The sequence below is a fragment of the Pituophis catenifer genome, unplaced genomic scaffold (assembly GCF_029215685.1).
Source record: "Pituophis catenifer annectens isolate HBS135680 unplaced genomic scaffold, rPitCat1.0.hap2 SCAF_3, whole genome shotgun sequence".
Taxonomy (NCBI): Eukaryota; Metazoa; Chordata; class Lepidosauria; order Squamata; family Colubridae; genus Pituophis; species Pituophis catenifer.
Window position 1 is genome coordinate 115,279,743 of NW_027256883.1, and position 117,668 is coordinate 115,397,410.

The window sequence follows — 117,668 nt, forward strand, 5'->3', positions numbered from 1 at the left end:
TTGATGGCATATGTACTTGGCTGTTAGCTGTAGGCAGCAATTCCCGGGGCTGGACAAAAAAAAAAAAAAAAACTCAGAGTGGAATAGGCAGATGCACGCAAGAGGCATTGAGAAAAAAAACAAGAGTGAGAAAGAGAACCGTGATGAACAATCATAGGAAGGTGGCGCCACATGGCAGCTTTGCCACAATGCCAGCATGAGCTTTAACCGGAGGCATTCAGGTACAGCTGGCTCTTAAGGATGTAATCAATGACTGGCTGAGAGAGGTAATCCACCACATGCCCGTCGCCATGCTGAAGGGCCAGTCTGTGAGGGGTGGGGAAGGGAAAGAAGGAGGAAGAGAAATCATTAATCAAGTTACTTTCAAGCCAGACAGGTACATAGTCCAGGCTACCCATCTTCTGGTTCTTCCTAGGCTAACTAACTCTGTATAATTTGCTAGCTGGCCCATTTCTTTTAAGCATTGTTTCTTCGTGGTCTTCTTTCTGTTATTTTATCTTTCTTCCCCTATGTCTTCATTTCTTTCTTCTTCTTTTCCCCCCCATTGTCCTTCCCCACCTAAAAAAAATCTGTTTTTTATCTTCAACAAGCTTAACTTTGTATTCTGCAATTATTACCTACATATTTTAGTTATATCTTTGCTATTATACATTTCTATATTCTTGTTATATACATTTTTATTCCACTCCATATATTTGTTATGTATATACAGGTGAAACTCGAAAAATTAGAATATCGTGCAAAAGTTCATTTATTTCAGTAATGCAACTTAAAAGATGAAACTAATATATGAGATAGACTCATTACATGCAAAGTGAGATAGTTCAAGCCTTGATTTGTTATAACTTTGGTGATTATGGCTTACAGCTCATGAAAACCCCAAATTCACAATCTCAGAAAATTAGAATATTACATGAAATCAAGAAAACAAGGATTGTACATAGAACAATATCGGACCTCTGAAAAGTATAAGTATGCATATGTATTCAGTACTTGGTTTGGGCCCCTTTTGCATCAATTACTGCCTCAATGCAGCGTGGCATGGATGCTATTAGCCTGTGGCACTGCTGAGGTGTTACGGAAGACCAGGATGCTTCAATAGCGGCCTTCAGCTCTTCTGCATTGTTCGGTCTCATGTCTCTCATCTTTCTCTTGGCAGTGCCCCATAAATTCTCTATGGGGTTCAGGTCAGGCGAGTTTGCTGGCCAATCAAGCACAGTAATCCCATGGTCATTGAACCAGGTTTTGGGACTTTTGGCAGTGTGGGCAGGTGCCAAGTCCTGCTGGAAAATGAAATCAGCATCCCCATAAAGCTCGTCTGCGGAAGGAAGCCTGAGGTGCTCCAAAATCTCCTGCATTGACCCTGGACTTAATGAAGCACAGTGGACCAACACCAGCAGATGACACGGCTCCCCCAAATCAACACAGACTGTGGAAACTTCACACTGGACTTCAAGCATCTTGCAGTGTGTGCCTGTCCATTCTTCCTCCAGACTCTGGGTCCTTGGTTTCCAAATGAGATGCAAAAGTTGCTCTCATCAGAAAAGAGGACTTTGGACCACTGAGCAACAGACCAGTTCTTTTTGTCTTTAGCCCAGGTAAGACGCTTCTGATGTTGTTTGTTGTTCAGGAGCGGCTTGACAAGAGGAATACGACATTTGAAGCCCATGTCCCGGATCCGTCTCTGTGTGGTGGCTCTTGATGCACTGACACCAGCCTCAGTCCACTCCTTGTGAAAGTCCCCAACACTTTTGAATGGCCTTTTCCTGACAATCCTCTCCAGGCTGCGGTCATCCCTGCTGCTTATGCACCTTTTTCTTCCACACTTTTCCCTTCCACATAACTTTCTATTAATGTGCTTTGATACAGCACTTTGGGAACATCCAACTTCTTTTGCAATTACCTTTTGAGGCTTTCCCTCCTTATGGAGGGTGTCAATGATGGTTTTCTGCACAAATGTCAGGTCAGCAGTCTTTCCCATGATTGTGATTCCTACTGAACCAGACTGAGAGACCATTTAAAGGCTCAGGAACCCTTTGCAGGTGTTATGGCTTAATTAGCTGATTAGAGTGGGACACTTTGAGCCTAGAATATTGAACCTTTTCACAATATTCTAATTTTCTGAGATTGTGAATTTGGGGTTTTCATGAGCTGTAAGTCATAATCATCAAAATTATGACAAATCAAGGCTTGAACTATCTCGCTTTGCATGTAATGAGTCTATCTCATATATTAGTTTCACCTTTTAAGTTGCATTACTGAAATAAATGAACTTTTGCACAATATTCTAATTTTTCGAGTTTCACCTGTATATTGTACTTCTAATTTTCTCCCCTGATAGTTATGATAGTTATTATTCTTTATTTCTAGCTTTAAGCCATTTATACCATTTATTCCATATTCTATAATAGTCTGTCTCTTCTTTTTCCTTAATTTCTTTTGTTAATCTGTCCATCTCAGCACATTCTAAAATCTTATCTATCAATTCTTCCTCAGTTGGAGTTCTTTCCTGTTTCCAGTTTTTTGCATAAACTATTCGTGCCGCCGTTAAGATGTGTAGCATCAAATATTTTATTTCCTTGGAATATGGTCTTGTAAAAATTCCTAACAGGAATGTTTCTGGTTTTCTTTCTATTTGTTGGTCTGTTACTTGTTCTATCCACTTCTTAATATTTGCCCATTTTTGCTGCCAGGCACATCCACCATAGATGGTAATATGCTAGCCCATTTCTAAGAGACCCATTGAAGAGCAGAAGCAAAAATGGTCCTAGATTGCAATGAGCAATCTTTTGATGGCAAAGAGCTTCACTTAACGTTGTTGGGAGAAGGGAATTGAGGATTGCAAAGGAGAGGTGGCTAGATGACACCTGTGGGCAAAGTGAGCTTCATCTGTGACGAATCTATTTCAGATCCTGCACAGTTTTCATCAGTTTCCCACCATACAGTGTAGGGAATTTGGGTCACAGCTTGCAGCAATAATGGTCAGAAGATTCTCCAAGGCCTGCCAAAAAGGGGAATTGGGCTGCATGTATGTCTAGAGCTACAAGTTATCCATCCCTATCCTAGTAGATGATATCCCCAAATGGAATTGCCTAACCCTTGTGGCATATCTCATATGGGGGAGAATCTTTTTTGCTTAACATTATTAAGAAATAATATATGCAAAGAGCAATTACTGTAGCAAATGGAATCCAGCATGTAATTTTTCTCCAACCCACACCTCATGCCAAACCGAAGACAGGAGCCCAGGGAGAATTTAAATTGCCTGCTCTTTATGCAACAAATGTGGGCAGATGTCTTAGTGAAATATAAGCAAGTTAAAACTAATTGAAAGTTCTCTCCTTTGCCAGTCTATTTGACAAAGTTGTAAAATTCTGGATGAACTCAGCTGCAGGTTCCACAATTTATTTCTTGTCAATTCTGCAGTGCCCTTAAAACCATCATCAGAACTCTAGCGTTATTTTGTATAGCAAACTTCCTGCTACATTTAGGGTTTCCACAACAGGCAAAAAAGGTGAAGGACAGGGGGAAACATTATTATTGTAGCTCCAATAAGCAGGCAGGATTTATGGATTACCTCCCAAATTTTTCTGCCTGTTCATGTGCTTGTATTTTATTCTGTATGCACAGTTGGCCACTTTAGGATCTGATGTAACAGAGGAATAAAAAGAGTGCTGCCATAAAGGTAATCCTCAACTTACAACCAAATTTGGGATCAGACTTTCCATGGCTAAGCAAGGAAGTTGTTAAGTGAGTCGCACCCAATTTTATGAACTTCTTTGCCACAGTGGTTAAGCGAATCATTGCCATTGTTAAAGGAATCAGGCAGTCATTAAGCAAATCTGGCTTCCCCATTGACTCTGCTTGTCAGAAGCCAGTTGGGAAGGTTGCAAATGGTGATCATATGATATCTGGACAGTGCAATCGTCATAAATATGCGCCCGCTGACAAGCATCCAATTTTTTGATCACTGACCATAGGGATGCGGTGTCGGTTGTTAAGTGTGAGGACTAGTTTTAGTTTTTTCAGTGCTGTTGTGACTTTTTTTTACTGTCACTAAATTAATAGCTGTATGTCGAGAACTACCTATATTATCAAATACTCTGTCCTTGAATAGATGGCTTCCCCTTCAACCAAACCAGTTTCTTAACAATTATCTTGCTGCTATTTTTTCCCTCCCCAGTAAGTCACCTTCCCCATTCATAGCCCATTTCCCCTCACTCACCTGCTTTTAGTGGAACTGACAATAGCCATGGGGTGATTCACATCATCCTTCACAACCAGGATATTGTTCTGCGGAGGAAACATTGCCAAGGATATAAGCATGAAACTTTCCACATGCTCTCTGAAGCAGGATATTGGCCTTTAAGATTTGTAAACTCAATAGAAGGGCCTTTTCAGTTATGGCATCCTTACCTTAGAATGCCCCCACCCCCACCCCGGTCCCATTGTTTCTAAGCTCTATTTAAAAAAAAAATAGAGGAAAGTGAAGTTGTATTGAATCAGTATTTTGAGGGGAAGAGTTGAACATTTTTACTGAGAGATTATCTTTCATTGTAAATGATTTTAAACTAACCTAGTATTTATTGTACTCTTATCATTTTTAATGTTTTTTTTTAAAAAAACCAATGAATTGTAAATCTCTGAAAGTGTTGTATTCCAGCTATCTATCAGAATTAAAAAAAAAAAAAAAAGGAAAAGCTCAGATTGAGATTTGGTTACACAAACCATCAAGTCTCAGTCAAACTCTAGGTTATTTCTACTCTTCTTTTGTTTGCCTTTCAGATAATAGCGAAGCCTTCAATTTTTCCGAAACAAAGGCCTAAGCTGAAAATAATGTGACACTTGCTCACTTTTGTCAGAATCCTTGCATTTTAAAGAAGGGATTAAAAACATATTACTGCAGGTGAAAATCCAAATTAGAGAGACTAAAACAATTAATGACTTTATCTTGAACCTGCTTAGGGCATGTTAGACCTTCAAGGAAGCCCACAAAAGGAGCACAGTTATGAGTGCTAATTTTGTTGTGAGGTTTTGGAATCTTGCAAGACTGAAAGTATCCCTTCCGTCCTCTCCTTTTATTCTCCAGAAAACTAGGGAGTGTCCCTGATAAAATGTTTCCCTTGCCCCTTCCTTCTTCTGTAGATGGAAATCTCTTTTATATGATGATGTGGCTGTCCTTTCTGTCTCCCAAGATAATTTCAACATACCATTAATGGACAAGGAAACTATTCTTATCCTTGATTATTTGTAGGAGGTGACCAGGCTGAGCCTGAAGGAGGGGGTCAAACTCATCATAAGTCACGAGTCCCTTCATGCCTGCAAGAGATCTAAGTCCAGCCCACTTTCAATGCCTCTCTTATCTTCCCTGCATTTTCCTTAATGGTCAGTTGTCCAGATTCTTATAGAAAGCTTAAGCTTTCAATGACTCTTTATACTCATTTCAACTGCCTGCATCTCCTGTTTTCCACGACACTTGACACTATTTCCAGGCAAAGCTCTTCTACAGTCCTGGCTGCAACTTCCTGAGAGACCTAGAAGACAGAGGTCTAGTAGGGTTCCTGCCCCCTATGTAGACAAACCTGAAATGGGCAACTGTACTGTAATGGAAGGGACATGGTTGCTCAGTGGCTAAGATGCTGAGCTTGTCGATTGAAAGGTCAGCAGTTCAGCGGTTTGAATCCCTAGTGCCACATAATGGGGTGAGCTCCCATTATTTGTCCCAGCTTCTGCCGACCTAGCAGTTCGAAAGCAAATAAAAAACACAAGTAGAAAAATAGGGATCACCTTTGGTGGGAAGGTAACAGTGTTCTGTGTGCCTTTGGTGTTGAGTCATGCCAGCCACATGACCACGGAGACGTCTTTGGACAGCACTGGCTCTTTTGTCTTTGAAACAGAGATGAGCATCACCCCCTAGAGTCGGGAACAACTAGCACTTATGTGCGAGGGGAACCTTTACCTTTATCTTTTTATTGTAATGGAATGTGTGATTGATGTTGAGGTTCTAGGGGAAGAGTTGTTGCCTAGGAAACAATCAGACAAGAGAAACTGGAACCCCAGCAGATTAACGCTCAGAGGAAGAAATTTAGGAAGGACCTGCCATAATTGTTCGGGCAGCTAAGAACAGTGGGAGGAAGTTTGTACCTTCAGACTTGCAAGATCATGTTAATGTATCTTTACAATAGCAGAATTAGCATATCTAGTCACGTTTCCTGTCCAGTTTACCTGGGAGAGCTGACATGTATGCAACCAGAGAGTTTCAGGAAAGCAGGTCTGAGTACCAGCCTAAAGTCCATTAATTATATGACCTTGTAAATGACCCTCACTCTGTCAAGGATCTTGGAGTACTCATATCTAATGATCTAAGTGTCAAAGCCCACTGTAACAACATTGCCAAAAAGGCATTAAGAATTGTAAACCTAATCTTGCGTAGCTTCTTCTCCGGTAATATCACTACTAACTAGAGCATACAAAACATTTGCTAGATCAATTCTGGAATACAGCTCAGCTGTCTGGAACCCACATTAATACAATTGAACTTGTCCAGAAATATTTCACAAGAAGAGTCCTCCACTCCTCTACTCGCAACAAAATACCTTATGCCACCAGATTTGAAATTCTGGGCTTAGAAAACTTAGAACTACGCCGCCTTCGGTATGACCTAAGCGTAGCTCATAAAATTATCTGCTACAATGTCCTACCTCTCAATGACTACTTCAGTTTCAACCACAACAATACACGAGCACACAATAGATACAAACATAAGGTAAATCACACCAAACTCGATTGCAGAAAATATGACTTCAGCAACAGAGTGGTCAATGCCTGGAATACACTACCTGACTCTGTGGTTTCATCCCAAAACCCCCAAAATTTTAACCTAAGATTGTCTACTGTTGACCTCACCCCATTCCTAAGAGGTCTGTAAGGGGCATGCATAAGAGCACCAGCGTTCCTACCGTCCCTGTCCTAATGTTTCTTCTATTTTTACCAGTGGTGAAATCTAAAATTTGTTACTACCGGTTCTGTGGGTGTGGCTTGGTGTGGGTGGGAATGTGACTGGGTGGGCATGGCCAATTTTTTTTCTTTTAAAACCATTTTTTCGGCGAAGAGGTTGTAAAAAAATGCTTTCAAAAGGCTCTGACGATCCCAGCTGAGTTGCCTGATCAGCAGAGGCTTTTTTTCTTTTAAAAGCCTCTGCCAATCAGGCAACTTAGCTTGGATCGTCAGAGGCTTTTAAAAGAAAAAAAGCCTCTGCCGATCAGGCAACTCAGGTGGGACCATCAGCTGACGATCCCTTTGACGATCCCAGCTGAGCCACGCGATGATCAGAGGCTTTTTTTTTTTTACTTTTAAAAGCATTTTTTTGGCCGAAGATGTTGCAGAAAAAAATGCTTTTAAAAATTAAAAGAAAAAGCCTCTGATGATTGTGCGGCTCAGCTGGGCATGGGGGGGGGCAGGGATTTTTGCTACCGGTTCTCCGAACCACCCGCCTCCATCGCTACTGGATCGGGTGATACAGTCCGAACTGGGAGCATTTCACCCCTGATTTGTACCTATTTTATGTATCCAATCCATGCTTATTATACATATTACCAAATACATTCTTGAGAAAGAAAGAAAGAAAGAAAGAAAGAAAGAAAGAAAGAAAGAAAGAGAAAAAAAAAAGAAAGAACAAAACTTACTTTATACTTGCGAAGTACAGAAGAGTGATTCATGATTTTCTCGGTGTCAGTACCATCTCGTGGCACAACAACAATGCCAAAATCCCCCACTATCACCTCCATCTGTTTAAATTAGAATGAATATCTTTTATGAAAGCATATATTTACAGAAATAAATTCAGATTTCTTCTAAATCTGAATCAGCTTTGGAGTTATTGTCTTCCAGTGAAGGTGTAGTCTCAACAATAGCTACCCTAATGGGTGAATCTGGGAATTGCAGTCCTCAGATTTTGAGAAAACTCAATTTAAAGGCTGAATCAGCATATGCATTCATAAAAACATTTAATCAAATCCCTACCCAAACTCTTGTGGGTAAATCATTTTAAAAGAAATTTGGCAAGGGTTGTTTATTTTCTTGATATGGTTGTAAGAGTAATCAACTAATAAACTCCTACTACTGAAATAGGAAATTATATTTATTTACATTACAAACAAATGCCTCTCTAACTGCACTATAAAAATCACCATTGTCCTTTTACTATTGTCAGAACTAGAAAAGAAAGGGTCACGAACAAAGAAGGTGGAAGTAGACTGTCAATCTATAATTTCCCAAGCCATCACAAAGTAAACAAAACTCCCGAGGAAGTATATTTTGCTAAATCATTATTTTCTGTGTGTAAATGGAGAGGAAGGGAGGGTGGGAGGGAAGGAAGGAAGGAAGATCACAGCTTTGACTGTCTTCTGTTATCTACTCACATCAGCTTCATTCCAAAGGCCTGGGATACAGAAGGACTCCAGAAGATCGCTTCCACACAGCAGCAAGATTCGAAGCTCTGAAGAAAAAAGAGATACAGCTACTGAGATGTTCCCCTGGATAACCACTCCCCACTAATCTCTTTGCCTTGATGCAAAGGCTTGAGAAAAAGGAAGGAGAGCAGAAAAGGTGGGTGCTTTGAATCAGAGTTGTGGTTCCTGTGTTGTGAAAACATTCTAGAATTGTTACCATCTGTCTATCAGTCAGGTTATCTACTTCACTGACCACTAATATTCCTTAAGCAATGTCAGTGTTATCTTCATTTTTGGCAATTTTGTGCACCAATGTAATGCATGTGGCAATGACTTTTCTATGCCTGTGTAAACACAAAAGCAGAAACAGAATAACACAGTTGGAAGGGACGTTGGATGTCCACTAATCCAGCTCCCTGATCAAGCAGGAAATCTATATAATTTCAGACAAATGATTGTCCACTCTTCTTAAAAATCTCCAGTGTTGGAGCACCCAGAACTTCTGAAGGCAAGTCGCTTCACTGATTAATTGTTCAAACTGTTAGGAAATTTCTCCTTAGCTTAGGTTGGTCCTCTCCTTGATTAGTTTCCATCCATTGCTTCTTGTCTTGCCCTCAGGTGCTTTGGAGAATAGGCTGATCCCCTTATTTGTAGCAGCCCCTTAGTTATTGGAAAACTGCTATCATGTCACCCCTAGTCCTTCTTTTCATTTAACTGGACACTTCCTGCAACCGTTCTTCATACTCATAAAACTTTTGATGCAGTTGACTACTAGAGAGAAAATATTCTTCTGCCTTATGTCTGAAGATGACTCAGCTTATGAAATGCAGGAAAGTGTTCAAAGAGTTATTTCCATTATGCCATGTTCCACTACCTGTCACTCCACTCTGTAATGGCAGGGCTCAGTAGAATTTCCAGGTAGGTTCCCATAAAGTTATATTCAACATCCAAGGGTATAAAATCTTAAAAATGTGGAATCTGCTATGGACTGCTAGCTTCTGTCGTGTTCCATTCTATGGATTAGCACACACAAAAAAAATGTATTCCAAAGTAGACTTAGTTGGAAAAGCTGAGTACAAAAAAATATTGATTGGGTAGTTATTTTTGGTAAGTATACATTAGGGTAATGCATAATTCCATCTGTTAGGGAAGATTACAGTGATAATGAATGTGGGTTTTTAATTGTAAGATTAATTTACAGACTACAATTATAAGTGAAAATGAGTGTCAATGCACATGAAGCAGATTTAGAATGATTTTTCACACCCTCAACCCATTATTAGGTGCTTGTCAGTCTGAAAGGCAATGCTGAATCTTTGATGTCATATGCATTTTATTTTCTGGGAAGCTGCATAGTATACAGCATGACAAATCATTTGGATTCAATCCAAAAAAGATGGTTTTGAAGGAGACACATGAATGTTGTAAATGACAAATTTACAACTCTTCAAAACACCTAAATCTTTTCCTAAAAGTTCACTGCCTTGGAAGAGTTGCAACCATTGTTTAGAAGTTACAGACAACTGCTACATTTATAATCTCTTCATGCTCTAAAGCGCTGACTGAAATCAGTTCCAAGTAATGCACAGCTTTTCAAGAGTTTTTGCAGAATTCAGTAGTATCTTTGTAGATGACATCATTCCAGTCTTCCCCAGTCTTCCCCATGCAATACAGCCCTCATAAACTTCCTGATCTTTGCATATATGTATTGTTTTCCCAACTAATATCAACATCAATTGTGCAATAAAGTAACCACAACTCTTCTGCCACTTTTATATGCAAGTATGCCCACTTTTACAAGCGCCTATGGATGATGCTCACTTACCAATCTCTTCATATCTCATCACAGTCCCCAAATTAGCATTTTCATCTAGAAAGCAAGAAAAGAAAACGCTGAAATTATATTTCACAGGATGACCTCTACAAAAATCTGAGCTACTAATGGTAAGGGAAATGAGTGGGAATTAAGAAGGCATTCAAGCTGGGCCAGACTTAGATCTGGGCTAGACTTAGCTCTATTGTGGGCACTCTCCTGACTGATGACATAAGTCCCTCCCTCAGGCTCAACCTCCCTCAGGCTCAGCCTCCCTCAGGCTCAGCCTGGTCATCTACATCTAGGAAAGAATCTAATTTCAGTCACAGGTCACAAGTTTTAGCTGGCTGCAGACAACCCCTTTTTAACAACATACCCACAAAGGTGAAACGCTCCATTGGGGGACGAACACAGCAAATCCTGCTAAGGCTTTCTCCCACCTTCCCCAAAAATTTTGCTAAGGAAAGAAGGAAAGCAGAGGATAAAACAGAAAAATCTGCATTTAATACAGCTTGGAAGTACTATGGTTTACAAATGAAACATTATTTCCCCTCCATTCAGTGGCTTTCCCGTACAATTTAAAATAACATATGTAGGTTGTGATTTGATCACCAGAATTTTTTTTTAAATCCTTGTTTTGACAAAATGTTACTGCTGTTGTCAACACAGCACAGAACCTGAATTTATTTCTGAGAACTACACAGCAGATAAAAACAGGTGGCCTCTTATTCAAATGGAAATCGCTAAAACGCAATTTTCCCCTCTGCAGTTTAAGTATATAACAAGAATCCAATTTGACCCATTGCTTAAAAGTTATACTAAATTCATTCAAAATTAAAATATTTATTTAACTTACAGCACCAATTACAGAGTTATTTTGACAATACAATAAAACATACATTTAAAATGAAACTCAGTGACAAAGATACTTAAAAGAAAAAAAATTAATTAAAATCAACAATGAAAATAATATGTGGTAAAGAAAGTATAAACCAAAATCCATGACCTTCAACAGCCATTTCTAGCTAATGAGCAGTTACAGCTATTATTCAACTACTGAGTTTAATTCATTTTGATTTTTTTTAAAAAAGAAGATTAGTGTACCATCTTGAGCATGCACATTAAAAGTAAAGTAAAACAGAAATAAAAATATATATTTACAAAGTATAAATAGATGCTGTAATGTATCTCAGAATGCCAGACCTGAGGGCTGGTCAATGCAGAGATGCTAGACCAGTGATGGTGAGCCTATGATGCGTATCAAAGGTGACACGCCACAATGTTTTGGGTACCACACAAGTATTCAACAAGACCCAACTACTATTCTAGAAAGCACGTCCTGTTCTTGCACAATTTTCAGAGGCCACAGAGGATGATGTGTGCTCTTGTGCACCTTCCAGATCCTCCCAAAGTCCCATGAAAGGGCCGTGCTCTCACACGATCTCCAGACTTTCTGAAAATGAGTTTTAACCACATTTTATTTTTGTAACTGTTTGATGTTTCGTTGTATACCACTGAGTACCACATGATTGGACTGTTTTAAAAAAAAAAACCTGAATATGTAAAGAATTGTTTCTCTTTTGTTTGTAGGGCAGGCATCAGCAACATCAAGTTTAGCATTTTCCAAACTTGACACGCTGAGTCCAAAAGATTTGGCATCGCTGTGCTAGACTAAATGGGCTCTTTATCAGATTGGATGGTCAAAAAAAGATGAAAGGATCTGTTTTCCCCCTTTTTTTCTTCTGTCCCCAGCAGTTGTTTATTTTTGAAACCAATATTTTAATATCCAGTTCTCTTCGGATAGTCAAGGTTAGTGGTTTGCAAGACAAAACTTCTCCTTGCGCCATCAAACCCATTCCAGAGGGAATCATTGCAGCTGTTCCAGTCAGTTTTTCTCCTACTTTCTTATGCACTTTCTAACACCTGCGGAAGCCAAGAGTAAACCAGGTGTGCCAGTCAGAAGGTGAGAAAGAAGCAGATGAAAGGATGAGGGATGGCTGAAATGTCTCAACATGCAATTTAGTGGAAGGTTTATAATTAGGGAACTGGCAGCTATCCTGAGTACAGGTTATAAAGATGAATGAAAAAGTCTGACTGAAATATTTTGCTTATTTTGGGTGGAACAGGACATGGCTTTCCCCTCCAGATGTCGAAGTGCCAAAAATCTAACCTAGCCAATTATTTTGGCACCTCAGGCAGGAAACACCATCACAGGTTCTCTTCTCTCACCTGGGTTACCACATTTATTACTGTTGTGTTTTCAAGAGCTTCTACATTTGGACTTTCTACTTGCCCTTACCTGCAGTTGGCTTGTTGGAAAGGTTGCTGTTCTGGTAAATAGGTTGTGGGGTCTCATTCTGGGGCTGTCCAATCACTGGGGTCAAAGAAGGTGTGTTCACATTGGACAGGATACAACCAGTAACTCGCTGGAAGAAATAACAGAGCAGAATAACAGAATTGGACTGGACCTTGGAAGTCTTCTAGTCCAAACCCCGGCTCAAGCAGAAGACCTTATATCATTTCAGACAAGTGGCTAGTCAAACTTAATTTGCATTTTCATATGCTTGGTTGATAAGTATCTACTGAAAAAGGAAAAAAAAATTAGGCTTTTGCCTTGTTTTTACAAAGCTGCCCTTACCCAATTTTATTTCCCTATTGGCAATTCTAGGCCACATCTTTCTCCATTTTGTTCCTCCACCCACTGCCAGCAGAACAGTGTGAATATAATTCCTGTGTTCAGATCAGACCATAGCAAGTTGCTTAGGAAAAGTACTATCATAGTCCTAAACAGGACTGAAGTTTTCCATGTACACCCAGTGGTGGGATTCAATATTTTTAACAACCGGTTCTGTGGGCGTGGCTTATTTGGGGTGTGTGGCTTGGTGGTCATGTGACTGGGTGGGCATGGCTATGTGCACAGGGACTACTCAGAGGGCTGAAAAAAGTCATTTCTGACTGGTCCTCGCACTTATGACCATCCTCACATTTATGCCCATTGCGGCATTCTTAACAACCGTGTCAGTCATTTCACCACTACTTCTCTTCACCATGGTGACAAGATAGGGCGTAAAACGTAAAATGTGAGGACAGTCGTAAGTTCAAGGACTGGTCAAAAGTGCGAGGACCGGTCAAAAATAACTTTTTCAGCCTTCTGACTAGTCCATATGCACATAGGGACTATTCAGAGGGCTGAAAAAAGTCATTTCTGACTGGTCCTCACATTTTTGACCGGTCCTCGCATTTATGACCTTCCTCACATTTATGCCGGTTGCGGCATTCTTAACAACTGTGTCAGTCATTTCACCACTACTTGTCTTCACCACAGTGACAAGATAGGGCGCAAAACATAAAGTGTGAGTACAGTCGTAAGTGCGAGGACTGGTCAACAGTGCAAGGACCGGTCAAAAATAACTTTTTCAGCCCTCTGAGTAATTCATATGCACAAAAGGATACAGGAATTGAGAGGGATGAAGGACGGAGAAGAGAGATGGAAGAAAGAAGGAGAGACAGGGAAGGAAGAGAAGGGAGGAAGGGAAAGGAAATTAGAGTAAGAGTGAGGGTAAGAGAGGGAGGAAGAGAGGAGGAGAAGAAGAGGGGGGGAAGAGAAAGTAAGAAGGAAAGAAAAGAGAGAGGTGATAGGTTTGAGGAGAAAGATTGCTGTACAGTAAAAAAGATGAAATGGAAGAAAGGCAACCCCAAACAAATATAAAGATATTAAGATAAAGAATGAATGGTTAAACTTTAAAGAATAAAAGAGAACAAATATGAATAAATAGCAGTAATTAGAAACACACATACAAACATACAATGTATTTTCTTTGAACAGAGTATTTGGCCGGTTCACAAATTTAAACAGTGTTTAGTCATTTCAATTAAATTTACAATTTCTATATTTCCTTTTTGCCATATTTATTCCTTAACTATTTTTTTAAAAAAACAATATTACCCTTCATCCTCATCTCTAATCTTAATCAAATTCATTTTTTCCCTTCTATTCTATATTATACCCCTTCTCATTGTCATCTATTTTTATATCCATCCTCACATTGGTTAATTATGTAATATTACAGTTGTTTAATATAAATTCAACATTTTAATATAAATCAATTAGTTATATAACTATCTTTTTTGTATATTAATCAATATGAACATGAATATTCCAATATTCCAATTATTTCCATGCAATCCAATTTCTTACAAATCAATTAATTATATTTACCAATAATAATAAAAAACCAAATAATTTCCCCCATATATTCCTCCAAACCACAATTTAACCATTTCTGCTTTCAACACAATATACAATTAATAGTATCTCAATTATTACAATTCCCTATTTAAATAGAGCTTTTTTTCTTTTGTGTTTTAAAATCTTGAACTCTCCTCTTTTTCCCTAAAGAGGAACTACCTCTTTCCACTAAAGGTAGTTTGCACCTATCTTTTTTGGTGAGGAAAAAGAAAAGAAATCTGCCTGCCTAATTTTCCAACGTTGCAGCAACAGTAAAGCAGGCTTTTACTTTCAGTTTCGTTTTTCAGCATAGATAGGGGGAAAAAAATCTTTGCAAGCAAGCAGCAGAGCCCTGAGCAAAACAGCTGAGAGCAAATCAGCTGAGAGTCGGGAGGCCGATAGAATCAAGGGGCTAATTAGCCTATGCTGAAGCTCCGCGGGCCAATAAAATTCCAAAAAAACACCGAACAGTTTGTTAAATTTGCTGGCTCGCCCGCCCCTCGCCCACCACTATTTATTGGCAATAAATAGTGGTGCGGAAGGGCAGGGCAAGGGGCGGGGTGAGCCAGCAATTTAACAAAGGGTTCAGCCGAACCCCCTAGAACTGGCAGAATCCCACCACTGTGTACACCTCTCAATTATCAAGAAAGATAAGACGATAAATGGCTATTAATCTCAATGGCTATATCTATCACCAGGCAATAGGTTTGTCAACATCTGTAGCTGGGAAACCCTTTGCTGAAAGTTTAGTTTTAGTTTGTTTAATGCGATTTATATGCCGCCCTATCTCCAATGGACTCAGGGCGGCTCACAACAATAAAATGCACAATTGCACATTAAAACAGTATGAGAGTAAAAGTCCAAATTAAAACAGTTTAAAATCTATTTAAAAACTATTAAGAACCCCCCCCCCATCAGTCCAGGCTATGAAACAACCAGGTCTTCAAATCACGGAGGAGCGAGCGAAGGTCAGGGACCATCCGGAGCTCCAAAGGAAGTTGGTTCCAAAGGGTGGGCGTGCCCACAGAGAAATTGTCGACATTGTCTGGCCGACGGCACCCTGAGGAGACCCTGTCTGTGAGAACGCACCGGGCAATTGGAGATTGTTGCTGGCTGCAGGGGGTCCGACAAGTATCACAGGCCTAGGCCATGAAGGGCTTTATAGGTGATAACCAGCACCTTGAACTTCACCCGAAGGGCAACCGGTAGCCAATGCAGGTCGCGCAGGAGGGGTGTAACATGGGAGTGTCGGGACACTCCCATCACAACCCGCGCGGCCACATTCTGCACCAGTTGAAGAAAAGGTTTTCAAGGGCAGCCCTAGGTAGAGAGCATTGCAGTAGACGAGACGGGAGGTGACCAGCGCATGAGTAACGGTGCGTAGGGCATCTTGGTCCAAGTATGGGTGCAGCTGGCGCAGAAGGCGGACCTGGGCAAATGCCCCCCTGGTCACGGTCGCTACATGATCTTCCAGAGACAACCATGAATCCAGAAGGACACCCAAGTTGCAGGCCCTATCCACAGGGGGTAACACCTCACCCCCAATGGTCAACGATGGAATATCTCGATTGGACCCAGATGCCGGTACTCACAGCCACTCGGTCTTGGCGGGGTTGAGTCGGAGCCTATTCCTCCCCATCCAGGTCCGTACCACTTCCAGGCAATGGGACATCACGTCGAGGGCATCACTAGGCTGGTTCAGGGTGGATATAAAAAGCTGGGTATCATCAGCATACTGATGGTACCACACCCCGAAACCACAGATGATCTCCCCAAGCGGCTTCATATAGATGTTGAACAGGAGAGGCGAGAGAACCGACCCCTGGGGCACCCCACAAGTGAGAGGCCTCATGGCCGATCTCTGCCCCCCTGCCAACACTCCTTGCGTACGGCCTGAGAGATAGGAGGAGAACCACTGTAAAACAGTGCCTCCCACTCCCAACCCCTCAAGTTGTCGCAGCAGGATACCATGGTCGATGGTATCAAAAGCCGCCAAAAGATCCAAGAGGACCAGAACAGAGAAGTGTCCCCTGTCCCGAGGCCTCCAGAGATCATCCACTAATGCGACCAATGCTGTCTCCGTGCTGTACCCCGGCCTGAAACCCGATTTGTATGGATCCAGGTAGTCTGTTTCCTCCAGGACCAACGGGAGCTGCCGAGCCACCACGCTCTCAACAACCTTCGCAACAAAGCGAAGGTTGGAGACCAGACAAAAATTATTCAATATGGTTGGATCCAAGGCAGGTTTCTTGAGGAGGGGTCTCACCACCGCCTCCTTCAGGGCAGCAGGGAAGATCCCCTCCCCCAAAGATGCCATTATTATTGCCTGGATCCAATCACCTGTCACCTCTCAGGCCGCATAGGCAAGCCAGGAGGGACATGGGTCCAGTACACACGTGGTGGCACTCAGCCTCCCCATAATCCTGTCCACTTCCTCAGGGGTGACAGGATCGAACTCCTCCCAAATCACAAGACCAGCTGTCTCCTCACCGTCTGACCCTGCCCAGTCAGAGTCCAAACCATCCCGAATCTGAGCGATCTTATCCAGCAGATGCTGACTAAACTCCTTGGCACGTCCCTGCAAAGGATCTTCCCCTGCCCTCCAATTCAGGAAGGAGCGGGACACCCTGAACAGGGTGGCCAGGCGATTATCTGTGGACGCGATGAGGGCGGAGAAGTGTGCCCATTTCGCCGCCTCCATCACCACCAGATAAGATTGTGTGAACGATCTCAATTAGAAACGGTCAGATTCGGAATGACTGGATCTCCAACCGCTCTCTAGGCCTCTTCTATGGCGCTTCATCTCCCGGAGCTCCTCCGTGAACCAAGGAGCCAACCGGGATCTGCGTTGAGTCAGAGGCCGCAAATGAACGACATGGTCGAGTACCCCGGAGGCCGCCTTGTGGTCTGGTATCTATGGCACAGGTTCCAGGGTTCAAAGGCTTCTACCTGGGAATGAAACAAAAAAGCACCCCTAAAAGTACAGTATTTTTCAGAGTATAAGACGCACCTTTCCCCCCCCCCAAAAGAGGGTGAAAATCTGGGTGCTTCTTATACTCCGAATGTAGCCCAGCTTCTCAAACGGAGGTTTCAGAGGCTGGAAAAAAGCATCAGAAACGAAGCTTCAGAAAAGAAGCCCCCAAAGAGAGCTTCAGAGGCTTTTTTTCTGAAGCTGTTTCAGAGGCTTTCAGAGGCAGGAAAAAAAGCAAAAAAAAGCAAGGCACAGAGCTCACAACCAAGGAACCTGTTGCTAAAATTCACCTCTGGGAACAGCTGATTGGGGGTATTCTGGGAGGCCGAGCCACCTGCCAATCAGCTTTTTTCTTATTTTCCTCCCCAAAAACTAAGGTGCGTCTTATATTCCAGTGCGTCTTATACTCCGAAAAATATGGTAATCCTTTAGACAGATTTGACAAAGTATCCCTGAGGCTGTTAAAGAGAGAGTTAGGGGGTTTAGGCCTCTGGTGCAGCAGTGAAATCTGGCCAGATCTATCCAGCTTGCGCGATCTGGTAGGGCTGGTGGCGGGAGGCTCCACCCACCCACCAGGACGTCATCACGTCCCGTTTTTGGCCCTCTGTGCATGCGCAGAAGAGGCGCGCACGCTCACGTTTCCGATCCGGTAGCGAAGGTAAGTGCATTTTACCCTTGCTCTGGTGGTCATTTTGACCCATGTGCAGCTGTACTGAAAGTGTAAGTTTTTATTCCAAGCTCCTTCCATTTGCCTAAATTGTCCTTTGAGGAACTCCAGATTATGCAATCGTAATGCTGGATGTAATGTTCTAGTAACAGTCTGGTTAGAAGAAGCAGGATGGTCTGACTCACAGGCTTTGAGAACAGGACATCCTCATGGTTATATAGCACAAATGCCTAAGGTTGCTTGGCGAATTTAAAATGCATTGATGGGTCAAAGATGCATTTATGTATAAAGTCTTTAAACCCTTGGTAGCCTAAACAGACATCCTGCCCATGTATGTTTTCAAAGGCTGAGTTTTTCAAATCCCTTACATTGTGCAATTGCAAAAAACAGGTTTTAAAAATGTATCTGAAACAAAGCCTAGTTGATTTCCCTTGAATCAAGGCATTTTTATTCACCTTAACATTTTAAATTCACAGTATACTTCTTATTGCAATAGATGCATTATTATTATACTGTAGTGATGTAATAATTACAATTTTTTAAAAATATCCATTAAAAAAAGATCTTATGGGTACCTCTTAAAATTTTGAGTAAAACATGGCATAGATACCTTTAAAATGAATAAATGCATAAGTAATTGCAAAATGAAAAAAGCAAAGATTGCATTTACCTTGTTCTTTAAAAATAATATAGTAAATGCAATGTATTATTACAGTATATAATAACAGGAACAATCTTTTTTTTTCTGCCACCAGGGGGTGCTGTATTCTTTTGCAAAAGGCAAAAATAAAGAGGTGGAACATTATCAAGCATTGTTGAAAATTGAATGTGCATCCACAATGGAACGGAAAAGTTTGACTAACAAAATAATTATTTGGTATTTCTTTGAATATATGGATATACATATGTCTATAATGCACTGCAACTATAATGTAGGAGTTAGCTATCACATGTTCCTCCAACAGCCTTCCCAAATGTACTGCCCATCATAACTCTCAAATTCTTCTATTATCATCCCCCCAGCTAAAGGTAAAGGTAAAGGTTCCCCTCGTACATATGTGCTAGTTGTTCCCGACTCTAGGGGGCAGTGCTCATCTCTGTTTCAAAGCCGAACAGCCAGCGCTATCTGAAGACATCTCCGTGGTCATGTGTCCGCCATGACTAAATGCCAAAGGCGCATGGAAGTAGAACGCTGTTACCTTCCTACTTGCATTTTTTACATGCTTTCGAACTGCTAGGTTGGCAGAAGCTGGGACAAGTAAAGGGAGCTCACCCCGTTACATGACACTAGGGATTCGAACCACTGAACTGCCGACCTTTTGTTTGAGAAGCTCAGCGTCTTAGCCACTAAGCCACCGCATCCCCTTAGCTACTGCTGTCATATTCATAAAGAAATCAAATATCGTTTTAAACATATGACCATATTCTTGTTAAATGATTTGCTAAGTTCAGTTTCGTGTGCGCTGCGACTTGCAGTCAACAAGTACCTTACCCCTGGCTATTTTGTTGTATCTCTCAAAGATTGGATAAATCCTTCTGTTTTTAAAAGAACAGATGAGTCAAACAGACTCAAAATGGCCCTATAAATTATTTCTGACAAATAAAAGGAGAGAACACTGGGGTTACTAAAACAACAGCTAACCATTTGATGCCCCTTCCAAAATGTGGCCATGACCCCTTGACTTGTCAGAATTGGTCAAGCTTTCCAATTGTTGTTTTTTTAAGAACAATGAAAGGAACAAAGGTGTTTAGTGGAATTTTCCTGGGCAGGAAACACGGCAGCCACCGGAACCGTGTAGGGCCTTTTAATCATACTGAGAAATATGCAAACAAATTAGATGTCATAAATATTTGGGGGGAGAGGACTGGGCTTCCTTCCTCCTTAAGCTCATTTTCCCTCTTTGCAAAGCCAGATTCTGAATCAAGGAAAAGGGAGGGGTAAGGGGGGGACTCTCCTCTCCTCTCCTCTCCCCTGTTAAGTATGACTTTCTAATATATTGCTTCTCTTTTCCTACAATATTCCCAGGGTTCTCTTTCTCATTAGCAGAATCTGAGAGCTAAAATAAGCGTAGCAGTAAATGTGTCTCTCTTTAATTTTTGCTTTATTTTAATAGTTAAGAGCCACTGTGAGAAGCTCTGCTTTTACTGAGTTCATGGCACATGGGAAGGTAGGTTCTTTTTAAAAAGTGGAGTGATTTATTCTCTGCCTTTCAACATTTACCAAAAGAATTAAATCTTTTTTTAATCTGGCCCTGCTAGAAAATCACGCCCATGTGATAGCTATTAAGCCCCACTAGCATCAGTTAGCTTCAGGAGCAATATTCATCAAGCCCACCACAAATTAGAAAAAAAAATTGCTTTTTTTCCTCCAATATCTCATATTCTTTCTAAACATTTTCACACACTCAAAGACAAAGCTTTGAAGGTGGTTGACGGGCATCTCCAGGGTGGGTCAAAAAAAGACAAGATGGCAAGTGGTGATTGCATAATCAGAACCTTTGGGTTTTTTTTAAAAAAAATGTGTGTTATGCACATTTTTAAATTTTTAAACATTTTTTAAAACCCTGCATCTTTGATTTGGCTGACATCTTGATTTTTTTTTTTGATCCCGCTGCAGACCCCACCAATGGTGGCAATCGGAATGGTTTCATTGTGTACTTTTAGCAGTGCCCACAGTCAAATACAGTATGTGGTCTCTCTCTTTTTTTTCCCTGGCATTTTTTATTGTTTGTATGCTTTGTTTTTTGAGGAGCAGGGCAAGATGGGAAGCAAGCAAGGGACATGTCAATGTGTTAATATTTGAAATTTCTTAGAAGCTGGAAGGCAAAATGTATATGGATTTATGCACACTGTGTAGAAAATGGAAAGGGAAATAGTTTGCTCATTCTTTTAAGACTAGAACTTGAGTTTATTGAATGAAACAGCATGTGGTGAGAATTAGGAAATATTTTTTTCATACAGTGCTGAATTAACCAATTGAGCTTGCTACCACATGATATTGTGATGGACATCAACTTGGACAACTTTAAATGAGGAGCTGTAGCAGACAATGCAAATCTTCCATTCAGGATATGATTCAAAACTGATTTGGTCAAGTATCTGAACCGTAGGAACCAGACTGGAAGCAACCCCTATTAGACAGATTCATGGAAGGTAAGGTTACTCATGGTTACTAATAATAATGGATAAATTGTCTCCAATAATCAGAGCCAAATAACTTTCATGGCAGTTGTTGAGGAACTCAAAAAGAAGGACAGTTTCCACAGATATCTTGTTGCCCATTCGTGAAAAGAGTATTGGGCTTTATGGATTGATGGTCTGATTAAAAAAAAATTGTGTACTCAAGATAAGATAACATATACACCTTTACAATCAGATCAGAGCAGATCTTATGCTTCCAATGACAAAAAATATTACAAGGACTAAAATTACAGTTGTAATCAGAGTTATATTATCTACTTTCAAACCAAAAGGAAAGAATAACTAATACAAGTCCAGACCTTATTCATATTCACATCCCAAACTATTAGAGGTCCATAATCAACTTTGATTAAGTGTTTGTTGAAACATTCCATTAACAGTTTATATTAGTGGGATGACGGGTGAGAGTTGATCCTGAGTTAAGAGCTCAGGGTACAATAAGGAGGCAGAATGTTGGAAAACAACCATTCCCCCTTTAGAGAGAAATAGATAGTAGTGATTTTTAAGTGACTTGTACTTCCATACCTAAAGTATTTGCCAATCACATTCATAAGAAAGTTCTTATTTGCTCCAAGTTTGTTGATGGGAAACAAAGTATAAGAAAATAATGCTAAGAATCTCTAAGTCTGATTCCAATAACAAGTACTATGGTCTTTTGCTGGGGTCATTCGCACAGCCTCTTTGCAGAGGCTGAAGAAAATCATGTTACATAGTATAGACATTGCCCATACATCGTGCCCTTAATATACATTCAGAATGGGGCTATGCAACGCTGCTCTCCATATAGCTCCACTGTGTGACACAACAAGGACAGTTACTGGCTGAAATTCAAACATTGCCAACCATGGGGAAAATCACCACCAATCACTGTAGAGAACATATAGTGATGCTTCTAAGGTCAAGCTGCTCCAACCAATCAATTTGTTTTCTATTTGACCTCCAAAGATTAGGTCAACTATTGACCTAATGGCCACTAGATGGATGTAAAGAGACTGTCTTTTGGAGTCCTGATTGGAGCAATGTATAAAATCCCTGTAAATGCAGTGGTCTTCTGGCTTAGTGCAGCCCAGATGTAGGGATCTGATAAATGGTTTTGGAGCTGGATCTCACAAAAAGTGTTTTGATATGATTCTGGGATGCTCTTGGGTACATAGACTTAGGAGAGGGGAAAAAAATATGTGTGGTTGTATGTTGATGCCATACCTGCACCAAGTTATGTTTTATGTTGAAATTAACCTCTTAGAGAACATCCAGTGAGAATGGAAACTGAATTTAAGGAGTAAAAATATCTTATTGTCAGGGTACAAAATGTCTGATTACTCTTACTCACTCTCTGGTTGTAACTTAAAAATTCTAGTTTTGGAAGTGAAGTCACTTTCCATTATATTTTCGATAAATAACACAAATTTAACATCCCTAGCCCAGTAGTCTCGATCTCTGCCATTAGCTTCAGCCATTAACTCACTTTCATCAGATCCCGGTGATGTTCCAGTACACTGCAGGTGGTCTGCCAAGTATCCTGATAACATTCCCAGGGGTCCACTCTATGATGAGGAAGAAATTAGAAAAATCTGATTCAGCAATCGCAAATAACAATTACAATTAAAAATATCAATATATATATATATACCATTTAATTGCATATTTCATCTGAAAGGAAGTCAACCCTGAATGTGAGGCAGTCTCTTGCCCCTTAAGAAATCAGAGAGGGGGAAAGTGCACTTGGTTCAGGTTCTCCATCCGTCAGTTGAGGTGTGCTTCTCCCCATTGATATCTGTTTGGGGAGGGTTTTCTCCCTCCAATCAAATGTATCTGATCTATTTGTAATATGTAAAAAGCAGGGGTGAAATCCAGCAGGTTCTGACAGGTTCTGGAGAACCGGTAGCGGAAATTTTGAGTAGTTTGGAGAACCGGCAAATACCACCTCTGGCTGGCCCCAGAGTGGGGTGGGAATGGGAATTTTGCAGTATTCTTCCCCTGGAATGGGGTGCGAATGGAGATTTTGCAGTATCCTTCCCCTGCCATGCTCATCAAGCCACACTCACCAAGACACACCACACCCACCAAGACACACCACGCCCACTAAGACACGCCCACAGAACCGGCAGTAAAAAAAAATGAATTTCACCACTGGTAAAAAGCTAAGTAGGAAGATATCATCCTGAAAGGGCTAAAGCAAGTTTTTAAAAAAACATCCCAAGAAACACTATGAAAAACCAGGTTCATATGGTTGCTTAGAGCAGGGGTCTCCAACCTTGGCAACTTTAAGACTTGAATTCAACAGAATTGAAGTTCTGTTTCAGAATTGGGAGTTGAAGTCCACAAGTCTTAAAGTTGCCAAGGTTGGAGACCCCTGCTCTAAGCAACTATATGGAATGTCCATGAAGTCATTAGTAGCCAAACTCAACATGAAGAAAACTTTTCATTTACATTTTATGGATTTGTCTATATACAGTATGTACTGGACTGTGGCCACAATCCCCTCCCAAGGGCAAACCAAGGAGAAGATGAAATGACTACCAATTGTAGAATTGTGTTGCTGACAGAGTGAAATCAACTGGTAGCAATTTGGTTGCATACATTCTTATACTGGGTTTATGATACATTTTATGCTTTGCTGAATTGGTTTTGCTGTATCATTACACTGTTTGCTGACTTCAATTTTGGAGGGCAGAGAGTAGCCTGCCTTTCTATAAGCTGGCTTTTGAAAAATAATATAAAAGGAACAGATACTGGGGCTAGGAACATCTTGAAATGTGTAATAGAATTTACACCAGTTCTACCAATTTAAAATTAAGATGATGAGTAGATTTCATAATGGACTTGTCATCTGATTGCAGGATAGTCTACTTGTTCCTTGGCAAAAACTTGTTTAGATCAACTGGAAAATGCTAACTGTCATTTCTTCTTTATCAAACATGACAGAATATGTAGTAATAAATTGTTGTTTATTACAGCAACAATCCTGTCATGCTTGTAGTCTTTCGATCAAACTAATTGTACCAGAGTTTTTCCAATAATGCTGTGTTATCATCAAATAAAACCGAGCTGCCTTCCATCCTAGGTATTTAGATTCTTATTTCTAATAGCAAATATTAGGGTCTACTTCCTCTTGAACAAATCTAGTTTCTGAGTCAAGCCTTCATGTCAAAATTTGAGGTGAGATGAGGGAGGAATGTGGAAAATGTGTGACATTAACCCACACAAAAACAAGGAAAGATCCAGCACAAGCATGCTTGCGCTTAAATGTGTATAGGAATTGGTTTTAAGGAAAAGGTGATGGTTGCACAGGGTACATGTTAACATCTCCTTTCTTTGTTAGATTTATATCCCACCTTACTTCAGAACCTCAAGATGGTATACATAGGAGAAGGAAGCCTTAATTTCTCCACAACATCAGTGAGGCCAGAAGTAGGTTCTACTTACTGCCGCTACTGGTTCGCAACGGGAGCACGCGTGCACACTTCTGCACATACACTTCTGTGCATGTGCAGATCATCCGTGATGACGTCCAGCTGGGTGGGCGGAGCCTCCCGACGCCATTACTACCGGTTCGCAAGAACCGGACCGAACCGGGACCAACCCACCACTGAGTGAGGCATGTTGGGTTGAAAGAGAGTGACTGAACCAAAGTCATCCAGTGAGTTTTGTTGGCTGAGGGTGGACCCTAATGATTACAGGTAGTCCTTGGCTTACATCATTCATTTATTGACCGCTTGAAGTTATAGTGGCACTAAAAAAGTGACTTTGACTATTTTTCACACTTATGACCATTGCAGCATCCCTGTAGTCATGTGATCAAAATTCAGATTATTTGGCAACTGACTCATATTTATGATGGTTGCAGTGTCCTGGGGTCATCTTATAATAAAAATAGCAATAGTTTTTGTGACCTTCTGGCAAGCTGGGAAAACCAGATTCACTTAACAACTGTGTTACTAAGTTAACAACTGCAGTGATTCACTTAACAACTGTGGCAAATAAGGTCATAAAATGGGGCAAAAGTCACTTAACAAATGTCTCAATTAGCAACATAAATGTTGGGCTCAATTGTGATCATAAGTTGAAGACTACTTGATGTATGAGACACTGAAATATGGAACGAAGATGACAACCTCATATAATATACTATGTACATACAGTATGTTAAATTGCCACAATATTAGCATATTATCTCAGTATGAGAGACAACTCTAGTAAGAATGGATTAATACAGATGGATTTGGATACTGACAAACTATATACTGTATTTTTCGGAGTAAAAGACGCTCCTTTCCCCCCCAAAAAAGAGGGTGAAAATCTGGGTGCGTCTTATACTCCGGATGTAGCCTTGCCCAAGCTTTAGAAAGCTCAAACAGAGCTTTCTAAAAAATCCTCTGAAACAGAGCTTCAGAAAAAAAGCCGCAGAAACGAAGCTTCAGAAAAAAAAGCCTCCAAAACAGAGCTTCAGAAAAAAAGCCTCTGAAACTTGTTTCAGGCTTTTTTTCTGAAGCTCTGTTTCGGAGGCTTTCAGAGGCAGAAAAAAAAAGTTTTTTCTGAAACAGAGTTTCAGAGGCTTAAAAAAAAGCAAGGCGCAGAGCTCACAACCAACAAACCTGTTGCTAAAATTCACCTCTGGGAACAGCTGATTGGGGGTATTCCGGGAGGCTGATCCACCCGCCAATCAGTTGGCATGCTGACTACTAGTACATTTCCAAAGGAATAATATTCCTAGAAAATACATATTTAAAAGGTTGTAAGAAGAAATAAAAAATGATAAAAAGGGTGGTGGGTGGAATTCGATTGCTTTATACAAAAATTTGACCAAATAAGGAACAAACAGTTATGCTAGAATATGCCTATCCTGGTGTTCCATATTTGTTTGTTTTACAGTGTTTCTTAGCTTAAAGGAGCTGTGGGAACTGAATCCTACATTACTGATTAAAACCTGACCCCTATTTGGCTCCATGTTTTATCAGGCTCTTATTGAATCAAACCTATTAGGTAGGTGGCCTTCTGGGTTCCTATCCATCTCCACATGGTACAGTTTTTGAAATCCTGCCTCCTCATTCACCCAGTTGTATCCTATGCAAGAAGTAAAGCAGTTATACACTGCAGCTATGCCAGTTTCTCACATTTGGACAAGTCAGCAAGTGTACTGTGAAAATATGCCCAAATCCCCAGATTCTCCATTACCAGCCTCTTTTTTTAAAAAAGCATCCAAATCTGATAGGCCAAGCTAGCAGTACCAGCTCTTAATTGAATACTTGATGAACTGCTAAATTGAGCTGTTTCTCAAACATGTTCTTAGCAGCCAATTTTTTTTTCTTATGTTCTCCATCTGAGGTTCTCTGAGATGTGAAGTCGCTAATTAAAGCATTCGCTAACAATGTTGCTAACTGCTCATTCATGCAAAAAAAAAAAAGGCTATTCAAGATAACTATGGTGGGGAGGGGTTAATGAGTTAATCTAAGGTTGAATTACTTAGTAAGACTTCAGTCTCATGACTCCAAAAGAAAACAATTAGACCAAGCCTGAAATACCTGCAAATCTTGCTATTGAAATAGGCCAAGCCCTCAGGGGTACATGAAATGAGAGGCCTGTTTTGCTGGCAACACGAAACATTTTCAAAAATGTGATCATGGATCTAATCAGGGGTAGGCAAGCTGTGGCCTACAGACTTCACACAGCTCCCAAACCTTTGAAAAATAGATCAAATTTAGGCAGTACAATTTTCAGGTTAAATTTTATATTTGCTTCCTATGAGAATCCAAAGGGTTTTTTTTCAAGAGGCAAGTGGACTTTCGTTGAAGACATTTTGCTTCTCCAGATCAAGAAGAGCTGAAAAAGCTTCTTGGATGAGAAGCGAAATGCCTTCAAAGAAAAACCAGAAAGTCCAGTTGCCTCTTGAAAAAGCACCTTTGGGACAACCATGACCTGGATGACTGAGAATCTCCATAGACTTCTTATGAGAGGATTGCCTATAGATGTAGACTTTGTATTGATAAATATAATAAAATATGGGACTCATTGATGTCAAATATGGAAGGTAAAAAAAGCATGCTATTCAAGTATATTATAATATATTTTACTAATTTTCCATTGTATTTTTCACTTATTTTTAAGCACTTGCTATGTGTGTGTGTGTGTATGTCCGAGGGGAAGCTTTATCTTTACCTATGTATTTTTGATGATGTATATATCTGGGTTTTTTCTGTTATTTTAAAAGCAATAATTTTTTTTATTAAAAAATAGTTCATGCTGTCTGATCATACTTGGGACTAACAAACCACAGATCCTAATTAGACCTAAATGAATGCTTTCATGTATATTCTAGTTTGGCTGCCTCAAATCTGATTCAAAGCAACAAGCTACTAATATGCCTATCAGTAACTTCTTGCTTTGGGAAGCTTCTGTGAGGGGTTATTCCCAGTAAAATCAATGTGCATTTGAAAGAAAAAAAAACCTGTTCTTGCAAGAGTGGTTGGTGCAAACTTTATGCCAATTTAGGAAACCTTCGGATATGTTGACTTTACTTCCCAGAATTTGCATGACTATTGGTTCATGATGCTGTAGAAAGTTAGCACCCACCCTTCTCCTAGAAAAATGAAATATTCTAGGAAATATTAAAAAGGCAAAATATTATATTTCCCTGATGAGAAATGAAGAAACATGTTTTTTTTTAGGCAGGAAGCAGACTTACTCTTAATAGCTCGCACCCTCCTCAATAGCCACAGCAGATGTCAGCACGTAAGAGATAAAGAGATGGCTACGTCTATTCATAAGCAAATACCCTCACCCAAGATCCAACAAAGGTGGAATTAGCCCTCAGCCATAATAGGAATTGCCCAAAGCCCCTTCATTACATCATCACCCAGCAAGATTCAACCAAGCCTGGGACACAAGGCAACCTACAAAGTTACCCCTGCATGGCCCCATGGGAGTCTGACAACCAATCAGGATATCTGCCCTTACACAGAAACAGGAAGCTCCAAGGCAGGGCCCAAGAGAGGGTATAAATCTCTCTTTCTCTCTCTCACCCATGTGCTCAATTGCCCAGGACCTCAAACTATGTGGTTCTGCTTCACCATTAAAACCATCCTTCCAAGCAGTCTCCATGTTTCTAGTGTCTTTCTCCCCACTTGGAACTGAACCCAGACGGACATTTCTTCCAACAATGTTGAAGACCATGCATGTGGAGGTTGCCCAAGCTGCTGAAGGTATATTTCATTTCATTTCAAATGTATGTATTCACTCACTTAAGAACAATTATAAAGAAAAGAAAACTTCCATATCTCCATCAGGCTTTAAAGACTGAAAAAGTTGTCTTCTTGTTGCATCTGGCATTTTAGTTTGCGAACCTGCTGCATGTTAGCATTTCATAAGAGAGAACTATGTTCTGAATCAGAAAACCATGGATCCCCGACCCTGAACCAGGGACATTTGCTGGAGAATCAGAAGGTCAATGACAACTTGCAAAGCTTGACTTCACAGTCAAGACAACTGCACAATCAAAGCACTGCCCCTTTTTATATCTGTAATATAAGCAACACCTGTAAAATGAGGGGTAGGGCTTTGATCAGACAGTTGTAGCCAATCATCTGGTCTTTTCTTTAAAGACACTGCTGATGTCCCTGCCATGAAGCAGCTTATCCTGAGTATCTATGGAGATGTTCAATCATCCAGATCACAGTTGTCCCAAAGATGCTTTTTCAAGAGGCAACTGGACTTTCTGTTTTTTCTTTGAAGATGTTTCGCTTCTCATCCAAGAAGCTTCTTCAGCTCAGACTGGATGGTGGGGAATGGAATGGGAAATACTTATCCTGAGAACCACACAAATAGCAGAATTCAAGCTACTGCAGAGAACATGAGTGATGAGGTGTGCTATTATACCTTATCCAGTCAGAACTCTGAACAGCCAACTGACACATTGCCAGGCGATGCCGGCTGGAAACCAAACCCTGTAAAGAAATACATATCAGAATTAATGGAGATTCTGGATTACTAGATTTTTTAATGGTTAAATTAAGGAATAACTGCTTTATTAGACTTGGGCTTCAGAGTCCAATTCGAACTCATTTATTGTGATAGTTGCTGGGTAAACTTAATGTTCCTCAGTTCTCTAATTCAGATATGAGCAGTGCCAAACAATCATGAGACATGATGGACTTTGGCCTGGAACTTTCCTAAATCACATTGCTAAATTTCAGCAGCAAACTACCAAGAACAGAAGCGAAGATTTTTGCCAATATTGGTAGGAAAAACTAGAAAAAATACAGGTTCAATGCAGCATTAAAAAACTGCCATACTCTTCAAATGAATCCCCCAAAGTCTCACTCTTGCCATGTCATCATCTTTGCAGATTTTGCTGCTCCAACTAATTTTTGAAGAACAGTCCCTAATACATATATATATTCTTTCCTATCTGTTTCTAGATTGCCAGTGTTACTTATAAGCTACTTAATCTAAAATCAACTAACTATAGAGTGGTCAAATGTCAGAGAAAAAGTTGGACACCTGCATTTCTGATAAATATGTAGGAAGGGAATTTCAGGTGGTTAACCTTGTCTTTTAATGGCACAAAAAATAAGGGACATCTCCATCTGACTTTACAACAGTACAGAATTACAAAACAAAAATGGAAGTGAAATGCTTTTTTTTTTTTTTTTTTTTTTTGCTCAGCTATGTGTGATCTTTTTAAATGGAGATGGTAACAGAAAGAAATCTCCTGTCTGTGAAGGATTACTTCACTCTGTTGCATTACGTACTATGGGCATGTTTGATGAAAACAGTAAAGGAGGATCTCTTGCTCCTTTCCCCAAAGACTACTACAGCTAGTTGATAGGGATCCTGTGGGAATTAAGTGATAATTTTAAAAAATGAACTATCGCATGATGACATTGGCATAGAGCATTGTGTTTGGGATCATAATTTAAAAATCAGAAGAAATGACAAATTAATGAAGAAAAAAAATCATTTAACCCATTAAAGCTTGCCACGTTCATGCTACAGATTGCTTACGCTAGTTGCCTTCTCCAACTACCTGAAAAAGGTAAACATTTTAATTAAGAGTTTAAGCAACAGATGTCACACTTGTTCATCTTAAGGTGCCTAGTGTCCATTCCCCACAGTTGTGATTATCTTTGTGAACAAGGAAGAAAATAAAAAAATAATACACCTACCTGTTTTCCATATGAGTCATGTACAGGTGAGACTATTCCACCAATGACGATGAATCTTCCTGTCTTGTGTAGATAATCTCGGGCTCTTTCTAGTAAAAGAGAGACAGGAAGGAAGAGAGGCACGAATTAACACTTAAACTCTGATCACTGATGAAAAAGCCAGCAAAATGAATAGAAATATGTTGCTGTTCAGGACAGGCTGTTCTTCCAAAATGGTTCTCAGTTACCATAAGAGAGCCACTGACTCTGATGTGCATGTAAATTTATAGGATTCATTACCATGATTCATTTGGTCATGAATCATATATTTAGTTCCTCATTTTAACAATTCAATTATTGGTTATTAACAACCTTCATCAGCCTAAAACATCCACATTGGTTCCTCAGAGTAGATTCAATGCTATAGAGAGTTTTTTCCCGAACGCCATCACTCTGCTAAACAAATAATTCCCTCAAAGCTGTCAAACTATTCACTAAGGCTGCATTACTATTACTATTACTCTTCTCATTGTTCCTATCACCCATCTCCTCCCACTTATGACTGTATGACTGCAACCTTGTTTCTTGTATCTTTACGATTTATATAGTTTTCTAATATGATTTGATTGCTTATTTGTTCCCTATGACTATCATTAATGTTGTACCTTATGATTCGATGAATGTATCTTGTCTTTTATGTACATTGAGAGCATATGCACCAAAGACAAATTCCTTGTGTGTCCAATCACACTTGGCCATTCTATTCTATTCTATTCTATTCTATTCTATTCTATTCTATTCTATTCTATTCTATTCTATTCTATTCTATTCTATTCTATTCCTTTCCTCTGAAAGTCTATACTAGGGCACAATATAAGGAGTTTTAAAGCCTTGGGTACAAACATGACAGTGTCTTCAAAAGTTGTTGCCAGATTAGAATACTTAAGGTAATAGAGAAATTATCAAATAACTGCTTTCCTGCAGTGTGCTCATGAGGAACAGCTTTATGGGTTGCAAGTGGGCAATCTTATGAGTTTTCTTCTTTTTTCTCGAGAATCTTTGGTGGCCAGTATTTGCTGTCTGGCCACCAATCTCCACTGCCATGTTGTCTCCGCTCCTTCAAGGATATCAAGTTCACCATGAAATTTTTGTGATTTGCTTGTGAGTTGGATGCTGGGAGGGATTTCAATCAAGATCACAAGTTTAATGCAGTCTATATGGACAAAAGGTTTGCACATTATAAGCTTAATTTCTTAACCATTGTCAGATGTTGCTAATTTACAGTTAAAGATTTTCTGAGCAACAGGATAAAAATTCCACTTGATGAGTTATTATTCTTTCTGGATTACGAAGATTTTGACAAAAAGCTTGAAAAGGAATCAATTCAGGAAAATTTAAATTGGATAAAGGAAATAGTTATTTTGAAATATTATTTTTTATGAAAGTGCTTTTGAATAAATTGGAATTAAAATAAACAAGCAAATTGGAGTTTTATGAACATATTTTTGTTTACTGAAATATGACAATTGACATTCTCTACAAAACAAAAGATAAAAATAATATAAACCAGAATCTAATCTGACTTTAACTATGGAGATATTGACTATGATGCTGTCTGTAACTATGGAGTGCAATGAGATCAAAATGTTAAGGGCACAGGAAAACAAAATAGAAAAAATAGGGATGGAGAAACTTGCCTTTTTTTTTTCTTTGTTTGAGACACTTTTGCTTTTAGATTATAATATAATGACAAAGACCAGAAGGGCAGCAAAAATGAAGGAAAGGAGAGAATCATTAAACTATCTGCAGAGAGATAGCAGCAGAGATATCAAATATGTTTTGTGCAGAAAGTGAAAGATTTTTTAGAAAAATTTAAAGAAAATTAGAGGAGATTCAAATATCAGATGTGACTACACAAAACTTCAACAGATGCAACAGGAAACCGAAAGGGATAATATTGAACTAGGCAGCTACAGCTATCAATTTTTGTAAAGTTTTGGCTTTATTATAGATTACAAATATTTAAAAAAATATAAATGAAGGAAATGCTCCTCAAAATAGAAAAAAAGTCATTATTTAACAAAATTAAACCAAAATTTAATTTGTCTACAGGAGACACATAATAGAAAAGTGGACCTAAAGTATTTGATTTATAAAAATTTAAGGTGAATTTATTTCAGCGGAATAAAAAAAAAGAATTTGAGTGGTTTTGTACATAAATCCCCAACTAAAACCATAATTTGTGTTGACTGATGAGCTTAGCAGATTTGTTGGGGTGGAAGTTAATTTCCATGGGTTAGAATTTCAATATAGGAATTTATGTCCAAAACAAAGACATAGTATTCTTTTACAAAGAACTTATGAAGAGATTAATAGGTTTTTCTAATGATAATGTATGCTTCATGAAGGATTAGTCTAGAGTGATCTATCCACAACTGAGTAAAAAAAATTTTTTTGGGAGGGGGATATCAAAATCACTCAAGGCCAATTACCAAATATTTTCTTTGATTTGATGGACAGTTTAGGACCAGTTGATATACGAAGATAGAAAAATGGCAATTCAAGAAACTATACTTACTTTTCTGAAAGGTGTATCTATTCTTTTCAAGAATAGACTTAAATTGTATTTCAAAGAATGTGGTTACTAAGCTTTCTAAAATAGAAATATTACCTTTTTGTTTTCGGGATGATACTCCTGTGAGTCTGGTTTACAAATATAAATCTAGTTCTTTTAGATGGAGACTAAATGAAATGTTATTACAATAGCGGAGAATTGTAAAAAGAAATTAAAATAACTTTTTGAAATTTTGGTAAAGGCACAGATTTAAGAATCGTTTGGGATGCAAGTAAAGTTTTTGTTAAATAGTCTTAAGAAGAAGAGGAAATTTTAAAAAAAAAACTATTTTGAATTAAATAAATGGGAAAAAAAAGAAAAAATAAAGTTATTTCCAGAGAAGATACATATTTCTCAACAAATTAAGCATTTACAAAATGAGTATCTACCTTAATAGTAAAAAAAATGTAAATAAAAATGAATTATGTAAAGCAAAAAAATGTATTTGCAAATAAGACAGGGAAGTGGCTAGCATATAAATTATGAAAAGAAAGAAAAAGAAAGAACATGATATTGAAATTACAAGAGGCGGATACTCTATAATGGACCATGAAACCATACAGAAGTGACATCTCTCTGGAGAAAGTAGATGAATAATCTAAAGAAACAAAATTTACTGAAGGTTGCAGAGGAACAGAGACAGATTACGAATGGACCTATAGCAATAAGGGAAGTTTTGGAAGCTATAAAAAAGATTAAAGTAGGAAAAGTGCCTGGACCAGACTCTTATAAATGTCTGGAAGATGAACATTTTCAACATTTTACTGTTTAAAATAAACACAATAAACTCTGTCCTACAGGGGAGAAGATAGAGAATTTTAAAGAGGCCAAAACAACATTAATACTTCAAGAGGGATAATAAGATTTGTCTTTAATAAGAAATTGTAGGACAATATCATTACTGAATAATGACTATAAGTTGTTCATAATGATTCCAGCTAATAGAATGAAAATAATTTTTCAAGAATTTATTCTTGAGGATCAATGTGGGTTTTTACCTAAAAGATAGTTAAAGGACAGTGTTAATAATGTGTTAGACATTTTATAACATTTGGAGCATCATAATAAAAAAAACAAGCTGCATTGATCTTTACAGATACAAATAAGGCCTTTGACAATCTGAGCTGGGCTTTCTTGTTCAATGTTTTGGAAAACATATGAATTTTGAAGAGAACTTTATAAAATGGGTAAAGTAGATTTACATTTCACAGAAAGCAGAAATAATTGTTAATGGAGAACTAACAAAACCCCATGAAATAGAAAAAGAAAATGAATAGAGGGAGCCCACATTCTTCTCTCTTATATATTTTGGTTCTTGAAATTCTGAATAGCATATAAGACAGAATGAGAAGATTGTGGGGGGAAAGTTTTTTTAAAAAAACTTATAAATTATGGGCTTTGGCAGAAGACTTGCTGTTGGTTTTGAAAGAACCTTTAGAGGGAATTGAAATATTAATGGACAAATTATAAGAATTTGGTGCATTAGAAGTTTCAAGATCAATAAACAGAAGGCAAAGATGTTAACAAAATATGAAAATAGAAGATCAAACAGATTTGATGAATAAAATGGGTTTTAAGATTGACATATATGAACTACCTGTTATTTCAAAATAACTGTTAAGATATAGAATGAAGTTTAAAAAGACATGTTAAGATGGGATAAACTATAACTGTCATTGCTGGGGAGAATTTCTGTGATAAAAATGAATGTGTTGCCTATAATGATATTCTGTTTCAGAAAAGACATGTGTTAAAAGCGGATGTACCATTAAATAGTGGTAGAAAGATATATCTAAATTTGTGTGTCGGGGGGGGAAATGTCGAGTTCAATATAAGATATTACAAGATGGAAAGGAAAGAGGAGGATTGGGTTTACCAGATTTAAAATTGTATTTTGCAGCTTGCTGTAAGAGTGGATGTTGCTGAGAAATAGGAAGCTTTGGAATTAGAGGGACACGACCTGAGATTGAGAATAGATACAAACCCAAAGGTGTTTTGGGACCCAAAAACACCTTTGTGACTCTCAGTAGAAAAAGGATTTTATAGACAGGAAATAATAGGCAAACATAAATGGCTAACTTTCTGTAAGAGACTAAAAAGGGAAGGGAAGTATAAAATAAAATCAAGGCAAGAACTGGTAGGAAGAGATATAGATGTCAATGGTTTTCTTATTTACAATTATTAGAGAGATGATAGACTAGTATATAATCATTGTAGACAAAGGAATTTATGATTTTGAACACTGTAAAACAGACTTTGAAACTAAAATGTATAAAAATTTATTGAAATTTGAAATGGAAGAAGAATAACTGAAAGAATATAATAAGATGGGCTAAAAAATTGGTTATAATAAACAGATGGAACACTGCAAAACTATGGAGTTGAAAGGGTTGAAATTTACACTATTTTATAATCTTAAAGCTTATAAAATGATGTTCCATTGGTACATGCCATCAGAAAAAATTGTCAAGAATGTCATTAATAAAAATTATATATAAAAAACAAAAATGATTAAATACATGGACAATGAGTAATTGCATTTTGTTGTATTTTCACTGTTATGAAATTTAAATGTAAATGGAATCAGATTGGTTAGTTGTGTTCCAACATGTTTATTTGTCTAGTACCATCTTTTTTAGAGTGAAGCCCAATCTATATGTGGACTTTATGTGCCTCATTCCTATTTCTTTAGTATCTTTTTGAGGCAAATGCCCAAAATTCTATATATCATTCAAAGATATATAACATTCAAAATTATATACATAAAGGTCAATATTTTGTGCCACAACATGTATCCCACTGAACCATCTTTGCCATTTTATGAGCTTATAAGTTTAGCTCAAGTTTCTTTCTTTTTAATGTTTTTTATTACCATGAATAATTCAATGTACATCTACATATGTGACCATTGGATCTCTGACCCTAATTTTAGAGAATAAACATCGTAAAATACAGCAGCTTTAATACAGATTCATGGAAAACCTATATTCTTTTGGAGCTGGAAGAAGAAGCAAAGAAATTTGGGGATCACTTCTTCAGGTTACGTATTCGTGCTTACAGTGGGAGCTGGCATGGAATAAATTCTTTCAGCTGAAAAAGTAGAGTTGCTCTGTTTCTCATCTCTTCAACCATTGCAATTGATAAATCGGTTGAAAAAGCAAGAAGTCACTTAGATCTGATTTATCAGCAAAGATTACGCTGTGGTCTTCTCCATTTTTTTCTTTCTACCAGGACGCCATTCAACTATGCATAACTGTCCAGTGCAAAAGACTCCTGGGTCTGTCAAGACAGTGCTTCCTTCAACAAATATAATATTTTAAATGTGTGCTAGGCATAAATTGAATGGTTACTGAATGATTTCTTGTTCTAGTTTCCAGTTTCTACAGCTCGCATTACCATGCTGTGATCATGTTGCACTGACTTTTCTATTAGCTCAATTACAGCACTGCCTAAGCATACCATTATATTGTTAAAAGGGAAGGAAAATTATTCATCACTCTACAAAGACTACTCTAATTCTACTAACACAGTAAGCCTAGCCTACTAGTGAATGTAGGCTTGCCATATTGGCTACAATACGACTTCCTGGATTTTAGAACATTTGATGGAGCAGAAAACAGCAATAGAAAATAGTAATTTTCAAGCCATAATGCTGAAAGGACAGGAGTACAGTAATTGAAGCTTGTCCAAATAAGAGTGATGGCAGATGAAGGATAATCAGCCAGCATGGTCTCAACAATAGGAGTTTTATGTGTGTTGCAAGCCACATCATTTAAAGGATCTGTATGAATGAAACATATAATTCTTTAACTAACTGGGTAGTGATTTAATTGTTTTCATTAAAATACAGTAAACTTTTGATATAACGAAGCTCAGTTTAAATATAAGACAAAATGTGTTCTGTATTTTACGCATTCATAAACTTCCATTCACTAATTAGTAAACACTGGATTTAACAGACACCTCTTTCCCCAATTCCTTTATTAAATTGAGGGTTTAATGGTAATTATTTTAAAAACAATCAATTATCAAACAAAGCAAACACAATGATGTAATCTTTCCAGAGACCTATCTAGGATCTTGTGAAATGAGGAAATAGGTTAAGTGTATCTTTTCCCCATATATTTCCCATGTTATACCATTTTTTAAAGTATCTCATGATATTCTGGTCTAAAAAACTGACTGGTAACTTTTCTTATTTCAAATAGATATTCAAAGGTTGTGTCCCATATATAAGTTGTGAAATGGAAGTCCCAAATATATCACAAAATGATCTCAGTGTATGGTTATTTATCAGTTTCCTATGTGCTTCCCATTTGTATTTCTTTATTTCAAAGTCTCTTTCACCTTGACAATGTGGCTCCTGCTGCTTTAAAAGAACAGCTGCATTTAGAAGGCTCAGGTCACATTTTTCAAAGTGTGATACAGTTCTTAGCCTCTGTTCTCATTTATCTCTAACACAGTCCTTTCAATATTATTTTTAATTAACTCCTTAATGTCTGAAAGCCACATGGAATAAAACAAAACTACTTGGAATGCTCATTTTCCCAGCAGCTGTTCACTTTTACCAACTATGTAGGACTACAAAAGGTTGATACAGAAATAACCAAAACATCCAAGGGAGCCACACTGTAGATGCTACCCATTCAAAGAAAAAACTCATTGTGACTTATTTTATGTAATAATAGCAAAACATCTATGAGAATCACATCCTGTTACAATTCCAACCAAAGATACATAGATGTTGAAAATGGCATAGATTACTTACATCTGAGCTATATAAAATGATCAGGCTCACCAATCAAGATGAACTCAAAAGCTTTGAATGTATGAACAAACAGAACAGTGCCAAGAACGATATTCCACTACCTATTCTGGCCAAAGATCCCTATAATCTGAAAACAGAATGGAATAGAAATTGCAACTGACCAAGGAAGACTTAACTAGGGCTTGATGCAAACAGCAAGACATGTTACAACTTATTCTCCATAAAAGTAACATGGCTATGACAATTGAACAATCAAAGCTGAACAAAGACAATTTGATGTTTTTGAACTAGGGTGAGAGAAATTGTTTGAGAATACCATAGACCACAAGAACAACAAATCACTTAATACTAGATAAAATAAAATGAGATAGCTGTTCACTGGACATGCTAATAAAAAAATTAAAGCTTAGATGAGAGCTGGTTTGGTGTTAAGGCACCAGGCTAGAAACTGGAAGACTAGGATTTCTACTCCCATTTTAGGCAAAAACCAGCTGGGTGTCTTTGAACTAGTCACTCTCTCTCAGTCCTAGGAAGGAGGCAATGGCAAACCACTTCTAAAAGATTGTCCAGGCAGTCTCTGAGAATTGTGCATGATTAAATAGAAGGGGGGAAAAGGCTTAGGTGTTTTGGATATATACAGTAATATGGAAGTCAGGTCTACTGAATATATCTTTGAGGGCAATTGAAGAAGGCAGCAACTACCATTGATAATCCAAGCATGAGCTGAAGCAAATTCTGGCAGATTTTTCTTTTTCTACTTGTCCTGAATTTCTTTAAAGGGCACATTACCTCTGTCTAATGTAAACTTGCTCCTACAGCTGTGGTGTCATTATGTGGTGAAATTTTCCGGAACTATTGCAAGAATGTATTTCTGCTAAGAATAATTTTTACTACCTTTTTTCACATTCCTCTAATAATGAACAACCTGATTCTGCATATAAAAATGTGCAGTTTTGATTTACCACTGCATCTAGTAAGTCTTCCATTACTTTGATTTGTGGTCTCCTCTTGAACTTCAGACTCATGTTCTTCTGGCATCTTTCTTAGTTTTATAAAATATATAAACTAATCTGAAGAATGTTAATCTGCTGGAAACTGCATCAAGGTTTTATATTCTGATATAATGTTCCAATAAAAGATATTTTTTAAGTCCATATAACTCTGTTCATAAGTCTCTTTGACAGACTATCCAAGGAAAATAGAAAAACAGGGCAATTTCATTCACATTTACTTTTCACTAGAAAGCCTCATGAAATAAGATTTATTTTGTCTAATACATTTCTGGAAATGCCTGACTTTCCTTTATGCATTCCTTTTTCTCCCTGCTGCCTCATACAAGATCCATGTGTCACAGCTTGTCTCAATACATTTTCTCAATTTTTAAAATAAATTTATTGTTTTATCATAGACAATAAAATATAAAACAGTAAAACAAACAAAATGAAGCAAAACAAAAATATACATTCAACTCTAACAACAACAACAGATTCAGGCTCAACCCATCCAAGACCAAGTGATTGTGGTTTCCGGCGTCCCGATATAGCCAGTTGGTGTCAGCACTGACTATTGGAGGCGAGTCGTTGGCCCCCACAGAGAGGGTTCGTAACTTGGGTGTCCTCCTGGATTCACGGCTGTCTTTAGAAGAACATCTGATGGCTGTGGCCAGGAGGACTTTCTATCAGGTTCGCCTGATTCGCCAGTTGCGTCCCTTTCTGGATCGGGACTCCTTATGCACGGTCACTCATGCCCTCGTCACTTCCCGCCTGGACTACTATAATGCTCTCTACATGGGACTCCCCTTGAGGAGCACCCGGAGGCTCCAACTGGTCCAGAATGCGACCGCGGGGGTGGTTTTGGGGGCAACATGGCGCTCCCATGTAACACCTCTCCTTCGTGAGCTGCACTGGCTCCTGGTGATCTTCTGGGTGCGCTTCAAGGTATTGGTTACCACCTTTAGAGCGCTCCATGGCTTAGGACCTGGGTAACTACGAGACCGCCTTCTGCCACCGATAGCCTCTCACCAGCCAGTACGCTCCCACAGAGAAGGGCTCCTCAGGGTGCCGTCGGTCAAACAGTGTCGACTGGCGGCCCCCAGGGGGAGAGCCTTCTCTGTGGGAGCACCTGCCCTTTGGAACGAGCTCCCCCCGGAGATATGGAGGATCCTGGATTTACACACTTTCTGCCATGCCCTCAAGACTTTTTTATTCCAACAAGCTGGGCTGGCCTAACTCTTTTTAATTTAATTTTAATTTACTTTTTAAAAAGGGGTGTTTTAATTAGTATGGGCCAAGTTTGTTTAATATGTTTTAAATTGTTTTTAAATTTTATACTGTATGTGTTTTATCTTTGGCTGTTCATCACCCTGAGTCCTTCGGGAGAAGGGCGGTATATAAATCCAAATAAACCTAAACCTAAACAACACTTTTTTCTCAATTTCTGATCAAAAGAATCTAATAATCCCACTCTCCAATTTCCCCAGGAATGTTAGAAAATCTTCTTCACTCTCACTGTTCAGCTGCTGAAGAATATTATTGTCTCAAACTTTCTGATCAACATTCCATCCACTTCATAATCACAACCTGAATTTTGCATAATTTATATGATTTGAGGCTAAGACATACCTTCAGGCTCTATAGCAGGGGTGTCAAACTTGCGACCCGCAGGTCGGATGCATCACGCGCTGGCCATGCCCACCTCCAGTTTAGTGAAGGGAGGGAAAGTCATGATATGTCACGTGATGACATGACGACCTGAGTTTGACACCCCTGCTCTATAGTTTAGGTAAGAACATCTTCTTTCTCTGTGATCCTTTAAAAGAAGGATGAGGAATAATTAAAAACCTCTCTAGTAAGCCACTTTTCCCAATAATTACAATAGGCTGTCATCAGTCAGATTGAATCTTCTGAGCCCTCCTAGGTCTATCCAGCTGGCAATTTCTAAGACTTCTCCCTTCCCTCAGTTCTAAGAAAAGAATAATCTGCTTTAGATCTTTCTGCTGAAACCCCAGAAATACAGAATTTAATAACCCTTCTGCCAATACTGATAAACAAGTAATAGCTTTATAATTGCAGTGATGTGGTCATGGGGAAGATTTTAGTGATAAATTTCTTTACAAAACCAAAGTACCCATATTTCTAAATGGAAAAGGGGCTTATTAGGGAAGACAACAGGTACACATAGAAAATTCCAAATAAAATAATTTTAGTCAACCAGGCTAAATCATTTCCTTGGCATAGTTTTGTATAAAGTCTTGGGTTTGAAACACATGCTGTACCTAATGGCTGGAGAAAAATTGTTTGCTTCTACAGTTTCAAGTATTCATTCTCAATTTTACATAATGAAGGGCATAAATGAAAAGCAACTTCTTTGGGAAGACTGAATGTTGCCTTGCAATTCAAGAATGATATTTCATCTCCAATATATTTAGGGAACAAAACAGAAATTATCTAAGATGTAAGTTCACCTGCTAACTACCCTTAGTGGAATGACAAAGGTATAGCCTAGTTTTTACCTGTTGTGCTTTTATGTAAATGTGATTGCATTGCATGGGAGAAATAAGTTGAATCCCACCAAGCCAAGGGAGCCGGCATAGGGTCTGTTTCTCAGATGCTTCAGGAGATACTATGGTACCATATTCCAAATAGAGGTTGATTATGGTTATTATCATTTTTCTTATACATAAAAATATATCCTGTACCTTCATGCCATGCAAATCATAACATAACATACCATACCGTACCACACCACACTACACCAAACCATATCACAACATATCATACCAAGCACAAACACCATATTTACTGGTATCGGTACAGCCAAAATACAGGTGAAACTCGAAAAATTAGAATATCGTGCAAAAGTTCATTTATTTCAGTAATGCAACTTAAAAGGTGAAACTAATATATGAGATAGACTCATTACATGCAAAGCGAGATAGTTCAAGCCTCAATTTGTCATAATTTTGATGATTATGGCTTACAGCTCGTGAAAACCCCAAATTCACAATCTCAGAAAATTAGAATATTGTGAAAAGGTTCAATATTCTAGGCTCAAAGTGTCCCACTCTAATCATTTAAGTAAGCCATAACACCTGCAAAGGGTTCCTGAGCCTTTAAATGGTCTCTCAGTCTGGTTCAGTAGGAATCACAATCATGGGAAAGACTATTGACCTGACAGTTGTGCAGAAAACCATCAATGACACCCTCCATAAGGAGGGAAAGCCTCAAAAGGTAATTGCAAAAGAAGTTGGATGTTCCCAAAGTGCTATATCAAAGCACATTAATAGAAAGTTATGTGGAAGGGAAAAGTGTGAAAGAAAAAGGTGCACAAGCAGCAGGGATGACCGCAGCCTGGAGAGGATTGTCAGGAAAAGGCCATTCAAAAGTGTTGGGGACTTTCACAAGGAGTGGACTGAGGCTGGAGTCAGTGCATCAAGAGCCACCACACACAGACGGATCCTGGACATGGGCTTCAAATGCCATATTCCTCTTGTCAAGCCGCTCCTGAACAACAACGTCAGAAGTGTCTTACCTGGGCTAAAGAAAAAAAGAACTGGTCTGTTGCTCAGTGATCCAAAGTCCTCTTTTCTGATGAGAGCAACTTTTGCATCTCATTTGGAAACCAAGGACCCAGAGTCTGGAGGAAGAATGGAGGGGCACACACTGCAAGATGCTTGAAGTCCAGTGTGAAGTTTCCACAGTCTGTGTTGATTTGGGGAGCCATGTCATCTGCTGGTGTTGGTCCACTGTGCTTCATTAAGTCCAGGGTCAACGCAGCCGTCTACCAGGAGATTTTGGAGCACTTCATGCTTCCTTCTGCAGATGAGCTTTATGGGGATGCTGACTTCATTTTCCAGCAGGACTTGGCCTCTGCCCACACTGCCAAAAGTACCAAAACCTGGTTCAATGTCCATGGGATTACTGTGCTTGATTGGCCAGCAAACTCGCCTGACCTGAACCCCATAGAGAATCTATGGGGCATTGCCAAGAGAAAGATGAGAGACATGAGACCGAACAATGCAGAAGAGCTGAAGGCCGCTATTGAAGCATCCTGGTCTTCCATAACACTTCAGCAGTGCCACAGGCTGATAGCATCCATGCCACACCGCATTGAGGCAGTAATTGATGCAAAAGGGGCCCAAACCAAGTACTGAGTACATATGCATGCTTATACTTTTCAGAGATCCGATATTGTTCTATGTACAATCCTTGTTTTATTGATTTCATGTAATATTCTAATTTTCTGAGATTGTGAATTTGGGGTTTTCATGAGCTATAAGCCATAATCATCAAACTTATGATAAATCAAGGCTTGAACTACCTCGCTTTGCATGTAATGAGTCTATCTCATATATTAGTTTCACCTTTTAAGTTGCATTACTGAAATAAATGAACTTTTGCACGATATTCTAATTTTTCGAGTTTCACCTGTATATTGCAGGGGGCTCCTCAAAGGAAGCTCACTAGAGAATGATGAAAACACACAGAAGTCCCCAAGATGTTATATTGTATTGTAAGATAAGCATTAGCAAAATTAGAGAAACGTACCTTCAACTCCCAGCATTTTAACATTAAATTACTATCATTTTAAGCCATATGAAATAATATTGCTTATTGCATCATTGCACTACTGATGAATTTTGCTATAAGCCATCCCTATTGTTGATTTACCTTCTCCAAAGATTGTATGTTGGCCATTTTCAAAAAATTCTAGTTCTATCCAAGGTAAAATATTATTGCTTGGGTTTTTTTTTCTTGTGCTTTTGAATTAGTATAGACTCCTGGTGACTGCCTGGGCAACTCCTTGCAGTTTTCTTGGCAAGATTTTGGAAGTGGTTTTGTCCTTCCTAGACAGAAGTGAGAGAGAGTGACTAGCCCAAGGTCACCCAGCTGGCTTTGTGCCTAAGGTAGAAGTCTTATTCTCCTTTGTGCCTAAGGTAGAAGGCCTATTCTCCCAGTTTCTAGCCTGATGCCTTAACCACTGCACCAAACTGACTCCCATCTTAGCATTTAAGCCACTTCAATCCTACGGTTATAGCAACTTTATTCTAAACCTGGTTGGGTGGAGGCATTTTGGAAAGAACTCCCAATTTATTATATTCACTCCACTGCATGCTATCTTTGTCCTCCCATTGGCCAGTTCTCTGAGGCTGATGATTCCATCGGCATTTGCACTCTGACACAAGTGAGCCTGAGGGCACAGATTAAACCCCCAAGTAGCCTCAAGAGCTCTCAGGGAGAGTGGTAACAACCAGATGACTAAAAAGAAATATAATCCTTCAAACAACACCCTCCCCCCCCGTCCTATCAGAACTAATCCTACCATCGCCCCCACCATCCTGCCAGAACCAGTGAAGCTTTTTGGATGAGAAGCAAAATGTCTTCTTCTTCCTCAAGGAAAAAACAGTCCAGCTGCCTTTTGAAAAAACACCTTTGAGACACTTTTAACTAGTTGTAATATCAACTAATATAATTGTTGCCTTCTAGGTGAAAATTTGCTATTTTGAAACACAGCATTTTTTCAAATGTATTACTATGCTTTCTGAGAGTTCTACTTCTCCCATAGCTTTATTATTTTTTTTCCATTCTACTTTTTTCTAGTTATCTGAAATTTAAGTGTTTACCCTTAGCTCCCAAATAGGCCATAGTCGGCCCATCTAATCAGCATTCTGTTCCACAAAATGCAGTTAGGAAGCTCACGTATAACAAATTAGGGCAATCCTCCATGCCTATTGTTATTCCTTTGCTTTTAGTGAATAGAGCCATACAGTTTCCATGGCTGGAGGCAGTAGTTAGTCATGAAGTCTAATCCATTAGTCTTTGAGAGATCTGTCTGAATTTATTTAATCCTTTGGAAGCCATCTATACCAGCAACCAAACATTTTATTTTTATGGCATGTCCTGGTCAGTTTCTTTGAATAGCCTCCTTCGTAACTGAATGGGCCTAACCTCTGGATGTAATAGCAATAGTAATATAATAGTAATTGAATATGAATGCTTAATAAGAATATTAATAATGCTATTCCAAACATAAGACTTTTTGAGTACTTTCTGAGTGTTTAGACTTATAGTAACCATGCCAAATTAAACAAATTTACATCACTATGAGAGGCTATGACAGAGAGTTGGGAATACAATTGAAGAAAATGCTACTTTTTATATAAGAAAAAGGGTTGAAGCTAAAATTTTCTAAAGCTTCTGCACTTAGAGAGCTCAAACTGTCAGTTTGTCTTAATTTCATCCTGGGTGACCTTGAGGAAACTTTGCACATTTGTCTCTAATAACTCTACTTTGAGAAAGACTGTCAACTATAGCTTTTAATACAGCTTTCTAACTTCTTATGTCACAACCTTTGCATCAGGCTGGTTGTGGCTTCCCACACACACAGATAAACATGTGTATATATCCACAAAAAATATGACTGCAGCTCAGATAGGAGGGATGCCTATGATTGTCTCTGAATTCTTCATATCTTATACAGTATAGCAGTTTTTCAATCTTTTTTTCTGCTTGGAAACTGGTGGAGGCGCTACAAAGGATATTGTAATGTCATCAGAGTGCATGGGATTGACTTTTTTAAAATCCTTTAAAATTTCCTTTACTGAGGTTAAAGGGGAAAATGGCTCAAGACAACCATTTTCTTTTGCCAAGCAAAAAAAAAAAAAAATCTGTATATTTGAAGGCATTTAAGAGCCGCTATGGCTTAAGCCTAAGCCATTTATTTATTTATTTATTTTATTTATTTATTATTTCGATTTCTATACCGCCCTACTCCCGAAGGACTCAGGGCGGTGCACAGCCAGACAATAAAAACACATCCATACAAAATTTAAAAGTAGAATAAAATCAAATCAAATTAAATAGTTTTGGCTCCGACAAATTTAAAACCCCGAACTGTTTAAAACCAATTTTAAAATTGGATATATAAGATACTAAAAGGTATTTGTTTATAATTTATCCATAACAAAATGTACTGGTCATTTCCATCCAGTGCTTTCCTTTAAAAGAGAAAATGTGTGTATGGAAGCAAGGATGTGGCAGAATTAATTGAAGGCAGAGGGTTTTTTCTGATTCATTTTTCTCCTGAAAATGCCTTCTGTAGATATTTTGAATTATAGACTCTGAACCAATTAAAGACACAACAAAAAACTGAAGAAAGTAATCACACTTCCCATTTTTTAATATTTCACTAATTCAGTTCCTGCTGTTAAGCTACTTTAACCACAATAAGCTTGATAATCACACTTTTAATAAGTCAAACTCGTAGTTCCATTACAAATACCTAAGAAACCAACTGGGATCTCTCTTCAGGAGCCAATTTAAGATTGCAATTCTTCACTGAATTTTTGAAATCTCCTATTTTCCATTCTCTGAATTATTTTTTCTCACTCTGTTCATCCCAACCATGTTTCATTTCTTGGTGTTTGTCATCATCATACTTTATTGCGGTCATAGACCAAAGAAACCAAAACATCCAAAACACATAGCTGGCACATGACCAGACTGAAGTTCTTTTGTGTTAATAACATGCACTTCCCCCAAATTTCTCTTCATCCATTTGACATCATTATCTCTTTGTTTCTGCTCCAAGGTTTCTGTGGATTTTACTGTGATAATTCTGAAGGCTTTGAAAAAAACCAGAATATTATTTGTGGAAAAAATATGCCCAGAGCAAGGCTACTTAAAGTTTCTGAGAAGACCAGGAACAGAATGTTATTTCCTTCTTATATCAAATGTAATTTCTTTTGTTTTCCAGTGTTCTTGGTCTACTTGAAATAAATGATACTAATAAATGAAATCCAAACTATTGCAAATACTAAAACCAGGGGTGAAATCCAGCAGGTTCTGACAGGTTCTGGAGAACCGATAGCGGAAATTTTGAGTAGTTCGGAGAACCAGTAGCGGAAATTTTGAGCATTTTGGAGAACCGGCAAATACCACCTCGGGCTGGTCCCAGAGTGGGGTCGGAATGGAGATTTTGCAATATCCTTCCCCCAGGAGTGGGGAGGGAATGGAGATTTTGCAGTATCCTTCCCCTAGAGTGGGGTGGGAATGGAGATTTTGCAGTATCCTTCCCCTGGAGTGGGGTGGGAATGGAGATTTTGCAGTATCTTTCCCCTGCCACGCCCACCAACCGACACCCACCAAGCCATGCCCACAGAACCGGTAGTAAAAAAATTTGGATTTCACCACTGACTAAAACATACTTGAATGATGTACCTTCTGTGTAATTGAGCTCAGAATAATTGAAGATGCCCTGGATCCAAGCACAAATTAGACATACTTTTGACATTGGTTTTTTATTTGGGGAGGGCGGTTCCATTGATCCTTTTTTTATTTGTTACACTGAAATGTTGGCAGAAACTATGTAAAGGGGATTGGGATTCTATCTATGAGCAGCATAATTCTCTAAACATTGAACAGAAGAGGACCAAAATTGGTGTGGAGGAGAAATCAGCAAAACAATTACCAAGGAAGCTGTTGAGAAAAAGAACTGGAAACTTTCATCCTAAACCTCTCCTTTGTGATCAGTTGCAGCATGAATTACACATTAACACAAACCATAGACAGATAGACAGACAGACAGACACACACACATACACACATACCAGGGGTGAAATCCACTTACCTTCGCTACTGGTTTGCAAATGGGAGTGCACGCGCAACACTTTGCACATGCGCAGGATCTTCTGCACATGTGCAGAGCATAAAAAACAGGACATGATGACGTCTGGGTGAGTGGGCGGAGCCTTCTGCCGCCGATGCTACCAGTTTGCCCAAGCCAGATAGAACCAGCTGCATTCACCACTGACACACATACACACTCACACACAGAGCGAGACAGAGAGCCAGCACATTATTATATTGTGCAGAGTAACATAATATTTCCTGTGGCCAATGCTAGTAAAGGCATTGTAAAAATTCCAGATGTTGAAAAATGATGTACCCTTTAAACAATGGCAAAAAAATTTATCAAATTTTATATAGAAGGGGGAAAACTAAGAGTAAGATATAAGATTTTACAGAAAGCAAAAGAAAGAGGAGGATTAGAGACATTTAAATTGTATTTTGATGCACGTTGTTTAGTATGGATGAAGGAATGGATATTGTTAAGAAATAAGAAAATATTGGAATTGGAAGATCACAATCTGAGGTTTGGGTGGCATTGTTTCTTATAGTATGAAAAGTTTCAGAAGAAGCTTTTTATAGAAGAGAAACAGCAGATAAAGAATGATGGTTAACATATGTGACCCAAGAACATCATTTTCAATTGTTCTCTTATAATCAGATGAAAGTGAGGTTTGGTATGGACAAAAGTTTAGTTTACTTTATTGTCATTGCACCTCGTACAACAAAATTAAATGCCATCTTCAGTGTACATCATACATAAGAAAACTATAAAAATAAAACAAAAACACACATCCTTTACATTCTATATAACTGAATTGAAAACCCCTGATACTGCTTTACACTATACAGTAGAATTCAATATAGTTACTGTTTTTCAGTCTATTTGTCCTTGTTTTTATTGTCCTGTACTGTCTGCCAGATGGTAAAAGTTCAAAAAAAGGGTGCCCAGGATGAGATGGATCTTTAAGAATGTTTTGAACTTTCTTAAGGCAGCGGGAGCTATAAAGCTCTTTCAAGGAGGGGAGAGGGCAACCAATGACCCTCTGGGCAATGATGTTAACCCTCTGGAGCGCTGTCCTACCTGCCACTGTGCAATTAGCAAACCATACACAGGTGCAGTAAGTTAAAATACTCTCTATAGCGCAGCGGTAGAAAAAGGACAATTGGAATTGAGAAGAAAACTGAATCTGAAGTAGAGTTATGTACAAATATTGAACATATAACTGCTAATATATATAAAATTTAAGTTTGTATACATTTTGTATAAATCAAATAAATATTTGTAACAGAAGATGAACAGGTTAAAGATTGCATAGTGAAATGCCCTGCAAATTTTGGTTATAATATAAATATGGGCATACTGTATGGAAGAAAATGTAAGAAACTAGTATTAAGTTTACAGTGTGTCATAAATTAAGACAGAACTTTTATAAAACGATGTATCGATGGTATATGATACTGATTAAGCTGCCAAAATATATTTTAAAAAACCACAAACAAGCCAGTGTTGGAAGTGTGAAAAAAAAAAAGAGACTATTTGTCATGCTTGGTGGACTTGAGAAAAAAACAAAGAAATTTTGAATGCAAATTCATAGAACAACACAAAAGATAATGTAGATTAATATTATGTTTGAAACCAAAGTTATTTCTATTGAGTTTTATGGACACTGAACTAGAAAAGAATTAATTGGGAAATGAATTGTATATGATTCTATATGATAATTGTGACAAGATTACTTTTATTGTATTAAAGTGTGTGTGTGTGTGTCTGTGTAAAGTAGATGGTCGCTTTCCTAGATAGACACTGTGTTAATGCTGGAGAGAAGTATTTAACTGACAGATCCACAGCCTCCATCTTATAATATCGCAGTGAAGAAAAGGAGGTTTGTTTTTGAAGAATAACTCTTCCAGGCAGGCGCCACCAGCTCCTGTGCTATAGGTCACTTCCAGTCAAACTAATTTCACCATTTCTGTGGAGACTGATGGTGGAAAATAAGAGCACTGCATCCTAAAAGCTGACAGTGCCATTAAAAGTGCAGTTTTATATCTGAGGGAGCCTGATGCTTGTTTCAGATGGACACTTAACACAAAAGCTAGCATCTGTGAATAAGACTGCAGTTGCCATAGGAATTAATTCACATTGTCAGAGCAAATGCAACAGATCACCTCTGGAATCATTACTCTCTGATATTCCTGGTCTTCAACCTCAGAAATACAAAATGATATTAGATCCCATATATAATTTCTCTCTCCAGTCCCCACCTCTCACCCCTCACTCTCTCACTGAGTTGCTGTTTGGAACCTGAACAGGAGTCCCTCTTCTGCTGATTGCTGTTCACATGTCTGCCAACTCCTCTAGAAATTCAAGACCTTTGCTGGGTAAATCAAGTGAGCCTGGAAGAAAATCCAAGCCCAAGAACATTAAGACACACCAAGCTAATTGATTCCTTTATATGTATTTCTGCATGAATTCTGGTTACCTTGTGCACATAAGCCTTCATTCTAAATTTCTTTTTAGAGGAAAAATCACTTACTTGTCTCCTGTATGCTGAACAAAATGTAAATGAAACATTGCATGCTGTGTCTGCCATGGTGCTACTTGTATAATTTGTGCTTTTAGTCTTAGAAAACAAAAAGTCAGAATTTATCCAAATCTGTTGGGTAGAACTGGACAACCCTATTCTTTGCTCTCAGCCTCTCTGACTACGGCTGCAACAGCCGTTTATTATCCTATTAAGCCTGGGATGTAATGGCAGTCACCACTGCAGGCTAGTGAATAAGAGATCACTGCAGTAAGGATGGATATGAGCAAAAGATATTCTACTGATGTTAAGATTCCATCAAATTAGCTGAAGGGGGGTGGGGTGGGGGAGGCTGTGTAGATTTACTGTAGAACTAGTTTGGATATTGGGAAAAAAGTACGAAGTCCAATATTGCAGGGGTTGTTGTGTTTATCTAACTCACACTTACTCCACACTGTATTCCAATATTTAAAATATTAGTATGTTCCATTGGAGAGATCCGTTGATTTCATTTATTTTATTTTATTTTCTTTTTTTTATTATATTTTATTATTAAAATAACATTACAAACAACATATACAATACTTCACCCTGTGCTATACATAAGAAAGGAAGATTTGGTTCTTCGGATATATCCTCATGATTGCCAAAATCCACGTTCTCGGGTTACAGATACCGAAGCATCCAATTTTCCCAGCGCATAGTCCACGAATGGTTTCCAAATTTTCCAGAAAATATCTTCTTTATAGTCACCATTTCTAATTTTAATATCGCATGTCATTTTATCGTTTAAAGCTAATTTTCACATTTCACAATACCATTCTTCTATTCTAAAATTCACATCTAATTTCCAATATCTGGCTATTATAATTCTACCCATTATAATCATAATTCTAATCAATTCTTTCTCATATTTTGTTGGTTCTATTTCCTTAATTATCAACAGTAATATAGTTTCTGGTCTCAATATTATTGCTTTCCCCATCATTTCAAATATCATTTTCTCCAATTGTTGCCAAAACTTTTTAACTTTATCACATTTGTACCACATATGTTCATAAGTCCCTAATTCCATATCACATCTCCAACATTGTTTACTAATTTTGTTATCCATCAATGACAATCTTAATGGAGTCAAATACCATTTCCAAACAACCTTATAATTATGCTCTTTAATCCTTACAGATAAAGTCTTCACAATTCTACTCTTCCAATTCACATTCCAATCTAAATCTGATATTTTAATATTAAGTTCTTTTTCCCAATTCATCTTCATCACCTTTTGTGGTTTTCCATCAAAATTTATAATCTTATATATCTTACTAACGAGTCCCTTTAGCCTAATTTCATCTTTCATAATTTGGAATACTAAATGTTCAAATTCAGTTTTACTTCTACTTATCGAACAATTGTCCCTTACTTTCTTAGTCCATTTTTCTATCTGTATTTTTTCAAACCAGCCTAAACCCAATTTTTCAATGATTTCTTTTTTCCTCCTTTCATTTTCTGAAGTTTTTAACCAATCTATTATAATTTGTATATTTTCATCTTCCATTACCCTATCACGACTTATATTAGTTTTAATCGGCCAATTTTCAATTGTCTTCCCTGGACAATATATCTGGAATTAAAATTTTAACAAATTTATTCCAAATTTTACTCAGTCCTTTAACCAATAGCTATTAATTACACATTTTGATTTTGCTTTATCTAAAAACCATGTTGAGCCAAATCTCTTGATGTCTTTTAATTCTAAATCTCTCCAATGACTATCTTCACCTTTAAATATTTTTACCACAGTCTGAATAGCATAAGCCCAATAATAATTGAGTAGTTTGGGGATTCCTAATCCACCTTCCTTTTGATTTTGATACCACATTTTCTTCACTAATCTAGGTCTTTTCCCACCATTGCAAAATTTATCCAATTTCTTCTGATATCCTTCAATATCTTTCTCTGTCAAGTTTAACGGTAACATCTCAAATAAAAAATTAAATTTTGGCAACAACATCATCTTACACATTGCAATTCTACCAAACCAAGACAACTTTATCATTTTATATTTATCTATCTTTTTCTCAATTTCATTCATCACCACATCATAATTTAGTTTTTTCATTTCTTTAACTTTGAGGGAAAGTGTTATGCCCAAATATTTCAATGTATTTTTAATCCTTATCCCAAGTTGTTCTTGCATATTCTCCCACTCACACTTACTCCACACTGTATTCCAATAGTTAAAAGTATTAGTATGTTCCATTGGAGAGATCCGTTGATTTCATTTATTTTATTCATTTGATATATATGGCCTTCAATTTGCAAAAAGCAACTCTGGGCAGTTTACAATTTGTACACATCTAACAAAGATAAATTCAATAAACATACAAAATAGAACAGAGTAACAGAGCAACAGACTGACAGAAAGGCCAATAATGCATATCTTATTCAAGATTATTCATTCTAAATGGGCTCATCCCACATTCTGGCCCAATGCAGGTTTTCAGGGTCTTACTTAGACAGGCAGAAAAGTTGAGGCCATCTGAAGCTCAGGAGAATGTCAATTCACAAGGCAGTCTCCATGACAGTGAAGGCCTGCCTCCTGGGCCCTATCAGGTGGCAGTTTTATAGATGAGAACTAAAGCATGCCCGCTGCATGCAGGGTTTCAAGAGACTGAGCAGAGTTCATTGGTGCTCTCACATATTATTTGGCCCTGTGCCATGGAGGGCTTTATAGGTGATACACCTTGAATTGTTCTGGAATCTTATAGGGGTCAGTGCAGTGAAGACTTCCTAGGATTTTAGATTCATGATGAGGGAGCATATATTTCCCTCAATTTAGAATGCTAGTATTTTAGACACAAGTTTAGGCAATTATGTACTTAAAAGTGGAAGTGGATTCCCTCTCTCTCTCTCTCTCTCTCTCTCTCTCTCTCTCTCTCTCTCTCTCTCTGTGTGTGTGTGTGTGTGTGTGTGTGTGTGTGTGTGTGTGTGTGAAAAGCTACATCAGAATAGCTTTCTGATGTAGCTATTTACTTCAATCCTTTTCCTTGCTATTTTCTGCATCCGCCTCCCCTGCATGAGCCATCCACATACTCAATTGTTCTTGTGGAGAAGGGGGTTCCCATTCCTCAAATAATGGGAATCTTTTCTCACGAATGAAGGCAATTTTTTTTCTCTTTATGCAAATCTTGGGGTTCTTGAGACCAGGTGAAATCTCTCATGTGCCCAAATGTTGCCAATTAAACACCTGTTACAAAATATTGAGGTCAGATTTTTTTTTTCCTGGCACATAATTTTTTCCTAATAGCATTTAAAAAAGGAAGGAGAATAACAAGAATGAAAAGAAAGGGAAAGCCATGTAATTGGTTACTTATGTCTGTAAGGTGAAAGTAGGATAACTATTCTCCTTCTGATATAATTAAATTCTAGCACCCATCATCCCCAGCCAGATTTGAATTCATGTCCACAATCTCCTGTTTAGTGAACATTTCCTGCTTAGGAAATGTTCACTGGTTAAAAATCCTATCTTCTCCCTGATATGAGAATTTTTTTAAGTCAGGGTAATTTTAAGGAAATTAAAAGGGAAAGGGAATAGAAAAATTTTCCATGGTGGCACTTGCATTAAACATGCAATTCTTCACCCACAGAATTCTAACGTGGTCACTTCAGGATGTTTGTATTATGTGATTCATTTGAATTTATAAAGTGCCCAGGCTATTGTTGAGGTTAAAGGGGATCGTGTCCCTGCTACATTTCACAAATGATGGCTTCAGGCCAACCTTATGCTCATGTAATATTTTATATTTTATATTCTCTTCTTGGTGACAGGCCTGCTTTCATTTCTCACTGCTAGAAAAATCCCACTGCTACTACAAATTTTCTATGTAAATCTGTTCTCATATTTTATTATTAACGTGTGCATTTTGATCTGTGACCCCGAAAGAGCTTTTAAAAAAATTATTTATTGGTGCCAGACTTGTGAAATGATAAAGTTGCTGCTCCTAACAGTCCAGAATTTTTTTTAAAAAAAACAAACTTTAAAAAGGACTGTTACAATACAAAGCCAACATCTGAAAACATACCAGGAGGCCTCCCAATTCAGCAGATTTTGGTTTTCATTCTTAGTAGGTATTTGCAGATGATTCATGGCACTCCACATACATCTGGCAGTACAACAGCAATATACACACATCTGAATATTCCCTCTCCCAAGTTACATGAATAAATACCTTATTTGGAAAAGTCTGTCCCTGGGTCACTGATTCGTACATCCTCTTAGAAAGTTAAGATCTTGACAGGCGTCACAGAGCTAATTGTATTCTTTCTTACTTGGTAGTGAGTTCATTGTTTTAGAGACTAAAAATCATTTTAACTGTAAGGGCAAAAGGTCATTTTTGCTCCTGCTGAGCTGTCATTTTGTTAGTTAATCCAACCATACCATCTCAGTAAAAAAAGAAAAAGGGAAAAAGGGAAAAAAAGAAACCTTTTAGATCTTGGTTCTTAAGAATAAAGACCTCTTTATTCTTAAGAAAACTGGCCTCTTCTGTGACTTTTTCAGAGTCTAATTAATGTCACATCAGTGCATCTGTCCTAAAATATAAAGTGAATGGTTTTCATAAACTTTTGTTTTAAAAATGCAACCCAGTTGGACTCCTGGAGATATATAAAACATATATAAACATAGTTTCTCAAAAAGTACACCAAAAATAATTATGGCTGCCCAGTCAAGACCTCCATACCAATCAAATCCCAAATGCAGGCTCCTAATTGGCTTAGAAAAGACCAGTAGGAAGGTTTCAAGACATATTTTCTGAGACATACTGACGTGGACGCCAATGTACTATTTGCTCTATACCACCAGTTTGAGAGCTAGCCTTTTCAAAAGTGGGATCAACATTCAGTTTTTCAATGTCAGCACCCTTTCTCCTTCTCTCAAAGAGGCATTCAAGTCATGCCCTTGATACCCACCCAAAAGATCTAGGAAGGGCATGGATCCAACTCCCAGATGGCAGTGCTATCTCTACAAGTCACACCATTTATTTGGAGATAAACACAAGATCTTACAAGGAAATACCAACATGAATTGTAACCAAGATAATGTGTGAAAAGCCCATGGTTGCCTTGGAGGTTATGAAATCCTGAATGCATATTTCTATGGCCTGGAGTCCTTCTCCCTGGCCCCCATCTCTAATAGACATTGAAGTCCAAAGCATATCAGTATAAGGGAGTTCCACCATCAGCTTTGCAAGTATATCTGTGAACTCAGCAGGACACTTCTAATCAGCAGAGCGGATAATACATCAACAGATACACCAACTTGTCCTTATAGCCCAGTCTCATATAAAGAGACATTCAGTGTGGGCACTAATGAAGCAGTGCATATTATATTAACATCAGAGGTGGTATTCAGCAGGTTCTGACCAGTTCTGGAGAACCGGTAGTGGAAATTTTGAGTAGTTTGGAGAACCGGTAAATACCACCTCTGACTGGCCCCACTCTCATCTATTCTCTGCCTCCCGAGTCCCAGCTGATTGGGAGGAAATGGGGATTTTGCAGTAACCTTCCCCTGGAGTGGGGTGGGAATGGAGATTTTACAGTATCCTTCCCTTGCCACGGCCACCAAGCCAGTTAAAAAAAATTGAATCCCACCACTGATCAACATGTCACATAGAATCACCGCTATTTCATTCTCCACCTTGGTGTCTCGATTGCTGATCCTTGTCATTGCTCAGCCATGTTTTGTAATACATGCCAAGTATGTCTATCAACCACCACATAATTGAAAGAGGTTTTGGAAGGGGGTTGGTGCTTACTACCAGAAGCCTAAAGCCATGACGATCAATCACTATGCTTCTGGGCAAAAAAAATAACCTGCTCCTACCTTCACACCTCCCTCTGCCCACTGTCATGGAAATCTGCCCCCCTAACCACAATTCAATGTGAGCCTTGGATACCTCAATCTACTCCATAGGATTGTTGAGAGAGTAACTTTGGAGGAATTAATATTTTGTAAATCACCTTGTAATCCAATAGGAATAATGGAATATTGATAAAGATGATGATGACAATGATGATTGATGATGATTGACAACGATGACAACTATGATGAGTGCCAAAAAAGCAGAAGTTCTCTTTAGCCATGAGTGCAACCTGTCTCACTTACGTTGCCTCATAGAATTTAGTGGAGATCAAGCCAAACCTTCATTTGCATACAGCTTTGCCAAATACTATATTTCTTGGGCCTAGTTTTCTAATAAATCAAGTGTATATTACTTTATTTCACTTTCACTAGAGGCAAAATAACAGAATATTCCCATGCAATAATCATAATTTTACATAGAAATAAAATCATTAAGGTAGGGATGGACAACTTTGTATCTTTTTTAGAGACTACTGGGAGTGTGGCTCGAGAAATTGTTATATCACCAGAGACAACATTATCAATTTGATTTTGTTTGTTTGTTTGTTTGAAGAATCTTGTATCAGGAACAATTAATAACTTTACCTGCTATCCAACCCAGGCAGGGGTAAAAACAGTGTGAGGGAGAATCAGTTTTATGAAGATTTATTCATGAAGCCATCTCACGAAATAGTTTTGAGGAAAACAGGAAAAAACACTATGATAACCATTCTGAGTTCCTGAATGAACAGCTGGATATAAATCTAATAAATAAATAAATCCAGCTCCAAAGGAAACTGGCTATTCTGTGGTGACTTCTCTGAGGGCCATGAATGGGCTGCTGAGAGTTCCTTACCATCTTCAAGCATGGGACAATTCATCCCAGCCAACTTGCCATCTAACCACAGATATCTTACTGTGGCCAACTTACAGTGACCATCTTGCCACAGCCAACTCACCGCAGGTCAACTCGCATGGACAATTCCATGCGGGATAATTCAACACATAATAAATATGGTTTTAGACATTATTTCCACTGTTATTCAACATTATTTCCGTTTTTATCATTTTTGTCAATAATGTTGCTGTGACAAGATGATCATGGCAAGATGGCTATAGTGAGTTAGCCATGGCAAGTTGTCCTAGATCCCTACAGCGTACAGATTTTTCATTCTAATGTAAGGGAAAACACTAGAATTTTTCAAGTACAATTTTAACTACAGCATTTTCTCTTACAAATGAGCTTGTAAGCTCTTGGTTCAAATTTATTTTATTTATTTAGATTTTTAAAAAATCTCCCCTATATTATTTTTTATAAATAATTCAAAAGTGGTGAAAAGGTATAAACCAGACACTGGTATTCAGTTGCTATATCTCAGCTCAAATTCTCTCACAAGGTTGTTCTGAGGACAAAGTGAAGAATGATCTCCCAGGTAAACTACCTTGAATTCCTGAAGGAAAGGAAATCTAATTTGTTTATCTAACAATAAATAAGTACACCCCCCCCCACTATTTTTCATTTTCATTCCAACTTTTATAACACAATCTGAAGCACCAAAATCTAGTCTCAATTGTCTAATACATCTTGCTACCGAAGGCTTTGATTCAATGAAGATGTCCTGCAAATCATGACAGCTAATAATTTTCATGTCCAAATTAACTGCGCCAATGGTTTATTTTTCCTCACATCATTCCATATATAATATTGGCCTGTCATAAGCTTCTGCACAGATCATGATGTGGTGAATTTATTTGTGTAGCTTCCTAGACAAACAAAAGCTTATATTCCCAGCACAATAGAACAAAATCGCTGTGCTTCCACTCATGTCAAAGAAAAGTACCTCATGGTTATTCTTAACATTTTAGAGCTCTGAAGAAATAAATATTATCCTCTACATGTTGCCCAGCAAATTCACCCTCCCTTCTTATCACAGATTAGCTTTGGTGTTCAAAAACAATCAGTGGGATTTTTCCTTCTCATTTACCAAGATGCCCAAATTAAGGATTATTCAAACTCCAGTAGGTTTCTATCCAGGTCAAAGAATAGAGGTGTACTGTACTGCTTCTGCTCTCTTCAGTTATATCAATATGTGTCCCGCATACATATTGAAACTACTTTATGACCTTTGTTAAAGTGATTGTTTCCAAAAAATGAAATTCAAAAAACTTTGTTCTACAGGAAATATGGATAAAATTTTGTGCTCAGGGGGATGCATTTTCCCCCAACATTTGTTCAGCCTTGGAGAACTACAGTTACGGCTAGTAAGATTATGATGTATTTGGAGTGGGCAGACACATTGTGTTTATGGCTGTAGTTTGTGTGTGTTTTAATAGGCAAATAGATACTTATTCCTTTTGTTTCCAGTAGACAAAAATGCTGCTCAAAATGGTTGGTTTTTATGCTGATTTGTAGCAACATAATCTGAATGTATTCTGGAGCTTGCAAAGTGAGAGTCATGAGATTACATAGGATCAGCAGACTTTTAATGTCCCACATTTGTTCTACAGAAGGGTTAGTAACCTCTACTAAAGAGAGAAAACAATAGTTTGATCAGCAATTTCAAGAAACATACTGGAGATCTTTGGAGACACATTAAGATTCAAACAAATTTCAGGGGATGAAGTATCGCTAGATGTATTGTAGTTATCAAAACTCCTGCTGGTTGCAGCAGAACACAGCATTTTATTAGATCATAACCCTACAAAAAGAAAAGAAAAGAAAAGAAAAGAAAAGAAAAGAAAAGAAAAGAAAAGAAAAGAAAAGAAAAGAAAAGAAAAGAAAAGAAAAGAAAAGAAAAGAAAAGTCTTATAGAAAACAGTATCCCCAATTTGGCTTCCTCAGCTTTGATTTCCATAGTTCAACTGTGAGGAAAAAAACCTCACATTTTGGCAACTGTATATTTGTTTGAACTCTTCTGAAGAACTGAAGCAAACAGGAGAAAAAACCCCAAGAAAGTCCAACTGCCTTTTAGAAAAGCACCTTTGGGTTTGAAGTCTTCCTTCTTAGCTAGCTAGTATGCAGGCATCATGAAGTCTATCATGTGATCTATAAATCAGTCAAATATTTTAAACTATCTTAGAATTAACCATTTTACTTGATTTTGTCCAATAATAATACTAAGCATTAAAATCACTCTTCTCATAACTCTTAATACATCATATTGGAAAATGGATATTTACATCGATTTTATTGTTTCTTATTTGAAAGCTGCCAGAATCACTTGGGCAGTATATAAATTTGATAAATAAATAAATTGTATGAATTCAAATTGTATGAATTGTATTTATCCCAAATAAATAAATCACAATTATTTTTCCAATACATTCTTCAGCTTTCACATGTTCATTTGGGCAAAGTAACAGAAACACTAGGTTATAATGTATCTAATTTAAAAAATATATAACCAGGAAAGCAATAATTCTGCAGCAATGATCACAAAAGGAGAAGCTGGCAGTCTTCACACGCTTTAATTTTTGATCCCAAAGGTTTCTTTAATGAAGGTTAACTTGATATGCAGGGCAATAAGCTCAGAGCTGTCACAGGTAAAATGCTAATAGTCTAATTCTTATACATTCAAGAGCACACGGAGAAGGGTACCCCTCTTCCATTTTAATGCACTTTGAAACTTTCTATTATTTTAATACACTTTTCTTCCAGTCCAACCTCAAACAAGAACAGGGCTAAAAGAAACCTGTTTACCAACAAGACGATACAACAAAGAAAATGTGGCAATAGGTGGATTTTGCTTGATCTCTGACACAACACCTTAAAGTGTTGTGTAAGAAAGAGATCCCCACTCCTAATTTACAAGAGAACCTATCCTTAAATTATATCTGATTATCCTATATAAGAGGGAGCAATGGCTCAGCGGTTAAAGGCCCTGAGCTTGTCAGCTCAAAAGCTGACAGTCTGGGCTTGAGACCCGAGCACTTTGTGATGGGGTGAGCTCCTGTTACTTGGTCCAGCTACTGACAACCTAGCAGTTCGAAAAGATGGAATTGCGAATACCACTTTGGTGGGAAAATAACAGCACTCCATGAACAGTGTTTTGTACGCGCCTCAGCATATAATCAAGCTGGCCACATGACCATGGAAAATATGTTCAGATAATGAACACTCCCTCAGAGATGAACATCGCCCCCTAGAGTTGGACATGAATGGACATGAGAAACCTTTATCCTACATAATCTTTACCTTTCTCCACAATACCGATGAGCAGGATTCAAACTTCCATTTGGAAGATATATTCCATTTGGAAGATATATCTTCAAGACCGCCTTCTGCCGCATAGCTCCCAGCGACTGGTAAGATCCCACAGAGTTGGTCTCCTCCGGGTCCCATTAGCTAAACAATGCCGGCTGGTGGGCCCACGGGGGAGGGCCTTCTCTGTGGCTGCCCCAGCTCTCTGGAACCAGTTACCTCCTGAGGTCCGGACCATCTCCACCCTATTGGCTTCCGAAAAGCGGTGAAGACCTGGCTTTTCCGGCAGGCCTGGGGCTGTTGATCTCGCTCTTGTGATCTGGCGAGATCCGGCCATGAATGGCGTGAATGAGTTTTTAATGTTTTTAATGTTTTTAATTTTTCAATGTTTTTCAATGTTTTTTAATTATTTTTTAAAATGTATTGTGAGCTGCCCTGAGTCTTCAGAGAGGGGCGTCATATAAATTTAATTAATTAAACTAATTTAATTTAATTTAATTTAATTTAATTTAATTTAATTTAATTTAATTTAATTTAATTTAATTTAATTTAATTTAATTTAATTTAATTTAATTTAATTTAATTTAATTTAATTTAATTTATACCAGAAATGAAACTGTTGTTAACCAAATGACAATAAACTGAATTAACCTAATTGCCACTAATGGCATAGTACTCTGAGCCATAAATTAGTAAATGACTATATTTTTTTAACGTGCTGCACAAATGCAGCCAAGCTGTCACTTTTCTTCTTTTAAGCCAGGAGCAGTCAAATTTTTATATCAGCTGAGGATAGCATCCTTTCATGAAAAACTGGAAAGGGGGTAACAGTCAATGATGGATGGGATTTAAGCAATCTGTGGATGGATTCAGACCCAGAATGAAGAGGCTATCCATTACTCTTATTACTTACTTTCCTGTGTTTTTGTCATTCTGTCTATAGTTCTTTCTGTCATATGAAATTAATCAGAGGTCAATATGCAGGTTTTGGGAACAGATTGTCTCACCATGTATTTAAACATGAATGTGAATTTCTTTTTTCTTCTTAATGGTTGAATTGCTGATATATTGTATAATTTGACACAACAGCTTTGAAAACAATAGTAACTTTGATATTGTTTATTACATGAGTTCACCACTTAAGCCAAGTGCACAGCAAGCTATTGTCACAACTGACTACCAAAATTCTTGCAAGCATCAGATATGAGTTACTGCCAACACATGGTATCTTTATGCCATTTTTAAAGCCTATTTATTATAAATTGTCAAAATCCTTTGCTAATCCCCTGTATATATGACATTATTCCTACATATGAAAACTTTTTACCAATACTACCACCTGAACAATTTCAGAATCTGTTTTGAAATAAAGGACATGAAAGATCCAGAGACAAATTTATGAATATAATGTCCAGTTTGTCCCTCTGGCTACATTAAGCCATAAACTCAATATGCCACTTGACAAAACTTATGAAATATTCTTGAACATGATATCTAATCAGTTAACATTGCCATGTTTTGTGAATCTCTCCCTCTCCCTTTCTCTTTCTGTCTACATATATGTTTGTGCGTGTGTGTGTGTGTGTGTGTGTGTGTGTGTCCCTATCTATCTATCTATCTATCTATCTATCTGACAAAATCTGCAAAGAGTAGCATGAAAGCTAATAAACTTTGCAAGTGCACAGTTATTCTTGTTCTTTAAAATTATTTATTCAATTTCTATAACCACCCACCTCAATCAAGTGACTCTGATAATGGGATTAGTTTGAATCTGAGATTGGCTAATAAGTGGGGATATAAATAATAGAGTAGTTCTGCCACCATATCTGATAGTCTTTTAGAACAGATTTTTTCAATCCTGGTAACTTTAAGATGTGATTGAATTCTGGGAATTGAAGTCAATTCATCTTAAAGTTGCCATGATTGAGAAACACTGACCAGATAATTGATAATTTAATGCTTTCTCCTCTAAAAATTGCTTTCATTGTGTCCCAAACTATTCCGTAATTAATTTCCCCATTATCATTCCAATCCCAATTTTCTTCCCATTTCTTAAGAATACGATTCTTATCTTCCTCGTTTTTATACAATTTTTTATCATATCTCCAACAATTTTCTTTTTTCTCCAGAAACATATCTAATTCTAGTAACAATTCTGCGTGGTCAGTCTTTAAATATTCCAACATCCATATTATCCACGTTATCCATCAAATTCTTGGATACAAAAATATAGTCAATTCTTGAATATGAATTAAATACCTTTGAGTAAAAAGTATACATTCTTTCATTACCTTTAATCTCCCTCCAAACATCTACTACACCATTTTGCAACATCCAATTATCAAGTATCCCTATTTTTCTTATTCCACCAAGTAGAAAGTATAAGAATTATAAAGTAAAAATAGAGGAAAAGAAGAAATTGATAAAAGAACTGGAAAATAGATTTTTAGTGACTAAGGATAGGAAATTATGGGAGGAACTTATAAAATTGAAAAATAAACAAATAGCGGAAGATACAGAAATAGTTAAAAAAAATTAAGCTATTTAAAAAGAGAATTTTTTGACTACGGTAATAAAAATTCAAAATTATTAGCAAGAATGGCGAAAGATAAAAAAGAAAAAAGAGAAATAGGTGTCCTAATAGATGAAAAAGGTAAGAGATGTTATAAAAAATTAGAGAAATGTGAAATTGTTAAAAAGTTTTTTCAAGAATTATATCTCAAAAAAGAAATTGATAATTGTAAATTAAAATTTTTTTTAGAAAAATATGGTCAGAAGAAAATTGATAATAAATATAAAGAAAAAATGGAAAAGGATATTACCTCTGAGGAAATTAAAGATGTGATTCAGAAGCTAAAACTTGGAAAATCTCCAGGTGAGGATGAGTTACCAGCAGAATTTTATAAAGAGTTTAAAGAAACTTTGATCCCAAAACTACAGAAATTGTATAATAAGATATTACATGGGGGTGATATTCCCATGTCCTGGAATAGAACAATTATATCCTTAATCCCAAAACCAGGTAAAGATTTAGAAAAAATTGAATCCTATTGGCCCATTTCCTTGATTAATCAAGATACTAAGATATCTACTGCAATTGTAGCAAATAGATTGAATAATTTTGTAGATAAATATATAAACCACAATCAAGTAGGTTTTGTTAAAGGGCGTTATATGTGTGATTTAGTTAGAAGAGTATTAAATGTTATTGATATTGCTGAGAATAATGGTGACAAGATAGGTATTCTTGCCTTGGATATTTTTAAAGCCTTTGATTCTATACAATGGGATACTATAAAAGAAATGATTTCTGCATTAGGATTTGGTAATAAATTTATTCATATTATTTCTAAATTGTATCAGAGGGGTACGGCAAGAGTGAAGGTAAATGGTATATTTACACAAGACATAAATTTGGAAGCAGGGACGAGACAGGGTTGTCCCCTGTCTCCGACCCTATTCTTATTAGCAATGGAAATTTTAACAACTTTGATTGAAGAGGATTCAGAATTAATAGGTTATAAAGGCATCAAAGTTAATTTATATGCAGATGACACTCTTGTCATTTTAAATAATATTACAAATGATATAAAAAGAGTTCAAATACATTTGGAAGAATTTGAAGATATGACTGGTTTGAAAGTAAATTGGGCAAAATCAGAATTATTAATGGAAATTGATAGGGAAAACAAAGAAAAATTACAAAATCAATTTGGAATTAGGATAAAGGATAATTTAAGATATTTAGGTATTATACTTTCATTTAAAATTAAAAATTTAAAGAAACTAAACTATGACATAGTAATAAAAGAAATTGAAGAGAAAATTGGGAAATATAAAAAACTAAAGTTATCTTGGTTTGGTAGAGTAGCTATATGTAAAATGATGTTACTTCCTAAATTTAACTTTTTATTTGAGATGCTTCCGATTTTTTTAACTGAGAAGGACATTGAAGTATATATAAAAAAAAATAGATAAATTTTGTAATGGAGATAAAAAATCAAGATTGATTAAGAAAATGTGGTATCAGAACCAAAAACAAGGTGGTTTAGGAATTCCAAAATTATTAAACTATTATAGAGCATTTAATATAAGAACAGTAGTAAAAATTTTAAAAGGAGACGTTGAACTTTGGGGTAGTTTGGAAATGAAGGAAATAAAGAAGTTTGGTTACAAATGGTTTTTGGAAAATTTTAAAGGTAAGGTTAAAATTTGTAATTATTGGTTAAATAGTCTGACTAAAAATTGGGATAGAGTAGCAAAAAAATTAATACCAGACGTATTGTATTTAGGTAAACTGAAAGAGAATTGCCCAATGAAATTAAATAGTAACAGAGAGAGGATTATAATTGAAGAGAAAGTGGAAACAATTAGTGAATGGTTGAAATTTACAGAAAATGAAATGAGGAAAGAGGAAATTTATGGAAAATTAAACATTAATTGGTTCGAAAGAATTCAAATGAATAAATGGAATAGGAAATGTAAAGAAAGGAATGATGAGAGTAGAAAGGAAACGGAATTTGAAAATTTGACATCTCGAATAATAAAAGATGAAATTGGGCCAAAGGCATTAGTTAGCAAAATTTATAAAATTATTAACTTTGATAATAATTCACAAATGGTAATGAAAGAGAATTGGGTAAAAGAACTGGGTATTGAAATTTCTAATCAAAATTGGAATACGAACTGGGTTAGCAGAATAATGAGGACATTATCAATAAGGATTAAAGAACATAATTATAAAGTTATTTGGAAGTGGTATTTGACCCCAATAAGACTTTTTCAAATGGATAATAAAGTGTTGGAGATGTAAAGTGGAACTTGGGACATATGTTCATATGTAGTGTAAATGTAATGGGGTTGAACTTTTTTGGTCTAGGATAGAAAATGAAATATTTGAAATGATTAAGAAGAGGGTCAAATTGAAATTGGAAACCATATTATTATTAATATTGAATGAAACAACATTAACAATTGGAGAAAGAGAATTGGTGAGGATTTTGGTTATAATGGGGAGAATTATAATTGCTAGATATGAAACATGGAAATTTGCATTAAATGATAAATTGACTTGTGATATTAAAATTAGAAGTGGTATATACAAAGAGAATGTTTTTTGGAACACTTGGCAACCATTTGTGAACTTTGCACTTGGGAGATTGGATGAATCGGCACCAGTACCTTATCAAAGAGATTTCTGGAAGAATTGAAGACTTTAATTTCCTAAAACTTCCTTTCCATTTGTATAGCACGTGGGGGGGGGATTTTTTTTTCTTTACTATTGATTTTTGTATTGTTTTTCTTTTTTCTGTTATTCTTTAACAATAAAAATACAATAAAAATAATAATAATAAAAAGAAATATAGCAGATAAGGATGCTTAAAAGCAGCAGAGCAATTTTGCTCTAAGGCACATTAGCCTTTCTTTTTTTTTCTTTCTTTTTTAAAATGTCCCCCAAATATTCACCAGGGGGGCGATTCGTCAGGAGACTAACCTGAGTAAAGTATATTTAATCTAACCGATCAATAAAAAATAACTGAATCTGAAAAAAAAAACTACCAGATAATTGGGGCATTTGGGAAAGTATTTATGCATAGGTAAGTTAATGAGTAAGATTCAAAGATGACCATCATGGTCAAATAAAGCAGAGTTAGACTACTTTTTGGAAATCATGTTTTATACTAGCTATTTAATGATGTCTACGAATACTAAATTCCTGAGAATCATCATGAGCTTGCTGAGGATGAATGGGCTTAAAAATATGATTGTGTCCCAACCCATTTTTCTATAACCTATGTCAGATTATTTCTATGATGTTTCAGAAAACCAAGTGATATACTTTGAAGATTATGTTTCTTCAATTTTTTAAATTTTTGCAATGCATTATGAAAGCTTAGATGAAATAGACATTTTTTTTAAGAAAGATAATTTAGCTTCCTTTCCCATTTTTTTTGCTGCTTGACTGCATTTGTAATACTTCCTGTTAGCAAGGTTTTGCAACAAAACCTCATACAAGTGTTCTGCCCCAGCTCCGGATTTCCGAGGATATTGACACACACCAACGGTCCTTATCAAATTTATTATGTAGCAAGAATAAACAAGACCGGCAAAGGTTAGCAACCAGCCCAGAAAACAAGATATGATAAACCAAAATACTCTGATAATAATACGAGTTGTTTCCAGCAAGAACGCACTAGCTGTGTGTGACTTAAATAGGCTAAGGGAGTGGCTAATTATCCTCAAGCCCTACTCTCGAATAGACCTCCTCCTCCTGAGTAGCCACTCCTGCCTTTTGGCAGCCCTGTGTGCTCGAGCATTGAGGAGAGGCTCCTCCACTTCGCTCTCTCCACTTGAAGGAACCTCTGGAGGTTCTGAAGGCCCTGGCTGAGTCTCTGCCTCTGGCACCACATCCACTTCAGCCTCCTCACTGTCCGACGCAAGCGCTGGCTGTGCAGGCTTGCTGGTGCGATACCACATCAGCCTCCTCTTCATCGGGATCAGTCACGATCCGCGCAGGCCGCTGGTGGGCCACAACAGCAAGAGAGAAAGCCAAGCTTTTCACAAATGAAAGAAAAAAGAAGGAATTTTTCATTCTTACTTTATGGTTCTGTCTCCGTATATACTTAACATGCATGTTGACAACAAGCATTTTACCCTTAGTCCTATGACACTGCCTTATTTTATCCTCCATGTTTGCTTGTAATTAGTTGTATAGATGTAAAAACAGTACTTTTCCCCTTATCCCAATACCATTCAGGAAAATGGTAACCAACGGTAGGTATGTTCAGGAGTCTTTGGAGAGTCCTGAGAGATGTAGGCATGCCCACCCCATTCCGGTTCACTGGCAACTGCCATTGCTGTGTTTCTCTACCATCATTTTTATCTCAATTACCACTTTGTTTTCTTTCACATTTGTCATTTGCCCCATCTTCCAATTCTGTTTTGATACCAGCTTCGCTGCAGGGCCTCAACAAGGTAAAGAAGAGGAAAGCAGAACTGCCAAGCATAATTACCATTACCCACATTAAAATAGATAACTTTGCCTTAAAGGTAGCAGTCCTCCTTTTCCACCTGGCAATGTATAGAGCCGTGATGGCCAACCTATGGCATGCGTGCCGGAAGTGGCATGCAAATCCATCTTTCCGGGCATGTGAGCTGTCGCCCGTTGCTCTTCCAGGTTCTGGCATGCCGGCCAGCTGGTCTTCATGAGCGCAGGAGATCCGGAAACCAGAAGAACAGCTGCCCGGTGCGGCACTCAGTGCCGAAAAAGTTTGCCAACACTGGTATAGAGCATAAGTGAGGGTTGGTGAACTGTGCTTGTATTGCTTATGTCAAGGGCAAACAAATTAGCCTTGAAAAGACAGAATCTTGAAGTCAGATTGTGCCCATGCTGTGCACAATTTCTCTGCTGACTGATAAAGTGTTGAAAGAAACCAGCAACCACGTATAACGCATAGCAACTCCCAGATCAGGACAATGCCATTCACCAGTGGCTTTGAACTGACACAATAGAGGGATGAACAGAACTGGCATGTGGGTAGATACCACTTCAACTGTATTTCATTTGGTTTGCAACTAAATGCCATTCTGTTGTGGTCCGCCAGCAGCCTGCAGACCTGGCAGCAGAGTCAGACAGTGAGGAGGCTGGGGAGGACAATGGGCCAGTCCTGGAGTCAGGGAAGGCCCAGATGAGGGCTCTGCATCAGAGCCAGGGCCATCTGGGAGCGATGCATGGACTCTGGGGCCTCCAGAGGCGGACAGCAGAGAGGCAGAGAAACAGGAGGAGCTTGTTCCTAGTGCACGCATGTGAAGAGCTGCCAGAAGGCAAGAGCAACTGAAGCAAAAAGGATGACTCAGGAGTAAGGCCAGAAAATGATTGGCCACTCCCATAAGGCTTAAAAGAGCAGCAACGAGCCGTTGGGTTCTTTGTAGAAAAGGAACATTGATTCCCGTGCTTCTTGTCAGCATCTCTTGAACTTTGTGGGGTTTTTGCCAAGAAAAGCCTTTGGCAGGTTGCCAAAGACATCAAAGGTTGGTGATAAGGCTGATGGACTGGTTATTAAGAATTTTGTTTTGGACTAAGTTGAGAATGAATTAATTCTCAGCTGTTTTAATAAAATAAGTTTGTTGAGGATTGAATTGTGATTGGTAATCACTACTTGGGCCTTGGTCACAACCCATTCATCGCAAACCAGAAAGAAGAAGGAAAGCCTAGCAATTTTTTTTTTCATAATGAAAATCAGGCTTTTCCTTAAGAAATTACTCCAGTGGGATTCCCCCCCCCTCCAAATGTTAATCATCTTCATCCATAGCCTAGTACAAATAAGGATTGGTATTGACAACAGTTTCCAAATCCAAATTGAGGAGTACTGGTTTTGGATGGCAAATCAGACACAGAAATCACAATAGTCTACTCTTTCCTTCCCCCAATTCTACTATTTTTTCCCTACCAGAAATCAATTTCCTGGCTATCTAACAGTTGATTTTTTTTAAAAAAAAAAAAAGCATGTGGCTATATCTAAGGTATACATTAGACAAAAACATGGGATGAAACAGTGACAACATGTGACTTGCAGCCTATGGGACACCCACACAAACCAAAGCTTTTCTGATACTCTTGGAAATCAAAGTAATAGGCACCACGCATAGTTCTCTAGTGATTCACTGAGAAGTGGGCTGAAGAAGAAATGGATAAATTCTCATCATCAGCATCATCTCATCATACAACATCAGTTCTGTATGAATTTTGTATGAGTTCATGGCAGAAGCTAGATTAATATGGCTGGTGGCTTTATTATTTATTTAGTTAAGAGAATATTAAATACTGCTATGCAAAAGGTGAAATTTAGAATGTGAAAGAAAAAATAGGAAAAAATAGGTCAAATGCTCCTATGACTCTTATATTATTCTCTGATGGGAAAGAACATCTATGAAATAAAGAAACCAACAGATAGACAGATAGACAGACAGACAGACAGACAGACAGACAACTGGCCAATACATTCTGAGTAGAACATAGTATCAGCTAACCACAGGTTGATTTTTGTCCTGAAATCCACCTGTATAAAAAAAAAGTCTTAGACTTTTGGTTAAAACCTTTCTATATGTTTAATACTTTTCTTTCCATATTACAAATTACAGTTTGGGGGTTACAACTAAAAGGGCTGCATCTATAGTTTTGGAGGGGCCATTTGAAACACAGATTATGGCTCTATTAGACATGTTGTCTGATGAGAAGGATGGACAGGAAGAGGAGGCAGGTTCACCAAGTTATAGTAGTCTTGGTGTCAATATTTTCAATAGTGGCAGAACCAATGACTCCATCTAGTGGAGAAAATTCTAGCAAGACCCTAGGATGTCTTGCCTGTTCCCAGTGATAGCCTTTCAAATTATGAAGTCCAGTCACTCAGTTCTAAAAAGAGGCATGTGAAAGATAAAAGAATGAAAATTCTGTAGAATTCTGTAGATTGTAGAGACTTCTCAAGAAGTACATTTTCAGAAGAGTCAATGCTGAGGAGTAAATTGCCATAGTTGTATAATGGATGAAAGGTCAGCTGGGCTTATTTACTACACTGGTCTTACTCCTTGAGAAAAAACACAAGGAACAACTTTTCAAACTTCACTCGGTTGTGCTTAACTTGCTATGCTATGCTTTGAAGTCTGAATTCCACTTCACCCTTGTCTCTTGCCATTTCTTTCAGATTTGTTGCTTGTTTATTGGATTCCTGTTTTCAACCTGTGCTAAACCTGTTACTGTTACTATGCTACAATTGTCATCTTTATAGGCAATTGTAAAAATGTAAATTGTAAAAGGATATAGATAAAAAGGACTGTCTGAATTACACAATGTTGCATTGTGGTAGGCCCCCAACTTGCTATCTTGTTAACCAATAGCCACCATGCCAGCACAGATAATAAATGGCACAGACAGTGTATCCTTAATTATAATAAAATGATGGAAGAGAGAATGGAATATAAAAGAAGAGTTGTGTGGAATGAATGAATGTAGGGGAACAAAGGAAGACGGGAGGTATTGCCTGTGATTAAAAACAAAATGACTAGTGATGTGCTGATATGGAGGCCAGGTGGCCAGGAAGTATTTATTTATTTAATTTGATTTATATGCCACCCTTCTCTGGAGACTCAGGGCAGCTTATAGTGCGCTAAGCAATAGCCTTCATCCTTTTGTATATTTATACAAAGTCAGCTTATTGCCCCCACAAACTGGGTCCTCATTTTATCTACCTTAGAAAGGATGGAAGGCTGAATCAACCTTGAGCCTGGCGAGATTCGAACCTGCAGTAATTGCAGGCAGCTGGTCTTAATAACAGGGTGCTTTAGATCACTGTACTACCAAGGCTCTTTACCCAAGAGGTTGAGAGAAGAGAGACTATTCAAGTCTTGCAAACAAGTAAAATAGCAATATGAGTGGCAAGAGATATAGCTTTGGATAGTTGAAATTATCTGAGAACAAGATAGCCTTAAAGAACAGCAATAAATGCCATATTTGAAAGAAGGGATGAGAAGAAAGACTTCCAAGGAAGAAATGCTGAAGGCGTCTCCACTAAAAGCAGAGTCAATGATTGCAATAGAATGAAGAGCTGGTGAATAAACCTGTAATTCCTCTCTGGACGAGAAAAGGACTTGAGATTGTCCACAAATTCTCCTGACAGTTTCTCCTCCAGATAGTTGTTCCATCAGATTTAGAGCTTTGTGAGAACAGGAATACCCATCTTGCTCAAACCATGGTCAGCACCTTTATAAGGACAGTGAATTAACACTATTCTTTTTCTATTAACTTTTGGAAATTACTTGTTAACTGCTTTTTAGCTATTAGGAACCTTTGGATTGACATATTTTACAGCACTGAGTGAGTTTCCTTGAATGTTAGTGATATAAATTTTAAATACAATTTTAAGAACTTGTATTTAAGGACATGTGAGGGAGTATAATGGCACAGTGGTTAAAGACACTGAGCTTGTCAGCTGGAAAGCTGACAGCCTAGGTTTAAGACCTGAGCACCACACAACTGGGTGAGCTCCTGACCTTGCCCCAGCTCCTGCCCACCTACCAGTTCAAAAGCATGCAAATGCAAGTAGATAAATAGGTATCACTTTGGTGGGAAGGTAAACAGTGTTCTGTGTACCTCAGCGTGTAGTCATGCTGGCCACATGATCATGGAAATGTCTTCAGACAATGCTGGCTCTCTCAGCTAACAAACAAAGCTGAGCACCACCCTCCTAGAATTGAACACAACTGGACCAGGGAAACCTTTATGTTTACCTAATTAGGAACTTGAGATCATTTCCTAAAATTGCTTGTTATTTATGACTGTAGAAGGAATTGCTTTATAGATTTCTTTTCTTTTTCATTACTATATAGTTGTTTTCCTTTTATTTTACTATTTTTTTTATTTTCTATTTTTTTTAGTATGTATTAGTTTTTATCTTTGTAATTGTAATTTTTAATAACATTACTGGAAAGAAAAAAAGAGAGAGGAGGAAGGAAAGAGGGGCCAGGGCCACCATAGGAGAAAAGCAGAATATTTACAATGAAAGTGGTTTTCTTTTTAGATGGGAGACAATGCTAGAGGGATTTAGAGCTGGAACATATATGTTTAGAAGGATATGAGGACAGAGAAATAAAAGAATAAGAATGACTTTGAGTATATGGATGAAGAGTTTGTGTCTGAATCAAGAACAAATATGAAGGCCATATTTCAAATGGTCAGAAATTGTACAGAACTTTAGGCCTCTTATATTACAGCAGATTGGATAAGTATAGATTGATTTCATTTGATTAAAGTTTGCAGCGCTCTTAACACACCAATGGGGTTTTGCCTAAATCAACATCCACCTTTGTTTCATTTTTACCATTGGTAACCAAGTGACAATTAAAAAGGGGACTTGGCACGGTCTAAGATTGATTTATAGTAGAGAAGAATTTTATTTGGGAAAGAATCTCCCTTTCGTGATGCCATTTGTCATCTTATTTGCCAGGATAAGACGACTTCTTCTCACACATTAATGACAAAATAATTACCCAGAATAGCATTCATGCAAATCCAGATGGTTTTCTTTCTTTTTTTCAAATTGCATTTTATTTTCCTTCAACATAAATGTATGCAAAAATATGCTAATGCAAAAACCTCACAGCCATACCGTTCATTTTCACACCCTCTGGGCATCCAGTCTGTTTAACATAAAAAGACATCTGTGTGACTGAAATACAGTAGAGTTGTTTGGTGATGTTTGTCACCTAAGAGAGTCTCGTTCTCATTTTAGCCAAGTTCTTGGATTTAAAATATTAGCAACTGTTTCTTTTTTAAAGTATTCCTACAGATCAGATTTATTTTTATGCCTCAAACTATTTTTCTTTTCTTTTCTTTTTCTAATTATCTGCAAAGTATTTTGTATATTTATATCTCATCCTTCCTTCAAGAATCCCAGGAACTATATCTCACAGTTGTTGTTTTTTCCAGTTGAATGTTCATCTAAATAAAATGAGTTGAAAATGAAGGAGAGGATGAATTTACATCAAGAGAGTCATGATAAAATGCATGAAGCACTACAAAATAATGGAAGCGTATCATACCTGCGGGGACATCATTGCTATTTATTTGCTGATTTGAAACTACAGAATAATGTTGTGCTTCAGGTGATATCAAGCGATGTAAATGTTCCACCTTTGTTGTCAGATCTCAGAACCCTTTATTTCTTTATTGTATTATTACTTTTATTACAATAATCTAATAATCAAATGGAACTCTCAACAAGGCCAAGCATTTTCAAGAAATCTATTCCTCTTGCTCCTGTCATCCACAACCAAAAAAGTCATTGTCAAAAAAACCCAAACATCCCAAGCTGATACAGTCATATTTAATGCAAAAAAAAAAAATGCTCCAGTCATTACCAGGAGTAATAGAAAATGATGCTCCTTTAAAAATCCCAGACTAATAAACTACAGAAACTTGATGTTCAAACCTGAATGCCTCCTATAAGAAGAAATGATGTTTTGAAGAGAATCTCTTATATAAATCTTTATTGGCAGGTGGAAAATTTTTATTCCAGAGCATTTTTGTCTCCTTAGAATGCAGCACAGTTATCGATTAAAGAATAATTCTGCACTGAAAGGGACATTTTACCATTGTATTCTTGTATATTATTTGTCCTTCAGCAGCAGGATAAAAAAAGTTTTATTACATTATTGTGAAGAGGGGCAAAGTGCCTGGTTGCTCATACTACCAAACCTCCACTGTAAATGCTAATGCCCACAACTAGAAGAATCACATACTGTATTTTTTCCTAGATAGTTTCACCACAGTTTACAGATGTGTGAAATGGGTTACCACATATAAAGGCTCCCACTAGTGGAATTCCCTGCACACACACATGCACACACACAGAGACACCCGTCAAATCAAATAAACGCTAGAAGAGATTCAGCCAAGCTCACTAGAAAAAACACTGGTTTTTCACACGCAGGAAGAATTGCTTTCATTGAACTAGCATTCAGGTAGGTAATTCCATGGACAGATTTTCATAAGATCATAATACTGGGGTCTCAGAGGGTTTCTTGTTCTACCTTCTACTTAGTGAAGAATCTTCTAAAGCATTTTGGACAGACAGCTATCTAGATGAATACCTCTAGTAAAGGGGAACACATCACTTCACGACACAGCCCTATTTCACTAGTTAACAACTCTTGTCCTCCTAACCTGAATATTTGTCCCTGTAGTTTCAACTACATACATGCACACACACACACACACACACACACACACACGTGTGTGTGTATGTGTGTGTGTGTAATTTATTCATTTATTTGTTAAACATGTATATGATAACAAGTATAGGTATGAACATAAACATAAACAAAGGAAGTAAATACAAATAAATAGGGACAGTAAGACAGGGACGGTAGGCACGCTGGTGCGCTTATGCACAGCTCGTCAGCCTGGAACCCACACTGTATTTCGGATATTAACATGATTGAGCGGGTTCAGAGGTATTTCACGAGAAGAGTACTCCACTCCTCTACTCACAATAGAATTCCCTATGCTACCAGTCTTAAAATTTTGGGCTTGGACAATCTGGAATTGTGCCACCTGCAGTCCAATTTAAGCATAGTACACAAAATTGTCTGCGACAACATCTTGCCTGTCAATGACTTCTTCAGTTTCAACCACAATAGTACACGGGCAAACAATTGATACAAACTCAAGGTAAATCGCTTCAAACTCAATTGCAGGAAATACGATTTCAGCAACAGAGTGATCAATGCCTGGAATGTTCTACCCGATTCTCTTGTTACATCCAATCCTCAGTTTCAACCTCAAACTGTTTACCATGGACCTCACTCCATTCTTAAGAGGTCCGTAAAGGAAGGCTGAGATCATATCTCCCCTCTATCTTTACCTTTGCAATCTAAATATACCTAATTCTTTTAACTGCTTGTCTTAGGACAGTTTTCAGTTGCTTTATCATCTTGGCTTTTCTGAACTAATTTTAGCTTGCTGATGCCATTTTTAGATTGAAGTACCAAGAATGTAGGGCCTAACCAAAACAGAGAAGGCTGGGACAATCATTTTCCATTATCTGGAATCTGCTTCTATTAGTTTATACCAAAATTGTCTTCTTAATAGCTGCATCACACTGGAATCTCATATAGATCTGGAGAACATGCAGATCCTTTTCATTATAGAGTGAAGCCAAGTCTTCTCTATTCTATATCTGTTCCTTCCATTTTCTCCAGGCTAAGCTACCTCTTATTTGACCATTCTCTTGGCTGTGTTTCTTCACCCTGTGTCCCAAGGTTATTCCTACATACCATTACAGCCCTGGAAACCTTGATTGATTTAAATTAGGTAAGTATTTTATCCTCTTCTTATCTTCCCCAAGTTTCTTCCTTCCACTAATAGTACAATGATTACCAACTAGGGTTTCACTTCCCTTCAACTCAAAGGACCCAGTCTCCACAAAAGCTAGGGTTGACAAGGCTTCATCAGGTAGCTGAGGATTGTCTTCAAAAATGGGACTCTGTTTCTGAACTCCAGTGGCACTGAATGCCTCCTAATATTCTTTCTTTGCTGGGACATATGCTTCCACTTATCTTCCGGTTTGTGTTCTTGGAATTTACTTCCTTTTCTGCCCTCTTCACTCATCCTGTTGAACAACTTCTCACCTTCTCTGATATGTTCCAGTGTAGAAACTCTCTCTGCAACCTTGCATTTCTAGCATGTATAGTTGAATTCAGAACAAAGTTTCCTTCACTGTTCATACTGCTTGAAGTTGACTGAATTCTCTCACAAAAGACTCCGTTTGCTTTTCTTGTTCACTGATCAATGTATAGTTCCCTATTTTTTTTAAAAAAAACCCATGCACTTACATTATTTTTAATATATGTATGGAAGGTACAGAGAAACATGGAGTTTCACCAGAAGCAACTATAACGCAGAATGACAAAAACCTTTGATGAATAAATATTTAATCACATGTAACATTTTAAAGAGGGATGAACAGCTCTTGCAATACCTGATAGAGTATTATTTTTAGATATATTGTAAAAAGAACAAAACTTACATTTATTTTGCCATCCATATATAATATTTGTAATGTACAATTCTCAATGCTACTTTAGTTTTAATTCAGAAAAACACTCATGGGGAAGAACGTAATAATTATTTATACTATTTTTAAGCTTCCACTTGCAGTTCTGCTGGTGGCATTCACATCTTTTCTTCCGTTTATTTAATTCAAGCAGGAAAGTAAAGGGAAAGAACAAATGAATTACTTATTCATTAATCTGCTTAATTCAGTTCACTTGCAGAATGGAGAGATCCCCCCCCCCTATTTTTGGACTGTGTTTCTGACTGAAAAACTTCTAATGTGAATTACTGTGGAATTTAATGGTCTTCTCAATGCTAGCAATTTGTAAAATAATCCTAATACGGGATTGTACTGTAAGTAGTCAGAGTTGGTGATTTCTAAGAAAAGATTTGTGGCTTAGTGAGTAATAGTAAAATCTTGGAAGAAGCTGTTTCTTTCACTTTAGATCACAGATTACCAGGACTTTAATCCTATGCACAATTACCTGAGGAATACATCCTACTTAATTTAATGAGTGTTACTGCTGAGTAAACGTAAGTTTGGACTGTCACACTGGTACATGGAAATGGGAAGACTAGTTAAAAAAAACTTTTTAAAGCTTAGTAAATTTACAAATTGGAAAGTGAATTCATTAATTGTCCTATAGTTTGAAAATACGTCAGAAAGTAATTTATGCAATTTGTAGGTTGTTTAAAGAATGGTAAATAGATTTATCACTTTCATTAATATGGTAGCTCCCACACTGAATGCATTTAACATGACAGAAGCAGGGTATCTAATATATTATCTCTATATCTATCTGATATCTCTTTACAATAAGGGACACATCTTTGTAAAAGATTTGTAAGATTGTATTAGATATATAACATATGATGATGATGATATCTGTTCAATCATGTCCAATTCACAGTGATTCTATGGACCGGCTCTCCACACATTTTCCATTTTTAAAAAAACGGATACTTTCAGTTGTTTCATGCTCTGGCTAGTATTGGCTTTGATTTTGTCTAGCCACTGTGGGATATGGTCTCCTCATTTCCTTTTACTGCTGACCATTCTAAGCATAACTGCCTTTTCCAGTGAGTTTGAGCACATTAAATGGCCGAAAAAAGTAAGGTAGAATTTTATGATTTTTTTTGCCTTCCAGTGATACATCTGATTTTATACACTCCAGTACTTGCTTGTTTGTCTCCTTTGTTTTCCAAGGAGCTTACTCCAACACAACAGCTTGAACAAGTTGATTTTCCTCTTGTTTAATTTTTTTCATGGTCCAAGATAGCTGGACTGTAGGTAGCTATGGGAAACACAATAATGCAGACTAATCTGCATTTAGTTGCCAGGCTGATGTCCTTGCTTTTCCAGATTTGATTCATGTTTATCATTGCTGTGCAACCCAGGGCAATTTGACACTTTATTTCTGGACCTTATTCATCGCTTTGTTCAATCTGCATCCTAGGAAAGTGAATTCTTGCACACATTCAATCTCTTCACTGTCAATTGTTATTTTGACATTACGACATTACCCTTCCTTGCAGGAAAATGCCAAGTTTCTCACTTTCTTCTTTAATCCTTATGATCACATGTTTCAGATTTTCTTTAGTTTCTGAGAAGAGAGCTGTATCATCAGCATAATGAAGATTGTAGATGTTCCTCCCTTCAATTTTTCTCCTTTTTAAAAAATTCTTCAGGATCCAGCTTACTCGTAATCACTTCAGCATACAGATTGAATAAGAAATCTGAACGAATGTAGCTTTACCACACTCCTTTCTCTATCTTGAACCAGTCAGTGTCTCCATATGGTGTTCAAGCAGTGGCTTCCCAATTTGTGTACAATGATTGCAGCAACTTGACCAGATGTGTGAGTAATCCCAGGCCTTCTAAGACTCTTCACAGCTGATCATGATCAGCACAATCACAGGCTTTCTTGTAGTCAGTAAAGCAGGTATAGATATTCTTTTAATGTTTTTGAGATTTTTCCATAATCCAGCATAGATTTGCAGTATAGTCACAACTGTCATGAACCCTTCTGAAGCCAGTTTGAACACCTGGTCTTTCAATGGTCAGCATCAGAAGTTGTTGTATGATCTTAAGGGGAATCTTGCTAGTGTGAGGGATGAGAGCAATTGTGTGGTAATTGGAGCAATCCTTGGAGTCACCCCTTTTTGACAATGGAATGAATACTGATTGTTTCTGATCCTGTGGCCATTATTCATTCCCCAGATTTTCTGGCACAAGGCTGTGGTGATTATGGGTGTACAGGCCTCAGCAATTCTATAGAGATAGCAACACCTGGGATTTTGTTGTTTGGCAGTTGACTCATTGCCCACACACTTTCTTCTTGCGGGGAGAGGGGGAGGCTGAGTCTCTTTGTTGCTGCCATACAGCTATTCTCTATATTCTTGCTATCTGTTCTTCATACCTTGCTGGTCAGACAGTTCTTTCCCCCGATTGCTTTTGATCATGCTTTTCTGAGTAGAAAATAGTTTTCAAATCCTTTTGAGTTGTGCAACTGCATTTCTGGTGTGTCCCTTCATGCAGTCTTCCCCGCCCCTCAAATAATGGTACAGACACAACTTTGTGCCTATAAACATAAGAGATTGTCAGGAAAAAGAATTCTAGGAATATTCATGAACATTATTATCTCTTGGGACATAATTGGAGTTCAATTCTGAGAAAACCTGTTCCTCATTTGGAATTAGCTAGAATTTTTAAACAGAGGCAGAGAAAGAGAGTCTTCACAAATCACAAGAAAGAAAAGTCCAGTGAATAATAAGTAATGCACATGCTTTGCATGTTAAACATGGTTTTGGTTATGTTCTGGAAGGTTATTCTTTTTCTTTTTGTATGAGGTAAGCTCTTGGTCATTTAATTTCTATACCTAGAAAGGTTATTACTGTTGATGAAGTCAGTAGGAATTGTGCTTCATAACTGAAACAAGTCAGAACTCTACTCAAAATAGAGACAGATATTTAAAGGAGTTTGGTGTGACATCAGCTCATCCTTCCTGTTGGTGGAAAGCTCAGTTTATAGTTATTAAAACAATTACTTGAATTGTAACTGGTTGGAAAAGGGTATGGAATATGTACACATGAGAACTCAGCTAATAATAGATCATTTTAAAATTAATTATTTCTATCAGTGTGGATTAGAAAAAAGGCACAGTATAGCAAAATAATTTAATTGGCATTTCAGAATAATGAGTCCAATTTGGCTAGTTCAGCTATGCATGCTTATCAGAGGAAAAATTGCATTATACTAGAACTATAATTGGAATAATTCCATATTTCAACTGTTTTACATTTGCTTGCTCATTACTCAATGACTTCAACATCTAGCAAGGATATGCAGATGTAAATGAATCACACCAGACTAGAATCACATCACATTTCAAGCAAAAACTCTTTTTTTTTTCAATGAAATCATGACTCAGGACTGCTTTTGGCAAAGGCCTCAAAGTCATATTTTGTATATAGACTTTGCAACAAAAGATCCTAGTTCTGTGTATGGGATCCTTGCTTCTTAAATCATTGCACTGGATCAGACCTTTATTAGAGACTTTGTTCACTCTAATCAGAACTATACTATAGCCTACAAGAGTAGGCTAGAGAGATTAATTACCTAATTCATTATACATAATCTTCCTATTATTTATTAGACTTTTATATAACCGTAATCAAATCTAAATAGCTTATAACTCAATAAATACACATAATTACAAATAAAACAATGAACAGTGACAAAATGTATGTGTCCTACTATAATTATCTCACCTTAAAATACAACATTCATGGTACTGCATCTCATTCAGGACAATACATTCTAACCTTCCAAAATAACTAGATTTTGACTAGCCTTTAAGAGAACAGGGGTTATTCTTGCCTCTGGGTGAAACTGTTCCAAAGAAAATGTTTCATGCTTTATTCTAGTACATAATGCAACAACTTAAGACATTTTTCTTCAACTACAGAAATCATTATAATTGATGGAATGAAAGCACAGTATGAATAGTACCAATGTCAGTTGTGTATGTTAATTCAAACAGCAGTCCCAATAATTACAGGCAGATTCACAAATGCGTATGTCAATACAATCATCAAAACTATTGTCATAGTTACCATACACTGCTACTGATAATAATAATTTATTAAATTTGTATTCTGCTTGACTTACATAATGTCATACATAAAACTTTTATATCCATGAACATTGTCTCAAACTCCATACCTCAAATCATACTCTGATATGGAAACAAAAAGGACAAGGAAGGAAGGGAGAAAGTTTCATAGGAACAAATGTCTGTTTGGGTAGCTGAAAAATCTAAATTTTACAGTGAAATAAATGCCCACCACATCTTACAAGACATTATAATTAATTTCTGTCTTAAGATGTATATGATGACTGGTATCTGAAAGGATGCTAATTACTTTGAACAAAATAATAATATCACCAATCAAATTATATGTAATTAAAAAGACAACATTCATGCTAAAGCCACTTTCAATTACACTCCCCCAAGGAAGGAAGGGAGGGAGGGAGGGAGGGAGGCAGGCAGGCAGGCAGGCAGGCAGGCAGGCAGGCAGGCAGGCAGGCAAGCTAGATTTCACCTGGGATGATTTCGAAGATGATATTATTATTTTTTTTTTTAGCTTTTAAATTGTCAAATGGGTTTTAGTTTTTAATGTTTTAAATTTTTGGGCCACAGTTACTTAATTCTTTTAATAATTTTAAATTTTGTATTGATATGTGTTTTAGTTCTGACTGTGCACCGCCCTGAATCCACTAGGAGAAGGGTGGGATATAAATTGAATGAATGAATGAATGAATGAATGAATGAATAAATGAATAAATAAATAAATAAATAAATAAATAAATAAATAAATAAATAAATAAAATAGATGCCTGTTTCTTTAACCACTTTGTTTCGCTGGTTCTCCACTTCCATTATTACTCTTATTACATCACTCTGCTAAACAAACAATTCCCTCAATACTGTTAAACTAAGTCTGCACTACTATTAATCTTCTCATCATTCCTATCACCATCTCCCTCCACTAATGACTGTATGACTTTAACTTTGTTGCTTGTATCCTTACTATTTATACTGACTGTTTCCTAATATGATTTGATTGCTTATTTGTACTCTATGACTATTATTAAGTGTTGTACCTTATGATTCTTGACGAATGTATCTTTTCTTTTATATACACTGAGAGCATATGCACCAAGACAAATTCCTTGTGTGTTCAATCACACTTGGCCAATAAAATTCTCTTCTCTTCTCTTCTCTTCTCTTCTCTTCTCTTCTCTTCTATTCTATTCTATTCTATTCTATTCTATTCTATTCTATTCTATTCTATTCTATTCTTATCTGGTCCTCAAGGACAATTCTAGAGATTCTTGAATTATATGACAACTATTCTCTACCATGAGCAACTAATTGCTCATACCAGTAAGACAAAACTGAATTGTGGATAGTACTGTAGATTACATTGGCAAATGAGCAGGCAAGGATTTACAAGAATTTGGGACTCAGGACTACATAGAAATAATTGTGTGGTAAATATGGACCAGACTTCCCCCCACTTTGCTGACAAGTGGAAAATCAAAGGATTATTCAGAAGGAATATTGGCTTCCTTTCTTTTCTTGTATGCTAATATTGACATCACAATAATACCACATGCTCTTTAAAGAGGGGGGGAGAGAGAGAGACAGAGCATGCAGATGTGAAATCCTTTATGAAACGTTGCATTAAATGAGGAAAAATGGAAATAGAAGTATCTACAAGCTCAGCAGGCTTCTGGAAGAATATAGGGGAAAGAGATGGATTTTTAATTCTGATTATACTCTATTGTCCACTCAACACATATATCACTAGACTCATGAAAATCTATTTTAACTGCAGAGCACAATTAGCATATATTGGTTTATGAAATCAAAACATTCCTATTCCTCCTCCTAAAGTTGTAAATATATTACAAAACATATTACAAAATAGCATCCCTCGTACATAAAGAAGTAGGATAATCTTACAATGTTGATACAAAAAGAGTTTTTAACATACACAGTATATGCATTATTTTCAAAGTACTCTTTCCCACGATTTGGTTGAGAATGTCATCTTCTGGCCCTATTAAAAGTTCCACTTAAATTAGAGTCTAAAATGCAGTTTTCTGAAAATAATATTTACCTCCAAAGTGAAAATGGAGGGAAAGGATATGAATAGCTTTTCCTGAGTGTTAAAACACCCTGTGCTGGGTTAGAGCTGCACAATTTCTTTACTAAATTGTCTTTGCAAATGTTATTGAGAGGAGACACTTACACACTTTTCAGTGATGTACAATAGATAATTATCTTATGAACTAAGTGCACTTGGACATTTGTTTTCAATCATTATACCTATGGCTAGCTCATCAAAATGTCAATCTCTAAACTCCCTGATATTGGTAGGAGAGGACTACAGTTTACTATTCTTCCCATGAAGCCATTTCAGCACTTGGAGCTGCGGACAGCAAACCACCTTAACTATTCTGCCAAAGCATATTAACGGCCATTATAATCCATTATCTTATATAGAATAGACCTTGAAGGATAGTCACAAATCACATGGGGTTTTGTACTCCAGTTCACTAGTATGGATTAGTTCCACTGCCACCACACACACAAATATATATTAAGGGGGAAAACGAGTGAAGAAAATGAGTGATGCCTTGAACCAGTACTTTTTCATTCTTTACTTTCAAATTGCACATACACTAGCATGTATGGCCAATAAGCTTATAGGACTGAGACCCAAAATCCAAGTATGTAGCTAAAAATGCAATTTTAATGACAGTTATATTTGGCAACTCCATCCAAAGTAAACAATACATTGAATTTTTTTTTCTGAGATTGTGTCTTTAAAGTATAGCTAGCCTCCAGATCTACTAGCGGTACAAGAAAATATTTCCTCATCTCTTTCCTTCACATCTCTGAGCTGCAAAATGCTCCTCTGATTCTCCGTTCTCTCTCCCTCCCATAACCAGTACAATATATTACTCCCTATGATAAAGTACACAATTGTGTTTACAGCCGTTTCACACATAACAGACACATTTGTAGAGGTCCAGCACAGACATCTGAAAGAAAGGAAACTAGGAATGCCAACAAACCCTGCTTTTCATATCTAAGGATTCATACATTCAGGCTTTTCCAAGTGCAGTGTTAAGATTAAAACTCCCAGCAAAGTGCACCCAGAGGAGCAAACCAGAGCTTCTGGGTGAAATGCACGTTACAGTAAATAGGGGCTTTGCCCCCGCTTACGCCATAGTGGCGGGGTGGGGGTGAGGGGGAATTGAAGTGGTCCAGTTCTTGCCTCCTCCCCCTCCACTGTCCATTTCTGCGTCAGAGCAGGTGGGAAGGTAGCAAGGCTGACATTTTCCCAAGGAGAAGGACTCCCTGAACAACCACCCACCCTCCCTTGGCTACTGGACAAGGCTACTCCTCGGTTTTTCTGCCTAGATCCATCTGGCATCCCCGCCCCTCATCCAATCCTCTCTCTAGCTACCCGCTTTGGACCCCTTTGGAGAGCACCCCACCCCCCGCCCAGCCCAGTCCCTGCCCTGCCTCGCGCCCATCCTGGGGTGGTATTAAAGACCCTCAGTTCTCCTCATCCCCCTCCCGCCCTCCTCTGACGCCGCTCCTAAGTGTTCTCCAAACAGCCCCCACCCCCGCTTTTATTTCCATCAATAGGAGCCGCCGCCCCTCCCCTCACCGCGGGAGAGCAACAGCAAACGCCGCGCAAAACCTCTCGGACGATCTCTGCCCTCGCTCCCTCTGAAGTCTCCGCAGCCTCGCTGCCGTTTCAGGACCCCCACCCCCACCCTCCCAGAGGAAGCGTCCCGGGGGGGGGTCGCCGTCCCCCCCCCGCCCCCCGGGGACCCCGAGCCACCCCGTTCAAGCGCACCAGTCAGAAAACACCGGGCGAGATCCGATCGGATCGGGCTGAGCCCAGGGCGGGGACTCACCAAACATCTGAATGTGGCCTTTGGTGATGGGGTTGAAGCTGCCGCAGGCCAGCAAGATAACATGGGTTTTGGTGGTTTCGGTCATGGTGGCGTCTGCTTGGTTTGGCGCTCCCTCGGAATCCCGCTCGCCCGGCCTCTCCTCTTCTTTTTGTGTGTGTGTCTCAATGTGTCTGCAGAGGCAGGGGAGGCGAAGAGCTCCCAGACGCAAGCAGCGTCATTCTCTCTCCCCCCCCCTCCCCACCGCCCAGTTTTAACGCCTTCAGCGCCAGGCGGAGTTTACTTAACTCTGGGGCACCTCCAGGGCGCCTCCGCTCTTCAGGCAGATGGTGAAATAAACTCGTTTTTGCCCCCTAGGATATTGGAATCATTAGTGGTACTTAATTTGTTTTGCCCGGAAAAAAAAAAAAAAAAGACGAATACGTACTTATGTTCAAGCCAGACTGGAAGCTTAAAAGACAATTCAAAAAAGACAAGCTCCTATATTCTGGTGCAGATAATTCAGGATAATGATTTACAATACATGCTGGTCTTGTCTTCACACTCACTAAAGCAGATTATATTTCCCATTTTTATCCTCTTATTTGAATATAAAGTATAATGGGGGGAGAGGAGCCATTGCTAATGCTTACAGTCTTACAACCTCAATCCTGCAACTTTCCTGTCAAATCCATGTAGTGCTACATTCTCTCTAGGGAGGGAGAGAGGAAGGAAGGAGGGAGGGAGGGAAGGAAGAGAGGGAAGGGAGGGAAGGGAGAGAGGGAGGGAAGGAAGGAAAGGAGGAAGGAAAGGAGGAAGGAAAGGAGGAGGGGGAAGGGGGGAGGAAGGGAGGGAGGGAGGGAGGGAGGGAGGAAGGAAGGAAGGAAGGAGCAATTTAAATCTTGTTATTATATACAGCATCCATAATGCCAACTCCAGTGAGGATGAGGATAAATCACAGGCGTAGTGCTGCATTTTGTACCTTGCAGCATCTCATCTTAAAAGAGCAAATAGAGGATCAAGAGACCACACACAAGCAAGCTAAGATGACAAAGGAAAACAAGCCCCAGTAAGAGAAAAGATCTTAATATGATTCTGCTGTTAAAGTATATCAAATACACTGATATGCCACCATCAATGTCTTTTCTCATTGTACTTATCTACTGATCTGATGAGTTCAGCTTCACTAACTCACTGGTTATTTCAATTCTAAATTTAATAATCTGCAACTACTATGATCTCCTTTTAGTCTGTGCTAGAGGATATGTAGGCTTCTCTGGAGCTTTCCTTTGTCAGAATTAACCAGGCTTACTTTTGCTTGGTTTCTGCAAAGTAAGGTAGCCCAGGTAAGGTTAACTGGCTATTGTCTCCTATTGAGAGTTTGATATATGTGCATGTGTGATTGATGTGTTTTGATTATGTGCCATCAGGTTGCTGCTGACTCATAAGGACGACATAAGCAGACCCTCCTCATGATTATCTGTTCCCAGCCCGGCCATTCAGTTCTCCCAAGAGGGCATTCATATTTGCTATAATTGAGTCCATCCACCTTGCTGTTGGTTGCCTTCTTTTTCTCTTTACTTCTGACTTTCCCACTATTATAGACTTCTCAAAAAAACTGGGTCTTTGCAAAATGTGTCTAAAATATGATACTTTGAGGCTGGACATTATGTCTCAAGTGAGAACTCTGATTGATTTGTTCTATGATCCATCTGTTTGTTTTCTTGTATATTCACAGTATTCTCAGGAGTTTGCTTTAGCATGAAAGTTCAAAAGCATTGATACTTTTTCCAATCTTTTTCTTCTCCTCCAAAATCCAACTTTTGCTTCCATAGAATATCAATTCTTTAATTTTGTCTTATTCCTCAATTCAATACTTCCAAAGCTAAAATAAATAGCAATAGTGATTAGGCACATCCTTGTCTTGTTCCCTTCTATATTTCACAAGGTTTTATTACGTCTCCATTTACAACTATCTGTGCCTATTTTGAAGTATAAATCAATCTCACCAAAATCCATGTCCTCCAAAATTTTAAACAAGTAAGTCCAGTTCAGATTCTCAAAAACCTTTTCTGCATTAAAAAAAAAAATCAATGCAGCTTGTTTTTTATTGTGTTGTTCTATAGTATTCCAAAATATCCAATACATTTCTAATATTGTCCCTCAGCTTCTTTTTAGATAAAAACCCGCACTGATTTTCATGAATAAAATCCTGTTGTCACTCTCTTGGCTAAACTCATCATAAATAACTTTTAATCATTATTCTGTATCAAGTGGTAATTCTTTTTAATAAAGTCTTGACCTTCTTTAGATATTAATGCTATATTAGCATCCATCCAACATCTAGTATCTTTTCAGTCTATAGAATAGAGTTCATAATTTTTTGTAGCATTTGTAATAATTAATCTTCAAATGTTTATAATAAGAGGTTGGTAAACTATTAGGTCCAGTTACTTTTACTACTCATTTATCTTTGGCATTTATCTGATCTCTTCCAATCTGCACTTCATTCTTCATTCTCCAGATCTATGGACATAGTTTAGTTACAACCTTTGCTGACTCTCTTTTGATTACTCCCCACAGTTCTGTAGCTACTCACTGGAGTGATGAATCTAACTTTATTTAATCTCCATTTCTAGTATTGTACAGATGTCATTATAATACTGGGGTTTTTTTGAAAAAAAATAGTAGATCTCTGAAATACTTTGTTAAGTTTCTTCCTAAGATCTTTGTCTTTCTTGGCTTTGTCTTTGCTTTTCTTGGCAATTTCCACCAACTGTTCTGACATTCATTTTGGTTTCTTCTGTTTCTTGTCTGTAGCAGTCTCTTTTCGTATTCATCCTTGACAATGTCTTTGATCTCATTCCAATGTTCTTCTGATTCCATTTTAATGAAGCTCAGGACTTTAAAGGGATCCCTGATGCATATGCACACAATCATATCATGGAAACCAGTTGCTTTTATTCTTCTCATTTAGTTTGACTTAGAATTGATGTATGAGCAATTTATTATCTGTTCTATAGCCAACCACACTTTTGCAGCTATAACTAAGTGTTTTTATTTCCATTTACCAATAATATGGTCAATTTGATTTCTATGTATTCTTTCTAGTAATATCTTTGTACATTGGCATCTTTTTGGTTATCTGAAGACTATGTTAACACTCAAAAATATTCTGTCAATTTCAGATTTAATGTGAACTGTTAAGTTAGTCTTCTTTCTCTTCTTCATCAATTGTTAGAGCATAAACTTGAATAATTGTCATATTAAAGGGTTGTCTGCAAAATCCAACTGATATTATTCAGCCCTTGATTGCATTATACCCAAATACTGTCTTTGCAGTTGCCTTCCTGATTAAGAAAGCAATCCTGTTCCTTTGTTTTGTTTGTGCATGCATATATATGTGTATATCCTGCACTGTGTTCTTTTAGATGAAAATGTCCAATTCTAATTTATTTCAATTCATTGATACCTAAGATATCAATCAGTGGTGAAATCTGAACTGGTTTGCTACCGGTTCACTGGCCGCACATGCACGCTGCACTCATGCATGTGCAATATGCACCAAAAGGAGGCTTAGGAAGATAAGTAGAACAGTGAGGGGCGGGGAATCAGCTGTGGTGCGCGATCTTGGGAACCTTTTAAAAAACTTTTTAAAAGCATTTTCTACTATCTATTCACCTGAACCGGTAGTAAAAAAATGCTTAAATTTTTTTTTAAAAAAAGTTCTGACCATCAGCTGAACATTGCACGATCGTCGGAACTTTTTTTTTTTTTTTTTACTTTTTAAAGCATTTTTAACTACCGGTTCTGGCGAACCAGCCCGAACCGGTAGCATTTCACCCCTGATGTCAATGTGTACTTTATTCATTTCATCTTCCACTATATTAAGTTTTCCCATATTCATGTTTCTTATATTCCATGCTTCTGTTACAATTTTGTCTTTGCAGCTTTGTGTCTTAGATGGTGGCATTAGCAATTAGACATCCCAAAGGCATTTATCTAGCCACATCATGAACACTATTAATACTATGAAATATCTTAGACCTTCCTCAGTAGCATCTGATCAAAGGGGCTGATCATCTGGGACTATATCTTCAATCATTTTATCTTATCTATCGATTTGATTTCCTTGGTAAAATATGGGAGTGGTTTACCCCTGACTACTACTGCCATTTATAAAATTATGCCCTTGTTGTTGTTACTAATCATAAGCCTTTGGCACCTTACTATATCACTTCTGTCCAATATAGTTGCTTGCTTTCACTGGGCCAGTATGATGACCTTTGCATCTTGTGTGACACTGCTGCAGGTTTATACTCTTGGTAAACACTCCTGGCGTTCTTTACTCATCCCTGTCAAATATACCTCCTCCAAATAAAACAGCATAGCAGAACTGATTGATTGATTGATTAGGTGCCATCAAGTCAGTGTTGACTTTTAGTGACCACCTAGATAGATTTAAGGAAGATATATGTAGTCCAAATATTGGTGTCCAGTGTTTTGCTTATATATTGCTTTGAAAAACTTAATTTCCACAGATGGCAGAGATCAAATAATGGATTGATATTTCCTTTCTCCAAGTCCAGAAAGTTTCCGTATGCTTTTTCAGACTAAAATTCAGAAGCAAAAGGAAGAATGTAGAACCAATGAAAAACTGTCATTCTTGTCATCTTCCCCCATCACTGTCACAGTAGTTATTATTTATTTAATGTCTACACCACCTGACTTCTAGCGGCATACATACAAACATAATACACGTGCATATGTACAGAATATTTCTGGCTTCTAGTTGATTATCCATAATCCATAAGGGAATATAATAATTTGGAATGCAGATCTCTCTTTAATACCCATTATTTTGTTTAAACAAGAATTTATTGTATCATAAAAGTAATTTAAAATACTAATGCAAGATGCTGCTGGCTTTTTCTTTTTCTTTTTATTGCATTTTCATTTTTGTTTTCAGTCTGAGAGCTTTTCATTCCTGATACCAGTAAATTAAAGATATATTTCCTGTTAATGGCTCTCATTCCAAATCAGCAAAATCCCTTTCGCTTTCTGAAAAGGCTGAGGTAGTTTTGGTTTTAATTTTGGAAATTCACTGGAAAGCTTTCATGCAGCCAAAAGCTGAACAGATCAATGTCATAAAATGCTAATCACAACAAGGAGGAAGAAACAGAACTCAGGGTACATTTATCCCTTTGTATTGCATCTCAGCGGTTCTTGATATTTGGAAAGCTATTAACTTTAAACAGACAGAAAAGGTTATGGTTAAATTCCTCATGAAAAATCATCAAACTCAAGCTGCAGAAAGGCCAGGCTAGCAGAACTTTATTTTCAGGCACAACAGATAAGCCTACAAATAGGTTCCGGATTGTATCAGGATCCAAGCAAGTCCAGAGTGTGGTGGCTATATTTTTACAGAAAATGTTTCTCATTTTTCAATGTCATTCTCCTTCAAGTCCATTTTAGAATGAAAAAAAGAGAAAGAACAGGAGCCTCAGATTTATGAAGGAGTCCTTGAGGAGTAGACTGAGCAGATCAGTTAATCATGATCTTCTCCAAAAAGCTAAAATATACTGCCTCTTATTTAAATTATAATAATAATGCTTACATTTTTCTGAACACATGTACAACAGCACGTTATACTAGTCTGTGTGCTAGGCATGTAGCCTTTGTGTCTAGAACAGAACAGAACAGAACAGAACAGAACAGAACAGAACAGAATTCTTTATTGGCCAAGTGTGATTGAACACACAAGAAATTTGTCTCTGGTGCATAAGCTCTCAGTGTACATATAAGTAACAAGTGATAAATCGTGATCATAATCATCATAAAATGCATTCATCATAAATCATAAGATACAAGACTTAGTAATAGTCATAGGATACTAAATAAGCAATCAACATAAATCATACTAGGATACTAAATAAAACAATTATTATAAATTGTAAGATACAAGCAATGAAGTTATAGTCACAAGAGAAGGAAATAATAGTATAATAGGAAAGATGAGAAGAAGAATAGTAATATGGCCCTGTTAAGTAGTTTGACAGTGTTGTGGGAATTAGTTGTTTAGCAGAGTGATGGCATGGAGGGGAAAACTGTCCTTGTATCTAGTTGTTTTGGTGTGCAATGCCCTATAGCAGTGATGGCTAACCTTTTTGCCGTCACGTGCCCAAAGCGGGGGGAGTGTGTGAGGGGGGTCGCATGCGCGTGTGTCCACACCCATAATTCAATATGCCCTGTCCCCCTGTGCATGTGTGCGACACCACCACCCTGCGCTCCCCCCGCTTTTGGCATGCGATGGGACAGTAGGCCTGTTTTTCACACCCTCCCAGGCTCCAGAGGCTTTCTTGGAGCCTGGGGAGGGCGAAAATGGCCTCCCCCACCCCACTGAAAGCCCTCCGGAGGCCAGAAACAGCCCATTTCCCAACTTCCGGTGGGACTAGAAGACCCGTTTTTCAATCTCCCCAGGGTCCAGAGGCTTTCTAGGAGCCTGGGGAGGGTGAAAATGGCCTCCCCCCCTGCGGAGGCCGGAAACAGCCTGTTTCCTGACTTCCGATGGGCCCGGAAGGCTCGAAAATCAGCTGGAGCTGAGTTAGGACAATGCTTGTGTGCCCACTGATATGGCTCCGTGTGCCACCTGTGGCATGCATGCCATAGGTTCGCCATCACGGCCCTATAGCGTCATCTTGAGAGAAGAAGTTGAAACAATTTATGTCCAGGATGTGAGGAACATTATCAAGCTAATAATGATAATAATAGATCATGACATTATCATTATCAAGCTCTTTGGCCAAAGAAAGAAACTGCTGTACCAGGAAACCAAAAAGATGATTAAGAAATGCCAGAAATGATGATTAAGAAACAAATTGTGCCTGACTTAAAAAAAAAAAGTTTGTAGCTAAAACTGTACAATCCAGCAGTAGCTGAGAAGAGGGGTTGGGTAATATAGTAGAAAAAACATTGAGGAGATGATGGAAGTACAGTACACCCAAAGTGTACGGTACAGCTTCCTTACCTCAAGCAGTATGTGTGGTTTATTAATATTAATTGAGATTGAAATATTGTTTTTCCTTCAAGATAGAAACCAAAGTAGATTGCAATCAAGTGAACAAGCAAAACTATAATACTATATATTAGCTGTAAAAATTCACAGTGATTATTTGCAAGGATAGGGACATCAAAACATCAGATAAGATTATACTGTTATATGCTTTCTTGCCTTGTATCTTGCTAGGCTTTTGAATTCCAAAGCTATCCTACATTTTCTATTTTGTCAGTCAATTATGCTTTAGACAAAATCAATCCTTTGGGATTGATCATAGCAAGACGTTATAATTCTCTTTTCAGAAGCCAATACTAGTATCCTAAACTTATTATCATAGGTTAGTCTGAATATTCTCTACCTCCTCTTTCTTTACATATTGACTAGTCTGGTTGGTGTTTTATTCCTGTATATATTTACTTAAACACAAACTACGTTGATTTATTTGTTGTATTGTGTGTAGTGATGACATACACATAACTATTGGATTTTTTTGCATTAGTTCAGGGATCGGCAACCTTAAACACTCAAAGAGCCACAAAGGTCCTAACCGGAAGCCCCCCATTCAATTCTGGAGCTGACCGGAAGTCCGGTTCCCCCACCATAGAGTCTCCCCCTAGCACGGCGTCCTTTTTCCTCTACCTAACTGAAAGCCCTATCAATTGTGGGGCCGATGGGCGATAGGGAGCCACAGCAGAGGGATGAAAAAGCCACATGCGGCTTCAGAGCCGCGGGTTGCTGACCCCTGCACTAGTTTGTAGAAACCTATGTGTAACGTGCATTCTTTTTCTTTCAGCAAACTCTATAGAATCATTTGTGCTGGAAATGGCCCTGATTAGTGTCATGCTGCCATAAGAACATCATAACCTCAGATCACACAAACAGTTCATCTGTCATAACAATTCACTTCTTTATAGTGACTGTGAATTAACACTTCGGAAAAGTACACAAATTGAATAAAGCTTCAGCAAGTTGTTTTGGGATGCCCTTTATGCTTGCCCACTCCCTGAGTCACAGCATTAAAATCAATCCCCACTATCCTCAAACTGAACAAAATGCATTGTAAATGTAGTTAACAGGTTTGCTAAACACTAAACAAAAACAATAAATACATTTTATACGTTGCCCAGAATTGTAAGGGATTAGAACTATTAATAATTTTTAAAAACCCAAATAAAAAACTGAAAGGGGAATTTGATCAATGATTGTTAATAAGAATCAGTAAGCAATAGTATGGGGTTCAAATAGAGAATTTGAGTGGGGGATTATGTATTTATATGTAACTGTTCCAGGGGTGGGTTCTAAATTTTTTTACTACGGGTTCTGTGGACGTGGCTTATTTTGTGGGTGTGGCTTGATGGTCATGTGACAATTATTTAGGATTTAGCAGAGGTACTGGTCTACCAGGTTTTTAACTGCTTGCAGAGCTGTACCGATCTATCCATTTATTTTTGCAGGCACTGATTTACTCATGTATTTTTGCAGGCACTGGTCTACCCATTTATTTTTTCAGGCACTGATCTACTCATGTATTTTTGCAGGCACTGGTCTACCCGTTTATTTTTGCAGGCACCAGTCTACTCATTTGTTTTCTTTTAACACTGATCAGCTGTAGGGCGGCCCTTTGAAGCAAGAGTTTAAACAGTTTTTTTCCCTCTAGCCATCAGCTGGGACTCAGGAGGCAGCAATAGATCAGGGGTGGGGCCAAATAAAAGGTAAGAATAACGCAGGGGGTGGGTGGGTGGGGGCAGGGGGGCAGGGGGCGGGGGGGCAGAACCGGTTCAGTGACGTCATATCATCACCGCTACCGGCTCGGTAGAACCGGGCGGAACCAGGAGGAACCCACCACTGAACTGTCCTGGATGTTTATTGGATCACATGGAACTGCCTCTGGCCAGTTGCTCAACCTCAGGTTCTTTCATCCTGTCTTGTGTATTTTTGATTCATACTTGATCCCATCCTTGTCATCACGTAGAACAAGTCAGTGTAGCTTGTGTGCCATAATGAGTTTCATAAAAGAAGGCATATAGGAGGCACAGCTCGTTGTGCAAAAATTAAAAAGTTGCCCATTTATTTTGCTCAGCATTTACTATGGATGCTAGAATTATGTTCTTTGATCTTCTACATCCTGCACTGTTCCAGCACTAAATTAAGATGATATTAAAAAGAAAAAAAAATAGGTTTAAAATGTATTGGAATAACAGACCAGCTTGTATTATTCCAAATGTATTGGAATAATAGACCATCTTGTCTATTTTTCTATCATAGAAAAAAGTGAAATTATTATGCAAAATGTTCCATATATTTCACAATGAATTAATCAGTTACAGTGGAATATAATGATTAATCAAATGATTAATGCAATGTAAATGAATGATTTATCATTAAAAAGTAGAAAATAAAAAATAAAATTAAACATAATCAATGACAAAAGACATTTAATTTAAATCATACACACACACACAAAATACTAAATCCAAACCCTTGCTGGCCTTAGTATAAACATATGGGATTATTCTGTAAAAGAAAAGGTCATATCCCAGAGAAGGTTTAAAATTCTGAGATAGCTTTCAGATTAAGATGAAAGTGCCAAAACTGCAGAGAAATATTAAGAAATTAAGGAAAGTCCTGTAGTTCTAAAGGAGGAAAATGTTCCTATCAGGTAAAAGATTTCAACGTACAGAATGACTTATCTCTCCTTCATAGGACAGAAGCTAAACATTAAGGTCATTTTCTCCCTAGTAACATATACTGCAGCATATTCTATGAGATGCTTCTGATGTGACCTCAAATTTCATTGGTCACCACTTCTTTGGATTCCTATTGGCTGTTGGTTATGCCTCAGGATCTGTCAATTAACATTAATACTATGATGGTGGTTTGTAAGACCAAGATTTTATAATTTTCCTTTATCCCAATGTTTTTCAATTTTTCTTCTCACAGCTGAATATTTTTAAATATTACTCATGTCATTAATTTGTCCATTAATTTGGTTCATGCAACCAAAATATTTCTTATTGCATTGACTAAATCCGATAGTATTTCCCACTGGGGCCACTTTTATCATGTGAAAAGCAGGGTGTGATCCATTGTGCCTCATCAGACAGCACCTAATCTGCAGGAAAGTAGAGTGAGTGGCTTCAAACAAATCAGAAAAACAGGTGATGGATAGGGTTGCCCATTTAGGATACTGTAGTACTATGTCAATCTGTTTGGTAAGGTTTACACACATCGACTCCTCTACAATTCCTGATCTTCAAAGGCACAGGTAACTGGATTCTGTCTAGTAAAGCTAGAGCCTTTGCTGCAGAGAAGGCACCAACCACTCTACAAATCAGATGGTTAAATCCCCTGTATATGAGCTTCCTTACATTTTACCTGATATTCTTTGTCCTACCAACTTCTCAGGGTTTGTTTTTCTATATAGAAATATGCTTTCTAGCCTTGGTGTCTGAACCTGTCAGGTATAAATGCTCTGCCCGTGCCAGGGATCAGCTATAGCGCAGCAGTGCAGGGGTTAACCCAGACTCCCACCTGGTCAGCTCCTCCCATAGACTCCTCCTTACCTGAATCCCCGCCCACAGGTATAAAAGGTGGGCACACTCCTCCATGCCACAGTTCCTGATGCATTCAAGTGATGATGTGATGAACCTGCAAATAAAAGTGATATATTTTACCTGATGACTCAAGTCTCTTTATTGGGCCTGATCCACCATTCCTTGTAACAAAATGGTAGCAGAGGATGGTTGGTAAGGCCCAAAGATCCCAAGCCACAAGACAAGGACCCATACCTACCTGCAGAATGGCGACACCTCCGAAGCAACGGGAAAACAACCCATCGGACTCGCCAGGGAAGGCAGGAACCTCAGCCACCCCCAAAGCCACCGCGACGGAAGAAAGGGGGGAGATCGAAAAAGGAAAAAGGGCCCACCACCACGACCAAGAGGAAGAGAAGCTGCGACTCGACGTCCTGCAGCTGCTGAAAGAGCGAGCCGGTGACAAGAACCTCCTTGCCGACCTGCGGAGCTTCATAATCGACCGCGAAGTGGCAAGGAGCGAAGAGGGCTCGGACTCCGAACTCGAGGAGCTGGACTCGGTGAGTGGATCGCCCAAAAGGGCACCCCCAACGGCCACCGAGCCCCAAAGCCCCGCTCTAAATTTGAAACGGCGGCCATCTTTGTCCACGTGGTCGGACAAGATGGCCGACCCCCAACCAATCAACGAACTGAATTCAAAATGGCCGGTGCGCGAAAAATGCCGGACCATAAACAATGATGAAAGTGACCAGGGAGAGGGAACCGAATCCGACTCCGACCCCTGGTACACCCCCAGCGAACGCCAAGTGGATAGGGCCATGAAGACCCTTGCCGCCGCCTTCGGCCCAGGCCTCAAAATCACCAAAGAGAAGCCGGAGAGGCCGAAGCAGAAGGGAAGGCGAGGAGAGGGGCAGCGGGGCACCCACCCGAGAGCCACCGACGCCCGCGACGATTCACCAGCCCACCTTCGCACCCCAGGGACACCGCGCCTCCGATCGCCCAGGCCGCGCACCCCGGACCGCATGGATTGGGGCAGCTACTTACAGCCATCACCGGAGCCCCAACGCCGCCAGGATCTTCACTCCGGAGAAGCAGCCGCTGGACGACACCCTCCGGAGCACATCTGGACCCCCAAGGCCGAGGCCGAGGCCTACCCGACCGGCAGAGGCCTCTACAGCGGAGCCGCGACGAACAGGTCCTTCCTCGGCGACGGCGGAGCTGAAATGGACTTCGCGCATGCGCTCTTCCGCCTAGAGGAAGAAAAAAGAAAAAAATTACAAAGCGGGACTTTTAAACTACCGGCAAGCGTTCCTATGCCCTACTGCTGCTATAGGAACATAAGAAACCATGGACAGCAGCCAGCAGTAAGTAATTTTACTACTAGTGCTGGGAACTTACCTGCTGACTTTCCCAAGTTGAGGATGGATGGGGGTAATATTCTAGAGTGGTCACAGCAGCTCCAGGTGGTGTTTCTGAAAGAAAACATGTCTCATTTTATTAATGATCCCCCAGAGAGGCCATGGACTTTAGAGCTAGATTGCATGCACCATAAGGCATTCTACCTTTTAATTGCCAGTATTTCCCCCACAATTTACCACTGTATTGGCCATAACCTCACAGTATCCGAAATTATAGGGAAAATGTTTGGATTGTTTTATAGTGAGAGTGTGTCCACCACCACACAAATTTCCAAGGACTTCTTTTCCGCCAGACTTAAGCCAGGGACCCCTATGAGTGAGCACCTAGTGTCCTTAAGCGGTACCAGAGCAGAGCTACACCTTAGGGGAGAAGTTATTTCCGACCAAATCATGAAGAGTGTGATAATCAACTCTTTAGATCACTCATGGAATAACTTCCTGACACACTTAGACACCGTTAGCCTAGGGATGCTGTCTGTGGAGAGGCTATCCAACAGACTTATAGCAGAAGATAATCTGAGGAGGAGCCGCCCCGGCCCTCCCAGAGAACACAAAAATGAGAAGAGAGTAGTCTTCCAAGAGAAACAACACAACACGCCCGAGTGCTACATCTGCGGGTCGAGGGGACACATCAAAAGGGATTGCCCCAAGTACTATAGGGAGAGAGGCAGGCCGGAGCATAGGTATAGACAAACGGAAAGGCACACATCCGAGGAAAGGTATAGGCGCAGAGACTCACCCATCCCCAGGGATAAGAGAGGAAACAGAGACAGCTCACGCGACAGCAGGACAGGGTCTCTATACGGGATAGGGGAGCACGCACACACCACACACCAAGACAAAGACACCAGCTCATGGCTCCTAGACTCGGGAGCCTCCAACCACACCACATACAACCAGGAACTGCTCTCATCATTCAAGAGGGAGGATTTCTCGATCAAAGTTGCAGACCAAAACCAGGTTAGAGTAACAGGCAAAGGGGCAATCACATTACCTGGCGTAGGAAAGATAGAGGGAGTACTACTAGTCCCGGAGTTACCCCACAACATCCTGGCCGCAGTGAAGCTCAGCAAGGAATCAGGGGTTGAGGTGTTATTCACAAAAGGCAATGTCAGGGTTAGCAAGGATGGGGAAGATGTAGGAAGGGTAACCGTTGACCAAGGGTTGCCTTACATAACTTTCTATAAGGAATACACCCACAGCATAAACACCAGTTCAGAGAACACAGACGACACCGACCAAGACAGGGCCGAGAGTGAACGGGTAGACAGGAGAGAGATAGATAGTGATGATAACACGACAACAGAAACGCAACACAACAAACACACCCAAAAGAGGCCCTCAATAGGCAAACCAATGCATGACAACTGTGCACATCTGCTGCACCGGAAGCTTGGACACGCCAGTTTTCCCGTGATAGAGAAAATGGCCAATTGTACCGAGGGTATCACAATAAAAGACTGTAAAAACTACCTCGAGTGCTCGGTGTGCAAGTGTTCTAAACTAAAGGTAAAACCCAGACCCAAGAAGTCATTGCGTGCCGCCAAACAAATATTCGACTTGGTACACATGGACCTGGTAGGGCCCCTAAGGCCATCCATAAATTATAAGAAAAGGTATTTCCTCACCATAGTGGACGACTATAGTCGATATGGCTTCGTCTACACCTTAAGGAAGAAGGATGAGGCCTTCCAAAAATTCAAAGAGTTTTATAAAAGAGTAGAAACTCAAAACAACAAACAAATCAAACAAATCATGACCGACAGAGGGTCTGAGTTTCTATCTAAGGACTTCTCCAATTGGCTCAGGTCTAAGGGCGTGATTCACTTTACGTCGGCCCCGTTTTCCGCCTTTCAGAACGGGGTCGCAGAACGACGGAACTCCACGCTGCAAACGATGGTCAGGTGCGCCCTAGAGGACACGGGCATTGGCCAACACTTCTGGTCTGAAGCCCTGGTCTACTCCAACTATACATTAAATAGAACATGGTCCAGTGTGATAGACAAAACACCCTACGAGGTCATGTATAACAAGAAGCCACAGATAGCACACCTACATGTGTTCGGTGTAACGGCTGATGTACACATACCCAAGCAGTTGCGCAAGAAAGGGGATAAGGTGTCCAGAAGGCTCAGGTTCATGGGATACGAGCCAGGAACCAAGGGCTTCAGGTTTGTGGACAATAATAATAGGTTTGTGATCTCTAGAACGGCGGCATTCCATGAGCAAGCCAACTGGTCCAGATTACACCTAAATGAGGTACCCACCAAGCGGGAGGATAGTCCAATCGAGCAAACCCAAAACAAAAACGAGACAGTGAGTAGACAGGAAGAGAGCAGGCCCAAGCCCGACCTCCAAGGCATCAAGATTAAGGGATGGAAAGAGAATCATCCCAAGTTAAGTGTCGAATCACTGACACAAAGAGAGGCCAGATATCTGCATGACACTGAGCAGGCAGCAACCAGGCCGGTCAGGTCAACCAGAAACCAGCTGCCAAAAAGGTTGAGTGACTACGTGATGCACGTGCACACAAACCACGTTACGCCAAACTCATACGAAGAGGTACTGAGACTACCCCAGGGGGAGAGGGCAAAGTGGGAGTTGGCCATGGCCAAGGAACTGGACAGCCTGAGGAAGCTGGAGGTATACACCCCCACCAAAGTCCCAGAGGGCAAGAACACAATAGGCACCCGGTGGATATTCAAAGTCAAGAACTTAGAGGGGGGCCAAAGCCTATACAAGGCAAGATTAGTTGCCCAGGGGTTTGCTCAGAGGTTTCCGGAGGACTACACAGACACCTATTCGCCCACCGTAAGAACAGAAAGCGTCAAAAGCGCCCTAGTCATCGCATCCTTGCTAGGGCTGGAAGTACACCAGTTCGACGTGCAGACCGCCTACTTGCACGCCAAGCTAGACAAAGAGATATACATCAGAGCCCCCCACAGCAAGGAAACCAACAGAGGGGACACCTGGTTGCTTCATAAGAGCCTGTATGGACTAAAACAATCAGGCAAACGATGGTACGAATGCCTGGTAGAGGCCCTGAAGTCTATGGGATTCACGGCAACCATAGCTGACAACTGTTTCTTCACCAGGAAAGAGGGGGACTCACCAGAATACATCCTAGTTTATGTGGATGACATTCTATACATCAGCAAACACGAAGCCAACCGCAACACCTTTGCCAGCAGGCTGAGCGAGCATTTCACCCTAAAGTACCTTGGGAGGATAAACCGATACCTGGGAGTGCAAGTCAACCAGACGCCAAAAGGTTTCCAACTGTCACAGAAAGAGAAGATAGAAGAGTTACTCCATAAGTGTAACATGGCAGACGCCAAGGGATGTGATTCACCCATGCAGGCAGACTTCCTAAAAAACATGCATGATGAATCACCCGAATTTGGAGACAACACGCTGTACAGGTCAATCATAGGCTCCCTCCTGTATATCGCTAACTGGACCAGACCAGACATTGCTCTATCCATTAATTTACTATCCAGGCACGTGAGCAAACCCACCACATACCACTGGGACGCAGTGAAAAGGGTGCTAAGATACCTGAAACAGAGTGTCAATGCATGCTTAACCCTAGAGCCTGAAAAATCCGAAGAACCCATCCTCTCATGCTACGCTGATGCTGACTGGGCCGGAGACGCCAAGGGGCGCAAAAGCACATCTGGGTACGTATTCTACCTAAATAACTGCCCGGTGCATTGGTACTCAGGCAAACAAATCCTGGTGGCAACCTCGACTACTGAAGCTGAATACATATGCCTCTCCAAAGCCGCCAACAACCTCATCTGGTTCGACGACCTACTTGCCAGCGTGTGGAGAGAGCCAGCTTACCCAATAAATATCTACGAAGACAACAAAGCCGCCATAGAGATATCTATGTCCGACGCTGTAGGGCAAAGGTCAAGGCACATAGACATAAAGTATAAGCACGTTAGACAGCTCTCCAGAATTGGTTTCATAAAGGCCATATACTGCGATACAGAAGAACAGACCGCAGACATACTCACGAAACCCTTACAGGGCAAGCAACACTCACACTTAGTTTCCAAGCTCAACATTCACCCCAGAGTACGAACTAGTCAGTTAGGCCTACAGACACAGGTCAGGCATTTAGAGGGGGATTTGTCAGGTATAAATGCTCTGCCCGTGCCAGGGATCAGCTATAGCGCAGCAGTGCAGGGGTTAACCCAGACTCCCACCTGGTCAGCTCCTCCCATAGACTCCTCCTTACCTGAATCCCCGCCCACAGGTATAAAAGGTGGGCACACTCCTCCATGCCACAGTTCCTGATGCATTCAAGTGATGATGTGATGAACCTGCAAATAAAAGTGATATATTTTACCTGATGACTCAAGTCTCTTTATTGGGCCTGATCCACCATTCCTTGTAACAGAACCACTAAACCAAACTGGCTAATCTAGTCAGTAAATAATTTGTCTTCATTCACGCTTGCCATCTCAGTCATGAATATATCATTCTTTATTTTTTCCATCCTTGGTTATCAAAGAGACTTCTCAGAATAATGCTGTCTTCTTTCATTTCTATGCTGTTGCTTCTTCTGTAGTTTAGAAACTTCTGAAATATAACAAGCTCACTTTGACCTTTTTTATCTTTTTGTCACATTTCTTTAAACACCCCCCTCCCCCCGGTCCCTATTAATTCCAAAACTCTTTTTGGTAGCCATAGATCTAAATTTAGCAAAACTAAAAAAAACCTACAACCTGATAAAGAAAAACATCTATCTGAAATAGAAAAAGCTGTTACAGGGAGGTTTAGTATGGGATAAATTTTATAAATGGCTAGAAAAGAGGAAAGTAAATCCCATTTTAGAGGAGGAATGATATCTGTTGAGAAACCTATCCTATATAAGATAAGTGAGGTCGGACAGACCTAATTGATATATTAAGGCATGTAAATTGTTTTGTCTTCCCCAGATTATAATGTAGAGATACAGTACCGAACATTTATGTATTAAGGTACTGCAAAGAAGCAAGGAAGTATGTATGTTTATTGTTGTTTTGTTTTTTTGTGTGTTATCTTTTTATGATGTGTTGTTTCTATGTTTTTTAACGAAAAATGTAAATAAAGATTATTATTTTTTTTTTAAAAAAAGAAAAAGCTGTTTGTAAGCATGGTTTGCATAAATGAAGCATTTAAATCTTTGGGGGAAATGCTTAGAAAATGCTTTGTGGCAAAGCAATTATTTCAGGATCATAAATATCTGTTGATGTCTCTAGAAGAAAAATCCTTTTGGGAATGGAGATACTTCAAAGTGTATCTGACACATGCATACAGGCATGAAATAACACAGCATGCTTCCAAGATGATAACATTTTGTGCATTTCAAAAAGCCAAACCTTTTCTAATGGGTATAAATTTCTAAAGCTAACAACTAAGAAATTTGTGAATGTTGAAAGAAATGTGGTTTGGGGAGTTGTTGTTTTTTAGCTAAAATTAACCACATAAAGCTGCTAGGACAGATCATACCAGTCTTTCAGCTTGAATGTAATCAATATGCTCCTGGCACAAGGCTCCATGTTTTCACAATTACAAGCAAGAGTCTAGGCACTGCAGCTCATATTAGCTATCCAGACCATCATGAAATCAATAGAAAGAGAGGAACTAATGGGGAAGAGGTAACTTGATTTGAGAAACAGGAAGGCAGTCTATTGATATTGGTGGGAATATAGATTGAGTTGGATTCTAGACTAAAACGGAAGCGTAATAAAATGTCAATAGAGGATCCTACTCCGAGACAGTCTTTCATCTCCTAATAGTCACTAGTTATAAAGCTTGTTATTTTCTAGGAACTCTTTCCATCAAATTATGTCTGCAGAGGCACAATTTGAATATCTACCACAGAATCTTTCAACATGCATATTGTCGAAGATATTGTGACATCTTATGGAATGCAACAGAGCCTTAGCTCCCTTCTCCAACCTTCCCCCAAATAAATGGATATATACATATCATACTCTTCGAGGGCTACCCATATTCCATGCTTTACTTAATTGCAAATCATTCTTATTACATTCAGCAAGCAATCATCAATACTATGTTTGCACAAGACAGTCCATAGTCCATCATTAAAACATCACAGGTTTTTCCCCAAAACAACAAATGTACTATGAACCTACTTTCTCATAACCGTACATTGTTCAATCAATTGCTAAAGAAATAAATCTGGTCTGAACACACTCTGACCAATATATAAATGCTCTGCAATATCTCCATTTTTGTTCATTGTCACTTCACACTTGTTCATCCAGAATTCTGTCATGCAGAATTCTTCCCAGGCACACTTAACAAACTAATCAGTGGTGGGTTGCCCCTGGTTTGCACTGGTTCTATAGAACCGGTAGTAAAACTGGTGGGAGGCTCCGCCCACTGACCCTGACGTCATCAGAATGCATCTGCGCGGCCCCGTTGCAAACTGGTAGTAAAGGTAAGTAGAACCCACCCCTGAAACTAATCCACCCATACTTTTTGTATCCCCTGTTGCAATCTTTCATTTAGTACAAGAGAACATTCATGAGATCCTTCCAATTCTCAGGGACAGATGTTTTACATAATACCCACATGCTGAACCACAAAATACCTGTCCCGTTTTAGAGTAATCAGGAATGTTTTAGGTTAAACTAGCACAATCCAGGCTTGGCACTAATCTTTAAAGACTGAACTGGCTTTGGGTCCAGTGTATAAGCTACAGTTTATTGCTACCAATTGAGATTTGCTTATAAAACATGAAGATTTACCTAGTTCTCAGTGATGATTAGAGTGACAAGAGATATGACTGGACACTTCACGTTACTCTTTTCAATTTATTTTTTAAAACCTCTTTTCACTTAACTTTATTCTTCTGACTTCCTGTCCCGCTACCTTCTGCTATTTGTAAATTCTCATTATTATTGATATATTGGCAGTTAATTTTATTTTGCTTGATTAATTATGTTAATTAAGTCTCCAACCTACCCTTTGTGGGAAAGGTTGTAGAGAAAATGGTGGCACTTCAGCTCTTGTGGTCATTGGAGGTAATGGATTATCTAGACCCTTTTCAGTCTGGCTTCAGGCCTGGCTACAGCACAGAAACTGCCTTGGTCACGCTGATGGATGATCTCTGGCGAGCCCGAGGTGGGGGTCATTCCTCCATCTTGGTGCTACTTGACCTCTCAGCGGTTTTCAATACTATTGACCATGGTATCCTTCTGGACGACTAAGGGAGTTGGGAGTGGGAGGCACCATGTTACGGTGGTTCTCCTCCTATCTCTCTGGTCGGTCACAGTCGGTGTGGGTAGGAGGACATAGGTCGATCCTTGTTTGCAGGGTGCCTCAGGGCTCAGTCCTCTCTCCCCTCCTATTTAACATCTACATGAAGCCACTGGGTGAGATCATCTGACGATACGGGGTGAGGTATCAGCAATATGCTGATGATACCCAGCTGTATATCTCTACCCCGCGTCAATTCAGTGAGGCGGTGGATGTGATGTGCTGGTGCCTGGAGGCCATGAGGGTCTGAATGGGAGTCAACGGACTCAGACTTAAGCCAGACAAGACCAAGTGGCTGTGGGTATTGCCTCCTAAAGACCATGCTGATTGTCCATCCTTGGTTCTGGGGGGGGGGAGAAATTATCCCCCTCAGAATGGGCTTGCAATTTGGGTGTCCTCCTAGACTCACAGCTAAGATTGGAGCAACATCTGTCAGCTGTGGCTAGGGGGACCTTTGCACAGGTTTGCCTGGTGCACCAATTGCGACCCTACTTGGATCAGGAGGCTCTCCTCACAGTCACTCATGCCCGTGTCACCTCACGGTTAGATTATTGCAATGCACTCTGCATGGGGCTACCCTTGAAAAGTGTTCGGAGACTAAAGTTGGTTCAGAATGCAGCCGCGAGAGCTGTCGTGGGTGCACCTAGGTACACCCCATTACCCCAATTCTCCGCGAACTGCACTAGCTCCCTATTGGTCTCCGGTCACAATTCAAGGTGTTGGTTATTACCTTTAAAGCCCTACATGGCTCAGGGCCAGGGTATCTTCGAGACCGCCTTCTACCGCATAGTTCCCAGCAACCGGTAAGATCCCACAGAGTTGGTCTCCTCAGGGTCCCTTCAGCTAAACAATGCCAGCTGGCGGGTCCGCAGGGGAGGGCCTTCTCTATGGCTGCCCCAGCTCTCTGGAACCAGTTACCTCCTGAGGTCCGGACTATCCCCACCCTATTGGCCTTCTGAAAAGCGATAAAAACCTGGCTCTTCTGGCAGGCCTGGGGCCATTGCTCTCGCTGCTGCAATTTGGCGAGATCCAGCCATGAATGGTGTGAATGGGTTTTATTTGTTTTTAATGGTTTAACTTTTAATGTTTTATATATGGTTTTTAAATGCATTGTAAGCCGCCTTGAGTCTTCGGAGAAAGGCGGCATACAAGTTGAACAAATAATAAATAAATAATTATTATTATTTGATTTCTTGTGCAATGTCATGGAATTGTTTAGCCAAAAACAATGTACATTAAAACATACTATTTCATTTTCTGAGTCTTAGGATATTATCATACCTTTGTTATTGTAGGAAGTTAGCACCCACCCCTCTCCTGGAAGAATGAAATATTCTAGGAAATATTAAAAAGGCAGAATATTATATTTCCCTGGATGAGAAATGGAGAAACGTGTTTTTTAGGCAGGAAGCAGACTCACTCTCAATAGCACCCACCCTCCTCAATAGCCCACAGCAGATGTCAGCACTTAAGAGATAAAGAGATAGCTAGGTGTATTCAAAGGCAAATGCCCTCACCCAAGATCCAACAAAGGTAGGATGAGCCCACTACCTATCTAGCAACAGAACTCACCACATGGCATCTGGGGAGATTACATCACCCAGCAAGATTCAACCAAGCTTGGGACTCAAAAGACAACCTACAAAGTTACCCCTGCATGGCCCCATGTGAGTCTGACAATTAGTCAGAATACAAGCTCAAATTCAAAGCCCAACAGAGGGTATACATCTCTCTCTCTCTCTCTCTCTCTCTCTCCCTCCCTCTCTCTCTCTCTCTCTCTCTCTCTCTCTCTCTCTTTCTCTCTCTCTCTCTCTCCCTCCCCCCCCGCCATGTGGTCCTGTCCACCATAAAACCATCTTTTCAAGCAGTCTCCATGTTTCCAGTGTCTTTCTCCCCACTTGGAACTGAACCCAGACGGACATTTCTTCCAACAATATTAAGCTACACTTTCACAACTGGTATCTTCTTCAGCAGTGTTCGATTTCAGGCAATGCAGACCACAGACAGTTAACTGAACAGGGACTGGGATCCTGCTTTTATAGCCAGGTTCCTGATGTTTGATTGGTCTTCAGTCAAACTGGCTTCTGATTGGTGCAGGGTTGTGAGACCACCTTGCTTCTGAAGATGCCAGCCACAATTGCTGTGAAATATCAGAAAATCTGTTGTCTTGACCACATTCTCGAAACACCCAAAGTCCAACACCACACTACCGCTCTTCTTTCTAAGAATTTACTTTTCCCTGTAGATATTTTTTAATAAAGTGCATTTCCACTTATTCACTATTTTTCCAGTCACTTGAGATAGAGGGGTTTCACCCCACTTGCCTGTTTCCCATTGTTATCAATATTTTAGATATGTTTTCAGCAAAATTGAAACCAGCAGGGTTTCACTGGATGCAGAAAGGGCTTTTCTTATAAATTTTTAAAACTTTGGTCAGATATGACATTTTAAAACTAATCTGATTTTATGTGGTTCTCTAATCCTTTTCCCAGGATTATTATAAATGAAATCACTTCTTCAGCTTTAAAAATACCTCCCGGGACTCATCAAGTCTATCTTTTATCTTCTCTTATTCTTAGTTTGGTACTGGAGCCATCAGCCGGCTTATTAGAATAACTTCACTGGCTGAAATTGAACATACATATTGTATGTGCTATAGTAAATGATATTGCTTTTATGCAAGAGCTTAATAAATTATTAATTACATATGGTTCCTATATTATATGAAATCAATAATTTACAAACTGTTGCACAATATATTTTATTATTGAACATACAACATAACATAATATTTCTATTGAAATTTTGAATATTGAAATTATTTGAAGGAAACTTCATTTCTGACATATAGATAGATAGATAGATAGATATGTTTATCACATATGTTTAAATCCCACTTATTCTTATGGACAAAGGTAAATGTAAAAATAAATATCACGTCAAAGTTGATATATTTACTCAGAGACATTCAGGTATTTTAGCTGAAAAATAAAACATTATTATTATAGTTTGTTGCACAGTGAGCCAGATGTTTAGACTGGACTTGGCATTTTTATCCAGCTGCTGAGTATTTCCCAAGGAAATACTGGGATAGGCAGTAATTGCTTGATGGTATTAAAGATATTGTCAGAGCATATAAACTGCTCCAAGTAAAGCTGCTTTTTGCAATTGACTGATGGTGATCTTTTTTTCAGCTCCATCAGGGAATAGAAAGCATAAAAAATAATAATAATGATTAAGGGGAAAATCAAAAAGAGCCTTGGTAGTACAGTGGTCTAAGGTACCCTGTTATTAAGCTGGTTATTAAGACCAGCTGCCTGCAATTACTACAGGTTCAAATCTCGCCAAGGCTCAAGGTTGACTCAGCCTTCCATCCTTTCTAAGGTAGGTAAATTGAGGACCCAGTTGTGGGGGCAATAAGCTGACTTTGTATAAATATACAAAAGGATGAAGGCTATTGCTGAGCACATTGTAAGCTGCCCTGAGTCTCCGGAGAAGGGCGGCATATAAATCAAATTTAAAAAAAAAAAAAAAGGACTCTGTGATTTCTCTGATATCATGGCACAGGGTTGTCTCCATTGATAGTAACAATTCTATTGCATTTCTCACATTAAGAATTTCAAAGCATAATTGGAAGGTGTTTGAGCCTAAGTATGAAAACCTTCTCAATTCTAAGATAACATGCAGCCTTCTGTCCCAGAATTCCTCAAGATAGTCATTGCTGAGAATTCTGGGAATTTATAACCAGAACTGGAGGACATAAAGGTTGAGAGAGGCTGTTCTTGTTCATGTTTCCATTTGTGATCAGTTGGAAACATCTTGGAAGTATCATTCTCATCCATTTTGGCCCCAGCATTCAGCATTTAGAAGTATGCTGCTTTGGAAAATAAGCATGGTTTGGAAAGTAAGTATTGATATGATTGGTTCAATTAATGAAATTAATTCTTTTTAATCTTAGGGAATTTTATACAATGCGTTGAATGAGGAAGTGCTTTAATTTAACTTAAACAGAATCTATTCCAAAAGAAACTGAAAACCAGTGCTGGCAATATTTTAACACATGCTTAAGTATTGGCAGTTTAAATTGTTGTAATTTCAGAATGGTGAACCCTATGAAATGATCAACCTTCAAATCACATTGGACCCAGAGGACATCCTTTTTATATCAAAGAGCTTGGTTATTGATCTCATATTATCCTGGCACACTATTGTGATTTCATTCCCATTATTGTCATGATTGCAAAACAAGTTCCCCCTGTGATTGTGTAAGATCAAAACCTTGGAGAGATTGGCTGCAATCTCTGGACGGTTGATTTTGATGCTGATCATTCCCAGTCTCTCATCCTTCTGTTGATTTAACATGGACCAGAAATTGCAATATTTCATCCAAGTGAGTATATTTGAAAAAGGTGTATATGGTTAAGTCATTCCCTCCAATCCATCCAATTTGCTTTAGCCTGTGACAAATTTCTTCAAGAAAACGGAGCTAATTCCACAACTGCGCTGTATTTTAATTGATTGCCTTTAGGCTCATAAAACATTTCCCATACTGCACAGATTCCCTTATAACATAAATTCAAGGTGCTGGAATTCACATTTGTAATATACACATTTGAAGAATTTGAACATGACCCATAATGCATAATGCCAGTTTTGCAAAACTGCTCAGAATTTCATTTAAATGTTGGATCCTTCTCTAATGGAACAGCAACATTCAATATTTTTGAAAATCTCTACTCCTTTTTGATGCCTGGCTGAATGGAGTAGGGCATTTTTATTTTTATTTTTGTCATTTCAGCTGGCATCCTGTGAAAACAGATTAATTAGCTTCGGCCAAGGTTTAAGAACAACCTGTAATAGCGAACCTATGTTCTGCTATATTGCTTCTGTTTAACTTTTCAACCTGATTGGCATTTTGGTACGACTTCATATAAATTTTCAGCAAAACTACTTAAAGCTATTAAAATTCTGCAGCATTACATGTTATCAGGTAAAGGGAATGTTAGTAACCCATCATATGGTAATAACACAAGCTGTTTTTCAGGTAGCAAGAAAGAAGTAAAGGTCATATCAATTCTGTTCCCTTGTAGCCTTTATTAATTTTCTCTGCAACCTAGTTAGATTGATGGACTGTCACTAAGGAAACTACCATCTGGTGAGCATGTTAAGATTTATATTTCATCTGTTGGAACATCTTTGCATCATTTTCACAGAACTAAGGCTTCCAAGATTTCCTAGTCTGAAGAAAAATCTGGTTAATCATGCTTAAAGCTGTGTTATAGAACAGTCTTCCTCAACCAATTGGCCTCCATATTAAGCCAGTTAAAACTGTGACAATCTCCAGTTACCCATCAATTTTGGGTGTTTTAGCCCAACACATCTAGAGGGCACAAAGTTGAGGAAGGCTAGCATGCAGACTTCACATTTCACTTCTGTTCTTATTAGAAAACAATACTAAGATTTAATATTTTCATATTATTTTATTAATTTAATTTATATGCTGTCCATCTCTCTGGTAAGGTCACTGGGCAGCTTTCAAACCATAAGAAGATAAATAGAAAAACAATTAAAATAAAAAAAAAACTATGCAAAAAAATGGAACCAAGGAGATGGACAGCATGGGGATGAGGTCTTACTCTGTCAGCCACTTCCAATGGTGAGCACACCCTTCAGAGCCCCAAGCCAACTGGCAAAATCAAATTTTAATACCCTTCTGGAAGGCCTAAAGAATGCAAGTAGTTCTTGCCTCTGTGGTAGAGTGCTCCACAGGGCCAGGGTCACAGAGGAAAAGGTTCTTCTTGACCCCACGCACTAGAATTTCTTAGCAGATGGGGTCTGTAGCAGACCTCTTCTGCTGGTGTGGGGTGGCCTAGTTTCATTGGGGTGAGGCAGCTCCTTAGATATCCTAGATCCATGCCATATGTGGCTTTAAAGGTAATAATTACCATCTTGAATAGGACCCAGAAGCAAACTGGCAATGATTTCATCTTAAAATCTACCCCCAATCTTTACCAGTGATTTAGAGATCAGAAACTAAACTAATAGAGAAGCTTTATAACAGTAACAGAGTTGGAAGGGACCTTGGAGGTAATCTAGTCCAACCCCCTGCTCACGCAGGAGACTTATACTAGGGATTCGAACCACCGACCTTTCTGATCAACAAGCTCAGTGTCTTAGCCACTGAGCCACCTAGCCAGGCTTCTGAGCCATCTAGCCAGCTTCTTACATCCAAGTTCTGTACCTTCTAAAAATGTGACTTCTCCTATGCATATATATACATATATACTGGGGTGCAACCAGACTGAAAGATATATTTAGCATCACTTGATTTCCTTGCATTCTTTCACTTTCAACATCAGTTTTCAACTTTATTTTATCAATTACCTCATTCATTCTTACACTGAATCCTGGTTGATACTTTTTGTCACTTTCATGACAAGGCAGAATTGTTTAGGATATCAGGATTTGTTATCTCTGTTATGATTGGAATATGAATTTATTTGCTCTACATAAGAGAAGCTGAAATTGCCCATTATTGTGGCACTTTTCCTTCGGATCTTTAGGAGTATTTTGGTCAAAAGATAAAGAGGGCTAGGTTATTCATAGTTATCCCAAATGAAGTTAAAGATGGCTCACTTCTCACCCTCTCTTGAATAAAATTAGTTTGAAATGGATTAGTCCATTCATTTAAAACTATTTGTAAGAAAAATAATCTTCGAGATTAATGTGAACGTTAAAAAAAATCTTCATAAATAGTGATTCTGTGAGGATCTTTCTCTTCCAAATTTCATTTTTTAAATAAATGGTATCATTTTTCTCATCCATGTAAGATATATTTAAATTTGACATTTCTTCCACAACACAAACATCTTTTTCCTGCAGGTCACCAGAAATCCAAACCTATCAGTTCAGTACTCATAAGACTGATCTGTAATAGACTCCCTTGAATAAAGCTTATTCATGCTTCCTTCTTGCATATTTTTTCAACTTCCTGGTTTAATTTAAACCTGGGATCTCCTAGTGGAAATACAACCAGCTCAACCTTGTTTAGATTGTTTTGGGATCATCCAAAGTTGACTGGGTGCTGCTATCTTCTGTAGTATATGAAAGATTCCGTGGTTGCTCCATGCAAATTTATTTATTTATTTATTTGTTCAACTTGTATGCCGCCTTTCTCCGAAGACTCAAGGCGGCTTACAATGCAATGTTAATTGCTCTCCATTCCACCAAGCCATGAGATGTCTCTGGGTTGCAGGAATAGGAATCTGAATCTGCGTAAGGTTTAAGGCAGCAAATCTGAAGGATATTTTATAGCCTAATATTTTACTAATAGTATAAAACAAAGAACATCATATTGATTCAAACCCCTGATTTTTCTATATGTGAGAAATAATATCTTAGGAAAAAAAATGATGAGAAAAAGATACCTTAGTGGAAGAATACATGTTATACAGAAGGTTCATCTTTAAGATGTTAGAGGATCTTAGATAGAAAATCTGGAAGGTGAATAGCCTGCATGAGATCCTGAAGAGCTGCTGCCAATCAGATTAGAAAACCCAGATTTGCAAATGGGCCAAAGGCAGGGTTGGCCTTATCATAGAGTAGAATGTGGCTGCCTCAGACAAAATATGCAAAGGTAGAGGAGCTACAGCAAGATGCTGAGAACAAAATTGTATGTGCACAAATCACCTGCCCTGGGTCTCTTTGCTCAGCCTAAATGTCTATAGAGATTCTCAATCATCCACATGATGTTTCACTTCTTATCCAAGAAGCTTCTTCAGCTCTGAAGAAGCTTCTTGGATGAGAAGCGAAACATCTTTAAAAAAAAGAAAAGAAAGTCAAGTTACTTCTTGAAAAAGCACCTTTGGGACTTTGCTCAACCTGTTGCTCTAGAATTGCAATTACAGCATTTGATTTTAAACAGTATATGTGGTACCTTGCTCAATAGTAGTAACTGTGAGAGGGATCTTGGAGTCCTAGTGGACAACCATTTAGATATGAGCCAGCAGTGTGCAGCAGCTGCCAAAAAAGCCAACACAGTTCTGGGCTGCATAAACAGAGGGATAGAATCAAGATCACATGAAGTGTTAATACCACTTTATAATGCTTTGGTAAGGCCACACTTGGAATACTGCATTCAGTTTTGGTCGCCATGATGTAAAAAAGATGTTAAGAAAGAGTGGAGAGAAGAGCAACAAAGATGATTAGGGGACTGGAGGGTAAAACATGAAGAATGGTTGCAGGAACTGGGTGTGTCTAGTTTAATGAAAAGAAGGACTAGGGGAGACATGATAACAGTGTTCCAATATATCAGGGATTGTCACAAAGAAGAGGGAGTCAAACTATTCTCCAAAGCACCTGAGGGTAGAATAAGAAGCAATGGTTGGAAACTAATCAAGGAGAGAAGCAACTTAGAACTAAGGAGAAATTTCCTGACAGTTAGAACAATTAATAAGTGGAACAACTTGCCTGCAGAAGTTGTGAATGCTCCAACACTGGACATTTTTAAAGAAGATGTTGGATAACCATTTGTCTGAAGTGGTGTAGGGTTTCCTGCCTGGGCAGAGGGTTGGACTAGAAGACCTCCAAAGTCCCTTCCAACTCTGTTATTCTATTCTATTCTATTCTATTCTATTCTATTCGATTCGATTCGATTCGATTCGATTCGATTCGATTCGATTCGATTCGATTCGATTCTAGTGTGTGCATTATCAGCCTGAATGAATCCACAGCAGAATTAAGGCCTTTTTCATTGAAAATTATGGACCATAGTCTATCATATTGGCCTAGTGCAGGTTAGTACATAGATGTTTTTCAACATAGTATAGGTATGAAAGACAATGACTGGCCCAAAATCATCCAACCAACTTCTCTCAAGGGAGGACTAAAATCTGGGTGTTCCTATTACTACTCTAGCAGCTTAAACACTAACCACAATGACTGATTCTCTCTTTCTCCCCCCCCTTCGTACACATATACATATACATTTAGAAAGGGAGAAAGAGATACACAAAAAGAGATAAGCAACCTGTTGCTGGGAAGCAAATAAAGACCTGAACTATCATAGAAGGATGGGATTCTTACTATAAGAAATTACTATAAGCATTCTATTTCTACCGGAAAAAATAACTTTACAAAATTTTAGGGGATTATCAGGCATAAGTAGATACCTTTTTTAAAAAAACAATCACTGTAGTTCTGCTTTTAAAATGCACTTCTGATCATTAGAAAACTCAGAACTTAGCTTTGTGTCAGAAAACTACCTAGAAGGAATGTACTTATTAATATATAAATGTCCATTCCACTTCAGCCAATAGCTCTGGATGGCTTACAAGAAGAAAGATAAAATTAGAAAATCATTTACAATTCTAAAACATTATTAAGACTAACATCAACAACTTAAAACTTGAAAAAAATCCTGGATAATGAGGAGAGATAAGCTTTAAACTGCCTCCTAAATTGTCACTTGAAGGACTCCAGACTCAACTTCAATGCTACTTTGTTCCATGATATGAGCTCAACCACAGAAAAAGCAGATTACCTGTTAATCTTAAATATATGTGGGGAGACTTTTAAAGCTGCTCTGTGGAAGACCTAATTTATGCCGAAGAAATGGGAACAGGGATGCAAGAAAATGAATGCATCAATTCAGTGCACGAATCTAAATCTCTAAACCGTGTCCCAGTGATTGGGTCAGGGACAGGTAAGTCTCTAATTGCAGGGAGTTCGAAGTTGGTTTTATTCAGGGACTTCTCCCTGGAGAACTACATCTTATCCTCTGATTTTATGAGCAGGCTGCTTCAAAGCCTATAATTCTTTTTGCTCTCTGATATAAAGGAAGATCTTTCCAAGGCTTGCATATAATAAGGTCATGCACAGCCTCACAAGAAAATAGAACTTATGGACATTTAAGCTATAAGACATTCAGAATACATGGGCTTTTTAAATCAAACCAAGGAAGAAGCAAAAAACACATTCAACCTATGCCAGAGTACATTGTGTCTTTTTGGAGCCCAAGACTGACAGATCTGCTTTTAGTATTGTGCTCAGACTATTTTTGCGTCCTCAGTTTCAAGGAAAATAAAACGTGAAGGAGCAAAACAATAAGGAGCGAAACAAAATCTGGTCAATTTGGGGAGCTGCTTTCCTTTGTTTTAGTTCTTCCTTTCCTCACATCTATTGTGAGGTTTGGAGCTTGCCTTGAAATTATCATGATTTTATTTTTAGATCTATATGCAAACATTGTATCTTATAGAATAATAATGTGAAGAAAAGCCATTCAACTCCTCAATTTGGTTTAAATACCAGAATTATTGGGGTCACACAATAACCCAGGCTCATTTTTCCCCTCAAGCTTTCCTCCATTTCAATAATGTGCTGTAGAAAATGGGGGAAATTGTTATACTGCCTGTGTTAAATCACTGACAATCAGAACTGCTTTGTGATGTACAGCAAAACTGCTAGTAAATCCTCAACTATTTTTTGCCCAGCTGTGAAATAGGAGGGAGTTCTAGGCAAGGCATGTTTGTTCTTGTAATACACAATTAAGAAATATTGTTATTCTTAGTAGTTTGCAGCTGGGTAAGAGATAGTGGTTTTCACTGGCATAAATATAATGAAAGAATACAGAATACATAATAACAGGGTTGGAAGTGGTCTTTTAATCCAACCCCATACTGAAGCAGGAGACTCCATTTTATTCTGGACCGACGGCATCTATTCTTAAAAACTTCCTGTGTTGGAGCTCCACACAACTTCTGGAGGCAAGTCATTTTATTGATTGATTATTCTCACTGTCAGGAAATTTCTTCTTAGTTCTAGGTTGGATGTCTCTTTGATAAGGTTTCCAACCGTTACTTCTTGTTTTGCTTTAAAGGAAAGGTGCCCCAAAACAAATGACTCCACAGATGCAGTGGACCTTCTAAAACCCGTTTGCCATGTATTCTTTTCTCCATGCATTCAACAAGCCTGGTCAAATGGGATAGGGTCACCAGACAAAGACTGCAGATCTCTGAACAAATGCTAGATGACAACAGAGGATATTCTATCTATCTAACCAAAGCTAGTGGTCATCCAGATTCTTGCAGCCCAGAGGTAGGTGCCCAAGGGCAGAACTCCATGGCAGCTTTGCTGGCAGGGAGCTGTGAAATACTATCTTGTGCTCTACTGCCAGTTTTCTGCTAATCATTGTTCAAGCAGCAGCCCTGGATGCAGAGCTTTTAGAGGCTCCCTCAGCAACCATTGCTGTTTCCTTTGCTTCAACTTTCTATTGTGAAGGGATCAAGAAAGGGAACAGGCATACTGTATCAAGGCTGAAAAATACCAGACCAGATGGTAGCAAAGAAGGGCAGAAAACTGCACATTTAATTGTTCAGCGGTAAAACCCTGCCCATGAGATCCCCATAGTCTCCCAGAAACTTGATCTGGAAATTCTAATGAGCTGCAAGTCAGTCCGCAGGAGCCATTCCCAAATAGATGAGTCTCCGTAAGTGCTAGAAATCATGAAAGGAGTTGTAAACTAACTCATCTAAAGAGCACCAGATTGGGGAATATTAGTCCAGAAACTAATATAGATTTTATCAAAACTGCTGTTCATGATTTGAACAAATGTCTCAGTGCCTCTAGCCTGTCTCTTAACAACAGAAAACCACAGATGCAAATATTCCCGTTTGCCAGTGTGACACATTTCAAAATGTACACTATCTGTATGGGGCATCTGGGGCAAAAGAATCTTTTATCATGGATGTGCCAAGATTTTAAAAAATGTAACTAAACTCTTTCTCCTTTTTCATAATAATTTAATGAACTCTGTGATCTATATTAAGACTATTCAGCACCACAGCCATAATTACTTTTAAATCAGAAATAGGCAATGACTCTACTCTTTGAAGGATTTTGAGATGAGACATAGATCACATTGTACTGTGAAAGTATTCTCAGTGAAATTGCCATGACATGTGCATCAAAAAGCTGCCTCATGCTCTGCATTAAAACTGTGATACAGCAGAAAATACTTTCTGACTTGTATTGAATTATAGCTGGTTTTTGTTCTCTGAATGGTTTGGGAGGGTGTAGTGAAGGAATACTGGGGACCATATGATATTTAGAGTGACATTAATGTATGATTTAATTATTTTACAATTGCCCTTTTTTCTTTGTCTACTTATGCTTTCCCTATGAAGCTTCTAGCAGGCTTGGAGAAGGAAGGAACAGTACAGGCACCCTTGGGTGCTGACACATTTATTCATAATAAAGGGATTTGCATTGGAATGTCAGTATCTTAAGTTCACATACAATAATAAACAATGATTTGTTCCCAGTTTCTAGGCATAGAAAATTATATCTAATTATTATTAACTTGCCCTCAATTGTCCCAGATCCTGGAATAAAGTAAGACTATAGGTATTATTCCATAGAGGGAAATGAAATGCATTGCTAGTATATCCCTCAGTCCCATCCATGTCCTTATTTCATGTTTTTTGCATTTGTTCATATTTTTTAAAAAAATCTGATCAGTTGAACAGTTCAGCTACAAAGTTATCCAGCTACTGTTTTCTTTCAAGGACTTGTTAGAATGGAGTGAGTACTGTACAGGAGTCAAGAAATGTGGAGAGATAGATGGTGTCACCAACTGTGAACAGGACCATGGTTAGCTCCATTGCCTTGCACTTCAATGTCACAAAGATAAACATTAGCTTTGCTGTGGCTTCAATCTTGCATTATAGTTGAGCCAGAAACAAATAAGCTCTGTTTTCAAACTGGCACAAAGAGCTTGTGCATACATGGCCACAAGTAATTATATCTCCTTACCGATATTCTACTATCACCTTGATGTGCAGCTGATTTCTATGGGGGAAAAGAGATATGGAAACACAAATCATGGAACTTCATATAATACCTTGTTTGGCTCATAGTTTAGAAATAAAGATGAGTTAGTCAAGATTGCCATGATTTTTCTTACAAAAATATCTGGAATTATAAGAAGTGGAGGCCCTGAGCCACTATTAATTGAAATATTCAACTGTGTTACCCGTCCTCTTCCCTCTATAGAAATAGGGAAGTGAACGAGATAAATAAGAAAATGGCATGGACAAACTGAATTAAAAACTTGAGGCATGCTGATAACTTCTCAGAGTTGCCAAGAACATCAAAGAAATTATTGGTGTAAAATTTTTAGAAAATGGATATAGTCATCTACTTGCTCACAGCAACAAGCAGCTTACCAATGTTTTACGGATAGTACACAACTCTATCAGTAATTTCGACAAAGCTAACAGCATAAATCTATAATAAAAGTTAACCAAATTCAAGCAAAAATGAATAGAAACAGAACACAAAACAGCAAGGCAAACATGTATATATGGCTTTTAAGGGAGTCTATCTAAAAATGTTTATAAACACTGTAAAAATAACCGGGAAAATAATTTATGACAAGAGAATAATGAAAGACACTGTTAAGTTCTTGGCTAACTGTCTGAAGCAAAAGAAATATAGGACAATGATTCCAAATATCAGAGATGAAATGAATGAAATGTATAAAACTTCAAAGGATACAAATTTTAAAAAATTTATTCAGAGTTATACAGCATACTAGAGAATATATCAAGTGAAGATATAAAGGCATTTTTAAATAAAGCTAACATACCAAAGTTAGATGATACAGGTAGTCCTCAACTTATGACCACAATTGAGCCCACAATTTTTGTTGCTAAGCGAGACATTTGTTATGTGAGTTTTGCCCCATTTTCTTTCTTGCCAGTTGTTAATGAATCACTGCTGTTGTTAATTTAATAATACAGTTGTTAGGTGAATCTGATTATTAAAAATGACTAAGCAGGGTTTATAAAAACTAGACAAGTATCAGACAATTTAGTTGTAGATATAATAGATTTGAATAAAGATCAATTTATAATGTTATCATTAGATGCTGAAAAGGTCTTTGACAAGATATATATAAACAGTATATGAACAGGTTCAGATTTCCTTTTGAATTTGTAAAATGGGTCATGATATTATATGAGTCACTTATAACTAAAATAAAGGTTAATGGTATGTCTTCTTCTACTTTCCCTCTATTTAGAGGAATAAGACAAAGATGTCCATTTTCACATTTGCTTTTTAAATATTTGAATGGAACCCTTGGCATGTATTATTGGAGAACATACAGAGATTTATGCAGTAGTACACAAGTCGGTTGAATACAAATTGTTGGACCTGCAGACCTTTAGCTTCTGAGACAGCTGAGATACTGGGATTAGGACTGTTAAATCCTTTAAAATTAAAAAGGCTTGGTATTAGTTTTTATAGATATTTGTTATCAAGAAATCAATTTGATATGCAGATGCTAAGAAATAAATGAAATAAAGAAACAGAGGTTCCTATATTGCCTAGACAATGGGAGAATGATTTGGCTTCTATAGCAAGCATGCTAATAGATCTCAAATTATGATTTACATAACAAAAATATTTTGAAGTCATTAAAGTCTGTTATATTTGTATAGAAAAGGACTGTCTAAAACAGAATTTTGTTGGAGATATAATAAGGATTATGCTTCTTTAAAACACACTTTTATAATGTCTTATACTTAATAAGTTTTGGGGGAAAGTACTGAATTACATAAATGTAATTGTGCGACAAAAGCTAAAATTTTCAGACAATAATATTCTCTTGAACCACATACCTAGTCC

At 38.3% G+C, this 117,668-nt stretch overlaps 1 protein-coding gene across 1 annotated transcript; it reads right to left on the bottom strand.

Moving 5' to 3' along the window:
- Window positions 1-203: 203 nt before the first annotated feature.
- Window positions 204-83,816, bottom strand: NMNAT2 (nicotinamide nucleotide adenylyltransferase 2). Its single transcript, XM_070939275.1, has 11 exons — window positions 83,716-83,816; window positions 30,492-30,580; window positions 29,203-29,270; window positions 22,796-22,874; window positions 12,563-12,689; window positions 10,640-10,720; window positions 10,276-10,320; window positions 8,421-8,497; window positions 7,686-7,787; window positions 4,226-4,293; window positions 204-306 (listed from the first exon to the last, which is right to left on the bottom strand). The coding sequence occupies exons 1-11, from the start codon at window positions 83,798-83,800 to the stop codon at window positions 204-206; spliced, it is 924 nt and encodes a 307-aa protein (XP_070795376.1). The 5' UTR covers window positions 83,801-83,816.
- Between the last annotated feature and the right edge of the window lie 33,852 nt (window positions 83,817-117,668).

Coding starts and splice junctions, on each gene's coding strand:
- NMNAT2 (XM_070939275.1), bottom strand. CDS start 83,800: ATGACCGAAACCACCAAAACCCATGTTATCTTGCTGGCCTGCGGCAGC. Junction 10,721..12,562: donor TTCCAACAAGCCAACTGCAG/GTAAGGGCAAGT, acceptor TTCTTTCCTTAG/CAAAATTTTTGGGGAAGGTG. Junction 4,294..7,685: donor CTGTACTTCGCAAGTATAAA/GTAAGTTTTGTT, acceptor TTTCCTCCGCAG/AACAATATCCTGGTTGTGAA.